General features: G+C 40.4%; 23 protein-coding genes and 1 long non-coding RNA gene across 30 annotated transcripts; 10 read left to right on the top strand and 14 right to left on the bottom strand.

The window, feature by feature from the left end:
* Window positions 1-2119: 2119 nt before the first annotated feature.
* LOC6618372 (organic solute transporter alpha-like protein) lies at window positions 2120-6879 on the bottom strand. Of its 2 annotated transcripts, XM_032719120.1 has the most exons (7): window positions 6791-6864; window positions 5055-5265; window positions 3644-3934; window positions 2865-3277; window positions 2672-2802; window positions 2416-2606; window positions 2120-2325 (listed from the first exon to the last, which is right to left on the bottom strand). In XM_032719120.1, the coding sequence occupies exons 3-7, from the start codon at window positions 3765-3767 to the stop codon at window positions 2198-2200; spliced, it is 987 nt and encodes a 328-aa protein (XP_032575011.1). In that variant the 5' UTR covers window positions 3768-3934; window positions 5055-5265; window positions 6791-6864; the 3' UTR covers window positions 2120-2197. The 2 variants fall into 2 exon arrangements, with proteins under 2 accessions (XP_032575011.1, XP_002042642.1); XM_002042606.2 differs by lacking the exon at window positions 5055-5265 and having other exon boundaries at window positions 6791-6879.
* Window positions 6880-11319: 4440 nt separating this feature from the next.
* Window positions 11320-34761, top strand: LOC6618371. The gene is made up of 8 exons (XM_032718897.1): window positions 11320-11608; window positions 24524-24818; window positions 26642-26729; window positions 27174-27259; window positions 29069-29176; window positions 31088-31147; window positions 32521-32592; window positions 32803-34761. The coding sequence occupies exons 2-8, from the start codon at window positions 24711-24713 to the stop codon at window positions 33385-33387; spliced, it is 1107 nt and encodes a 368-aa protein (XP_032574788.1). The 5' UTR covers window positions 11320-11608; window positions 24524-24710; the 3' UTR covers window positions 33388-34761.
* Window positions 31076-32236, bottom strand: LOC116801128. Of its 2 annotated transcripts, none has more exons than XM_032718898.1 (3): window positions 31915-32236; window positions 31717-31866; window positions 31076-31512 (listed from the first exon to the last, which is right to left on the bottom strand). In XM_032718898.1, the coding sequence occupies exons 1-3, from the start codon at window positions 32125-32127 to the stop codon at window positions 31183-31185; spliced, it is 693 nt and encodes a 230-aa protein (XP_032574789.1). In that variant the 5' UTR covers window positions 32128-32236; the 3' UTR covers window positions 31076-31182. The 2 variants fall into 2 exon arrangements, with proteins under 2 accessions (XP_032574789.1, XP_032574790.1); XM_032718899.1 differs by having other exon boundaries at window positions 31918-32236.
* Window positions 34762-35065: 304 nt separating the features above from the next.
* On the top strand, window positions 35066-36640 carry LOC6618370. Its single transcript, XM_002042604.2, has 2 exons — window positions 35066-35216; window positions 35463-36640. Exons 1-2 carry the CDS (start codon window positions 35081-35083, stop codon window positions 36596-36598), a joined length of 1272 nt encoding a protein of 423 aa, XP_002042640.1. The 5' UTR covers window positions 35066-35080; the 3' UTR covers window positions 36599-36640.
* A 186-nt stretch (window positions 36641-36826) lies between these two features.
* On the top strand, window positions 36827-37975 carry LOC6618369 (trypsin I-P1). 2 transcript variants are annotated; one of them, XM_002042603.2, is made up of 3 exons: window positions 36827-37166; window positions 37226-37502; window positions 37553-37975. In XM_002042603.2, the coding sequence occupies exons 1-3, from the start codon at window positions 36874-36876 to the stop codon at window positions 37949-37951; spliced, it is 969 nt and encodes a 322-aa protein (XP_002042639.1). In that variant the 5' UTR covers window positions 36827-36873; the 3' UTR covers window positions 37952-37975. The 2 variants fall into 2 exon arrangements, with proteins under 2 accessions (XP_002042639.1, XP_032575231.1); XM_032719340.1 differs by lacking the exon at window positions 37553-37975 and having other exon boundaries at window positions 36827-37170; window positions 37226-37301.
* On the bottom strand, window positions 37909-39560 carry LOC6618368. Its single transcript, XM_002042602.2, has 2 exons — window positions 39380-39560; window positions 37909-39074 (listed from the first exon to the last, which is right to left on the bottom strand). The coding sequence occupies exons 1-2, from the start codon at window positions 39543-39545 to the stop codon at window positions 37948-37950; spliced, it is 1293 nt and encodes a 430-aa protein (XP_002042638.1). The 5' UTR covers window positions 39546-39560; the 3' UTR covers window positions 37909-37947.
* A 3356-nt stretch (window positions 39561-42916) lies between these two features.
* LOC6618367 lies at window positions 42917-44148 on the top strand. Its single transcript, XM_002042601.2, has 4 exons — window positions 42917-43094; window positions 43148-43228; window positions 43292-43534; window positions 43586-44148. The coding sequence occupies exons 1-4, from the start codon at window positions 42995-42997 to the stop codon at window positions 43999-44001; spliced, it is 840 nt and encodes a 279-aa protein (XP_002042637.2). The 5' UTR covers window positions 42917-42994; the 3' UTR covers window positions 44002-44148.
* A 1669-nt stretch (window positions 44149-45817) lies between these two features.
* LOC6618366 lies at window positions 45818-48500 on the top strand. Of its 2 annotated transcripts, none has more exons than XR_004361727.1 (4): window positions 45818-46117; window positions 46384-47104; window positions 47173-48098; window positions 48238-48326. XR_004361727.1 is itself a non-coding variant. In XM_032718288.1 (4 exons), exons 1-4 carry the CDS (start codon window positions 45901-45903, stop codon window positions 48482-48484), a joined length of 2046 nt encoding a protein of 681 aa, XP_032574179.1. In that variant the 5' UTR covers window positions 45818-45900; the 3' UTR covers window positions 48485-48500. The 2 variants fall into 2 exon arrangements, 1 of the variants encoding a protein (XP_032574179.1); XM_032718288.1 differs by having other exon boundaries at window positions 47173-48033; window positions 48238-48500.
* Window positions 48456-51625, bottom strand: LOC6618365 (pre-mRNA-processing factor 6). Its single transcript, XM_002042599.2, has 4 exons — window positions 51433-51625; window positions 49855-51373; window positions 48816-49769; window positions 48456-48742 (listed from the first exon to the last, which is right to left on the bottom strand). The coding sequence occupies exons 1-4, from the start codon at window positions 51528-51530 to the stop codon at window positions 48518-48520; spliced, it is 2796 nt and encodes a 931-aa protein (XP_002042635.1). The 5' UTR covers window positions 51531-51625; the 3' UTR covers window positions 48456-48517.
* Window positions 51626-51957: 332 nt separating this feature from the next.
* On the top strand, window positions 51958-53820 carry LOC6618364 (COP9 signalosome complex subunit 1b). The gene is made up of 2 exons (XM_002042598.2): window positions 51958-52113; window positions 52186-53820. Exons 1-2 carry the CDS (start codon window positions 52081-52083, stop codon window positions 53728-53730), a joined length of 1578 nt encoding a protein of 525 aa, XP_002042634.1. The 5' UTR covers window positions 51958-52080; the 3' UTR covers window positions 53731-53820.
* A 78-nt stretch (window positions 53821-53898) lies between these two features.
* Window positions 53899-55254, bottom strand: LOC6618363 (corepressor interacting with RBPJ 1). Its single transcript, XM_002042597.2, has 2 exons — window positions 55075-55254; window positions 53899-54996 (listed from the first exon to the last, which is right to left on the bottom strand). Exons 1-2 carry the CDS (start codon window positions 55144-55146, stop codon window positions 53968-53970), a joined length of 1101 nt encoding a protein of 366 aa, XP_002042633.1. The 5' UTR covers window positions 55147-55254; the 3' UTR covers window positions 53899-53967.
* Window positions 55255-55289: 35 nt separating this feature from the next.
* On the top strand, window positions 55290-56288 carry LOC6618362 (gametocyte-specific factor 1 homolog). Its single transcript, XM_002042596.2, has 2 exons — window positions 55290-55575; window positions 55643-56288. The coding sequence occupies exons 1-2, from the start codon at window positions 55399-55401 to the stop codon at window positions 55991-55993; spliced, it is 528 nt and encodes a 175-aa protein (XP_002042632.1). The 5' UTR covers window positions 55290-55398; the 3' UTR covers window positions 55994-56288.
* A 637-nt stretch (window positions 56289-56925) lies between these two features.
* Window positions 56926-57774, bottom strand: LOC6618361 (60S ribosomal protein L26). The gene is made up of 2 exons (XM_002042595.2): window positions 57709-57774; window positions 56926-57542 (listed from the first exon to the last, which is right to left on the bottom strand). Exon 2 carries the CDS (start codon window positions 57526-57528, stop codon window positions 57079-57081), a length of 450 nt encoding a protein of 149 aa, XP_002042631.1. The 5' UTR covers window positions 57529-57542; window positions 57709-57774; the 3' UTR covers window positions 56926-57078.
* A 469-nt stretch (window positions 57775-58243) lies between these two features.
* LOC116800905 lies at window positions 58244-60414 on the bottom strand. The gene is made up of 2 exons (XR_004361670.1): window positions 60326-60414; window positions 58244-58405 (listed from the first exon to the last, which is right to left on the bottom strand). It is a non-coding gene; the product is annotated as an uncharacterized LOC116800905 (long non-coding RNA).
* Window positions 58785-64051, top strand: LOC6618359 (short/branched chain specific acyl-CoA dehydrogenase, mitochondrial). The gene is made up of 4 exons (XM_032717364.1): window positions 58785-58946; window positions 59029-59134; window positions 62314-62792; window positions 63198-64051. The coding sequence occupies exons 1-4, from the start codon at window positions 58911-58913 to the stop codon at window positions 63819-63821; spliced, it is 1245 nt and encodes a 414-aa protein (XP_032573255.1). The 5' UTR covers window positions 58785-58910; the 3' UTR covers window positions 63822-64051.
* A 15-nt stretch (window positions 64052-64066) lies between these two features.
* Window positions 64067-65704, bottom strand: LOC6618358 (ninjurin-1). Its single transcript, XM_002042593.2, has 3 exons — window positions 64484-65704; window positions 64255-64409; window positions 64067-64202 (listed from the first exon to the last, which is right to left on the bottom strand). The coding sequence occupies exons 1-3, from the start codon at window positions 64737-64739 to the stop codon at window positions 64080-64082; spliced, it is 534 nt and encodes a 177-aa protein (XP_002042629.1). The 5' UTR covers window positions 64740-65704; the 3' UTR covers window positions 64067-64079.
* Window positions 65705-66526: 822 nt separating this feature from the next.
* On the top strand, window positions 66527-78482 carry LOC6618357 (long-chain-fatty-acid--CoA ligase 5). 2 transcript variants are annotated; one of them, XM_002042592.2, is made up of 8 exons: window positions 66527-66779; window positions 69278-69470; window positions 69742-69896; window positions 75584-75757; window positions 75852-77029; window positions 77087-77315; window positions 77399-77572; window positions 77639-78482. In XM_002042592.2, the coding sequence occupies exons 2-8, from the start codon at window positions 69404-69406 to the stop codon at window positions 77774-77776; spliced, it is 2115 nt and encodes a 704-aa protein (XP_002042628.1). In that variant the 5' UTR covers window positions 66527-66779; window positions 69278-69403; the 3' UTR covers window positions 77777-78482. The 2 variants fall into 2 exon arrangements, with proteins under 2 accessions (XP_002042628.1, XP_032575690.1); XM_032719799.1 differs by lacking the exons at window positions 66527-66779; window positions 69278-69470; window positions 69742-69896 and adding an exon at window positions 74364-74552.
* Window positions 78483-78731: 249 nt separating this feature from the next.
* Window positions 78732-84077, bottom strand: LOC6618356 (UDP-glucose:glycoprotein glucosyltransferase). The gene is made up of 2 exons (XM_032719798.1): window positions 83658-84077; window positions 78732-83507 (listed from the first exon to the last, which is right to left on the bottom strand). The coding sequence occupies exons 1-2, from the start codon at window positions 83884-83886 to the stop codon at window positions 79090-79092; spliced, it is 4647 nt and encodes a 1548-aa protein (XP_032575689.1). The 5' UTR covers window positions 83887-84077; the 3' UTR covers window positions 78732-79089.
* Window positions 84078-84289: 212 nt separating this feature from the next.
* LOC6618355 (cell cycle checkpoint control protein RAD9A) lies at window positions 84290-86036 on the top strand. The gene is made up of 4 exons (XM_032719800.1): window positions 84290-84399; window positions 84456-84682; window positions 84737-84888; window positions 85031-86036. The coding sequence occupies exons 1-4, from the start codon at window positions 84366-84368 to the stop codon at window positions 85986-85988; spliced, it is 1371 nt and encodes a 456-aa protein (XP_032575691.1). The 5' UTR covers window positions 84290-84365; the 3' UTR covers window positions 85989-86036.
* On the bottom strand, window positions 85985-86636 carry LOC6618354 (biogenesis of lysosome-related organelles complex 1 subunit 3). The gene is made up of 3 exons (XM_002042589.2): window positions 86511-86636; window positions 86324-86456; window positions 85985-86270 (listed from the first exon to the last, which is right to left on the bottom strand). Exons 1-3 carry the CDS (start codon window positions 86574-86576, stop codon window positions 86032-86034), a joined length of 438 nt encoding a protein of 145 aa, XP_002042625.2. The 5' UTR covers window positions 86577-86636; the 3' UTR covers window positions 85985-86031.
* A 163-nt stretch (window positions 86637-86799) lies between these two features.
* LOC6618353 (glutaredoxin-C4) lies at window positions 86800-87490 on the bottom strand. The gene is made up of 3 exons (XM_002042588.2): window positions 87224-87490; window positions 87060-87164; window positions 86800-86994 (listed from the first exon to the last, which is right to left on the bottom strand). Exons 1-3 carry the CDS (start codon window positions 87365-87367, stop codon window positions 86899-86901), a joined length of 345 nt encoding a protein of 114 aa, XP_002042624.2. The 5' UTR covers window positions 87368-87490; the 3' UTR covers window positions 86800-86898.
* Window positions 87491-87641: 151 nt separating this feature from the next.
* Window positions 87642-89000, bottom strand: LOC6618352 (dysbindin protein homolog). The gene is made up of 2 exons (XM_002042587.2): window positions 88170-89000; window positions 87642-88114 (listed from the first exon to the last, which is right to left on the bottom strand). The coding sequence occupies exons 1-2, from the start codon at window positions 88933-88935 to the stop codon at window positions 88014-88016; spliced, it is 867 nt and encodes a 288-aa protein (XP_002042623.1). The 5' UTR covers window positions 88936-89000; the 3' UTR covers window positions 87642-88013.
* Window positions 89001-89281: 281 nt separating this feature from the next.
* On the bottom strand, window positions 89282-90626 carry LOC6618351 (splicing regulatory glutamine/lysine-rich protein 1). Its single transcript, XM_002042586.2, has 2 exons — window positions 90546-90626; window positions 89282-90487 (listed from the first exon to the last, which is right to left on the bottom strand). The coding sequence occupies exons 1-2, from the start codon at window positions 90569-90571 to the stop codon at window positions 89467-89469; spliced, it is 1047 nt and encodes a 348-aa protein (XP_002042622.2). The 5' UTR covers window positions 90572-90626; the 3' UTR covers window positions 89282-89466.
* A 329-nt stretch (window positions 90627-90955) lies between these two features.
* Window positions 90956-92860, bottom strand: LOC6618350 (transmembrane protease serine 9). Of its 2 annotated transcripts, none has more exons than XM_002042585.2 (4): window positions 92752-92860; window positions 91940-92278; window positions 91283-91578; window positions 90956-91220 (listed from the first exon to the last, which is right to left on the bottom strand). In XM_002042585.2, exons 1-4 carry the CDS (start codon window positions 92816-92818, stop codon window positions 91065-91067), a joined length of 858 nt encoding a protein of 285 aa, XP_002042621.2. In that variant the 5' UTR covers window positions 92819-92860; the 3' UTR covers window positions 90956-91064. The 2 variants fall into 2 exon arrangements, with proteins under 2 accessions (XP_002042621.2, XP_032574569.1); XM_032718678.1 differs by lacking the exon at window positions 92752-92860 and adding an exon at window positions 92614-92635.
* Window positions 92861-110488: the final 17628 nt, after the last annotated feature.

The raw sequence follows: 110488 nt of genomic DNA, 5'->3' as shown, positions 1-110488 counted from the left end.
GTCGTGAAACACGGTCCATTTTCGGATTTAAGAAGATGCTGCAAAAGTAGCTGGATCTTCAAGGCCCCGATTGTCGCGTTTAATGGACAGTGACATAAGACGCAGGATGACATCGTGGCCCAGACGGCTTTCAGCCCAATCCCTCTAACGTGTTTGGACATGGCCAAGAAGCGTAGACAATGGCAGACACAAAGCGACTTCAAGTGGGTGGCAAAAATGCTTACTTTAATTTTGCAGACCATCTACTTTCCCCTTCGCTAGAGCTTTATGAACTTTATGGGCACCCGAAAATTTTGCTACACCAAATTTGAGTTGTTTGGGCCAAAATCAAGATGGCAGTCTTCGGTTTCATCAGATTTTGGTTGCCTACTTTATGGCTGAAGCTCTACAAGAAAACGCATAATTATTTAGCAATTTTTTTTCAATGTTTTAAAGTTTAAATGTGACTTCATAAAAATGTTAAACCTCTACCTAATTTAGTGGCCTTAGCTTTTGCCGCATCTTTAGTATTTCCCTTCTTGTTTATTACCACTTTTCACTTCGCACATGCTGCCAAAGGGAATAATATAAAATCAAGAGTCCGCAATGAATGGCGCTAAGGTTCATTGGCTGGTCGTCTCCACAACTCATCAAAATGAGCAGCGGATACTTAATCTGATTTACTTGCCTCAGTCAAGTCAGAGCCACCACCAGGATGGCAGCCGAGGCGCTGGCAAGCCGAGCAAACAAGCGTCTTCATAAAAAGAGCGACATCTCGACCAGGCCAATAGTGGATTTCTGTGGATTGGATGGGAGGATGGGCGTACCGGAGTGCCGAGGGAGAAGTGTCCCAGGACTTTGGCTGCTCATAGCTGGCGTTGTGCGTTGTGTACATCATAAAACAGCGATAAGATAACCATGCCCAGTGACAACCGACCGTGGCACTTACCTCCTCCAAGCCCCGGCAGTCCAACCTTTCCTCGCCATCGTGCTACAGGCTCTTGATACCCCTTAAATCCTAGACTGGCGGCACTGGCTTACAGGATTTAGGAGGTAGAAGCTTATTTGAAAATTTTAAATTGAAGAAGCCATACTACCATTAATTCGTTAACCATTTTCAATACCAATAACAATTATTAATTTTATTATATATTTAAAACTATATTAACATTTTCTGTTTTGTTTTTTAATGAATTCATAAGCTTTTCTTCCATTGAGAATTAATTATTGTAGGTTCTTTAAAGTAGATTTTTAAATTGCGTTGCGTTTTTGATTTCAGGACGAGCTTATTATTTACTTATATACAAACTTATACCGAATCCCAAACTCTTTTTATACAGTATATCCTCCGCTTGGATATATTTCTCCCTCAGCTTTATATTTGATTTCCATTGCCCAACGGCCTTGGTCCACCTCCCACCTAGAAAGTGCCTCATGCTGCTTTTCCCTCCCACTTTCCTTGGTTTTTGGGCTGGTAGGATCTTTAGTGTGATTTATTTGGGCAGAGCACCATGTACTTTCTTTTCAAATAAATCATATATTTCAACGCACTGCCGTGCAGTACACAATTGTTGTTGATGTGGCTGCCACTCCAGATTTCGCCACGCCCACCAATAATTTTTGCCCATCGAACGGATTTTCCCGCTTTCTCGCAGTGAGCGTTTTCAAGCTTGGATGGCCAATGGTCGCGTTGCGACGGCAATTGAGTTATCCGAAAAGGCTATCTAAACAGAAAGGAAGATGTATATGCGTTCAGATATTTCATATTATATTTATTGTGTTTTTATGGCACTTGGGCATTTGGCCCAAGTCACCCAGCGTTTTGTTTGTCCTGCTGAAAAATGTAAAACGGATCTGGACCCTCGCAAGGCCGCAGGGAGAATTATGAGCTAAAAGCGACACGCATTTCAAACGGCGTGGGTGGTCCCAAAGTGGGTGGCTGTGGTGCTCCCAGTCGAAGAACTGACCAAGTCGAGTTGGAAACACATGATTTGTGGCGGTTTTGTTAAGCCAACCAGCCAGTCAAGTGAGATTTAGTCGCAATGGTTTTGCCTTTAAGTTTGATTTACAGGCAACACTTCATTTTGTATTTTCTGAAATTACTTGAAGAACACTGCAGTTGAAAGTTCAAGATATAATATAAATTTAGCTAACATGTTTTTATTAAATTTATCACAATTTTACTATTTCCTACAAGCTTGGACATTCATAGGCACACTCAAATGCGAGTAACTTCCTTTTCCTTGTTAACCTCATCGATTTGCACTTGAACGGGAGTACGATATGCACTTTGAACCATCATGGATACCAGAACCATTTCGACCAGGATAAGGATGTTGATGATAGCTGTAAAAATGGTAAAACAAGTTAATACAATGTTATTATAAAGAAAGTAAATTAGGATGGTTTTAAGTTATTTTGAAGTAAGATACTCACTTTGCTTGTAGACGGTGTGATTAATGGGATACTCCCCGCCCATTTTGATGCCGTCCAGCTGATCGTAGAGTACCAGGTACTGCAGTTTGCATAGCATCACCACCAGTTGGAGGCAGAACATCTTCTTTCTCAGCTGATAGTCGCCGCGCACCTTCGTGATCATCCGCACAGTGATTTGGAGGGACCAAACGCTATGGGTGAACAAACACTTAGCTCGTATGTTTATAATAATAATAAAAACGATCAAAATATTTACCCCAAAACAATGGAGCAGACGATGAAGGGGATGAAGAAGAACATGACCTGCCTGTAGAGCTGAATGTCCCGGTAGTACAGGATGTTCATCACCAGCACGATGGAGCCCTGCCAGAAGGGCATTTGCCATACCTGCGATGGTGAGTCATTTTATAGAATAACATTTCCTTGCAAATCCGATTTCTGGGACATACCATGTATCTGGAGATGCAGATCTTCGCCTTGGTGGGAACCACCATCGGCAGGCAGAGGCAGCAGCAGCAGCACGGAGGAGTATTTAGTTGCACCGCCTCGCCGGCCGTCTCCTTCACGTAATTCTGCTCCGAGCCCACGTAACGGAAGAGCAGGGTGCGGAAGACAGGTCCACCGACCATGAACATAACGTGCATCACAGTGTGGCAGACGAACCAGGAGTAGGGCACCAGAATGGTAACCAGGGCAGCCACCGAGATAATCGGATACAGACCCACCATCATAATCGAGGGCCCCAGCAGCGGCTTGTCCAGGTGACGACGCAGCCGGGAGACTGTCGTTGCGAAGATGCTGATGTTGAGGATGGTCAGCAGGCTGGCTATGAAGATGGCCAGGCTGAGGAAGGCGGTCATGTCTGTAAGTGAGTTTCCAGAAATCCAATTAGTTGGCAGAAGGGTGTGGGGCTTATGTAACATGTTAGTAAAGCCATTAAATATACGCTTCAATGAAAAGCTTTAGCTAAATAGCAGTTACCAAAATAAACCTTAATTTTATCTTAACTGTAAGAATCTAGGGTTGCATATCTATATATGTAGGTGTAAACATGTAATTTAAATATTTGAATGGAAGCACATTGTCGTAGATAATATTAAGTAAGGTAAAAAAGTGATCAAGATAATATGGGTCATATTATTATGTATTAATATGTCATATATTCAAAAGAAGTAGATAACGTCTTATGTTTTCTTAATATTTAAACTGGATTTATGAATATACTCACTTTCATAATACTCTTCCACAGTGGGGTGTGTTCGCAGGCTATTTGTGTTGTTTCTGTTCTGGTCTAGAACCTGTGATATATTCTCCGTGGGCTCCATCGTGAAATAGTTCTCACTGGCATTCATTGTGCGGCTTTTATACTTAGGGTGATAAATTCAAACTGGGGCAAGTTGGTGCAATACTTCCTGGTTTCCTTCGCGTACGCTGCAACACTTCACTTCACATATTTATCATAGTTCACAATTTGCCAGTTAGCAGACTTTGCACCTCATTAGCACTCATACACATGTATCTACATGGAGGAACATAGATATATTGGTTATTCCTCTACTCAGGTGAAAGTGAGAACAGTATTTTTTGGTTAGTAACTGATTATATCCCAAATGAAGGCATTGAACCTTACTAGCTTGAATTTGACGCGGCTTGTTTGAAGTAATGACCAATTTGTGAATATTATTTCATATTGAATTATTGCTAACCAAAAGTCTAGGCGAAGTGTTAATACCCTCAGACACGATCGCCAGGAGCTGGCTCCATCAACTAATTAATGGAAAAAATATGGACGATGACACATCTTTTCCTAAGCCTTTTCACTTTTCGATACTTCCATGAATCTTTATTACAAAGCTTAAGTAACCTTGTAAGGTTCAAAAGCATCTATAAAAATCGAGTTCCACTGGATTTTTATATGTCACGTGACAAGAAAGTAATACTCTGTTTTAATAATTTGTATAAATTAAGATAAAAGCCACAATTAAAAATGAAAAAAAGAATTCTTAATTTTAGCCATATTAAATTAAGTTTGCTATCATCATCCAAAAGTATTTTTTCGTCTTAATATCTTAGGCTTATGTCATTAAAAGTAACAGAAAAAATGCATTTAATTTAGCATGTATTCTCTGCAAATAATTATACACTTTTATGAATATTTACAGATTATTAGGTCACCTTAATAATAAAATGACTACAATACCCCATATAATAAAACTCCCCCAATTTTTTTGCACATATTAACTTCAAGTGTTTCAACGTTCATGCAACTATAAACAAAAAAATTAAAAATTTCAAAACAACTGGCAATTCAGTCGGCACATAAAAGAGCATTTTAAGAGCAGCAAGTATGAGAAGACGAGCACGTGACTGAAGCCTTAGGCGATTCCATAGAGTCCAGTCAGTTTTTTGAGGCCCAAAGAAAACCGATTCCCCTCAACCAAATCGAAACCCAAGTGAGGAACTGGTTTTCGAAAGCAGACAGACAGTAGGCAGGTAACAGACCGGCCATACTAAAGCAAATTTTTCGAGTAGCTTGCCTCATTGCACAGCCCATTATGTAATCTCTTTGTTATTGTCCATTTCCAAACTGGTTTCATATTTTTGCACAGTAATAGTCGCATACTACGTGTTGAAAGTACCCGTAAACACACTGAAACATGATTCAACATCTCGTAGCAACCAGCAACGGCCTTCAGATCTGCTCCAAAAACGTGTCAAAGGCCCCGCGATCTGACCCCAATTTGTATCCGATTCAACGTAATCCGGAGATGGGGAAGTGGAGTAGAATCATGGCTTATCACCGAAGTGCCAGTGATCACAATCCGGAATCAGACGATCCAAGTTCATCAGCTGGCGAAAAGAGAGCAAATCCATAATCAATTTACAAGCCGGCCATAAATAATTTTTTTAACAATTAGCATTCGCCGAATCTTTTTGAATTTAGCACATTCTAAGGTGCGTAAAACAAATCGCGAAAATAAGCGTCATAGCTATAATATGTATTCGTGTATAAGCACATCGTAGGCTTATATATGCACTTTTGGGTGGATTTTTTAACAGATCGCAAATAGGTTTGGCACGCCATTAACAACAAATTAAATTTTGCAAATACAAAAAATATTTGAGCTCTATTTTGAAAACGTGCTAAAGACACAAACGTCATAAAACATCATGTTACTCTTGTGAAATTGGCTACAAATTTGGGTAAAGAGAAATATTGTCAGTGCCAGTTGTGCAAATAGAAATTTTTTCGTTACATTTAAGAATAAATAAATTTCATTAAAAAAATATTTATTTAAGCTTAAATTTTGGGCATAAAAACAGTGTTACACAAAATGTTCGAAATGAATTGTAAACATTGGCCAAAAACAAACCAAGCTTTGCATTTTGATGTTGCAACACTTTTTTTTTGTGGGACCATTGTTAAATGAGGGATTTTGTATTGCTTCATTCATATTTATGCCCACAGCTTTTTTTGCCGACTGTCATCTGTTGGCCGGCCCTGACTCTTGGCCAAGATGTTTCCGAGCTTTTGCGGCTAACAAAATTCGAATTTCTTGGCGAGACAAAGTGCTGCAGAGTGTATGGGAAACTACACGACCTTACGCAATGCAAACAAATTGAGCAAAGCGGAAAATGCTTGAAAAACCAAAATAAAACAGAAGCCGTAACCGAAAATCGAATGCAAATGCAAGTGCATTTCTGTGGGAAAAAATCGAAATCAGAACGCAGACCTCAAAATGTAATGTGCTTTCTGGTCGACATAGCAAATGATTTCCTGATGAAATTCGCACAAAGTGAGTTCAAGATGCAAGGAATTCACCCATCTACGCTTACTCAAGATAGCAGTTCATTAGGGCATGTGTCAAGTGAAGACATTCAGGAATGACAGCTATCTAGATAAAAACGTAACGTTAATTGACTTGTCTGATAAGATGCTTCAGCTCCCAATTGTCACATATTTTCGACATGAATGGAGCTAAAGCAAAAACATTTTGTAAATTCGCAGAATCGTTTGAGGAAGTACATGCTTCCAGTTTAAGTTATTATCTCGTCGGAGAAGACAAATATTTGTTATTCTTTTGAATTGGTTTGCAGGAGATGCAACAGATATCAGGTTTTCTTTACGTTTGCCCTTGGCATTGCACTTTATTGAATTATTTAAAGAATTTCAATTACACTCGGATGCAATTCGAGTTGTCTTTAATTCATTTTGATTGCTCGCCGTCAACGAATGAATAATGATAATGAATATTAGCGGTGGATCACGAGTTATAGCTGCGAATCAATAAACGACAAAAATACTGTGCACTGCAATTGGTTGAATGAATTTTGTTTAATTTTGCACTTTTCTCTATTTTTATTTGCTGCTTACACTTCGCACTCCCTGTTTTCTCAGCTTTTCGAGCACTTTTTTTAACCGCGTGTGTCTTATTCGCTCGCGCGCTGTTTACCAACTGAAATGAAACTGAAAATATTGTAGTGCCCATGCCGATCACGAACGCGAATGCGCCCATCACAGACCACTGGCTATAATGCTGGCAAAGTGGCTATAAGCGTCTGTCTTCGCGTGTGTGCGTTTTAGCCAAAACAGAGAATAGCGGTAGCAATAGCCACAATACCTGCACACATCTGCTGACGCGATGTGCTAATCGACATTTGTCGATTGCAAACGCCGCTGCGCTGGGAAAAGTTTTCTTAGCACTCGCTCGCTGCGGAAGTTGGCTATTTGCCGATCAAAAAGCGTTTACTTTGGACAGCCGAAGTGGCTCGAAAAGATGCTTGTCCTGCTAACACGTTGGTAAGCCATTGCGAAATGAAAAGACATATTGATGATGATTGCAATTGGGTAAACTAAAGACATACATTAAGGTTAAAAAATGGGTGGAACATTAATATTATACAACACTACAATTTAGTTTAATCTGGCTAAGTCTTATACTTCCTAAAGCATATATTTCCCTTTTTTCAGTTATTTACTCCGATAATATTTATATTCTTTAAATGATAAATACAATATTCAAGTCCCTAAAGCTTTAGTGATCTTCGCAATTGTAAAAATTATGTCATCAACTCTGAATATATTTTTCTTTTTATTTAATTAACATTGTTTTATGCCCTGCAGACCACTGTGCAATTGAGAAAATTGTACTCCTGTCTTCCGGTGCGACCAACCCAATTTTTATCGCCATCGCTGGACACTCAAGTTGAAAGCTAATTTGTACAGGAAAGTGCCATCAGCTTATTGAGACGTCCAGAACTTATGGATTTCACGCCAAAAGCCAATTAACATGTCCAACCAGGTGATAATTACTTATGCCAGTGTTCTATATCGACCTCCGGGAATTGAAGTCGCGGAATATAAATATAGCAATATACAATGTATTTAATGGCGGCGCTTCAAACAGCTATTAATTTGCACGCCCCCGAGCGAAAAACGCACCGATGCCGGCGGTGAAACATAATTTCCCCAAACAATTTGATATTCAAATTAAACTCATTAGAAATGCCATCGAGTCGAGTGGACTTCGAGTCCAAAACTCAGCCCGCGGCGGGGTTAGGCTCGTATCAAAAAACGTAAATCTAAGGCACATCCGCTTACTAATTTAATGAGCGGCCCAATGAACCTTTTTTGCTGTCTCTCTGCGCTCTCGCACACTTAACGTAACCAATCTGAAATTAAATGCTAATTATTCAACCCAATTTATGCAATTAATTATGCCTCAACTGCAAAATGCCAAGTTTGTTCGTTTTTATAGCAGACGCTGCGGCGGTGGATCATAAAAAGATATTATGATGGCAGACCGCTGCAATTCAACTTATAATTTGCAAATAAATCTAATTTTGTAAAGAGGGTCAGAAGTGATAAGGCCAATTAGGGCGGGAGATCGAATGGAGAAAAAGGAGGAGTGGTCAGTTTGAAAAAAGACGGGTAAACAGGGGGCATTTGGGAGAGGCAAAGTTTGCAAACTGATTTAATGTAAACGCTTGAAAGTTGTGTAAACAAAGAAAAATTAATTTTGTGGCAGAAGGTAAAAATATTAAATATACATTTTTAATTAAAAATTAAGGACCACAGTATTTAACAAAGTGTACTTTCAAGTTTATATTAGAACATAAAAAATAAATATCAATATATATTTACTTACCAAAATAAGTTCATTAATTTGTATAATATCGCAAATGTTTTTTCAGTTTCATTTACCTTATAAAATTTACATTAGTTCATAAGCTTTTAAAATGCATTAAAATATAAAACGATAAAAAGAGAAAGGAAACTTTTACTTTAACAAAAAAAAGAAGATCTAGTTAAATTGGAGTTTTAGTTCATGCGAGAAATCGAAATTCAGAATATAAAACCTCCATGCATATTTATGGTCTATCTTTCCAAGAAAACGATGCATATGTAAAACAGATCTCACCACTGCAGACAGTGCACTGTCTCATGAATTTCCAAGAACACCCCATGGTAACCCGCACCGAACTCCTTATTTGCTGTCAGCGATGATTTCTTGCTACCATTTCTTACCTGCAACCTTCAGCAAGGGACCTCCTTTTGGCTCCCAGCCTCCTTCACGTCCGAATGTCCTTTTGAGGAAGTGGGGCCATCGGAAAGGCAAACTGTGCTCGCGCTTTAAAGACAAGATAAAATTTGGGGGCCCGAGGCGATGCCTTTGAAGAAGACGTCGCCAATTCAGCGCCTCGGCAGCATTTTCTTGTCGGTTTTCATTTTCTCGCCACTGTTTATTTGCCGCCTTTGGGATTTTCTTATGTTTTCTTATTTTGCTCATTTTTTCGCGCTGCTTTTTCGCAAATAAGCAACAATGCAGCCGCCATTTGAATAACACAAAAAGACTTTGATGGCGAGATGAGGAGCGATGCTCGGGGCTGACTTGGCGTTCATTTCTCGGGTCTTTATGCTCCCTGATTCATTCAACTGTCGCTGTTGTTTCAATTTCAGTCCGCACCTTCGCTCCCCCGCTTTTCGCCAGTGTTGTTTGCTGTTTAACGAAGCAAATCAACAAATTGTAATGATGCCAAAGTCCTTTTCTGCGTTGCTTGCACTTTTGCCGCCGCCCTTCCACAAATTCTGTTTTGTTTTATTCTTCGTCTCAAATGGCAGACCCGAAACCCATTCAGATCAAGGAATTACAAGTTGAATATGTCGAATTGGTGATACCCAGTGACTGGAAATCATTTGACCACACTGGTAGTTAGTAGATACAATAGATACAAACTTGTTTGCAACCTGTTTCTCTTTATTGCTATCTCTGGTAAATAATTAATGAAGATTAATAATATACTAAGCAACAATCCAACGGATGCCTACCTTCCACATAACTGAAACACCCATTAAGGGTACAGATTGAGGGGTATCCCAAACCCGTTGCCCGAAACCCGCATCGGCAGCCCTTTTTTGCATGGTGCGCTCCACTTGGGGCGCAGTGTGGCGTAAAATGAATTGAGACATTCGGGCTCGCATAGAAAAACCCGGATCCTCGGGCCGAAAACCGCAGAGGTTCGGGGGTCCTTCAACAACAACTTCTGTGCTCTGCACCGCCCTGAATGCAAAAGTGGCAAAAGTTTTGCACCACTCGGCCGATGAACCACTTGAGCCCCCCACTTCGCTGTGCATTCAGGTGTGAAGTTTTTGGTCGGCGCACAAAAGTATGCTACAAATAATTAAATCATGCAAGGCAATTGCTGGAGTGTGTTTGTGTGGAAAGAGAGAGGGAGAGAGAGAGAGAGATGGAGGGACCGGAAACACTCGCCCCTTCTCCCTCGCGGCGAGACAAGTTCAATGCCGCCTTAAGGTCCTTGTCAGCCTGCCATCTAGTTTGATATTAACTAATCGATATTTATATACCCAGCTCGCTGCGACCGCTCCTGCAGACCTTTCATATTCCTCGCTCGTCTGTTTTCCACGAATTGAAATTTGCATATGACACAGGAGCTGTGGACCCACAAAAACAAGGAGGCGAAAGCCTGTAAGAACATTGGAACGAGGCCGAAGCGAAATCGCCAGTGGCAAAACACGCTGGCCTCTTCCATCACGCTGGTTTACTTTTTGCGATGGCCGGCATTTCCGCTTCCGCTCAAAATGCACACCGAAACGTTCAATTGCGGAGCCAGAGGGAAAGTACAACTTTAATAATTTGTTTTTTGTAAGTGAACTGTACGTTTTCCGGCACACTCTGAATGGAAATCACTTTTTTCCGAAAAATCCAATGTTATTGGAAGTAATAACATAAATATATCTCCATTTTTGAAAACTTTTATTATGTAGATAAATAGAGAAGTAGAGGAAACAGATAGCCAGCTCGCAGCTTATGATTTTTCGTGCATTATATTACTCTTACCAGATAATTTAACAAAACCCTTGCTAAAAAACAAAGGAAAGACCACGAAAGGCAACCATATGGAACCGTCAGAAACCAAAACTCACGTCGAGATAAATTGAAGTTTATTTGCTCGACTGCTTGCGGCTACTGCACTTTTTCCAACTTTTCTTCTCCTGTTTTTGGCAGACACTATTTGCTCTTCTCACCTGCATAATTTATAAGCTAGAAATCATTTGCATGCAGTTTCCCTGCACTATGTTTGCCTCCGTTTTCCGATTTTCCTTCATTTTTTTTTAGCAGGAAGCGTGGAACACAAACTGCCAAGAATGTGAAATGTTTGTGTTTGACTTTGGCTTCGATATGTTGCACTTAAAACAATTGACGGCAAACAGGGGGAACAGGTATCCTGAGATTTGGTCTAAACATGAAATCTGGTCAAAATGTTTCTCTTTCTCATTCGTTTTTCGATGCTCTCGCCAAAAGGAAAGCTCGTCGGGAAAGCTCCACTCGGATTTATCTTATAAACGTAGCGCACTGATAAAAACTCGAGCAGTTACCGTTTCGGTCGCGTAACGATAGCAGCAAAATCCGAGTGCTGCGTTCGTCGTTAAAACGAAAACAACCAAAAACAACAATACCGAATATATGAAAGTAACAGTCCAGAAAAGAGACGAAATTCTCACCGCAACTTGCCGGTAAAAAGTGCGAATAAGCAAATTGGATATACAATTAATTTTGCGCGGAGAAAAAAACTGAGCGAAGCAAACATAAAGTGTTTTCTTAGTGCAAAGTGTGAAACTCAAATAAACTTTAAAATTGGTGAATTAATAAACCGAAGCTCCACAAATGAGGTAAGTCAAAAGAAGCGTAAAAAGAGCTATAGAAGCTGAATCAACTTAAAAAGCGCCAGAGGGAAATTGCTAATTAGGAAGGTAACAAATGCTGAAAGAAGAAAAAGTTTTATTGTGCAATAAGATAAAATTAAGCAGATGGCAGCTTAAAAGTAAAAGTGTTAGGATGTTTATGGATTAACCCACAACATATTCACAACACAAGTTAAACAGTAAAGCCTGAACATAGCTAAATAGTCTATAGTTTTTTACAGTTTTAATTTGAGGACTTCAGCACTGTTACTCACTTCAAAATCACTTTCATTTACTCTTCAAAATATACAAGTGCAAAATACCTTTTCATTTAAAAGCTGATATTCATGCACTCCAGCCCTTAACACTCGTTCAAAATTCTGCGAAGCGTACCGAAATCACATACAGAAATCACTCAAAAAATGTTTTATTTCATCTGCCTCGATTTCACAAAAAAAAAGAAACGGTATAAAATCCCAGGGGGAAGTGGCAATTTAACGGCAGCTTGTACCCAGACAACCTTTAAAGCCCCGCTTCGACTGCCTTTAGCCCACTCCGAAATGGGTCTTTTGAGTTTTGCAGCTACTGTTGGCCTGGTGGAACGTATGAGCTTAAGTTAAGCACGCAGGACCAAGGTCGGGATAAAAAATAAATTTGGAGCAAGAAGAGTAAAAGCGATGCTCAAGTGGCACGGCGCTTAACACAAATTAGACGCACTTAATTACGGCCCAAACAGTCGCAGCAAGCGGTGGTAAAATGTATAAAAAATATTATTGGAAACACAACCGAGCCATCATCAGGCAAATATATTTAAGCAGTTCACCAGAGAGAAAGAGAGAGAGTGGTTTAAGAAGTGGCTGTGGGTCTGCAGGAGGGTACTTCCAATTTCGGGCATTCAGAAGTTGCGGCTTAAAACTCAATTAAACGAATTGGCAAAAATTTAATTACAATTTCAGTTTCCTTTTCGTTTTAAAGGAGATCACCAAGGACCCTTCGCACTGAAAAAGAGCCAGGGAAAAAGAGAGGATGGGCGGTGCGGAATGGGGCTGAATGGATGCTAGATAGACAAGGCAGCGGGCAAATTGTTTTGCCAGCTGCTGGCGAAGTTCATAAAAAACTAATAGTAATGCAAACTGAAAACAATTAACTGCGTTTATGAGAGGGAAATGACTCAAGCTCAAAATGCTTGGGATTAAAAGAAAACTTTTATTATGAAGCCATCATCTTATTAAATATATAAAAATATATATTTTATTTTATAAAAAAAAACCTTGATAATCAAGCCATTGTCATATTAACTTCGAAGAAATTGTGAAAACAAATTGCAAAAATTTCACTTAAAAAACACAACTCTATAAAAACACCTCCATTTTTTTAATATATAATGTTAAAACTTTTAAACCCATACAATAAGAGCTCATTGAAATTTTCTTGTATTGAAATAAATAGTAGCTAATTACAAATTTAAATTTGAAAAACTTACAAGTCTGCCCACCCGTATTGGCCAACCAAAGTTTTCCCGCCCGAAGCTCAACCCTTCCGCTAATGCCAACAACTTCGGCAACAACAACAGCCATTTCCTGTTCCTCTGGGCCCCAAGTTAGCCATAGGCTCATTAGTGGAACAGGCCACACCAACACAAATGCGCCACGCCTCTTGGGCAAACTTTTCTTAATATCAACGCTGGCTTCCGAAAAAAAATACATAAAATAATATTTGCGTTGCCAGTAAGTTTTAGGGGCAATTAATTCGGGTGGGGGAAACTTTAATGACCGGGAAAATCCCCAGTGAACTCACGCCATTTGCCATAATTGGAAATGAAAATATTTATTGAATTATTCAGAGCAAAGTCCAATGTTCCAGATATTACAAGTTCCGCAATGAATTCGTATTAAGAAACATTTAATTGAAGGCAAGTCTAAAGTTTAAATTTGTTAAAGAAGAAGGTTTAAGCACGGGGTTCTTGGGCCGAAAACTTTTCCATCAACTCAAGAGTTGGCCCGTCAATCGCAATTTTCAAGTAGCGACAAAGTAGCGCAGAATGAATATGCAAAATACTTCTTTGGAATAGACTCGACTTTCAGCGCCTGGAAATCCTTGCCCCCCACCCCCTCACCCTTTGGCAGCAGCCCACGAAACAAGTAATTCCACTTTATTTAAGTTTTTTCCTCGGCAATAAACCGCTTTCGACCAGAAACGGATGCCAATGCGTTTAAGTTTAGTTCAGTTCTGTTGGGGCTAAAAAAAAGTGCGCGAAAACTGCATCAGAATGGAAATCAAGAAAAATGCTTTGCGGACTTGCAACTATACTTTTTCTCTCTGGGGCACTAATAAAAATAGCGTGCAAAAGTTTTGTCTTCTGCACTTCCTTGCACTAAAGTGCAAATCTTTTTCGGAGGGCTCAGCGAGTCCTTAAACAATGAAAAGGGATCAAAGTGTCCTCGGCAGAAAATCGAAAACCAAAGTAAATGCACCTCACATTCAATTTAACAATATACGAAATAAATCGAATTTAAAGCATTATGATCTCAGAGTAAAGAAGCATAACTTGTTCTCACTTAAGGGGATTTAATAAAGTAGTTTCACTGTTCCTTTTGTGCAAACACAATGCGTTTTAAACACTTCTGAACTTAAAAAACTATAAAGAAAGCAGCGACAAAATAACGACCTGTCAGGATCTTAATTGTTGACAGCACTTTGTGCACTTAAATTTTCGAAACTCACGCAGTGTTGAGAATGTTGCGCATACGCCGCGTGTGCCCAGCTCAAAACTGACATAGCTTGGCACAATAAAAGTCTAGCCAACAAGGCAAAGAGGGCAGTCTGGCATACCCCGAATAGAGTCCTCGAAAATTAAGGAAATTAAATATTTACGTACGAAAGCAGTTGGGGAAATTACGCATAGTAAATTATAAAGAGAAAAAAGAACTTCTGCTCCAAGAGGAAGTGGAAAGTGGGGGTCCTGCCTTATTACCAAAGCCCTAAGGCAAATATTTTGTCCTTGCCCACCACACAATCACCAACACACACTCCAATCACACACACCACACAAACACATGCACACCACGGCCATTAATTTATTTTTATGCCAGGCATAATCTTTTCTGCTTGCGGTATTTTGTTTGTATTCATTTGCATCTCCTACCCAACTCCGACCCCCCAAAGGGAATGTGTACGTATCATACACCACTCCATCGATAGTGTGCCAAATTTCTTGCGTGGCGACAAACCAGATAAACAAAGGCCAAGTTAAAAGAAAAGGCCAAAGAAAATCGCACACTTAAAAAAAAGCTATTAGCCTTCCTGAACAATTACAAAACTTATAACTTAAATTGTTTATTACGCCATGTTGCTAACATCTTTTGCACAACATGTGCTACCTTTTGGAATGACTACTAACCAACTGATCAAATGATATGATATGTTGCTTATCAATATGTTGTAGATAAAAATATAAATCGAGATAAGTACAAACTAATGACGATTTTGATGGGTCAAAAAAAGCTGATAAGTAAGTAAGTATTTAAACAAGTATTTTTAGAGACAGGAAATACTTTTGGTAGAACAGAGATGGGCGGCTTGCTTTTCTCTCAGTGCATTAACGAATCCAGTGGAGATGAGAGGAGGAATTGGCGCCTTTAATGATTTGCCTTTGCCCACAAAGAAGCTGGAGCGAAGGCATGGGAAGCAAGGGGGTCTGGAGGTGCGGATCTGGAAGAACCAAAAATCTCCCTCTTGGGCATCCAGCCGAAGCTACCCCGCTACATCCCAAGACCGACTTTCAATATCTCTGTGTATATTTCGGCTTGTGAGCCATTTGAATACGTATGCATACTTAATTTTCCACGGCTTTGCTTCTCGTCCTTGCTCAAAGGGCATGGTGGGAAGGGGGGGTGAAGCGGGGATAGCCGGATACGGCGAATGAATACTACATTATTGATTGGATATTTGTGCGGGAATTTAATAAAATATGCAAATTCCCCTTTTTTTGTGCTGCGCACTCAATCCGGAAGGCGAGACGAACCACTGTGTCAACGATTGAGTGTCCCTTCGTCTGGACAGGATTCAAATGTGGAAGGCGGTGCCAGTTGAAGAGTTTTGGGATTAATTAAGAACCTTTGCTTATTCAATGAAGAGGTCATGATCTGGTCCACATAGGAAGAAAAGAAAGCTAAATGTCAAGTAAAACAGAAGAAATCTTTGGCTCTATACAACCAATCAAAGAGTCTTCAATGCGTTGTAAGATGATAGACTAAAGTAAATGTACAAACCAAAATCAGTTTTTAATTTATATAAGTTTTTCTGAAAACATATAAACATTTCTGACACATACATATATCGAAACCTAATCAAACAAAAAACGACCTTGGATATGTGCGAATTCCACACATATTAAGCTAGTCAAACTTATTTTGCCATGTCTCATTAAGCTTGTGATGGATCGATGACATAGGTTTCGCTGAAACTCCCTGGGATGCGGAAATAATTCAATTTTGTTGCCGAAATTCCAGGAACAGATGCGAAGTATTTCCATTTCAAAGTTGTAAAAATCTAGCCAGACATCTCATCCTATCTGTTTTTTTCGGGTGCCCGCTCATAAAACAAACCCATTTCTCCGACAAGGTCATCAAATCAGACGGCGGTCCCGAAGCAAACAGGCAAAAAATACGCCACAATTGTTTCACGGCAACATCAAAAGAAGACGTCAAATAAACCGAAATGTCTTCAGCAGCCGAAGCAGAATCAAGAAGCCTGGCCAAAAGCAAATAAAACAGCGAGGAATGAAGGCCAACTTGTTTGGCCGAAGGTTGTAATGCCCTTGTACCTTAGAGTCTACCTTTCAAATGTATTAAAATCATAAATACCACCTATTACTTAGATTCGCCAAATATGAAATGATGGAATTTATAGCAGTTTTGATACTAACGTAAAAACCAATTGATAATAAGATGCTAATTTTAAGTCTAATGTTTCTCGATTTCAATGAGTCATTGTTCTCAGCTAATTAAAACATTTTTCTAGAATAATTGTAGGCTCTGAGTTGGTATCAAAGTTTACACAACTTCAGAACACTGTTACTTTAGTTCTGTGCTGGAAAACAGCGAGTATTGGGGTATCAAAGCATCAAGAAAAGTAGCAATAAAAGCAAAACAGCAACGAGGCTAAAACAGTCAAGTGAACAACACGTGGCCTACATAAAACCAACGAAACTTTGCAGGAGCGAACTGAGAAAAGTTTCGGGTAGACGACAATTGCCTGCAGCTGCAATGTCAGTCTTATATATATATAGGTTATATATATATAATGCCAAATCAAATACTCACCCACTTGACTCGACTGCCTCGCACTTAATCAGTCAAATTCTGCGAGGAAAACGGAGCTGGCGACAGGCAACTTTAATTGGCTTTAACTCGCACTTGTTCACAACTCACAACGCATAAATTAAAGCATAATCCGAATTTATTCAGCCTCGCCGTTGGAAATGGTAAAGGAGCTGGTCTCATTTTTTGGTCTTATGCTTTTGCAATTAGTCTAAGTGGACTTTAATATGTCAGTTGTGTGCGGACTCAGGGAAAAAGTGCTCCAAGTCATTTTGCGGTTACCGAAAAGTTCCCACAACTCAGCTGAACTGACTAAGCCCAACTTTGCATTTGGCCCCAACAAGTTGAGTGGAGCAGAGGGTTAACACTGGTGGGCAGGAGGGCAGGGGGATGGGACATCAGTTGACAGTTCCATGACGCTGGTGGCCTTGTCATCCTCTAGTTTTGTGGCAAATTTTTTGGGCTCTTCTTAGGCTCGGGCCCAGAAGTCTGTGATAAACTTTTTGTGTTGTCTTAAAGTTTTTTAAGTTTTTCTTTCACGTTTTTCTGGCTGGCCCGGGAACATAAATTTGCGGCTCAAGTTGGGACTAAATTTTATTTCAAGAGCCAGGCGATTTCTATTTGCTTTAATCCAATCCGAAGAAGGATAACGAAATTGAATAGAATTGTAAGGAGTTTTTAGAAAAGGATTATAAAAGTATCATTGCAGAGCGGCTTTGGAGTTCCTCTTACAACGATTTATTAAAACAAAGTGTAATGCGCCTAATCTCGCAAAGATCTTCTGTCGAACCAAGGGACAAATCAAAGTAAGAGCAGCCCATTTCCAGGGATCACAGCTAGACCATCAAATTATTATCCCCTACCTGTTGCTATTACCAATTTTACTCCGCTGCCTGCCCAATTTGTCAGCAATGCCTCCTGCCGTCTTACCTTTTTTTTGGGCCATTCAAGCACACAATATGCAAAAAGAAATCCAACGCAACTGCGGCTTATGTGCCGTATGCGCAATTTACTAACTCAGACAGGCTGGCTGGTCTAAATGATAGCAATGTGCTCGGCTCGCCGGCAAATTATGCAAATGCTGCTGCTTGAGCGTCGTGGCATATGAGGAAGGCATATTACGCATACGCCGAGTGTTCCATTAAACACCCAAGTGGGCGGGATGAGAAAGGGGCCGAAAAGGCGGGCCTAATCGCAAGAGACCGAAAAAAGTCCAAGGGAAATACGTTTGGCCACATGCGTTTAGTTTTATTTTTTGTCTAAAAGAGGCAAATTTAATAACAGCAATCAACTTGAGTTTTAATTAAATTTCTTTTAGCCAAATTGTATCTTAAATTCAGATTTATGATTTGTATGCTTATACTCATATGCTTATAAATAGAAGTGGAGAGATTTGAAAGTCATGTTTGAGCGTCATGTTTTATTATAATTAATATGACTCACGAACTAACCATTAAATAGTTTAGCTAGATAATTAGATAAATCAAACACAATTATTGCAATATTGGATATTATTAATTTTAATGAATGATAGCTTTGCAAATCAAGCAATTAATTTCAAAATTAAATTTTAATTTAGCATGAATGTGCTAACGAATTAGGCATCGTATTTCAAATAAATACCAAGAATTAGAATCATATGTTCAAATCAATTTAATAATATTTTTTATTTCTTTTGGCTAAGCCCTTCATTGAATTAAGCGTATTTTATTCGTTTATTTATACAGCTAAATTATTTTTCCACAAATTATGGGATAGGTTTTCCCAATTCTTTTGAGTTAAGGATACATGTACTGCGTTGTTTATTTTGTTTGGCTGCTTGCGAAAATTCAAAAATTGCCGGATTTCCTGTTACTCACACTGTGCGACCTTCGACCTCCGAGGGGAGCAAGTGGAGCCCGTGGGGAAGACTTCCGCCCATTTTGACACACCTCCTAATCGAGTGTGCGTGCGACGGCAAATCGCAAAATGGCAAAATGGCAAACTGGCAAATGGTGAATGGCGAATGGGGAATGGCAACCGGCAATGGAGAGCCGTGTCAGCGATGGCGTCTGTCGACATTGCCAAGTGGTTTCGTTACGCGTTGTTGGCTTCATTTTGTTAACTTTCACTCGTTCGCCGTGTTTACAAATTTAAAAATTTGTTTGCGTTGGCTTGCCCTTGCCGGAAAAATGGAGGCGGTGGAGTTTGTGGGTTCGCCATCATAACTCAGGAGTCTCGGGAGGGGGGACTTTTAAAGAAATTGTTTTTACCGACGCCCCATGGACGTCAGCATTAACCTAGTGCACGAGCGATCCTAGAGAGGTGTCGTGACATTGTCTTTACCTCGCCTAATAAATGGTTTCATTTAATCAAAGGTCCTTTATGGAGCACGCATCCCAGGATTTACGGCTGTTTATCTAAGATGACACCAGGCAAACTGGAGGCGAAACTTCCATGACTGTTGATGATCCGAGGTTTTCCGTTGGATAAACTTTTGGCCTTTTTTTGGGATTTTGGCCGTGCGTCTGCGGTTGACATAAATCAGCATTAAAGCTGATGAAAAGTATTTTTGTCTCATCTGTATAATGGGTTCTTCCCTTTACTGCGGCCTGACTTTTGAATTCTATTTTTTTAAGCAATTAAGTGCATATATTCCGCAAATTAATTGCGCTGCTATCTGAATATAAAATTGGGTGAAGGAGAAAGTTAACATTTAATTTGTGGTTACTATAGTACTACAATACTATGGGCCCAAAATATGTGAAAATTTCATCTTTATAACACAATAATCTAAGCCATTAAGTCAGAAATTATCCGTTGAGATGGTTAATAAAATAAATTCTGTAATTACTAAGCACTTTATCTACGCTTGGCACATCTATCTAAGCTGATAAGCTAGATATTTCATCTTCGTCTTTGTCCTATTTAATTTGCACATAAATTTTGGCCAATTTCTTCATATACTCGTATCAAAAATAAGCTAATAACATCTGAAGGAAATATTCAAGGCCATCAGCAACTTTGTCTGGCATTTGGCCAATGTTTGTCCAACTATCTGCGGTTATTTCGGATTTGGCTTTGGGGTCTGGACAATCTTGACCATTCGGGTTTTGTGTTTTGTATTTGAAATTTTTGTTTGCCATTTTAAGGCCGAACTGTAAATGAGATTTTTCTCACATTTGCTTTTCCCATCACTGCGTTCCTTTCTTCTTGTTTGCCTTTCGCCTCTGGCATTCTAATAGTAATTTTATCTAGTATTAAGGCGTGGAGGGGTGAGATGGGGTCTTAGCCAGTTTTTCAGTGTGTCCAGTGATTACAGTCCAGGGTCCGTAAGTCTATAAGTAATAATCAACTTTTGTGGAGTGCGGCGAAAAGGTTTCCTATGACAGTTCCTTGTGCAGAGCTGTTGCGCAAGAAAAACAAACAGAAAACTTCAATTACGGGCCACGAAAATGGGGGAAAATTGAAAGCCGTCTAGAAGGGGAAAATGAAGGCATCTCAATAAATGGAAACTTTCATTTCGAGCCGACAAAGGAAATATCTCAGTACACAGACAGAAATAGAATTGGGATTAAGATTCAGCAAAATAATTACTCACAAATAAAACAAAAATGTATTACTCAATAAATTTTAACTGAACTGTGTTAGTAACCTTATTTAATTCCCACCCTTTTTCTCTCCATGTACTGGGATAATTGGTCGTTAGTTGAATAAATATTGCTCTTAAAGTTCTTTCGCAACAAGGCTTAAAAGCAATTCCATTGACTACACAAATCCTTTGCCCAGGAATTTCTTTGCAAGGCAGGATTGCTAACCCCAAGGATTTCCAATCTGTTTCCATGCTCCCACTCTGCTCCTCCTTATCCCAGGCCAACGAAATCCTTTGACATGGCCAGCATGTCCAAATGCTGAAACATTAACTCAACTAAAGAACTTCATTATGTGCCCTGGTGCTAATAAATCTTTTGAGTCGTTCTACCTTTTGACTCCTGCTAGCAACAATGAATCATAATGAGTGCTCCACGCTGGCCAAACACCCGACAAGACAAAGGAGCCCTTGGAAATCAACATTTATACGGCCCCTTGTGCCGGCCAAGAAACACAACCAAACAAAAGTCGGGCCAAGAAAGCTAAGCTGTGGCCAAGTCGTAACATTATGGCGTGACGGCCAAGTAAGCAATAAGGCGTAGCATAAATTAGCCGAATAAACAGAAATGAAACAAAGGGCGAAAACAACTTTAATGTTTGTTAAGCAAATATTATCCCCTGCCTGGGGGCTGGTTTTTTGGGGGGTGGCAGTGGGGCTCCCATTAGAAGTTGCCCCTCCGGTTATGTTACACACGTATTCGCTGCTTTTGCCAAACCCCAAACAACAATGAAAGGTCTTTATGTGACGATTATCTGAACATAACCCAGGCACAATGTGCAATTAAATGTACCATCCGACGTCAGTGGGCGTATAGCCTCCTTTTGCCAAATTTGACACACTGAAATATATGGTCGCGATTTACGGCACAGCTCAAATGAAGCTGAGTCCTTCACTTTGTTGGAATCCTTTTGGGCGGAGATTGCCTATGTGGTAGGTGATAAATAGATATTAATGTACTTTCAAAACAGACTGGTCACGGAAATAAGTCCCATTGATATTTTGTGCTTATTTACTTTAAAACCATAGCTTTTTATAACCATTCAACCATTTCAACTGAAAAAATTTTTGTTTACTTAGCTTACAATTTATTTGCTCACTGGAATCCTGCAACAAAAATTCACAGATAAATAATCGTACATAAATAAAAATGCTAAGCAAACACAAATTTATTTGCTTACAAAAATGCAAATTTATTTTGATTTAATAAAATACAAAAGCTACCCTTTTAGATAAGACAGGCTGGTAAAAACAGACTTCCTGTTAAATACCAGTCAATCAAATTGCGCTGACCAATTAAACGAAAACAAATTAAACATTGTTGGCAGCAAACAATAAAACACCAGAAAGCAAACACACAATCTCTCAATTATTCCTAATTTATTGGGATTTTATGAACAGCATAAGGACCGACTGCAATATATCTTTGCCGGCCCTAAAACCCATCGATACCCATCGAATCGCCCACACAGATGGAGATGGTAATGCGCTTAGAGTGGATCCCACAACCGCCAAAATCATTTCCATGCATATAGACTCCCCTCAGAGGCTTATGTCCCCAACCACCCTCCCCCACAATTCAAAATATGGCAAATATATATGGGGAACCCTGTCTTTTGCAATGGGGTAAAAAAGGTAAATATGATGTGAGGCGCCTATTGAACGGAATTTGTTGACTGGCGTCCTTTTTTTTTTTTGAGCGCCTTTCCCCACCACAAAACCTTCAAATCTGTCACAGCTGCTGTCACACACTGCAATTGGAAATTTTACTATTTCTCCTCATGTGTGTGTTTTTGTGTAGTTATGCAACATTTTTGGTGCGTAGAACGACGTTGCGTGTGTAACGGAATCAATCATATGCCGATATCGACACAAACAATGCGGCAAACAATGCGAAACAAAAAAAAAAACGTCGAAACAAAGCCCAAAGTAATGCGATATTTTTTATTGATTTTCATTGTATCTGCCCCCTGTGGAAAGGTTTGGCGATGGGGGGGCTCAGCTTGGGGCAATATGCGGGCCCACTTGACTCCGAGCCAATGCCTTCGAAATGCAAAATGCAAAGTGCAAAATGCTTTTAAGTGTATACTCTGCACTTGGTTTTATAGCAAAATGGCTTTAAGTTTAGAAATTGGAAGATCGGATAAGCCCACAAAAACGGGGTCTCCAAATGCAGTGTTATAAACAGACAATATAAAAAGTATTGTAGACTTTTGAAAAGATTATGGAGAAAAGATCATTACATTATAAAACAGGAAACTTTTCTTCACCACCAACAGTTCCACATTACTGAGAAGTATTATTTCGAATTCTAAATTTGAGAAACAAAGGGGTTCATATTCACAATGAACTGCAGGTTATGCAAAGGACTCGATTTTGCCGTGCATTGTTCTGGCATTGTTATTTGGCCAACCATTTTTGTGTTGGCCTATTTTCTTAGCTTTTTTACTGTGTTTGTGTGCCGTTGGTTTCACATTTGTTGCTGATATTTTATGACACTGCAAACATTTTACAATGTGAATTCAGTTTCCACGGGACGTAACTTCTAGTTGGTACACTTCTGACTGAGCAAGTGTGTGTGTGTGTGTGTGGCATCCATTCAATATGCTCAGCAGAGCATTACATGTTTCTATGGCGCGATGTCCTTGCGAGTCCTTGCCCCTTGATGCCCCTCTGAATGCGTGAATATAAGTGTGTTTACACGCAGTGAAATGCGGGCAAAAGTGAGACTATATTTTATTTTTTTATTTATTTTTTGAGGTCAATTGCAAAGGGTTGGCACAAGAGGGAACCAGTTTATACACTATCAATCATGATTCTCGCTGCTCGCAGCCTCCACTGTAATTAGTTAAGTAGTAACTAATTGAAAACATCTTAGAGATTTGTTTGGCGTTGATTAAGTAAGTTTTCGGACAGCCCATCAAGTGATATTTGTCAAAAAACAGACAATTCCGTGGCATTTGCTGCGTGTATTTTCTTTTTCCATCATTAATTAACCAAAACGATCCTCGAATGGCTTGAGTTTCTCATGTTTGGCCTGTCAGTTGATTGCACAAAGTGAGGGTGAAAAACTCGCGAGTCTGGCGAGCAAATGCTGAATAACTTTGCCAGATAGAGCAGCAACTTAAGGCAACTTAAGTGCTATTGTTACTGGTACACAGAGTGGAAAATTGATAAAAATCGATAGTCAGATGATTGAGAAGATTTATTTAAAGCCGTCATATTTGCTGGCCTCCAAGAAAATGGTTGCAACGAAATGCTCAACTAGTTTTGTATCTATAGTATGCTTACTCTAAGATTCAAGTTGTTAAAGGTTAATCTGGGATTTAAGAGCCAATCTCAATTCGCTGGTTCATTATCATCATCAAATTATCTTTGGGGGAAGTAAGTAAGTAGTAAGTTAGGATTAAACAAACAGATTCTAGAGAAGAAGGCACACACCATTTTTTTCTTGAGAATTTAAACAAAAGCACCTCTTTTTGAGGAAAAAACAAGAGAAAATGCTACAGGCGACTTCCTCGTCTAATAGATACTTGTTAATTAGCTACAGGGACTGTGATTCGGAAATTTCAACATAACTTTGGCAAACCGATGGATAATAAAATTAAAAACATTAAGCTTAAAACCAACAATTCATAATCGTTTGCAAAAATCTACGCTTTTTGCACGCTACATTTTCATTTTTATGCCGACAATTGAACACAAAGTCCTTCGCATTCAATCATGAGATATTTACACTACGACAGTCATTCAAGTTGAAGAAATTGTACCATATAAACTGCACAAATAAAATAAAATATATGCTCAATGTCGTATGGAGTATGGAAAATGTTTAAATATTGATTGATTTTGGAAAAAAAAGGGAATAAATTGCTGCACGCCATGCCAAAAATGTCCTCACTCACTATACGCAAATGACTTTTAAAGCTTTCAATTTATCTGGCATTTTTTCAGACGAACCACTTTTTAATGGAAGCCACCGGAACGAGGATAATAACCAGCCCGAGGGAACCAATGCCATCGGCCACATGATCGCTGCGATGTCCACGTAATGAAAACGCTGCTCGCAAAATTGTCGTGCCGTCGCTGAGCGGAAAAACTGGCCAGGAAAAGGCCAATAATAAAAAATAGGCAACGGAAAATGAAGTCTGTCATTCTATATCCATACGGACCGCTAACCGGCGGCACACGTTGCTGTCGCATGTTGCATGCCAAAAATTTGGCCATAACAAGTGCAATTTACACAATTGTAAGTGTTTGGGGAAATGGGCCGCAACACAGGTCGTATACGCAACGCGGACAAGTATATAATTTGGTTCTCGTTAGTGGAAAAATGTCAGGTATGAAAGCACAAAAAAAAAACACGAATTAAAACAGGAGCACGAAGCCAGTAGTAGTAGTGGTAGTAGCTAGTATAATAGTTGCCTGTTAATTGTGGCACAATTAATAGACAAGTGTCGTTGGCCAGGGTTTTTCTGCAACCGTTCTGAATGTGCCGAGGCGTACTTCAACCACATTATTGTTATGGAGGGAATGAAGGATGAAACACAAGCCGTAAAAATGCCCTTCGAGCGAGGGTAGTTTTGTTAGTTTGGGTGGATAATAAAAATGCTAAATAATAAATATGTTTCAAGTCACTTAATGTACTTTGAGCACAATCAGTTGAAGCCCCAATCTTCAAAACCTAAAATGTTGATTCCCCACGACTTATAGCATCATCAAGCCCTTCTTCTGAAAACAACAATAGGGAATTGTCGAGTACCTCGACTAGCAGATACCCATTACCTAGCTTAAAGGGAGTTCTTTCCAAGTACCACCGTGCGAATACAAAATTAGATAAACCTTTTGTAATGATAAGCAAAACGTAGTATCACTTACGATTTATAACATCTTAAAGGACGTAAACGACTATACGCGCTTGTGTCTTTTATATCCTTGTACTTTACAAGTGAGGGGTAGCTGATAGACAAACCGAGCGCAAGTTGCACTCACTTCTTTCATTTCCAGACTGGCGGCATGTATAAATTACAATTACATGATGCTCGTTATGGCTTTTAATTTATGTTAATGGCAAAATCGTGCTTGGGTTTTTCCATATTATTTGGTTCACTTCTTCTGAGGACAATAGGTAGCTACAGACGATTACAAGAAGTATAATGCAATGCAGCTTGGCGGCAAACAATAGACACACTACGCCCGTTGCAATGCCAGTTACCAACTCGTGGCGAGTAAATTAGTTTTTGTTTAAGCAGAGAACTTAAGTGTCTGGCTTCTGCAATTAGTGCTGTATTTTATGGCAGTTACGGGGACAACCTCGGACGTAACAAGAGCGACTTCCCCCATTACCCCATTTCATCCTTTACAAGGAAGCCCTACGTGTTTAGCATAAACCTGAGTTAAGGGATCGCAGAGACTTTCCTTGGGTCAGGGGGTTATTACTGGGAGTGCAGTCACGACACATAATGGATGTATCCTAAGAGCACGCCATTTTGCATTTGATTATCACAGTCCTTGCTCGTTTACTGAGCCACGCGACTCGCCCACAGGAATTATCGGTTCTCGGAATTGGTATCTCATTACCTCAGCAATTTCGCAAATACTAAGTAGCAAAACAATATGTATTCTTTAAGATTCTTTTATAAACTAAATCAGAATGAAAATGATTATTAAAACTTTCTTAAACTTTAAGCAGTTTTATTCTTCTACTGCGTCATTAAATGATATACAAAATTTCCGGAACTTGTTACCCTTAGCTCGTTCAGTGAAGAGACATCCGAGTCGTAAACATTTTCACGGATTAATTAGCAAAAAACCCGATTCAACGCCTCAGACCCTAAAATCATGTTGGGTTCAGACCCGTTTAAAAGTAAAAACGTGTTTGCAAAATAAAAACGAGAAAGATTTAAATTAAAAAGGAGAGAAAGAGGTGTAGTCAACACATGAGGGTAGATTTTGATGACCCATGAACCATTTTGTATGCGGGTGCACACTGCGTATGCGTGTTATGTGCGCCAAATACAGTTTCCATATCTCTGGTGACTCATTCATTAATTTACGCTGCGTTTCTTTCAGAATATATCACTCCTAATCGTACTGATATACTCGTGGCGCATAAATGTCAATATGCATAAGTCGGCCGATCTGCAGGATGTCTACTACGGTAAGTTCAAAGTTCTGGCCATTCTGACTGCTAATTAAGCACACAGAAGATTGTACGAGCCAAGCCCCAAAGCGGCAATAAACCCGAAAACCATAATAAATAAGGCCATTTAAATAAATAAATTAAACGGAGATGAGAACGGTGGCAAGTCGCTCACATATTAATAAAGTTGGTTGGCAGGAATGCATCACAAGCGCGATATTTATATGAAATTTGAATGAGATTATAGCTAAGCACTTTATTTTTGATAGATAGATCTAAATTCAAGTTGTGAAATGTTACTCATACCGTTGGCCAGTTAAATTACACAAATTTATGAATTTTGACTTTATGAACAGTTCGTCGGCATTGTAATATGGTTGTAACTTTAGAAACAAATAGGAATTATGAATTTACTCTTTTTTGAACTAAGTTTTAATATTCGCTTTTGTTTATACATTGCAGGTGTACAAATAGCATATTTTGCCATAATCGGCACACAAATGTCCATGATACTACTAAGCATTGTGTTGATATTTGGAATATGTCGGGTGAGTTTCCATGTTTGATGCAACGTACTATATACTATTAGAGGCAATCATGGTACACCCCAACCCACCCCTCCATATATTGAAATACTCAAAATCAAATATCCGCAAATTTGGTGCATTGTGCCGCCAGAGCCTTTGAGTCAGGAAGTGTTTACCACGCAAACAAAGCACATTCAAATGTAAATTACTGAAAGCGGTCATACCGCGTTGCTTCCAGAATTCTAATATGATTTTGTTGGGCGCGAACTGCTGCACATGGGGTGCCAAAAGTACACTCAGAAAATTAGGTCTTAGTGCTACAATTAAAACAAATATTAATCATGTAATCGAGATAGACATAAAATGTAATCTAGTTCAAATAAAGTAATGTAACACATTAAAGTTTACTGGAATGTGAGGCTTTTAACTTACTAATATATTGAGTTGAATATTAAACTTTCGATGTAAAATTTGTTGTGTGAAAAGGAAAACCTCTAAATGTGAAAAACCCAGCATTCCATCGACAGCGGCATGAAAATGTGGACAATTTGTCACACAATTGGCACAGGAATGGGATTAAGTCTGACTGACTCGTCGGGAACCGAGCTGCCAGGACCCTTGACAAAGATTGCATAGACCGAGTTCAGTTCGGGTACATTTTGTGGAATTTTTTCATTTTGACGCTGACAGACAAATTTGGAACGCGAATTCGACGAAAATGAATGCCATCGTTGGCGCTGCCCAGTGCGAATGGAAATGTAACCAAGTCCGCTAAATGGTCAAATTAATTGCAGCTCACTAATTGGCGCCCTATTCTTAGACACTTAGGCCAAGAGCCCGCAGCAGATGGCCATTAAATAATGCATAGAGCATTGGTTCTTAATTAAGCTAAACGAGCGATCGGACAACAAATGTGGAGAGGGGGGGAAAGAGCAAAAGTTTTGGACAACATTGCTGTTGATAGCCAATATAATAGCCAAACAATTCATTATTGGACTGTAAGGACTCTTGCGGCTTGACATTAATTTCAGCATTCCGAACTCTGCAAATAATTTGGATGATTAGGTGTAACGCAAAATAAAGAAACCTTAATGGGTTTCTGCCTAGGAACTTTGGTAAATCATTGGATTTTGTTTAATTTTAAGTTGAAAATAGCAATCAATTATCCCTTGGTTATTTAAACATTAAATGCAAATGCAATGCAATCAACTATCCATTATGTAATGAGTATTAAAACATCAACATTTAAAAAACATTACATTTATTTAAATTTATAATTTAAGGATTATTAAACTAAATATCTCAAAATAAACATATATTTTCAAACAAATATTAAATTACACAAATTGAAACTAAACTAATAATTAAATAAAACTAGCTTGTAACCATAGTTATACTCATTTCACAAATTCCCTTTACTACAGTTACTTAAATAGAATGTTCGTTATGGGATTACGTGCATTTTCAAAAATTAGGCAATCATTATAGCCCATATTAAAATGTAATCCGCTGGTAAAATACATTTTCATGACCGCTGCGGCCAAAAACTGTCAGCTGCACATCAGAAATTCCCAACGTGCTCAGCAAAAATTTTAGCACATTGAAAAAACCCCAAAAAATCCAATCAGGCAGGGGTTTTGCCACCATGGCGAGATAAATGGCACCGCACTCGCGGTTTTTTAACACCCACATCCTGTCAAAATTTAGAGTACGGCCATGAAATCAATACCTCCAATTCCATACAGGTACTGGTTTCGGTGGCCCTTTTAGTTTTATTTTCTAATGGCAATATATTCAAGGTGCTTTCCGCTTTTTTTCGTCCTTCCACAGGAGAACCCAGGACTAATTGTACCCTGGATAATTGGCTATATAACATTTATGGCCCTGGAAGCTGTCGCCATGGTCTACTCCAATGTCCTGCGCGACCATGTAAATAAGGTGAGTGCTCCTCCATCGAATCGCCGGGGTGGCCAGGGTGAAATGTTTTTAATGCATATCGAAGATGTTTTCATAGCGCAGTCCTGGAGAGATCATTTGTTTAATGGAAAACATCTCACACAAAGGATTCGGGCCCATCGGGAGGTCCTTGTTGCATAAGCAGACTATCAATTGCGCCGCCGCTCGGCGCACGGCATAAATCAATAGGCTTCAACTCGGCTAAGGCAAGCAAATAAATTACAAAAAGTCGTCAAGGACAACAAATCAAACCGAATCCGTTACATATGTAAAAAGTTGGCGGCTTCCTCTATGCTAAAATCAAACAAAGGCGAAGACCCACTGCTGTGGGTTATGGTCGGAAGTTGGTGACAGTTGAATGCATTGCGACAAGAGGAATGAATGAACTTTCCAAGTAAATGTAAACAGAAATCCATGTGCAACAGGCTCAGGGCTCGGAACTGAAAAGGCGGTATCAAAGGAAACCGGAAACCGACACTGAGACGGAGATGAATAGACAACAGGCCACAGATGTTCGATTTGGGGCAAATGGGAAACAAACGGGTTGATTAAAAGTCGAAGGCTTCTCTGCTTCGGAGAAATATTTAACTTATCATATGTCGTCTTGTCAAAAACAAGTTGAAAGGCTTCTATTATTACGAGTATATGTCACTAATTACTTAATAAATACTTTATAAAATTTAATTTCTTTGATTAGATTTCATTTCTTTGGTTGCTTCATTTGTATATTATTATATCTATATATCATCATTATATATCATTAAATATATAAACAATTAACTACAGATAAGTGGTTAAATGCATAGTACTTATAGTACTTTTAGGTTTTCCCTTGTTGCTTGAGTACTTTAATCGAAATTCTAACTCAATCTGCTTATGCCACAACCAAAGTGCCTTCCCAAACGAATAAAGCGCACAAAACCCGGCTAAAAAACAGAAAAGGGGGCATAAACAAGCCCCGCACATAAAAATGGAGAGTCAAACAGACAAACAAGAGCCCACTACACACTCGCACTTAAAACAAGCGACAAAGTCAAAGCGACGCAGAGGGTGATGGAAAAAGGGTGGGCGTGGCGGAAAATCGGGGGAAGGGAGTCGGAAAACTCAAAGACCAACCGGCACCCGGGCACAGATACAAATGTAGCCGTGTATCTGTGTGGCCATGTGGATCCATTCTATCTGCACATATGCAATGATTTGGGCATTTTTCTGCACCATTTTCCTTTAGTATTTTACATTTGTCTGTGTCGTGCGGCATTTGTTTTTGTTGTTCGGCTTTTTCTATTACGAACGTGTTCAGCTTTTCTACGCTTTTCGTTTCGTTTGTTTTTCCGGCTGGCCGGGGGACACGAAAAGTTTTTTCTCCCGGAAAATTGTCACCTCATGCATAATTTATTGCAATCCAGAAGGTACAAATTCATTTTTCTTTGTAACAGGAATCACTAAGTTTTTGGACTTTCACTAATTTGTTGTCAACTCTTTTTTCTGCAATTTTACAATTCATATGCGCAGGACCTCTAACTTTATGAAGACGTACTGCACAAATTATTCTAAGCTTACGCTTAAAACTCGTTTATTTTCAAACAATTAAATGTGCCTCAAAGTGGTTTACCACTGAATGCTTCCACTGAAATTTGAGATTTAATTTATGGCGCTGGCTAAACCGCTTGAATTAATTTAATTCGCTTCTGTTCAAAGTCAAACTTTCCATTTTCACGCTAGAAACTTTCCCCTCGCCCTCGCAAATTGCTTTCCGAAACAGAAGGTAGCCAACAATTTTCGCAACTTTATTTTCAGTTGTTTGTTCGACTTTGCGGGCCAACTGCTCGTGAAAAATTAAGATATATTCATAATTGGATAAATTATATAAATGTTATAATCTTTTCATTTCAGCAATTCGACGCAATGTGCAAGGCCGAGGTGGCATTCTTTATTGCTCGTGCGCTGATAAATGTAAGTAACAATAAATTAAGTTAATATATTAAAGACTAGAAGAGTGATTGATATCTGTGAACAAACGAAATTAATTTTGGATATATAAGATTCCAATGGCCTTTTACATATTTGAGTAGAGGATTTATGAATTTCAAACAGAGCCTTAGGTTTTCTGGAACATCCCTTGCCAAGGCAGCGGTAAATGACCTCATAGCCATGTAAACTAGACCTATAACCAGCACATATACAATTGCATTTATTGTGGTCCGGGCTCGAAGATCACCCTGGCATCTGAAGTGTCCTTTAATGGTCGCAGCAGTCAACTTGCAAACAAGTATCCCCATATGGACACACAACCAGGGAGTCATGTGATCAGGCGAAACCTAGCGTGAAAAATTAAAAAACATTTTAAAGTTGCATCTATAGGAAGATACAAAATATACGTCGATCGTAAGACCTGGTTTTTGTATAAATTTGTAGCATACGTTTAGGCATCTAAACTAAGTATCTAAGTTTCAGTAGCAAGAAGGTGTGTTAAATGCATATCTGATCTTAACTGAATCCATGTTTTTCACACAACCACTTACCAACAAAGCCGCATACAACAGATGCGTCCAGATATTGACTTGTATAAATGCACCAGCCATTCTGATTCTTCTCCTAACCTTTTGATTTCCGGAGCTCCCGACACCCTTTTTGGTGCGGATTGACATCGTAAACTGGATAAGGCTATGTATCTATGGGAAAATCATTTTAAATTAAGTTTCTAAATTTTCGTAACCTACCACTCCATATAGACTCAATATGATCACGAACCAATAACATATGGGATAATTGGGTTTGTCTAGGTATTTCGCAAAGCAGCGCCTCACAATCCTAAATTCCCTGGACTCCAGAAAACTGAAGAAACCTGATCTATCCCGGCAGGCATCTGCAATCAAATCGTAGGAATTTCCCAGAGCACATAGGCGGTTTTTAACTGGCATTAGTGTAATCATACTTCAAAGTACGCGATAGAAAATCAGTATTCGTAAAAAAGTACTATATGATCTCACACGAAATTTCTGAAATATTTTGAGCGTTGACACGTATTGAAAATTGATACAAAGCAAGGTTTCAGGCTGGAAAATGTCTTCCCATTTAGCTTACGCATCAGTCAATAACAATAGGGCCTAATTCCCTTTGCGCACATCCCTCCCATGGCTTAATCAATATGCGTAATAAATAATTTAATTACCAGCTAAGTCCATTAGTCCATTTAGGCGGCATAAAAATGTTAGCTCATGTATTCCTAGGGAAAAAGTGAGAGTGTATGCGAATGTATCTGCGGAGTGGGATTTTATCTAATGGATATTTATGGTACCCAATTTGTTGCATTCCCTTTCGAACAGGTGTTGGCCATGTGGGGAGTGCTCCGCTTCTACAACTTGGTTCGTTCTGGAATCACATGGCGCGGACCAGAGGTAGGTCAATTAACAAATAAATATCTAGTGGACAACACAAGAAGTTGAAATAAAATTTAAAATTTAACTCTTTGTCTAATGATATTTAATTTTCCGTTTGTTAATGAAGTTTATTTCTTTCCTAGGAAAAGTACAAATTCCACCAATAGCGAGTGTTAATTCATTAGCCTAATCATTTGATATCCCCTTTCCATTTATCCATTTCTGCAGGCCAAGACAGCCATCTTTGCGCCGATGTACAAAAGTGTTAGTACGAACAAGCCGCACTCATACACCTACAGCAAGCGGTCAAGTCGCCGCCATAGCATCGATTCGACTTCCGGCGGATGCTGCGCCATCTTCGATTTCGATTTCGAGTACGACGATGATAACGACGACGACGACGATGAGGCGGCCTATGGCGATGGTCTTGATACGGAGGACGAAGTGGGCTACGACTACGATGACTACTACGATTACTACGACGACGACGAGCTGACGGAGCAGCAGCACTTGGGGCTGCAACAGGACGATGGCGACTGCAGCATGTTGGGCGCTGCCAGGGCAACCAGATCGCGCTCCAAGCCGAGATCCGCTGTGGTCAAGGTCAAGGGTCAGCGGAGCGGAAGTCGCCGCACCAACAACAACATCCGCAGCGTGCTGATCAATAAGAGGCACAACAAGTACAAAATCGCGCTGCCCCAAACGCAGCTGGAGGTCATCAACGAGTCGGAGAAGAGCGCGGGGAGCGGCAGCGATGAGAATGACTCACTTTTGGTGGCCTATGACAGCAGTTCGTCGCTGGCGTCAGTTTGACATTGGCCGCCATGCAAATCGGGAACCGGAAATGGAAATGCAGCCGTTGGGACAACGGGAAGTGATAGAGGCAGTGGAACAAATAGCGGTGGAAAGTGTCATAACAGCGCCTGCAACTGCAATGGCAACAACACCGGAAGCGGAAGTGAGACCGACGACGACGGCGATCCTGACGAGGGCCAGCATCTGGAACCTGAGTGGCCGAAGGGCCAGCGCCGCGGTGGTCAATGTTGTGGTCAGCGTCAACGCCGACGTCCACTGCGACGCGTCTACTGCGCTGTGAATCTGTCCATCATGGGCCTCCTGGTGGCCGTGGAGATCTACGCCCAGATTGCCATATTCCTGTAGATCAAATCACTTCTTTCTCTGAATAAAAATGGGTCTTCCCATGGCCAACATCACATAATATAATTCCAAGGGCCTTTTTGGTCCACAAGGTACATTGCAATACAGAAAAATTTAAACACACTTTCTCAATGCCAGCAGACACTGCAGCTTTAAATGTAAATAATATAGATACAATATCTTCATGTAACTAAAACACAGATCTTTTCTCACTCAAGCTACAGCTTTTACAAAATTGCGAAAACTCAAATGCTATTATCTATGCCATGGACATATAAGGATATGTGTTAAGTTTAAGGTTCTATATGACTTGAAGTAACCACAAATACAAAGTACAAGATCCATTAAAAACAAACATTTTCATTTTTTTAAGTCATATTTCAAGAATTCCAAAAATTCTAATCAGCTTAAATACCTAAAGCCTCTTACAAAATGTAACAAATCTAATGTAAATACTTCATAGCAAAATGGACCGTAAAATAAGAACAATAATAGAAATAAATCTAAATGTGTATAATTTAAAAGGCTTAGTGCATATCCAGAATAAAAAAAAAAACACATTAGCTCTCCAAGAGATAAAATTTTTATGTTAATAACCCAAAGTCGCCAGTAATAAGTTAACAAATAAAAGAAACTTTACTGCGCAGCCCAAATAAAAGCTTTAAAATCATTACGCAAAATAAATCGCATGTCTACCCAAAACCAATAAAAAGGCCCTAACAAAAGTAAAAGTAACAATAAGAGTACATATTAAAGAAAATAAACAATGAAAGATATAAATGATTGCAAAGTGCTAAGGAAATTACTTTGTAAATACTTCCAGCTATCTCAAGTTGATTTCAGTGAAGTACAAAAATTGAAAAAGCAAAATAAACCATATCTATAAATGTTGTATATATAGTAAGTAATCTTAAGTACAGTTGCGCCAAAAAAAAACACTAGACAGCCAGTTTAAAACTAACCAATAAATGTGAGTTGATATGTATACCTTACGATAAACCATAATAAACCCTTGATATTTGTGAAAAAGTTGAGCTTTCATTATTGGGCGATAATCAAACGTGCTGGGCACGTGAAAGAGAAAGCAGCTCCACACGGATCGCAGCTATTTAATTTGGGCCACACTCGGGAATCCGCCTAATCATGGGGGCCAAAACTAATTAAATGATAATGCCGGCGGTGGGAAGTTAGCAGCCGAATCTGGGGACACGTGAAGCAATCAAAGCATCAGCAAGTGCCGTTATCAACCCGCAAACATGGTCGCAATCAGGGGAATCTAATCAATTATCGGACATCCAGTTGGTTTAAAAGCACCCGACTCTCCCGAGGGCCAAATCAGTTGCGAAACATGAAGTGCCTAGTGTTGATTGCCTTCAGTGGCCTCTTCTTGGCCAGTGCCCAGGCCAGAATCCTTCCCGCGGAGGATCTATTCTGGGAGCTGCCCGAAGTTCCGGTGGCGGTCAACGAGATTGAACCCAGAGCAGGTGAGTGAGCAGGAAGGAAACGTAATTTAATATATTCTTAAATTTTTGGACATTTAAAATTTAATGACCGATTAACTTGTTTAATTAAAACTTACAATGGCATAAAGTCTAGTTTAACAATAACAGATATTAAAAGAATGGGAAATATTCTCTTAATTAAAATACTTATTTAATTACAATATGTATAATTTAAAATTCCTTCTACATTTATTAATTTATTATAATTGAAAATATTCTTCACCGTAGCTGGTTGTTCAATTAAGATCCGCAGCTCTGAGCTGAAGGATCCCCAGCCCTTGCTGATCAAATCGGGCACCTCTGAAATCGTTGGATTCTCGGACACCGGCTATGTGGACGTGGACAAGGACAAGACCATTGAGTTCCACTGCACCAGCAGCCTGGCTTCCCCTCTGTCTGGAAAATCCGTGACTGCCAAGTGTGTAGGTGGCACCACCTTCAAGATTGACGATAAGGCGCACGATCTGTCCGCCATCAAGTGCACATCGTGGCCTGCTTTTGTGGGCAAGAAGTCCGGATCCAGCTGCAATGGTGGCACCACGCTGATCAAGGTGGGCTTTGAGCTCTCCGGCTCACGATTCGCCACGCAGTACGAGGTGTGCTTCAACGAGGACGAGGAGGTGACCAGGTACGTCTACCATCGCCTGGAACCGGGTAACAACTACTATGCCACCGGAGTGGATCGCATTACCTTTGGAGCTGGCGGCTATTTTGCCGGTAAGAATGTGGACAAGCTGTATACGCAGGCTGTTCAGAAGCAGATCATCGACAAGGAGCTGGACATGGATTCATCCCGTTTCTTTGACTCGGCCAAGAACATCTTCCTGGCCCGTGGTCACATGGGTGCCAAGGCTGACTTCGTGTTTGCCCCGGAGCAGAGGGCCACCTTCCTGTTCATCAACGCTGCTCCTCAGTGGCAGACCTTCAATGCCGGTAACTGGGCTCGCGTGGAGGACGGAGTTCGTGCCTGGGTGGCCAAGGAGAAGAAGCACGTGGAGTGCTGGACGGGCGTCTGGGGTGTCACCACGCTGCCCAACAAGAATGGGGAACAGAGGCAGCTCTATCTGTCCCACGATAACAACGGCAACGGTCTGATTCCAGTTCCCAAACTGTACTTCCGAGTGGTCATCGAACCATCCACCAAGAAGGGCATCGTTCTGATCGGCGTCAACAATCCCCACTTGAGTCTGGAGGAGATCAAGCGGGACTACATCCTGTGCACGGACGTCAGCGACAGGATCAACTGGATCAGCTGGAAGAAGACGGACATCACCGCCGGTTACTCCTACGCCTGCGAGGTTCCTGAGTTCCGCAAGAAGGTGACGCACCTGCCCGTGTTCTCCGTCAGCGGACTGTTGGTCTAAACTGGTTATGCTTGAAAAAATAAATACCTCTTAATAACGAAACACTTTGCTTTTTTGCTTTTAAAAAAATCTGCTCTAAGGGGACTTTTGAGAAAATAACGGAGAAATAAATAATTTGAGAAAAAAATGGAAAGAATGGAAAAATATGAATGAATTCGTTTATATTTTTATGATCTTATCAGGTAAATTAATTAAAACCATTTTCCATTTTTAGTAGATTGGCTTAAACAAATAATGCATTTGTTACCTGTCAAAAAATTATTTAAAATTCTCCAATGTTGCTACTGAATTATGGAGTATCCAGGAAAATCTTTAGTATCCTACTGTTCCTCTTGTTGCTTCTGCCGATCCTTGACGCCGGTGATCCGATTGACAGCCACTTCGTCCGCCGGCGGGCTAAACGCCTTTCCAGTCCCTATTTCGACAAGGAGAAAACGTTGGTTCTGGCCAAATATGTGGTCTCGATTCGATCCCGAAGACCCCACAAGTTATTTGGCGACAATCACTTCTGCGGTGGCGTGATCATATCGAGAACCTACATCCTCACCTCCGCCCACTGCGCCATGGAGTAGGTATAGAAAAGATCTTTATATATATGACTGTTATGTCCTTTAATCAATGCAAAAGTAAGCGCAAGATCGTACATCGCAGTCGGGTGTTGGTGGTTGTGGCTGGAACCACAAATCGTCTGAAATCCCGAAAAGGACTCTCCTTGAACATGGAGGTGAAGAAGATCTTTGTGCCGGACAAGTTCACAGTGTTCAATACGAACAACATTGCGCTGATGATGCTGGCCAAAAAACTACCCTTGGACAATCCGCTTGTGGGTGTGATCAATCTGCCTACGGCTGACCCAGAACCGGGTTTAAACTACACGGTGCTGGGCTGGGGAAGGATCTTCAAGGTAAGTAGTGGTAGTTCACGATCTATAATTAGGTTCATTATTAAGTATAGGGCGGTCCCCTGGCCTCCGATATCCTGCACATTGACGTGGAGCTATTGCCCCGGGATATCTGTGAGAAGAAAGTCCACATCTTAAAGGAGGAGATGTTGTGCGCCGGAAACCTGAACAACACCATGGACGAGAATCCCTGTGCCGGTGACACCGGAAGCCCACTGATTTTCAACGAAACAGTCTTTGGTGTGGTTAGCTACCGAGTAGGATGCGGATCTAGAACTTTGCCCTCAATTTATACCAACGTCTACATGCATATGGACTGGATCAATGGCATTATGAACAATAATGTAGCGAACCGATTATATTACTCTCCCAACTATCTATTCACCACCATTGGTATATTCATTGGAAATAAAATTCTGAAAAGTTGGGGATTTTATTTGATCACCACTTAAACCAGAAGACCTCCCTTGGCGGTCAATGCGGGGAGGTGCTTCACGGTCTTCAGGAAGTCGGCCACCTCGCAGGCATAGGACCAACCGGCCTTGATGTCTGTAGTCTTCCAGTTGATGTAGGTCACCTGATCGCTGACATCGTCGCAGATGATATAGTCGCGCTTGATCTGCTCCTCGGTGAGATGGGGATTGTTGACGCCCACGAAGACAATGCCCTTGTGGGAAGAGGGATCGATGACGACGCGGAAGTAGAGCTTGGGCACGGGGATCAGGCCATTGTTGTTGCCATCCTTGGCCAGATAGAGCGGGGTCTCCACACCCTGCTTGTTGGGCAGAGTGGTCACGCCATAGACACCGGTATAGCAGTTCACATTCAACTTGTTCTTGGAGACCCAGGCCCTCAGACCATCCTCCACACGAGCCCAGTTTCCGGCATTGAAGGTCTGCCACTGAGGAGCGGCGTTGATGAACAGGAAGGTGGCCCTCTGCTCGGGAGCGTAGTCGAAATCAGCCTTGGCACCCAGATGACCACGAGCCAGGTAAACATTGCTGCCACTATCGAAGTACTTTTCCGCATCTCCGCCCAGTTCATTGTTTATGGTCTCCAGCTGGGTGGCTTGGGTGTACAGTTTGTCCACGTTCTTTCCATTGAAGTAGCCAGCGGTTTGGAAGGTAATCCTGGCCACTCCGGTCTCGTAGTAGTTGCTTCCGGGCTCCAACTTGTGGCGAGTGTATCGGGTTACTTCCTCCTCTTCGTTGAAGCAAATTTGCATCTGCTCGGCAAACCTCGATGAGGTGATCTCGAAACCCACGCGGATAACAATGCCACCGTTGCAAGTGGCTCCCGACTTAACAGCCTTGAATCCCGGCCAGGATTTGCAGTACAGGTCCTTGAACTCGAAGTGAGAACCGCCCACGCTGAAGGTGGTTCCACTCACACAGCTGGCGGTAAGCAGATTCTCCGAATGAGTGTTGAATCCTGAGGGACACCACAGCTGCAATGAGCCGCCCGACTCGAATTCCATCACACCGACGTCGGAGAAGGGATAGAAGTCTTCGGAGTCGGTTTTCAGGTACACTGGCTGGGGACTGGGCAATCCTCCGCGAATTGTAACACTGCAGGCTGAAAAAAACATATTAGTTGCCAAATTTACTTGGTTGGAAAAAATACTCTTTGTGGGTGTTAAAAAAGACGTGGACGTTTTGAGAGAAACTTACACAAATTCTAAGTCTTTAGTATCTGCAAGCTTAATCTCTAGATTTTCTAGTTTTATAGTAATAAAGAGAGGTACACGTGTTGATACTGATCAAAATTATATAAAATATATACACATATTTAAAAACTGTAGGCACTTGAAAATAATGAAGTTATTTTAAAGAATGCACTTCAGTATTATTATATGATGCAACTAAATTAGATCGACCTACCTCCTGCGCGACCCACGGGCTGCGGTGGCGCCACAGCAATCCGTTCGAAGATCCCGTCATCCTCGACCACCGGAGGAAGCTCCACCTCCGGATAGGGAACTCGAGCCCAGGCAGCCGGAGCCGCCAGCAGGCCAACTACCAGCAATGAGAATCGGATGCACTTCATTTTAGATTTAACAACCAAACGGCCTTTGAGGCATTTTTAAATAGTTCCTGACCATATCGCGCAAATTAATGAAAAATTGTTAATGAAAGGAATCTCGCCATTCTGACTATTATCTTCGAAATATTGGTCTTATCTATTCACGTGAAGTGTCGAAGTGTGCGGATTTTTACGGTCCTACGTAGACTCATTCATTCGATCTTAATTGGTTTGAGGCACTTAGTGCTTCGGTTATTTTGTGGACAAGTGGGAAAGTTAAGGGAATTACCCGAACAATGCAGATAATTCGTAGCTACAAAAATAGAACGTGTTTTTAAGGCGTTTGGAACCAAAGTTATATCTTTGGCGTACTTCTGGTATTACATTTCATATCTTATCCAAAGATTTGTAGTAAGTATTTTTAGAACTTTCACAAGGTACAATCGCTAATTACTTCTGAAACATATTAGCTTTGAAGAATGTAGATATTAAGATGTCCGATATATATTATATTTATTTCAAATATGATACACATTATATTTACTACAGTTCATATCCAATCTAGTTATGACATTTCCACAAATCAACAGTCATTTATGATTGGCCATCTAAACTAGCAGTTGATGAGCTGCGCAGACCGTCGGACGCCTAATTAAGTTATTTAATCAGCAGTCGAGGCGAGTGCTTTCCCTCAGGTTCTCCTTTCACTTAGCCATAATTTATAATCAACAAGTAATTAATGCTTATGGCCGCAGCAGGATTCGAATTTCTGGTAGCGGTCGGCATTTCCTAGGCCTTTCAAGGATATCGAGAAATTTGAACGTATGAAGAGCTGGAATGGGGAGAAAGCCCCAAAAGAGCCAAGGAAAGTGCTCGTTAATCTTTATCTGGCGCCATCTAGCGGCTGCTGCCCGCCCTCTGAGGTCATTTATCTATATCGAATCAATTAGCGAACACCTTGAAGCCTTCGTTGCTGAAAATGGGGAAAAGGCATGGCAACCACGTTGCTCCCTTTGTTCGGATTTCCTTTCGTCCTTGCTACGTGCCAATTTGGCTCGTTTTGTTCGCTCATTCGTAAATCTAAACAAATCATCAATTTTCACAAATTATACGCGATACCCATCTGCTCCGTCCGGGTTTTCTGGCTGTTTCTCTCTCTGAAGGTCCTTTCTCCTTGGGATTGGGGCCTAATTGCCCGACTATCTGCTTTCGCTGCTTTTCGTGCCGTGCGACGCTGTTCATTTTACATTCCATTAATTAATGTCAATGGCCGACGAACTTTGACATATTGAGCTCTATTTTATATCCCTCTTCCGATGTCTCCGATGGGGATTTCGGAGGTTTGCCTAATGGAGCGTTTACTGTTGGATAAGTATTTGCTTGATTGAGCTCTTTCCGCAATTTATGAAATTGTAGCTTTTAAAATATAAGTGCATAAGTGCATAATTAGTAAATATGATGTCATTTTATTCATTAAACCCTTCATCTCATTCTCCAAATTAAATTGGATTCCTTCTTTTCATCGAGCTAAAAAAAATCAGTCTCAATCAAACACATTTCAACGAGGCCTTCTTATAGATTTATCTTTCTTTCCTCACGTCATAAATTATCGTGCCAAATTTATGAGTTTCCAATCAATATTAATTGCCCGAGGTATTCTTTAGAGGCCATTTCATTTGCCACCTGACACAGGGCGAAACCATTTAACTTGAATCGCTTTCATCACACACACACACAGGATTCCATCCCATCGCACGACAAACAGGCATAAAATGCTTAAATGAGAAACGGAAATCGAGTAAAAAAGCACACAATTTAATCCGAATTTTACTCGATGTGGCACATTGCATTGAGGAGCTTCGCACCATTTAAAGGTCCCGGCCCTTGATAAATGGCCCTTATTAATAACATACGTGTGGGCGTGTTCTGTATCTCCGAAGGTGTGTTCGAATCCATATACTGTATATACTGAGATACCTTTGATTGATAAGGCTGCCTAAGCGTGTTTGCCTAAGGGCGAAAGGGGTGGGGGTGGAGGGGCTAACGAATGAACGAGCGATTTTGCACCTTTTCAACAGGTTTCCCGGCCCTCTTATGTTCAGGCAAATTGAAAACGGGGAGTCAATAAAGCTGTAGACAGTCAGACATGGCCAAGGGCTAGACCAGGATCCTTTGAATGAATACATTTGCATTAGGGTGAACTAAGTTCATGCCAATTCAAGATGTCTTTTACCAAGTTGGTAGTAAGCTTTGTAAGAAAATTTGCAAACGTATTATACCATTTTTAATGTAATTAAAAATTCCTGGGGGTAAATGAAGAAAACCCATGTTTAATGAAAATACTAGTTTTTAATTGAAAGTATTTAATTAAATTATAAAATATTAAAATATTAAATTATTTTTAAATTTTAAAGTAGTTGAGTGGTTGGTTCACCCTTATGCAAATTCAACATGTATGCCTGTGCAATGATGGATTAAATGTATTTCAAAGGCGTGAAAGCCAAAAGGTAGCACAAAGTAGCACATTGTGGATGCATAATAAACATCAAGCATACTTCAATTTAGCTTAGCCTGGGGTTACACATATACAACCTTCGAAATAATGGGGCCTAAAGGCTACAAAACACCGCAAAGGTAGCAAAGGTTACAGCGGCTCTATAAATACCACACACTAATTGTCAAAGGCCTCAGGTCTTTTGTGCCCTATGCAAATCAGAGACAACCCGCCACAATCTGGGGCAGTCGAGTGAAAGATCTCCGATAATTGCAATGCCTTCAAAGGCTAAACCCTTTCCACATGGAACGCAATCTACATGGCAAATGGGTCACCAACCCAACAACCAGATTTGCATTAATTTAAGCTCAATAAGCCCGGCAAACAGCGGATGAAAGGCAAACTCCATTCGTTTGAAGAGGAGCAATCATAAACTTGTTCATCCCATATGGATTACATAAGTACAAAAAGGGATGGGAGCAAAAAGTGCAGTGAAGCAGGGCGTGTAATAAAAAATGTACTGACCAACCGAACCCACAGCGTGGAAATTATAAAACTAGTTGAACACGACAGGCGCACGTCCAAAAGCATGAGCGAAATGATTAATGGACTGCCGCCATCTAGCGGTGGCAATTACTCACAGCGAAGAATACTAAAGTCCATTGTGTAAGAGTGTCTTAGAGTTAAGGTTGAAAACTACGAAAGAAAATTCCAAACAAAAATACAGAAAAATTGGAAAACTATATGACAAGTTTTTAGTTTGTTCAGATTAAGCTTAAATTGATTTATTCTGTCTTAAACTTTTTCTTTCCTTATAATCAATGCCCTCAGTATGTTAAAATCTTAAGAAAAGCAATGTCTTTAAGATTCTTCGAATTCTGGTTTTTCTAGGTAGGCTATCAGTTGGCATGTTGGGGAAATTGTAATCTAAAATTCTGTTTCGGAAATCTGTCTTTAAAATTTATCTTTTAGTAAAAAAATGCGGCACTTGCAATTGATGAAATATGTAAACCCACGGTTTGCCACGGTTGTTATTACCCAACGCTTAATGTCAAAGTCCTCTGGTACAGGATCAAAAGGTATATGGGGTGTAAAAAAATATATTTCTATAGCACTGATTACTCTATTACAGACGCGAAGTGTAAAGATACTAAAGATGCAGCGAAGAAATCTTCTGATCCAAAGGCCAAGGCTTCCGATGCGGCAAAAAAAGGTTAAAAAGCGTAGCTTGTGAAATTAAAATATTAAATTTTAAATTCATGTTACATCCTTACAGTGACACCACCTAAAGCATCTAAGGAAACTAAAGTTACGCCGCCAAAGGACGAAACAGCCATATCCGGGGGCTCAAAATGCCCGCCAAAAGTCCCATGTGTTGCAGAAACTAATAAAAATAAAAAGAAAAAGCAATCGTGCGATGAATTGCTTACAGGTAAAAGTACTCGAAAGCAAAAGAAACCTCTAACGGCGATCCAAGGAGGGGACCTTGGCTGTCCTGGCCGGACTGGAAAGAAACCACGTGGGTATAGTCATATAAATCGTGTTCTAAACTGATCCTTTATTTCCGTAGCAATTGTTGCACAACACGCCAAGGTCTGGCAGAAAATATCGCTCTTCGGAGTCCTGCCGATGATAGCCATTCTCACCCTTTTGGTTTTTAGCACTCGATCGGAAGAGGAGCGTCTGGAGTATAAGAACTATGAACATATGTACCGGCGGACGAAGCGATACTGGTTTAAGGATGGAAACCGCACCGCTTTTCACAATAGTCACTTCAATGCTTTGCCTCCAGCCGGATATGAGGACGAAGTGGACGAGAGTGGGATTGGACAGGAGCCGGAGACGGTTAAGGACAAGAAGGCTCGGATGAAAGAATTCGACAAGGTCGTCAAGAATTGGCGCAAGCACTCGTCGAAAAGGGATGCGCAGCTCAAAAAGGAAGCAGCCGCTGCTGAAAAAGAGGCTAGAAAACAAGAGGCACAATAAGCAATGGTAATATCAAACTATAACAAAAATTAGCCAAATTACCCACCATTAAATAACCACGATCATTGTTATTGGAAAAAATCAAATTGTCTACCCTAATAAAAATTCCGAGTCTGGGATCGATGTCTAATATCGCCAATAAAAGTTGTCTAAAGGGTAATTATGCACAAAGGTTAAAAATATTTGATCAAGGGCAACAGGTCGTATGATTGATAAACATTCAATCTGAGCGCAGTCCCTGAAAACGTTATTTTCAAATTGATTCTAATACTTTTTCAAGTGGTACTATTATTTTTATTTCCATTTCTAATATTTTGCAATATTTATTCATAATTATTTTGACGTAATGCAACCTTATGCATGAATAGATACTAAAGTTGGTAACTTTTTAGGTATAACATTTGAATATATTTTATTCATTTTCGCTGTTATCCTTCGCACCTAATTAAGGGGGCAATCTAGAATTCAGTACCCTCGTATCAATTGTGACCCTATTCTTTTAAACTTAATTGAATCAGAAAGTGTTATCCAGCAGCAAAAGCGTTTCCTGTTCGTTTGGCCCATGAATGATTATCCTTGCCAAATGTGAGGCAGGTGGACTGGGTGGCGAATCCTGATTTATCCTTGGCGTGTCGCCCAGCTCGCCAAATCTGTGTGATAATCTGGTGTTGCAATCAGCGCCATATCTACTACGTACCATGCCACAAATGGCAGCCCCTTTGTGTTGCCTTCCTCGTTTCCGGCCTTTTCGCCTTCCGTCCGCATTTCGGCCATTTGTTTTTCCTGCTCCTTTTTTTTCCTAATGGTTTTCCTTTTTGCTGCGCTACGCTTCAATAACTTTTATCACTTTTAATTGGATTTTTCTTTATAGTCAACGCATGTCTTAGAGGACTAACACATGTTCAGATTGTAATTGTGTTAATGTCGTCAGGAGTGGAGCTGTTTGCGTGGCCATGTCCTTATCCTCATGTTTTGTCGTCGTCCTGTGACATCGAGCTAATACCAGTTTCTCTATTTTTAAGCATGTGTGTGTATTTCTATATTGCGCCCACGTTTGATCAAATTTGCTTATATTTTGCCATCTTACTTTTTGCAACAGCTTTCTTAATTGCTTCCTAATGCTCATGCTCATGCCTTCGGGCCAAAAACTGGCTCTTAAACTGATTTTAGTTTATTTAAAGTCGGATTTATATGGAAGAATTTGCATGCTTAACTCATCTAAAAGCTAACTTTTTAAGGCTGCGAAAGATAAATTTCCTCTGTGAAAATTCGAAATCAAATCAAAATTTTAAATAATTTAGTTACTAATATTCAAATTAAATCATCAAGATTTTTTTAATATAACTAGTTATGTATGAAAATCATCTACATTCGAAAAGAATTACTGTTCTCATAAAATAATAACCAATTCACCGATAGAACCAAGTAAATTGGCGAAATTAAACCCTCTGCGAAACTTTCCAATTCCTTTTGGCCCAAACTTATGTGCTTATTCCGAAAGCCAAGTCCAAGTCCAGTATGTCGGAGCAACTTTCTCCGTTCCGGTCGTCGTTGACACGTAATTGACTTTGTCCGCACTTCCACGCGGACAATTTGTGCGCCACTTGCTCGGACCAATTAAACGCCATCGATGACCAATTGCAGTTGTCGCAAAATTGCTCGCGAAGATTGCCCTTCGTAATGACAGCAGATGGGTGCACGTGGATGTGGACGTGGACCGAAAGGAAGCGCAGCGGAGTGTAATCAATGCATAATTTTAATGCAATTCTTGAATGCAATTACTGGCGACTGCCCTTTTGGCTATAAAAGCCGGGGACTCCAATCCGTGAAAAAAACGCGTCGGGGAAATGCAAACGCGACAGGACGGACAGCAATTCGTTAATACTCGCAGTCGCAGTGATGAAAGTTCAAGTCGCGCACTGGCTCCCTCTGATATTTTTCCTGCTCGTCAGTGGGACACCACCACGTGTCGCTGGCAGCTGGCGGAGCGAATATTCCCGGCAGGATCCGGACCCGAAAACACGGTGGGGCAATCAGTTGCCAGATATGCTAGTCGCTTACTATCGCCACCACGGCGTTCACAGCCTGATGCTGGTCGTTTGTCACACGGACATTGGTGAATTAACCCTCTGCATGCAACGTGCTGCTGGGGACAAATTTATGACCCCACAGTACACTGGCCAAAATGGGCTTAGGAGATACTAAAATCTTTGGCGATTTTTTAAGTCCATATCTCACGTTTGAATTTTTCAAAGGCCTGATTTAAGTTAATCCTTATTATTTGATATTAGTCTGATATACCGTTCCATACTTCTAAAAACCTCTATAAATCTAACTAACTATTCTAACTTTCGTATACTAAATTTGTTTTCTCTGTACTAGTTTTTTCCCCTCCAGCGGATTTTCGCCTTTGGAAGCTGTGGCAGCACTTCAACCTCAACAATTTCTATGTGCAGGTCAACACTGAGAGCTCGCTGAGGGACCTGCAGCATGTCGATGCTCTGGATGAACATAAGGACGCTCCACCGCCAAAGAGTTTCCACGCCAACAACTCCACCCACTGGGAGACGTCCTTCCTGCTCCCCGCGCTGCCCTACAAAATGGGCATCCTGCTGCTGGAGTTCAGCAGCGAGTGCGCCTTAAATCTACTACGCTGGTCTGCGGCCTCGGAACATAATTACTTCACCACCAACCGGTTCTGGTTGCTCCTGACCGAAGATCCAGGCGATATCGATTTACTCGAGGATCCGGAAATATTCATTCCCCCGGACAGTGAGTTGCGGGTCCTGCAATATGAAAACGTTGGGAACTTCTCTTGCAGTTTGATCGATCTGTACAAGGTAGCTGCCTGGAAGCCTTTGAAAAGGACCTTGGTTGGGCATAACATTCGAAATTCGCGGCACGTCATTCATGCCCTGCAGCACTTTGGCTCGGCAATAACTTATAGACAGGATCTGGAGGGCATAGTATTCAACTCGGCTATTGTAATTGCCTTTCCGGATCTATTCACTAACATTGAAGATTTGTCACTGCGGCATATTGACACTATATCGAAGGTTAATCATCGCTTGATGCTGGAGCTGGCCAATAGATTGAATATGAGGTGAGTGGGATTTCCTCTTGTTGTCTTTTAGATAAAAATTATTATTGTTCAAATACTTCCCATTTCAGCTACAATACCTATCAAACAGTGAACTTCGGATGGCGACAACCGAATGGTTCATTCGATGGTCTCATGGGACGATTTCAACGCTATGAACTGGACATGGCCCAGCTGGCGATCTTCATGAGAATGGATCGTATTGCATTGGTCGATTTCGTGGCTGAGACATATCGAGTGAGAGCTGGGATCATGTTCCGGCAGCCACCTCTCTCGGCAGTGGCCAATATATTCGCTATGCCATTTGAGAACGATGTGTGGGTGTCCATTTTGATGCTACTGATCATCACGACCGTGGTCTTGGTTCTGGAACTCTTCTTTTCGCCGCACAACCACGACATGTCCTACATGGATACACTAAATTTTGTTTGGGGTGCCATGTGCCAGCAGGGTTTCTACGTGGAGGTGCGGAACCGATCCGCGAGGATCATTGTCTTCACCACATTTGTTGCAGCTCTCTTCTTGTTCACCTCGTTTTCGGCCAATATAGTGGCTCTGCTGCAAAGTCCGTCGGATGCTATCCAGTCATTGTCTGATCTGGGACAATCGCCTCTAGAAATCGGAGTTCAGGACACGCAATATAATAAAATATACTTCACAGAGTCCACCGATCCCGTAACCAAGAATCTTTACCACAAGAAGATCGCCTCCAAGGGTGAAAATATCTATATGCGCCCCTTGCTAGGAATGGAGAAAATGCGAACCGGCTTATTTGCATACCAGGTTGAACTCCAGGCAGGTTACCAAATCGTCAGCGACACCTTCAGCGAGCCGGAAAAGTGCGGATTAATGGAACTGGAGCCTTTTCAGCTGCCCATGCTGGCTATTCCAACGAGGAAAAACTTTCCTTACAAGGAGCTCATTCGACGGCAGTAAGAATATTTTATATGTCAACATAGTTTCGCTATCCAATTGCATTTTACATTTAAAAAAATAGGTAATTTATTAAATTTTATACTTAAAGTCCAACGTTTAACTAATTAAAAATTGTACAGGGATAAAAAGCCCTTTTATAATTTACACTTCAATAACTTGTTCGAAAAAGGAAAATCATAAAACACTGTTTTTACCCACAGACTACGCTGGCAGCGAGAAGTAAGCTTGGTGAATCGCGAGGAGCGGAAGTGGATTCCTCAGAAGCCCAAATGCGAGGGCGGAGTTGGTGGCTTTGTCTCCATTGGCATTACAGAGTGCCGGTATGCTTTGGGAATCTTTGGCTGTGGAGCTGCTGTCAGTTTTGTCCTGTTCCTTTTCGAGTTTATCTTCAGACATTTCAAACAAGTATATCGCATAATTAAAGGTTATAGAGAAGTGCAGCGCTAGGCTGCATGCGTTTAATCCAAACAGAATTAAAACTTAGATGGGTATGGATAGCTCCCTGACAACGGCACGCAGCACCTCAGGTGTCTTGAACTGCCAGTTCTGGATGTTCTTGCTGACACGACACCAGGACTCGCCGTGCGTGGGCTCTGCCGAAATGCACCGATCGAGAACCTCCTGCTGCTGCGCCTCCGTACCGTGGAGCAATTCGAACTTGTAGAAATACGCCCAAGCATCACCTAGATCTGGATCGATCTTGACCTGAAATAAACAAATGATTAGATCCGAACATATTTGTTTTTATTACATTCAACAGTTAGTATAATTTACTTACCGTTCGATTAAACCAGTCCCGGCACTTGGAGAACTTGTGCTCAGACCAGAACAGTTTTGATACAGCTAGAAGCACATGCGGATCATGCTCGCATTTCTTGAGAGCATCCACTGACTTGGTCTTGCGCTGCGGCTTGGTTTCCATGAAGATAGCCTCCGCCCATAGCTCACCAGCGTTGGGGCATTCTTGTAGTGCTCTTGCCATCATTGTGCTAGCAATCTCCTTGAGACCCGCACGCAACTCCACCCTGATGGCCTCCAGCCAGAGTACAGCCACCTTGGGGTTGCGCAAACGACCTCGTTCCAGAATGGATCGAGCCTTCGTCAGCACTCCTTTGCGCTCTTCTAGGTTGGCGGAAAGAATCCAAAGTGGGATGGACGTAGGACACTTTTTCAAGCCCAGAGTATAGGTGGCAGCCGCATCATCTGTCCGTCTCTGTTGCTCCTCAATCTGACCCTTCATCATCCACAGTTTGGGAAAATCTGGGAACACTTCCACAGCCTCCTCCAGCAACCGTAGAGCTTCATCGAACTTTTCCAAAGCCCATTCCAGGCGAGCTGATTTCATCATTACCCTTGGTGTCGGTGCCGATCCTCTAGCCTTGGCTAACAAGCGTCTCGCCCGTTCATATTCCGAGTTCTCTGATTCCAACTTAACGGCAGCCAACCAAATGTCCTCGGAATTGGGATTGGCCTGGAAAGCCAAGGATAAAATACCTCTCGCGGCTGGAACGTCTCCAGCCATCCATTTGGATTTGGCCCCCATCAGCCAGAGAATCTCCGATTTAGGACAATGAGCCACGGCTCTCTGCAACAGGGCCTCCAAAGATTCGCGGGTTCCATGGTTCTTTTCAAAGTAGGCGGCTCGCAACCAGATGCTTTTCTTTGAGGGAAATATTTGAAGGGCATGAGCGTAAACAGCTCGGGCACACTCAAATGCATTTTCCTTTGCGCACTGAAAGAGGGAAAATATATTTCGGTTATTTGGTTTTAAAAATGTTACATATGTATGTGAAAAACGAGTGTTTATAAATACTTACGAATTCAGCATCATCAATCCAAGTCTGTTTGCGATCCTCCTCCTCCACTCCTATTCCAATGACAGCCTTAACAATGGATTGGCAACAGTTGACTGCTCCTGATTTTTCCGCCTCGATGGCCTCCTGGAACCACTGATCACGATTGATCTCCACACCGTTGATGGTCATCGAGTTCAATGATCGATCAATGATCTTTTCCACCATGTAAATATTACCATTGGCCTCCTCCAACTTCGCAGCTGTGGTCCAAATCTGACGATCAGTCGGAATATTCTCGCGAGCCTTGTTTAGGACCTTTCGGGCGTTCTCGTAGGTTTCCAAGCGGGCGAGAGCCAACCAAAGTTCAACGCTGGTGTTGCAACACTCCACGGCGCGAGAGAGTAAAATACGTGCATCATCAGGATTCTCAAGTTCCACAGCCGCTTTCCACAAACGAACTGAATTTGGAATATGCTCTAGAGCTTTTCTGAAAACTCTACGCTTAGCTTTGGTCTCCGATTCCAGGTCAGCGGCTTTAATCCAGATCCTGACCGAGGTAGGAATATGACGAGCAGCTTGCGCGATCACCGCTTTGGCTGTATCTGGCGGCTGAAGGCGAGCTGCTTCCAGCCACAGATCCTCAGACTGGATGTTCATTTCGCAGCCCCTCATAATCAGATTCCTAGCCATCTGAACCTTTCCAGTCACTTCTTCCAAACGGGCGGAGGCAATCCAAGCTGGGGGATGGTTAGGATTCGTTTCCCTCACACTCTTGAGCAACAAACGAGCCTTCTTGATGTCGTTTATGTCACCACCGTAAGTGGGAATCATACTCTGCAGGTCGGTGAGATAACCCTTGGGATCCACCACCGTTTGGCCTGTCACGGAATCGGAAACCTGCGACAGCTTGACGTTCATAAGAGTGTTACGAGCCTGGCCAATCTTTCGCAGATCTAGATCACCCGTAGGTGTCAGCATGCCAGGAGTAGCTACGCCAGGCACCATAGAAGCCAAGCCCGAGGACGGATCCAATGTAGAGGACGACTCGCCGCCTAGGTTTCTGGATATCAAGCTGTCCGGCAGAGGGGTAAACTTTTCGGCCCTTGGATTTCGTTGCTTTCTGTTTCGACTATCGCCCACTTCAGGAATCGTGGACCACTCTTCCGATGTGACGCTGGCCAGTGAGCGTTTCAGGTCACTGAACTGCTGCTGGATCTTCGGTCGCTCCTGGCGGTACCGCTCCAAATCCTCACGCAGCCGGCGATCACGATACTCTTTGCGTTTTTCGTCCATTCGCTTGTCTATCGAATCGTAGATAGCGTCTGCCTCCTCGTCATCCTTGTCGTACGGATCCTTGGAGAACAGGGAGCCGCTGTAACCACTAAACTCGTCATAGTTTGAGTCGTTCAAGTCTTCGTCCTCCTCCTCCTCTTCGTCTTTTTTCTTACGTTTGGTGGCCGGCGGAGCATGGCGGTCGTCGGATACATCGTTTGCATCACGGGCAGGACCAATATCGGACCGAGTGGTGAATCCTGTGGCTCTAAAATAGAAAATATACCATTAGCATTAAGTTTATTTTCGCAAGAAGCGCGTACTTACCCTCGACCGACGCCGGCCACATAGCCCAATGGAGCTGGAACGCCCAGGAAATGCTTTTTGTTGCGGTTGGCTATAACCGCCGCCGTTATGTTGGACATCTTGGCTTACTTCTATATAAATATTAGCTACTTTATTTAATAAATTTCACAAACAATTGAAAGTTTACTAATGCGTGGTGCGCTTCTTCTTCTGATATTAGGGATGTGGCAAATATATCAATTTATCGATATATTATATTAAAAGTAAATATTTATATCGTGATAGTATTTCACATGATATATGAAATATCGCTCTTTCTGTAAAATATATTATTGACCACAAGTGGATTCATAAGAAAGGAAATTAAATGAGCGCAGCCAAAAGTTCTGGAAGGATAGCAAAATTATTATATTTCATATATATATGTTTCATTTTTTCGGGTGATATATACTTTATCATTATAATTTTTTTGTCAATGATACGATATTTTTCTTCTTCTGGTCTTTTACCATACAGTTGTCATCTATAGAGCAAAAGCGTTATTCACATTGTCCATCTCTAGATTATCGGTGCAAAATTTGCAAATCGGAAAAATTAATTGACGAATAAACAAAAACGTAGCTTAAATTTGTTAATTTTCCCTGGACTGTCGTAGCAAATAAAAGCAGGATGCCCGTGCTGCCGATGCCACCACTCATGCAGGTAAACATTCACCAAAATTTCGTTATCTGAAGCCATATAATCAGCATAAATCGTTTATTACTCCAACAAAAGAACGCCGTGGAGCCGATGCAAGTGGACATCGCGCCGCCGAACGAGGACAACGAAAACAACGAGGAGCAGCAGATTGTGGTGGAGAACCCCAGCATCGATCTCGAAGTGTACGCCAACCAATATGCCGGGATCGTGCGGCTCCATCGCCTAATTTATGTTGCGGACGTCTGCCCGGTTTTAGCCGTGGAGGCTCTAAAAATGGCCATTACTTACGTTCAGACCACCTACAACGTAAATCTTTACCAGGTGCTGCACAAGCGCTTGAGCGATCTAAACGCTGGCAACGCGCCGGCGCCACCAGCAAATGCTGCCGGAGATCAGGCAGGAGCAGCGGCTCCCGGTCCCCTGGCAGCCGCTCCCCTTCCGGATATCGCGGCCCAACCTGCGGCTCAGGCTCAAGGACAGGCTCAGCCCGCTGGCGAAAAGGACGCTTTCGCCTACGATGCCGCTTGGGTAGACACCAAGATGAAGAAGGCGGCTCTTAAGCTGGAGAAGCTGGACTCGGACCTCAAGAACTACAAGTCCAATTCGATCAAGGAGAGCATCCGGAGGGGCCACGATGACCTGGCTGACCATTACCTCAGTTGTGGCGACCTCACCAATGCCCTGAAGTGCTATTCTCGGGCCAGAGACTACTGCACTAGTGGAAAGCATGTGGTAAACATGTGCCTTAACGTAATTAAGGTGTCAATTTATCTCCAGAATTGGGCCCATGTGATGAGCTACATATCCAAGGCGGAAAGCACCCCAGACTTCGCCGAGGGCTCCAAGGAGGCTAATGCCCAGGTTCATACTCGCCTTGAATGCGCTGCTGGTCTGGCGGAACTGCAGCAAAAGAAATACAAGGTGGCCGCCAAGCATTTCCTCAATGCCAATTTCGATCACTGCGACTTTCCCGAAATGATCTCCACCAGCAATGTGGCGGTCTATGGCGGCCTCTGCGCCCTGGCCACCTTTGATCGACAGGAGCTTAAGCGTCTGGTCATCGCCTCTACATCCTTCAAATTGTTCTTAGAACTGGAGCCCCAACTCAGGGATATTATTTTCAAGTTCTACGAAAGTAAATACGCCTCCTGTCTGACGCTTCTGGATGAGATTAGGGATAACCTGTTGGTTGACATGTACATCGCGCCACATGTAACCACTCTGTACACCAAGATACGCAATCGCGCGCTAATTCAATACTTTAGCCCCTATATGTCAGCTGATATGCACAAAATGGCCATGGCATTTAACTCGTCGGTGGGCGATCTGGAGAACGAGGTGATGCAGTTGATATTAGACGGACAGATCCAGGCGCGCATTGACTCGCACAATAAGATACTGTTCGCCAAGGAGGCGGATCAAAGGAACAGCACCTTTGAGCGGGCTTTGATCATGGGCAAGCAGTACCAGCGTCATACCCGCATGCTTGTCCTTCGTGCTGCGATGCTCAAGAGCCACATCCACGTGAAGAGCATTTCCCGGGAGGGTGGAAGCAACCACGGCGCCGAACTCTGCGTCTCCGCCGGATCCTCGACAACTGCTCAACTCGCCCGGATCTAGAGCAATTTAGAAGCACCACTTAATACCCAATAAATTTTTTAAGATATGTATATCACACGCTGGCAAAATAAATAATTATAGCAAAGCTAATGAATGATTTTAAAACCTAGTTGGTTCCTCACAAGGAAAAAGCTCCATACTCTATCGTGTAAATGAAATACATATAAATTAAATTAGAATTTTAAATATGATGATATAAATTGATAAAAATTATTGGTGGGTTTTACAAAACTAATTCTACCGCCTGGACCGATCTCTGCGCTCCCTCTCCCTTCTTCGGTCTCTGCTAAGCGAGCGCGAGCGATCTCTGGAGCGGGATCGATCTCTCCGATGCCTACTTTCATTGCTTCGCCGTTGGTGGCTATGATCCGAGTCCCTAGACCTTTGATGTCCATTTTTTTTGTCGTCCCTATAATAGCTTTTGTGATTGTCCTCGGAGTCGCTGCTGTCCGACGATGAAGAGGAGTCAGAGCTATTGCTAACTGAGCCCTTTTTGTCTTTTCTGCTCGATTTGTCCTTCTTGGATTTCTTTTTCTTGCTATCTTTTTCGTGCTTTTCCTTTTTTGATTTCTTTTTTGAGGGTTTCTTGATGCCCTCGCCTTTGCGCTTCATTCGTTCAATATTTTCCAGTTTCTTTAACAGCTTTAGCTTTTGTTTCTTGGACAGGGATTTGAGAAAGACTAGTTCGGGATTTTGATTATCGGCATGGGCGTCCTTCTCGCCATCGCTGGGCACCAGTTGATGCTGCTGTTGAATGGTCCTTATGCTCTGCAGCTCCTGTGCCGATCGCTTCATCATGAGGCCATCCTCCTTCATCTGTTCCTCCAGCACGTTTTTGGCAATGATGTCGCTGGCCTCTGTTTCCGCGTGCAGTTTCCGTGCCTCGCTCATGGAAATGCTGTACATGTTGCACTCCTTGTCCGTGTTGATGTGGCCCCACTTGTGGCACTTGAGACAACGCACGTTCCGCACCTGGATGCCGAAGGGCTGGTCCCTGATCTCGGTGTCGCCCTTGCAGTACGACTCCCTAGGAGCGTTGTACTTCCGCTGCCACTCGAACTTGTACTCCGGCTCGTTGTCATCCTTTTCGCGCTCCTTTCGCACGCCTGGCGGTGGCTCGTACATGAAATTGACGCTCAGCTTATCCTTGCTGTCCTTGCTGAGCATTGCTTTGTTCTCGTGCAGATTCTGTTCCTTTTCATACTGGTTGCGTAGCTCCTCCTGCTTCTTTTTGTACGCCTCCGCCTGCTGCTCCGCCATCCAGACCTGCAGAAGGCAATCCCTATTGTTTTAGGCATTTTTCTGGGGAAAAACATATTTCATCAGGGGCCTGGAGCCACTTACCCTTTTCAGGTTGTCCCTGGAGGCGGGGTGGAAGAATTTCTTGCACATGTAGTTATTGAAGCCCTTGCCCATCTTGCTGCTGTGCGATTTCGCTACCAAATTGCAAACAAATAACGAATTTACAAATTTTATAAATATTTTCCAGCTGCGATATCAGGGCACTTTTTCTGCGCTTATCGATAGGCTGTAAAAAGTATCGCATTTCATTATCGGTATAGTAAAACAAGTAGATAAAGTGTGGACGGACTGTTTGTGTTTTACGAATACATTTTAAAATCCATCCGAAACCTTTTATTTTTGTTTAAAAACTAATTCCTTTTCATTATGGAGAACTACGACGAATCCGATATGGTTTATTGCCCGTACAACAAGGAACACAAAATGCTGCGCAATAAGCTCCAGCAGCACATCCTGAAATGCCGTGTGATCTACAAAGACACGGTGGAACTTATGGTTTGTCCCTTCAATAATTCGCACTTAATACCAGAGCCCCAGTTCTATGTGAGTACACATATACTTTGTAGTTACTTTGTATGTCCCACTAAAGTCCTACCTTCTGCATACACAGCAACACACCCAATCGTGTGAGGATCGAAACATTATAGTGCACTATCAGACCAGCGCTCCTGCAGTCCTCAGCGAAGACACCAGACACCCGAAGATCGAGTCCGAGGAGAACTGGGATGACGACGAGAGTGTGCCCGATTACGATCCTCAGGTGTACTGCTCCAGGGCCAACATAGTGAGAGAGCCGAATGGGTTGTTTCCCGCCCAGCGAAAGGCTTTCATCGAGCAGGAGAAGCGTCGTCACTTTGGCGAGGATTACGAGGAGGGGAAGAAGCCGCCGAAGGCCAAGGCTCGCGCGGATCCTCGTCCCACTCCCTACGAGCCCAGGAGGCCATACTCAAGGCGCCAGTAGTTCGTGCTCACCAAGAATTACTCCCACTGCCAAAGAACAAAAACCAAAACATACCGACCTCGTTATTATAACCAAAAATATCCATGGCCAAAGTGTTAAAATGAACATGTGCTGTGAAACAAGCATTGCTCGCAGTTTAGATGAACAATCTGATATTATTCTGAGATAATGAAAATAACATACATATTCGAAATGCAAGAAGATATCAAAATATATATGTAAAATAAGTGCCTTATTCCATTAACGGATCAGAAAATCGTTAAATAAAATTAATTTTGGTTTCTATTCAAAGAAATATGCTTGTTTTTCTTACTGTTTCTCAACCTAATCCGCAATAATATCAATTTAATTCTTAGTTATCAATTAATAGGGATAAACATATCCCTACATATGTATATTGGCTTCTTTAGTTATCCTCTAAATATGACTGTTTTCCAAATCATATGTTTATTCTACCTACAAAAAGAAGCTCCTTGAAAAAGTTTAAAAGAAACTGCTGTAGATGCTTATCAAGAATATAGTAGGAATACACGATTATTCCATACGTAGCCATTACGTATGATTAAAGCTGAGATTGTTAGACAATAGTGTATTTTACTAGTTTAACTTTAATCAAACATTAATTTGAATGCATCCCAAATACACGCATTTTTTAAGTCCAAATTCAATGAAAACTGAATTTCAAGCTAATACAAGTCAATTAAAGGTCTTAACTTTTAAAGAAACAAAAAAAATACAAGAAAGAAGATGGAAATTGCCTGCCTGCATTATAAACCATATCTGAAACAGAATCTAACCGGCAGTAATTAATAATCTTTGCAAAACAAATGGCAGATCGGCTCTTTTTAAACTATTACAAAACTTTTCAGATACTTCGGGATTTTCCGGCACACTTATCTAAAACTCCATTCAGGGAAAAAAGCCAACAGATCCATTTGTGAAAATCAACTTTCCTTTATTGTAAAGAATGGCGCCGTTTTCACACGCGACTTTTTTCAGATGTTTTGTTTTTTACACTAAGCGTTACGGTAAAAACAGTAAACAGCGACGTCCCAGTTGTCCAAAGCAGAGTTTTAGCCGGCGATTTACGCGGTCTCCATGGGCTGGGCGGCGGTCTCCTCGGTGTACTTGCCCTTATCCTTGCCGAGAGCAGCCAGACGACCCTTGCCGCGACGCTCCAGGATGGCCTTGCGGTCCTTGTCGAGCTTCAGCTTGACGATCAGCACCTTGCTGGGGTGGATGCCCACGTAGACGTTGGTGCCGTTGGCGTTCTCGCGCTGGATCTTCTCGACGTAGACGACGAACTTCTTGCGGTAGGCCTGGACCACCTTGCCCACCTGGTTGCCCTTGAAGTGGCCGCGGATCACCTGGACCTCATCGTCGCGGCGGATGGGCATGGAACGCACATTGTACTTCTGGCGCAGCTCCTTGGACAGGGGAGCGGACATGAGGCGCCTGCGGATGTGGGAGGGAGCCTGGAAGTGGCGCTTGCGGTTCTTCCTGCGCGACGACGACACGAACGGGTTCTGTTTCATCTTGCTTGTGCGGGCTGTAAACAAAAAATGGGCACTGCTTTATTGGCGGACTCTCCGAATTTCACAATAATTGCACGAACGAGTCGTGCGTTGTTTTCTCTGAGCGATTTCATTGTTTCTGGGGCATAATATGTGGGGATGCCGGGCCAAAAACGAAATTAATCACGAAAACGCACTCACCGTCGAAAAATCAACGAAAAGAAAGAAATTTGACAGATGGGTCGCGGTTAGGGATGGCAAAGAGGCGGTGCTGGAGGTGGTAATTAGTAACGATAGTTCACGCTGTTATCGGTTGGCCTTGTGTTGTGTGTTTAGCATTGATTTGTACGTTTAAAAATGGTTTTGATAGCTGAGTTGTTTGCTTCTACACGTATTTATTTCCCTATGAAATTACTTATATAGTTCCTTTTTTCTTTATGTCTCGCTGTAACTGCTTAATTTAATTTAGCTAGTATCGATAATACTGTCATCTCTAAGTCGTGAACTGTCAAATTCAAAGCATGTGCTTTGCAACACTTCAGGGGAGTGTGTCTTTGCTAAAATAGTTGGCTGGTTTTCACTGTTGCATTTGAATATTTTCTTATTAAAAACAATTTAAATTTATTCCCAAATCATTCAAGTCGTGAAAAATAAAAATATGTTAAATTGCTAAATTTTATAAATTTATTTTGATGTCAAATTTCAGTTTGTTACGGAATTAAAACAATATGCATAATTGTCAAACAGTATAATCAACATTTATTTCTTAAGTGAGATCACAGTTCTAAATTCGTTTAATATAATATACACGTGAAATATATTTTCCAGATGTTAACAGACTGATAACAGAAAAAAGCTACCAATTCCCATTTGATGGTAAAAAGCCTGTTGCGATCGCCTGAGAAATCAGATTTTAAAAAATTCTAAGTTAGTATTTTTATCAATTACTATTTATATTTATCAAATACTATTGTAAAAAATAAAAAACTCAAGAATGTAATCATATGCAAAGACCTAAAGAAAGGCCATTAATAAGTAGAATATAAAAAATATAGACAAATAATTTTAGTAGAATCAATAGCAATTCATTGATTGAATTCATTAACTAAGAACCATATTTTAGCAGCGTTAAAGAAAGCTCACTAACATCGGGTGATCATCCGCACTAACAGAATGTTACCGAAAAGCTCGACAAAATACAGCCTGCTGTTAACTAACATGCCGCTTCGCCAACAGCAACAGGTTTCCTCTGGTCCACGATCAACACATATGTGGAGAATGGAAATTCAGTCGCGTGTGAGCAGCCAACTTTTAACGTTGTGGTGTCTCTGGGGATCAGAATCGAAATTCAAAACAGTCCAGTTTGGCCTCTTGATTAAATCAATTCGTCCACTTCATTCAAGATGATGAACAGCCTGAAGAAACTGCCCGTGCGCATGGTGAGTAGGCCACGCCCCCTTAACCGACACCTACATAAATGCCTACAACTAATTATTTTTTCCTTATTAACTAACTTTTTAGCTGGCTAACGCTGCACGTCAGCAAAATGCTGCGATGTCCTCGGCAACAGGTCTCCCCCCACCCCTCACCTTCCTCACCGACGATGAGAAAATGATGAAGGAGACTGGTGAGTATCCCCTTTGGATCCAAATAGATCATAGTGTTAATGGTACTGTACATCCAGTTGTAGCCCCCAATTGATAGGCGTGTTTTTTTCTCCATGTCGAATTTTTAGTTATTTTTATGGTGCTTAGTGGGACTTGCTTGTTGTTACGTAACACCAAGCATCGCATTTTAATGATGCTCTTGTTATTTATTAATTTTTCCATTGTGCTAACCAACTGAAGTCTTGCTGCACTACTATGTGTGTATTCGTATTTTTCGAGTTACGTTTTTTTTTTTTGCTGATAAAGTTTATTTAGTTGGGGGAAACGCGGAGGAGGCCGCTTGCCAGATAAGCACCTTTTTAATTTTGATAGTAGAAGTAAAATGTCACTAAGTATCAGTGGGTAGGTTTGTCCATTTTCTTTATGACGTATATATTTGAATATATGTTTGAATATTACAAGATGTACATTTTCCGATTTGATCAAGTCTTCCTTCAAATAGTTAGAAACATGCCATATCTTATACTAATACCGTATTAACTTTTATTTTCTGGTCATTATTATATAATTTGTAATGATGATTCGTACTAATTTTTTGCATTGTAAAACTAATATGTTAAAAGTTATTGAGGTCCTTGAATGTGTTTTATCACTTTATAATTTATTTCCTTTGGTGAAAAATATTTTTTCTCCATATCTATAATAATTTTTAATAAAACTATTTCGGTATTTAATAATAGTATGATAAAAAGTTACACAAAATTAATGATTCAGTCCAATGAGGTCCTTGGGTGACAATTTTGTTAGGTTCAAAATCATGCGATTTCTTAAAGCTGGAAACTTTCCCTTGGCTAAATATATATATATATATATATATATATATATATATACAAAAACATATATTTTTGTGTATACGCTTAAATGCATTTTAAATAAATATTATTCAATTTAGAAATAATAAAATAGTATAATATATATAATAGTAATTCAAATATCTTTTTGTGTCAAACGTGTTTAAAAGTGTTTACTTAAACTAAATGAATATATTTATTCTTATAAAGTGCATAATTAATGGCTGAAAAGCTAAAGCTGCCAACTTGGCAAGTTCAAGATCGAACCTTATCACAAGCTTTTTCCCGATGGAAAATTTTTCCTCTCACTGGCTTAATACTTTAAAAAATGATATTTAATTGATAATAACAATAGTTTACCAGTGAGAACACTTATCCAGGTAGAAACCTAAAGGAAAAAGGGGTGGGCCCGGCACACACGCACACGCCCACCCCGTTCACACACACACACACACACGCGTGTTCTAAAAATAGCCGCCACCGCTGAACATCGAGTTTCGTCGTTGATATTTGACGGTTGGCCGTGGTGTTCCTCGTTGAGCGGCCGGCACATAAAGAAAGAAGAATTTTTACAAGAGCGCGAGTTCGAGCCTCAAATCAAGCCTCTCTCATCGAGATCCTCTCATTTCCCCCCAGAGTACTGTTATTGCGTGGGCGGAATTTTCCTCATTAACTATAAATAGTGTCCTTAAGGATATCCTTTTAACCACGTGTTTTCACAGGTCAGTCAGCTGTACGGTTCTGGTTTTACACGTCAACCGAATAGCGTTACACCTGTGATAGAGCAATAAATGCGGCTGTGCCATTCTCCCTGTCCACCTGTGGTCACTGTTCTAGTGACCACGCCGGGCAATCCGGGGCGTGGCACTTGGCCGGGCGCCCTTCCCTAGAGAGTTGAATTACCTGAGTGGGCGGAGAAGAACGACTTGTTGTTGTTCTCCCCCTGCAAGCCATCTAATTCCTAGTTGAGAAGGTTACATTTCCTTTTTATCACCTAACACCTTGTTTTTTCGCCATATTAATTAATAATCCTCGTTCCGCTTATCAATTGCTCAATTGGTCTCAATCTATATGGCTTCCCATATAGTATGTATGTTTGTTATATACAAATAATTCTAAGTGGGAAAGTATGTGTCTATATGGCCTGACTGTTGCGTAATCTGAGCTGAATGCAAAGTGGCTAAGTGCATGAACTGAAACTGGTTTTTTATATTTTTCAAACTACCTAGATATATCATAGGCTTTGGTACAGTTAACACAAATTAAATTAAATTATGGCATTAAATTATCTGTTTTAATATGTATAAGTAAACTTAAAGTACGTAAAAGAATAGCAAACACACATTTTCTAAAACGATTATTAGCTTCAACAACCAAGTATAGTTGCCCAAAAAAACTTAAAACTTAAACTTTCAATATAAGACTATATTGACCTGATTTAATTGAATTTCCTATTTGCGCTATAAGCCAAACTCCAAAAAGGACATGTAAAATTTACCATCGAGCCCATTGGGACACGTCACATCTGTTAGAAATTTTCCGAGTGACCCCTGCCCATATGCCGGAAAACAAAATGAATATATAAAGTTAGTTAATTATTTAAGCAATTCCCATGAAAAGTGAGCGGAAAGAAAGTATTTACAAATGTGTGCAGAACGCCAGGAAAGTGATTTGATTGAAGAAGGGGCGGCGGAGGTGTGGGAGCTTCTGTGGGTGTGTACCAATTGGATTTCCAAGCAGAAAAACAGAAACGCAAAGGCAAAAGAAAAGAAAAAAGAAAAAATGCTTAAAAAAGATCAATAATAAATACGCTGAGAGAATAATAGAAAGAAGACAGCTGCGAGAGCCCCACGCGATCGTAGAATCTGGTGATAAAAAAAGCACACACGAAGACTGTTTATCTGAGAGACAAACGCGTGTAGAAAAATACCTCAACCTACACAAACAAGAGATCAACAACAAACATCGCGCCCCTTAGAAGAAAAAGAAGTCAAAAAGAATTAAAAGCAAAAAGCTTTAGTTTTTACCTTTTTCGAAAACGTGCAGTTAAAAGCTTCTAGAAGCTTTGCAAAAACTTTGACTTAAGCTCTTCCACCGATCGTTAGATTCTAAATCTACACATATACATATACACATATGACTTAAACTTAAGGTCTAGAAATGAAGTCTCTAGGAATTCTTATTTGTTATAAAATAATTTAAAAATATAAAACCTATTTAAAATGTATCTAAAGATTCAATCTCACTGTCAAGTTTGAAAATAATGTATGCAAGGATAATTGACAAATTCGTTTATGAGTTATTTCACATGTTTCATAAACCATGGGTTCTTTCCTTTAAACTTTCAGTTGCCAAACTGGCTCAGGAGCAGATCCAGCCCTTGGTGAAGAAAATGGACTTTGAGCACAAATTCGATCCATCCGTGGTGAAGGCGGTTTTCGAGAACGGCCTGATGGGCATTGAGATCGACACCGAGCTGGGAGGCAGTGGCTGCAACTTCATGACCAACATCATCGTGGTGGAGGAGCTGTCCAAAATTGATCCTGCCGTCGCCGCCTTTGTGGACATTCACAACACACTGGTCAACTCGCTGATGATGAAGTTCGGCAACGCCGAGCAGAAGGCCAAGTATCTGCCTAAGCTGGCCCAGGAGTACGCCGGTAGCTTCGCCCTGACCGAACCCGGAGCAGGATCCGATGCCTTCTCCCTGAAGACCGTCGCCAAGAAGGATGGCTCCCACTACGTAATCAACGGCTCCAAGATGTGGATCTCCAACTCTGATGTGGCCGGAGTCTTCCTGATCTTCGCCAATGCCAAGCCAGAAGATGTAAGTAAAGTTTCATAACAAATTAAAGTGTTTTAAAACCATTTAAATTTAAAAATAAATCATATTTTTATTAGATTTTTCCTATTATACCCCTTAGCTTCGTTTTCACTTTTTCGCATGCCACTAAACGATTTCAAAATATTTTCCGTTGCTAATCTTTATGTTATTCGAACTGATTGCCATCTAATCGCTCTTAGATCAAAGTTCACTTGATTGCAGATCGTTAAATATTAAAATATGCAAATGAGTTTCTTTTTTTAAATATAACGTTGGAAGAAATCAAATGTATAACCTAATTATTGAACTGCCTAATATTAATTTTCTTAAATTACATTTTACTGAACAAAAAATATGATTACGTAATTCTTTCAATCTAAAACCTTATCGTTATCTTGCTTTTTGCAGGGCTACCGTGGCATTACCACCTTCATTGTGGACCGTGAGACTCCCGGTCTGATCGTGAACAAGCCGGAGGACAAGTTGGGCATCCGCGCCTCTGGAACCTGCCAGCTCACCTTCGACAACGTGCGTGTGCCCGAGGAGAACATCCTGGGAACCTTCGGCCATGGCTACAAGTACGCCGCCGGCTTCCTGAACGAGGGTCGCATCGGTATTGCTGCCCAGATGGTGGGCCTGGCCCAGGGAACCTTCGACGCCACCATTCCGTACCTGCTGGAGCGCAAGCAGTTCGGAGATGCCATCTACAACTTCCAGTCGATGCAGCACCAGATCGCCACCGTAGCCACGGAGATCGAGGCCGCCCGCCTGATGACCTACAATGCCGCACGTCTGCAGGAGCAGGGAGTGCCCTTCCAGAAGGAGGCGGCCATGGCCAAGTACTACGCCTCCGAGGTGGCCCAGAGGGCGGCGATCAAGTGCGTCGACTGGATGGGAGGCGTTGGCTTCACCCGCGATTTCCCGCAGGAGAAGTACTACCGTGACGTGAAGATCGGAGCCATCTACGAGGGCACCACCAACATGCAGCTGAGCACCATTGCCAAGTGCATCAAGAAGGATTATGCGGCCTAAAGAATCCCCCGATACTTCTCCTTCCCCCATCATATCCCCCACACAAGCTGAGATATCGTACGTCAGATACGTCAAGTGCATTTATGCGTGGGAACCGCTGGAACAATTTTGACGGCCATCCGTTATCGGTTCTCACCATGTTAACGTAGCATTTACCACATAGTTGATTCTGTTATGCATATTGTATAAAATACAATTAAAATATATACACATATAAAATATAAATAAAACATATTGTTGTATAGTATTGTTAATTCACTAATGATCCGTTGTGGTGAATGCGGCCAGCAGAATGTTGATCACTGTGATCATGAAAACTCCCATTACTAGCAGATCGTTGGTTCTTTCGTAACTTCGGTTCCTAAATCGCTTGAGACGTCGCTGTGAAGATTTTCTTTTAGTGAATAGACTAATTGAAGCTGTACTCACATACTTTAAAGATCAGCATTATACCAACTAAAAGCTGCAGCACGAGGGAAAGTATCACCATAATCATGCTGTATATGTACGTGGATGCCTTGTCGTTGTAGGTGATCAGGAATCGCAACTGATTCGCATTCGCCGAAAGCAAAGCTATATCCATAAGGCCTACAAGAAATAGATTGAATATTTAAACATAAAGTATTATAACTTTCGAATATTGATTTGCACTGTGTTCTTACCTTCAGCTACATTTTTGTTGGCAGCATAGCTATTCTCCGTCGAAAGATCGCTGGAACATTTCTTGTTAGATTTCTTGGATTTTTGCAATTCACTGGTGGCTCTCGATTGGAACTGATCGTCCTCGTTGTCCCTTTCATCCACCTGAATATCCAAATCCCTGCCAGAACCGCAACACGGACCACTAGTTGTACTGGCGAAACTTTCCCCGGAGTTGGGGGAATCTTCCAAAGATATTTTCACCTCGCCGCTGCCCATTGTTCGAGTGCCAAACGATTAATAATGCTCTTCTTTTAAAAAATGCGAAAAGCTTTTCTTGTTTTTGAGCATGGAAGCCGCAACTGCGGTTTATTAACTGATAAAAGGGAATGGCAGTGACCGAACTACCCCAAAAAAAAAACTGGAGCATCAGCCGACCTGAAAAGTATCTGACGGGTTAAAATACGCACTAAGCATGTTTGCCCTAAAGTATGCAACATACACATGTTTAAAATGAATGTAAGGTGGATGTGTAAGATACATTTTGTATACTGAGGTATGTTGACTCAGTTTTGTTGTATTATCCCCACTTAAGAACCCTTTTGTTTTATGCCCCGCACGAGAAGTCATAAAAACGCCACAAAACCTGAATAAGCAAGACCCACACACAAGTATCTTGGTGTTGCAAAACCTCAAATTCCCTTTGATTTGATTCCTTAAAGTTTACCCACACTTTTGTGTGTACTTTTTTTATATTTCAGAGACTCTTAACAAATTCTGTTCGACCTTTTACAAGTAATTATAGATTCTTGGTCAATATACTTTTGAACTTAACAGACAGCTGTCAAAAGTATGGCAGTATCACATCGCAAAGTGGGAGGGCAGCTATAACACTTCTGATGTTAAGGTGCTCAAGTGCAAGGAGGTTAAATATAGTACACCAATACAGCTCTACAGAATACAGAAACCTAGATAAACGATTTTAAGAAGTGTTGAAAAAGCCTATTGTAACAAACGACATTGTGATATGTACAAGTGTACTTTTGAAATATTTCTTAACAGAATAAAGTTTTTATTACAAGTACCTAAATAATCTCAACCAAAGTGCAAAAAATTATAAATATTTTTACTAACTTATTTACTATTTATATTTTCATCAAATTTTCTGTTCGAATATATCATATACAATTATGCATAATATGCGAAATGGGGTGATGAAGAATACAAATAAAAATAACGCACGAATATTTACACTGAAACACATACATTTATTATGTTGTTTTTATTGCTAAAGAACCTAAAGTGCGGAAGCACCACTCGCAAGCGTGTCGCATTGCAGGACCGAAAGGAGCAAGTGCGTCACGACACCCCCCCGCTTCACCTGGCCATAAAATGACAGCCGTTTGTCTGCGGCTGTTATCCTTTGGACGACCTCTCCCCCCACCCCCTAAAACTGAACGCCACTAAAGCGGGCAGACACAATGGCTTTCTCTCTGCATTCTGCTCTCCGCTTTCTGTCACTTCCACTCTGCTCCCCATCCCTCCAGCGGTTTGGTGTAGCACGTGCAGTTTGTTTGCCTTTGCCACTTTGTTTCGTTGTTTGTTATGACTGGAGCTGAGTTAGCGCTCTCTCCCAAATGCCGCTCTTTCCTTGGAGCCCTGGCACACTTACAGAAAAAGCTGCAGCTTAGGTTTGGTTTATAATAAGATAACATTGATTAACATTGTTAAATTTTGTTCATTTGGACGAAATACGTATTTAAATCCAATGAAATGATTTAAAAGGCAATATCAATATTATATCATAATAATAAACAAGCTTAAGCTTTGGCTTCAATTAAAGTATTACATTTAAATTATTATTTTTCGAAAATACTTGTACCTAATTTGCTCAGTGTATGCACTGGCTCTCTGTGGTTAGCGGTGTTCGGTTCTCCGTGTGGCTTCATTCATGCGATTGCGAGTGTTGTTGTTGTGCTCGCTGTTGTTGGAGCAGTTGCACGCATGCTCAGAACACGGACTCAAACGCAAACTGACTTTATTTCCGAGATTCCCAATTGGCAGTACTCAGTTCTGTTGCGAACGTCGGACCGTTTAGCAGTAATTTTTCCGGCCTTCGCTTTTTCGGTATTCCATGCTCGGTTCTAGGGCTTTTCCTCTCAGTTTTCGCCCCGCGCCTACATAAACGCCCCCCCCCCCCCCCCCAAAGCGACCCGGTAAAAAATACGATAGGCGAAACGTAAAATTTTCATTGATTTTCCCAAATCTATAAATAAGCCCGACAAATGTGTTTCATCTTCAAGTAGTCCAGAACCCTAGGTAAGAAATTTGGGAAAAATGTGCGAAAATCAATGGACGAAAGTCGCATGTGCCCGCCTTGACCTCAGTAGGCTCCATTTTGTTTCTCGCTCTTTGCATTTTCCTTTCATGCCTTCTTTTTGTTCCTCCTCACGTTTGGCCAAACCTGATTTGACCCGGCTATCAAGAAACCAGTCTATAAAATCAATAGCCTAAACACAGTTTTTATATTGCATAATATTCCGTTCTTTTATGGGCAAAGGAATGTCTGTAGATTTCGTAGTATCAGAAGAAAATATACAGTATCTAATTAAAAGATATCTTATGTAAAGAAATGAAATTACTTGCATTAAAGCAGACTTATTAGGGACTTAACATCAACATATAAGACCGGTAACAAAGTACAAAAAATGCAAAATAATTGATGTGCATCGATATGTTAACAATTTGACAGGTATGCAATCTACAATCTATGTACCTTTAAAGAAACAATTAAGTAAAATAATAAATCGATGGTAAGAAATCAATTCCATGATTAAGTCATAAAGCAATGGTTTTTTCTAGGGAGCAAGTATAATAGCCATACAGAAACGTTTTTTAGGCCTCTAAAAAATACTGCTTAATTATACTTTGCTATAGGGTATAGGCACTCTTCGGATACAAAATAAATATATATATATTTCGCACTTGTTTTTGGATCGCATTGTCCACAGACGAATAATCTGCTTAGTAAGGGGGCCTCGACCAGATATCTGGGTGCAAAGTTTCAGCAGCGGACTGATGAAGGTTCTCCCTGTTCTTGCCGTTTCTGCTGCCCCAAGCGTTCTTATCAGCAGACGAAGAGCTTGGGATGCGCTCCACCAGCCGCCTGTTTATGTGGGTGAAGTGGGTCGGCCTACTCGGTGGCCATGTGGCGTTTGCCTCCGTGCCACAAGTGCAGTCTTCAAATCCCAGAAGTGACCAACTAAAGAGGATTAAATATTAAACACAAGGGTTCCTCTTTTTGTTTAAGCCTCGAAGTGGAAAGTCGACCTATGTATCCGCTTAAAGTGACTTTCTATAGAGAATTCAGATATAAGCATTTTCAAATTCTTCAGATTCGATTTCTATTATTGTTTGTCATATTCATAAAATACCTTATATGTGTACAGAATCATTTTTACAGGTTATATTTCGTCATATTTGTTATATTTGGTTTCTATATTGTAATCAGAAATACTTTAGTACATGTTAACATAATAAGTAAGCCATTGTTTGACTAATCGATTTAATAAGTCGTAAGAAAAACATAATAAAGTGTTTGAGTTTCTGCCGGAAAAATGTTTACGAAACTAAAGTTTATCGTGTCAGTTTGTCATTGAGTTACCATTTATTATGATAATTTTATTCACTACACATTACAAGTAGACTGGGAATTTTCTCCTCGACAAAACACTTTTTTTATTGGCACAAGACATTCAAAAACCTGTTTAAGGCATTACAGGCTAGTATTGTTGGGAATTCCATTCTAACTTGTAATGCGTACAAATATTTTAGCCTGTATAGATGGGAAATACTCAAATAAAATATTCAATCCTGAGAAACCAGTTATTGTAGAATGCAGTTTATGGCAGGTGCTTATGCTTAAGGTCAAGTAAAATTAGAAATAAATGTATTTATCAGATAAATAATGGAAAGTGCACGCCTGTGATTATTTCTTGTTTACAAAACTTTTTAAACCCTACTTTCTTTCCAACTAATGGAATGTAATTCAACTTTTTCAATTGATTGCAATTGTAGAGGGTATAAATAAATAAATTTAAATGAAATAGACCCAAAGCTTTATAACAGAAAAAAGCATTTAGAAAAAAGTTTAAAAATCTGCAGAGCATTGAAGAGCCTTAATTGCCGAATCTGGTCTCTTAAAGTTTGTTGCTTGTATTTCCGTTGCATCTTTTACTCTTATTTTTTTTAGAACTGATAATAGAAATGCCGAACACAGCAGATAAAGTCATAATCGCACAACTGATGGGCAAGTGCAGCTTTGTCTATAAAAAATTGCGGGTCATATGTATACTTCATAATTTGTTAGGGGCAAAAGTTTAAGAATTAGACATTGATCAGCGGACTTTCAAACATGTTTTTTTTTGGTTCTCATATCTGGTAAGCACAATATACCCCTAACGTATAAAACCGCTGTAAGTCCAATTAAAATAATCATCCCAAATTGAACGCATTTTAATTGCTGTCACTTGACTTGTCAGGGGCCCAGTGGCAATTACCGATCTATAAAATGATACATAGGTAGATGTGTGCATATGGATAACCCTCTAATTAGGCGGAAAATGAATGACATTTATATGCTGCGGTTTTGGCCTCCGGTTCAGCTTGATTGCATTTGCTGGGCATGGGGATTGAGAATACTCAATGCCTCATTAGGCCTCGTTTTCAGTGCAGTGTTTCCCAAACAACCCATTATTATAAAATCAATTTTTAAAAATATTTCACTGATGTGTGCTCTTCTATTGATTTTTTCGCAGGCTATCTTCTGTAGGCAATCATTAAGCTAAACACGTAACATTCACTCAGGTTGAAAACAAAAACAACTATTAACTACTACTACTACCAAAATAAAAACAATAATATAGTAAGGAAAATTGGGAACGATGACGCCAGAGAAGTCGGTTATGGCCTACGTCAATCATTTGATTGTCAGCAATTTTTCATATTTCTGTAAGTATTTGGAGTTTTAAATATATTTGAGCTTATTATTTATAATAATTAAATATTAATCTAAATATTTTTGAAATATAACTAATTTATTAGAATATGTGAAATATTATTTAATATATTTTGCAAACTCCTAATAAATTTATTTAATTGGTATTAATTCTATTACCAAGTTTAAAGATTACAATGAGAGAAAATTACAAAAAAATCGAGTTCCCAAGAAATTGTACTAAAAACAATCCATTAATCCACTTTATTTTGATCATCTCCACAGGGGACGAGATCGATGGGTATCTGTACTACCTGGGAGGCAGTTTGGGAACATTAACCCTAGGAAGCCTGGCAGCTAGTGTGGCATACTACTTTGCAACGAGGCCCGTTCCGGAACGACCGTTAGTGCCTCTGGAGAACCAATCGCCATTGCTGGAGGTATGCTGATTTCGCAATTGATCGACTTTGATCTCATCAATTACATCATTCAATTTTCAATTGCGAACTGTTTGTCTTGAGTTTTCTCGGGTTCGATTGTTTTTGAGGTAGAACAGGAGAATCCCCCGAAGCATGTGGGCCAAAAAGAGCTTGGCTGCTTTGATGTGCACATGTCCACGATCACGAGTCGGTGAGTCCAAAAACGGACTCTGCTTCGTTGTTGTCGTCACATGATTTTCACACATTTTCACCATTTCGATTTTCATTTCGCCTTTGTTCTTCGACTTTTAGCCGTGACGTCTGTGCCACAGTGGTGCGAAAATTATTAAAAATAGCTGCACCACCCCGCATGCTTTAATGTATGAATTTCTCTTGCCAAGACTGCAACATTCTCGCTGATAAATTATCGAATGACAGCGGCACGACAATAATAAATCTTGTCATGGCTCAATTGGCATTTTTCCCTAATTAGTCGCCTGGTTCTCTCAATTTCGATCTATGCAGATATTTTCCGCGCCGATTGCTCCCCACACACGATTGTCAGAGGAATTTCCTTCAACTAAACTCGCCGACATTTTCCCCCGCGCGAATTGTTGTAACGGACCTTTCCTTTTGTGTTGATGTCATGTAAATAAACAATTATTGACACAATAGCATATTTCGCGCAATATTTGACATTGCCAAAATCGCAGTCCCATTTTTCGTGGGTTGAAGGCTGAAGGCACAGTGAAACGCGATAATCTTTGATTAAACAATCGATTTATCGAATGCTAAGTGAACCAATTTTTGTTGGTAGCGTTTTAAATACGAGAGATTTGAATGAAATTGTAGGAATTCTATCTTCTTTCATTATTAAAACGAAGGTTTTTCTAACTTGTTTTTATTAGTGTTGACATATTTCGAAATCATAGAGCATTTTCATTTAAGTATTGAGTGTAAAGTGAATATTTTTCTCATAGTAATTACCTATTGCAAATTCATATCCTGCGTATAAATCTGGTTAAAAGCAGCTGAAATAGTTTTAAAATTTATAGAAAAAATAAAAAAATATTGAAGTATTTTTATTCCATGTTAAATTCCATCGAAAGTCCCCGCCCATTTACAAATAAACAATGAAAGACAACAGAATAATAAGGAAATGTCAGACTTTTGACTTTTGACAAGACAGGGCCAACCTGTCTACATCTGAGCAGATACATTTGCGTGTGCGGTTGTAAAACAAGTATTTTGTATAATTATGCATTTCTGAATTTCACTCACTTATTGTGTTTGTTTAGTCTGGTATGACTAGACTAGAATGCACCAACATTTGGCACACTCTTTTTCGCCTTTCACAGAGTGTTTTCCAACATAAGTGTGTATGCGCACTAAAATTGCTAATGTGCGCAAATTGAGGTGCAAATGAAACGATAAATATGTGGCTATGAGCTAATGTTGAGTGGATTTAGACTGAAAGGTGCATAAATTAAACGTTCATTGAATATTGACTAATTGACAGCATGTAAGCAGTCTGTTATAAATTTAAAACAATTTGCAACAAGTCTAATTGGTGTGGGAAGTGTGTTTCAAACATATTTGAAATATAATTTCTTTATCCGTTCGCTTAGTTCAAAAATGTTTAGAAATAAAATAGAATACTTTTTAATTTAATTACCTATGAAACTTTGCATAGTATATTCTTTGATGGGCTGCCCAAAAGTAAACAAATGCTTTCTATTTTTACCGGTCGCAAAAGTGGGCGTGGTCCGCTCGTATAGACCATAAATCATTTTGGTTATTAAAGAGTTGAAAATTGCTGTCACTACCCTAAGAAAACACCTCTATGGCTTACTTACTACATATTCACATAAATACCACACTGTTCGTTTGGTAAAGGGCAAATTGAGACAGGTGGACAACTTGATCGAGCCAACAAAAAATTGGTACAAATCTATTTAGCAAAGAGTAAAAAGAAAAACCATTTAATATCAAAACAAGAACATATAAACGAATAAAATTTCTGGCCGAACGCTGCATTCTACTTGATCCCCCCGAAATTAGCCCCCCAAAACCCCAAAATCTTTCGCTCGATTTTGCTCAATCTCTCCTCTCCCAAATGAAAAGCAGATTCCTCGGGCCGGCCAAAATCATTTTTAGCCACGGCCAATATTTTACTTCTGCCACTCAGTTCGAAATTTAACATCGTGTCGCGCAGTTCGTGGCGGGCTCAAGTCGCAAGAATATATTTCAAATTAGAAAAGTCCCAAAAAATCGAAAAAAAAACGAAATAACAAGCAACAACAACACAATGTACATGTCGCAGATATATGTATATCTATGAAACAAACGTATTTTTTATAAATAATAGCTCGTGTATACTAAACAAAACGAAATAAAGAGCGAAAAAACGCACGACAATTTGCAACAAATTGACAAAAATACAAGCGTTTAATCTCATTACGTAAAGCGCAAGAACCCCCAAAAAAAATGTTCAAAAAAGTGGACGAAAATTAACGAAGAAAAATTAAACGATTTTCCAAAGGAAATCGATTTGCCAAAGTGTCAAAGTGCCGTCGTGTTGCCACGTGAACTCAGCCCCTCAAGTTCAAGTTCACGCAGTTTCTATACTTGAAACATCTAAGAAAAACTCAGCCCCCAGATTGGTTATATAGCTATTTTAACACGATTTTGATTCATATTTAGATTGATGGATGTTTTTGGCCTAATTGGTGGGGCTTTTAAGTTGTAAACGGTTGATCTTAACAATACACAGATTGCCCATATCATTTTATAGCTGTTTATACTTAAGAGATATATTTTATATTTTTCAAGAATTTTTGAGCCATGTGCACTTTTGAACGTAAATGCATTTGTACAATTATGTCGATTTTAGTATCAACAAATTCAAAGATATTTACAAAAATTGCTACTAATTGAAAAATAAATCAAATTTTACAATTTTAAATGTATTTCCCATACATTTTAACTTTGGCTCTATATTACACTCCTGCAATCTATCTTAATCAATCAAAATGTCAGGAAGTAAAACCACCGCACCTATACATATATTTTTAAATATATTATTTTGCATTGCAACCAATGCAATCAAAAGATTCCCTGCGGTTCCTTATTTAAGATACTTTCTAAAATATATTGTTAAATGTGAAATAAGTTAGAACAACGAATGTTGTGAACACTCAAAGTTGGTACTAGAAAATACATAAAAATATGCCAGCCACCTGGAAACCGAAAACAAAGCTTTTCCCAAACGACCTTGAAATTCCTGCATATTTCTTTTCCTGGGTTTCGTTTATTTTTTAAAAGAATATGCTGCCAAACTATTGATACCTTGCAGATTCAATTGAAATTCATCTTGGTCCCGTCTGTTTCATTCATTTATTTTCATTTCATTTATTTGGCTCTCGATCTTTTGTTGGGCCAATAGTTTATGTCCGATTTTATGACCACCACAATTACCATAACTCAAAGATGAATTGCTCATTGAGAAAAATGTTTGCTCTCTGCCAATTGGCTCAAAACATCCCAATGAGGCCCGAAACGCGTTCCCCATGACTCAGTTCTCGATCGTCTTTAGAAAATTTAAATATTGCAAAAAGTATTCATTGTACTCGAGAGTGTGTGTGTGAAAGCATAGTTTGTTTTTTTTTTCTTTTATTTTATGCCGCCACACACACTGCGGCTACCATAGATAACAACAGAGTGGAACGTTTTTACCCACAAACGAACTATTTATAAATTAATTTGGGGCAGGCCAAGTAAAATCCGCAGACGACGCCTTGTCGATAATGTGTTGGCCACTCGCTCTTTTTGTCTTGGCCATTTTACAACGCTCTCTTGCCTTCTTTTTTTTTTTTTTGATTTTTTGCGCCCTGCAGCTGCCAATATTGAAAAATTATAAACAAAATGACTGAGCCGCACTTGCCAAAAATATGTATACGAACAGCCAGGCGTCATAATTATGCTATGGCTTTTGACTTTTGGTTCTGCTTTTAATTTTTAGTCTAATTGGTGTAATTCAAACATTATGTGAGGTTTTAAAAGGAATTTAAGCAGATACTAAGTGGTTTAATAAAATAAGGATCAATAAGATCAATACAAACTAGCTTAAAGACAAGCAATTATTAGTAGAAGTGAATTAAAAATATCGAATATTAAAAACCTACATAGAATGGCGCAACAATCGATATAAAATAAACAATAACATCTGCTTAATATTTGAACAACATTTTCCGCACAACCCCCTTCAATTACAAAACTATTTTTACGCGCGCTAATTAGCATTTAAACGATCTCGATGCGGTTATGAAATGTGCCTTATGGGAAAATCTATAATTGAAATGTACATTGGAACGTTTAAACACGCTACGTACTTGGCAATTAAACGCCAGATATTGAATCCAAATTGATCAATGAATTGCAAAATGTGCTTAAATTCGCGTTTGTGTTTTACAGTCGCTTGGAAAATGTGCGTGTAAAATGTCAGATGCAATCTGAACGATCAATAAAGAGAGCCACAAGTGAAGAAAGTGTCCAAAAAGCTGCAAACATTGATTAAACCATAAAAGTGAAAAAACAAAAGAAACCATGTCCTGTTGCGGCCAAATCACCAGTATACGAGTGCCCATCGAGCTTAGCAATCAGAGCGATGTGCTCAAGGTAAACTCATTTATGGAGGTCCTAAAAAACCATAGAATGAACAGACAAAACTGCCTGACCAGGATTAACTAAGCAATCACTAATATATACTTTATTTTGCTTCTTTTATTTTTGTTTAACGTCTCTCACATTTCGTGGGCTAGATCATATACGATCATCGTCAAGATATCCACCATAGGGTATGCCCCATGCAACTAAGCCCCTCTAGAAACTAACAATATTCCACTAGACTTGCGTCATTAATGAAATCCATAAACAAAATCAATTTGCAAAGCACTTTAATCTATGGAAAACAATTAGTTGTGAAAATACATTCGCATTTTGCTCATTAAAATCGGGCAGCAAAAATAAACAAACTAACTCTTTGGATCCCCGGACCAGTACCCCCCACAAAAATATTCCCCCATCGCAGAGTATTTTGATATTCGGTCTCGTACATCAACACTTTCGACCATTGCGGTTGTTGTTGTTTTTATTTCGCAGCTGTTTACCATAAAGGAAGTGCTCGATGGGATTTACTATCGGGCGGACTAATGAAATCCCGCCGAGTGATGGGTTTATGTATTTGGCCACAAAATAAATGATAAATCATAGCCTTTTGGCTGCGTACATAAACTCGAATGGTTATTGATTTTATTCTAACAATTGGCTAAAGTAACCGAAAATAAACACACTTAATGGATTGACTATAAAAGCTGTAGATCTAGAAACAGATTTCCCAGATCAATTAAAACTTGAATTTACGACCATATCCCATTGAACCTAAATTTTTTATATGGCTTTCCATTTCCGTTAATGCAAATCAAATGACGAAGAAATATTTATTTATTTTTTTTTTAGCTCAAGACAAGCAATTCGCTTACATTGAACATATGTATTTGTATCTGCCTAACCCAACAAAAATACTATCTGTACCCCACTGAACTCTTGATTGTATATATTCTTTTCTACCTCAATATCTGAACGTCTCTCACTCATTGCATGTCCTCGACTTCTCTGTTTCTTTTGGGGTCACTTCACTTGCATTGCAGGGTCCGGAACAAATACACGTCTCCAAGTTCTACAAGGAGTCGAAGAACGGCAAGTTCGTGTCCTACATCACAGAGAATGTCCGCACCCTGTACCAGACCTTCCGCGAGGGCGCCTACGCCTCCAACAATGGACCATGTTTGGGCTGGCGCGAGACCCTGACCTCTCCCTACCAGGTAAGACATAGTCCCAACTACACCACCTGTAAATAACGAAACATCCTTAATATATATTTTAATATTTAATTTACTCTAATCCCTGTCCAAATAGTGGATCAACTACGACGAGGCCCTGCTGCGTGCCAAGAACTTTGGAGCCGGCATGCTGGCACTGGGAGCCAGGCCAAAGCAGTTGATTGGGATCTACTCGCAGAACCGCCCGGAATGGATCCTGTACGAGCAGGGCTGCTACTCCTTCTCCTTGGTGGTGGTGCCGCTGTACGACACCCTGGGCCCCGATGCCTGTGCCTTCATCATACGCCAGACGGATATGCAGGTGGTGATTGTGGAGGACGATGGCAAGGCGGCCATGCTGTTGGAGAAGGCGCCGCGCAGTCTGAAGATCATAGTGGCTATCAAGCCCATCCGGCAGACGACCCTGGAGCGGGCACGCAGCCGAGGCATACAGATATTCTCATTCATCGATGTGGAGAAATTGGGTGCCAAAGGCAACCATCCGGAGGTGCCGCCAACGGCGGAGGATCTGTGCACGGTGTGCTACACGTCCGGGACGACGGGCAATCCGAAGGGCGTGATGCTCACCCACGGCAACGTGGTGGCCGGCGTCTGTTCTGTGATCCTGCAGATGGGCGACCATCGCATCCGGGCGGGCGATGTGATGGTGTCATTCCTGCCCCTGGCCCACATGTTCGAGCGGTGCTGCGAGAATGGAATGTACTATGTGGGCGGCTGTGTGGGCTTCTATTCCGGCGATATCAAGGAACTAACCAATGACCTCAAGATGCTGAAACCAACCGTAATGCCGGCAGTGCCTCGTCTTTTGAACCGCGTCTACGACAAGATTCAGAATGATATCTCAGCGTCTGGACTGAAAAGGGGTCTCTTCAACATGGCCATGCGAGCGAAGGAGAAGGAGATCGCCAGGGGTGTCCTGCGGAGGAACGGCTGCTGGGACAAGTTGGTCTTCAAGAAGGTGCATCAGGCCTTTGGCGGAAATCTCCGTTTGATGGTCGTGGGCTCCGCCCCATTGGCCGGAAATGTCCTGACCTTCATGCGCTGTGCTCTGGGCTGCCTGGTTCTCGAGGGATATGGCCAAACGGAGTGCACGGGGGCCATTACCCTCACCGTTCAGGGAGACCATGTGCCCAACCATGTGGGACCACCCGTGTCCTGCAATGCTGTGAAACTGGTGGATGTGCCGGAGATGGAGTACTTTGCCAATCAAAATACTGGCGAGGTGTGTGTGCGCGGATCGAATGTGTTCCATGGGTAGGTAAACTAGTATCATTATTCCACAGTTGTTTAATCGAATTTTTGTGTGAATAGTTACTATAAGGATCCCGAAAAGACGGCGGAGGCCATCGATTCGGAGGGCTGGCATCATACGGGCGACGTTGGCATGTGGCTGCCAAATGGAACACTACGTATCATCGATCGCCGCAAGCACATCTTCAAGCTTAGCCAGGGCGAGTACATAGTGCCCGAGAAGATCGAGAATATCTACACGCTCAGTCAATACGTTAATCAAGTTTATGTATATGGAGAGAGCTTAAAGGTAAGACCGAAATTAAGAAGAATTCTTTGATATTGATAAAAGAAGACCGATTAATTGTTTATGTATTTACCGAATTCCTTCAGAGCTGCATTATCGCTGTTGTTGTACCTGATACCGATGTACTGAAGCAATGGGCCACGGAGAACAATGTACGCGGCACACTCTCCGTCCTGTGCAATAATAAGAATGTCAAGGAACTGATCATGAACGACATGCTCAACTGGGGCAAGCAGAGCGGACTCAAGTCATTTGAACAGGTGAGCTTTTGGACCAGCAAACATATAGGTTTCGAGATAATATCGGAAATTAATATTCCATTTTAGGTTAAAGATATCTATCTGCATCCGGATCCCTTCTCGGTGCAAAACGGACTGCTGACGCCCACATTCAAAGCCAAGAGACCGCAGCTTAAGAGCTATTTCAAGCCCCAGCTGGAGGATATGTATAAACACCTGGATTAAAGCAATACCTATATGCATACATAGACATCAACAACGAATCGAACTCAAGAAACTGGGAAGCATTCATTCAAATATGCCTATACCATTTTAAACTGATGATAACAAAGACTACAGATACAGATACGAAAGCGAACTGTCTAATTTTGTAGTATCGTCAATTCTTAGCACGTAAGAGGAGCGCAAGATACACCAGATACAGATACAATACACATAAAATATACACAACTTCAAACTGACAAGGAGAATCCTTTTGGCAGCCGCATTTTTTTATATAATTTAACCGAGAAGCGAACCTTAATTAATATATTAACTATATATTTCCCTTAAACACTTATGAGCTAGTTCAAAAGTGGATAGAAAACAATTGCGTAGTCTGAACCAAAACATATATAATAACATATTGAGCAAATTGAATAAAAAGAAAGCTTTAATTAACTATTGTATACTACACACAGCGCTGGAAGGAAACTAAAGTGAAGAATCAAATTTTTAACTATATATTAGATACTCTAATACTAAATTAATGGAAATGAAACGATTATCGCAAATGCTGAGGAATTACTTTTAACTTACAAATGAACGCCAACCGAGAAGCAGATCAAACCTAATAATAAATAGTGAAAAGATCAACGTCTTTGGACTGCACTGTCTGCCTTATAAAATACCAAATGAAAATTTATTAATAAATTGCTAAAATAATGAACTATTTCATATTAAGAGCTAAACAATAAAGTAAAGCAGCATTGTATTAAAATTATAAAATAGATTCTTTATGTAGATACGAAAGCAAGATAACTCAAAATAATATGAAATAAAACAAATTAAAATACAAGAAATACTAAGATTTTTGAAAACTTTATTTGATTTTGGCGTTGCCACCTAACGCAAACACGCAGTCGCCAAAGCTTTTTGATGGTAAAGTGGCCTGACCATCCCAAATAATTGGTTAATAAAATACGCTGAATTAATTACTATTTACTCCAACTTTTAATACATTTGACAAACTTTCAACTTAAAGGCGCGTATTTAGTTTAATGACATTTAATTTCAGCTTAACTTAATTAGTGGCCATAGCTCTTGGAATGCAAGACAAGAAAATCGTTTGAAATCGAGTTACAAAACAGAATTCAGACTCTAGTGAGCTTTTTTCTTTTCTTTTTGAGTTGGGTTTACGTTATCAATGGCATTATGCTCTAATTAAAATGTACAAATGTGTTTAGTCGTTATTTCGGGGATGGCTCTTAGCTAAGTAATCAAGTGTTTATCCATCAATATTTAAATTCACTAAACATGTTGATTTAACTACGCGTTCATCACAGCTCGCCGTGCTTGGGCTCATGAGAAGGCGTCACAGTGGTGACCTCCACCGAATCGTCAACCGAATCATCAACTGCCGAGTCCCTGCTATGCGAATTCTCATGATCCTCGATGCGAGACATTAGTGTCTTCAGCTCGGCATCGTAGTCCTTCCATTCGGGCACAATCCTCTGTGCGGCCGTGAGCTTGGCCTCCTTGGTTTGCGGGTTGTTGCACAAATCAATCACTTTAGCAGTCTTGAAGTTGCTGTCGCTGCACCATGTTTGGCACCATAGCCAGTCGTCGGGCAGGGATTTGATGGCAACCTGGTGGATCATGTTGTTGGGCAAGTCCTGATCCAAATTGGATAAGCTGTTCGGATCCTGGCTAAGTGCCTGGTATTGACCTCTTAGCCTGTCTCCTGCCGCAATCTTGCGGAATCTCTTCAAGTCCACCACGTACAAGGCGGAAATGTGGTAACGCCTGCCCATCAGATGGCTTCGCCAGTATCCCTGCTTCCAGAATCGGAAGCCCTCCATCTCTTTGCGGGAATCGCAGAATGGCGTGTAGGCATAGGGCGCTCCTCCGAGGTCCATGTCATACAACTCCTTTATATCCGTTCTTACGATGGCATCGGCATCCACAAAAATGATTTTCCTCACATTCAGGGGGAAGAGCACGTCCAGGAAAAGGATCTTATAGCCCCAAATGGTCCTCTGTTTTTCCGTTTGCTGATGCAGCCAGCGGGGCCATTTGTACTGGACCAATTCGTACTGGAAGTTGTACTCGCTGGCCATGTGAGGAAGGAAGTCCGTAAACTGCGGCGAAAGATAGTTCTTCAAGAACCAGAACTTCACAGGTGATTTTGTGTGCTTTAGCAGCGAAACCATCATGATCCTTAGAAGACGTTCGTAGAGGTGTCCCGATGCCACAGAGAAAATGTTGATGGTTTCCGTATCCTCATCAGGGGCTGGTTGGTTGGCACTGCCGCCGCCAAAACTGCTGGCGATACTGTTCCACATGCCTGATTGCGCTGCCTGTTCGTTGTCATCTGACAGTAGTTCCGCATTCTGCATGCCCGGCTTCTTAGACACCCTTAATTTGACAACATGGGATCGCAAGGAGGTTATAAGAACCTGAACTTCAGAAGATCCAGCAGAATGATGGGTATTTGTTCCTTCAATGTGGCTGATTGCATAAATATCCGCCGATTTGCCTTCACGCAAGCGAAGGGACCAAGCTCCTGGATTGGCTTTTAGTTGGAAATAACCCAAGTTCGCCATCACAATAGTATCTACCAAGGTAGGTTGACTCTGGGTACCCAGCACCAACTGAAGTCCTCTGGGCGGAGCGCCGCTAGCAGCATCAAAGCAGTGACCCTCCAACAGCAGATACTCCAGATCAAATTCGCTGTGCACAGGTCCACCAATATCGGTCAGCTTAATGTTGTCCAGATCGTAAACAGCTCTCACAGCCTCGACCAACCAGTTCTCGGGAACTTGCAGCTGCTGAGTCAACAAAGGATTGGCTGGCAATCCACTGAATTTGGCCAAAGGACCATCAGATCGGACTCCATTCGCTTCGAATTGGACCTCCGGTTCCACAACGTATCTATAGAAGTTCTTCACGGGCATATCGCTGTGCTGGGGGACGGGAATCAGGTATAAGTTCAATTGGCAGTTCAGCACTTGACGTAGCAAGATAAGTATTGGCGTTAGTTTCTGAGCTGCTCGGGAGGCGGGATCCAAAACGGCGGCAACATCAAAATGGGGAAGTTTCTCCTGTTTGGGCGGTAGTTTTACAACGGAGTGGTCGGTTTTCAAGTCCGTTGGTAGCTTAAAGCGAGTTTTGGTTTGCCTGGGAAGCAAGCTGGCGTACAACTTGAGCAATGTATCACTGTTAAATTCCTCATTGACATCTTGAGCAGACTCCTTTAGGACCTGACGCACCTTATCACAATACTGTAGAGAGCTGAACCGGGCTAGCAAAGCGAAATCGGCGCTATCAAAGCTTTCATCCGCGGAAAGCGGTCCATAAAGACGCCCATTACCGATGACCAAACGCTGGGATTTATTTAGACCCAACACTCGCTGGGAATAAACTCTCAACATCTTCAGGTGCAGCTCTGTAGATCCCAGGATATCCTCGAGCTGACTTGGTATCTCAATTTTCTCCTTTGGTTTCTTTAGCCACTTGAGAACCTGCTCCGTGGCTTGAGTTGGTGGAAGGCTCTGCATGGCAGCCCAAACCAAGCGATTAAGATTCCTCTGGCTTGAGGCGGAAGAACTTTCAGTGTTCGGAATGAAAGCGACTCGCACACTCTCTCCACTTTGGACATAGTCCAGGGCGTGGGTGAGCAGATCTCGACCCTGGTCAGTTTCCAAATCAGCAAACACCCAAATTGTTAGGAACTGTAGGGATGCTCGGCCAATGAGCTCCGTAGACTTCTTGCCACCAAAGTATTTAAGATTATCCATTAGCGTAGCGGTCATATCCCGGTTAGAAAGACGATTTAAAACTCCAACATTGCCAAGATTTTTGTAGGCCACGCCGTTAATATCAAGATATTTCACGTCCTCTTGGCTTAGAATTCGCTGATTCAATCTGGGCATCACGTGAGGTTGATTCATCAGATAATCAATCGCTACATCGCTGTCTGTCAGTTCACCTTTGTACACAGCCTTTTGGAGATTGCTGGTGTGGGTCATTATATCGGTGAAAATAGCCTCCTCGAAGTCGCTATCGGCGGTCACAACGTTGCTGGGCATTGGAACACCATTCAACAAGGCCTGAGGCTGTCCCTTGTCTCCGAATCCCAGCCGCTGGATGAACTCTGCTGCGAGCTCCCTGCCATAGTCGTACGTGGAATCTTCGTCAAGGAACTCCTCCGCTTTGGCATAGCTCAATGATGTGAATTCCTTCGTAAGTTGCTTGACTATGTCTTTTTTCGTGACCACTTTGGTCTCACCAACTGCTGCGTAAATGTCGGTAAGGAAACTTAAAGCAGCTCGGGCATCCTTTTTCTGACTAACATAGTTATAGGCGCACGTGATGGCTACGTAATCTGAAAGATTATCCTCGTTGGCGTCCCTCGCATCGAAAACCAGACCCAAGCGAATGGGAGCTTGATGGATGACAAACGATTCTGACAGCTTAATTACACTTCTGGCTTTGGGCTGCAGTGCATCTACCACCAGAACCAAGTTGAACACATTCTTTCGAATATTCCTCAACATGCCAGGAAAGGTTGGGCGCAGAAGATCCATCACCGACGAGGGCCACCTTCTGTACTGCGCATCGTTTTCAATATCGTTGACCCACTGCACTGCAGTGTCACGGATGTCGATAGCGAATTCCCTTTTGCTGGAGGCCGTAAGATCCAAGGCGAGAAAGGAGCTGGCAAGGCTTCCCCTCACATTATTACTGTGCAGGCTCTCGAGAACACGCATCTCCGAGCGCAGAGTCTCAATCAGGGAATAGAGATCCATGGTGTCAGCATCGAAGAACAGTCCGTTGATGAAAAGCGCACCATCTGGAGGGGCTACATTCAAGCTTCTTCCAAATGCTTCCGTATTATGCTTTACCTCCGCCCTTAAGCCATCCGTAACCTTGTGGGCCAGCAGGGTTCTGGCCAACATGGGGAAATTCTGCGCAGTATATTGAAGAATTTGCAGGGTTTCATCTCCCTGTATTTCTGCAATAGCAGCGGCCGCCTGGATACCCAAATCCTGGAACTCCCATGCTTTCAATTGGGCGATCTCATCGTTTCCCTGAAGAAGCCTCTGACGCAGTTGATCCAGCGCTCTCTTAAGTGTAGGATGCTTCTGCTTCAGCACCTTGAAATCGAAGCCCTGGACGTCCGATTCATTAGCCAAATCCTCATCAGAAGTGGAACCAGCTTCGGGCTTGGGAGCATCATCCTGGCTCTTGTATTCCGTAGATTTCAGATGGAGTTCAACTCCGTAACCCGAAAGTCGTACCGGTCGCTTGTCCTTCTTGGCCAATTGATGGCGCAGGATGTAACGAATCCGGCCAGCATTGGCTTCCTTTTCCAATAGCTTGTGATAGATGCGAAATTGAGAGCTTCCCAAATCGCCGTACAGTACCACAGTGCGGGTATTGTTCTCACTGCCAGGGAAAATGTGATCAAAGCTGTAGGTGACAACAGGAGCATCCAAGCTTTCCTTGGCGAGCGGCACTTCCAGCTTCTTCTGCAGCTCGTTGAAGCTGCAGGCCAGTTCGGAACCCACCTGGGCAAAAGTGAAGCTCTGACAAGAGCCACTGCTCCTCAGTTCCTCGGCCAACTGGAAGTGGGTCTGGATCCGGGGGGTCAAGCTGTGCATGGATACCACCAGCCTGAGCAGAGGCAATTGGGGAGAACTCACATGGCTCTTGATCAGCTCCAAGGCGGCATTGTACTGTTGCGACTCGGTATCTGAAAAGCGAAAATGTAATTAGAAAAATAAATTTCCCTTTGGGGAAAGAACACATTATAGGGCTTTGGGAATTGGAATATATAAATGACCATTCCGATCCATTACTTCAGCTCTTTAATGCGGGTTCTCCATGACTTATATACACAAACCATATTCATTGAGAACCGTGTCCAACTTGGTCACCCCCGAAACGTAATCCCAGAAGAGGCCCGCCTGCTCATCGGCCAGATACTCGGCGATTTCCAGATATAGGGGCGTCTGCGTCCATTTCGCGTTGATCAGCGTGGTGATGGGATAGCTCTGACTGGATTCCCCAGAAGTTGGCGTATATAGTGCTATGAGCACCACAGACACACACAAAGCCACGGTACGTAACATGGTTTCCACTCGTTTTAACGGGGATTAAACCACGCACATTACGGTTACGAAGCGTAGAGAGGAACTTAGGGCTTTCCTTCTCCAAATATTTCACTTTTCACCAGTTTTCACCTGGTTTTAGCCCAGTTTTTCTTAATTTGATTTAGAACTGATGTGGCGTTCGTTGATGAACCGGCATGCCGCAGTGAGACCAGACTACATTGGAAAAGCTATCGAGTTGAAAAACTTATTAAAATTTAAGTATTTCACCTTCAATTGTTATATGGAAATCTTTTGCTTTAAAAAATAAACGAAATTATTGAAATACACAATTTTTGCAATAACATAGTACAAACATACTTCAAAATGCATAAATGCGTAACAAAATTCCTTTGTTGGTATTTTTTTATACCTGTTGTGCGACTACTATCACTCTAAATTGTTTGCTTACAAATTTCAGCGCGAATTTCGCGACCAAAAACATAGTGCAAAATTTGCCAATGAAATACACTTTAGAGGGTAGCAATGCAAGAGGTACCGCATAATAAACAGCAAAATATATTTATAACTAAGAGAAATCATTTTTTTAGTCATCGCCAAAGCCGTACAATCGCTCTCCAAGGTGGGCAAGGAGATGTTCATCGAGATCGACCAGCAATCCTTGCAGATGCGGGCCATAAATGCCACCCAATCCGCTGTGGGCAGCATATCGTTCAAAAGATCCATGTTCGAAGTGTATGACATGCCGCCGCACTCAGATTTCTACTGCAAGATCTCCATGAAGGGATGTTTGTCCGTGTTCCGCAACATGAATGAGGTAAGTTCAAAAGTATGCACACTGAGATTAGTTATCAATAATAATATGTTCCAGGTGGAGTACTGCGAACTCAACTTGCTGGACAACCAGACCAACCTGCAGGTGAATCTCCGCTGTAAGCTGGAGACCACAAAGGAGGCCACCATTTCCATCATAGACGACCAAAACATTAACACAAACATAAACACAGATCAGATGCCGAATATGTGAGTTATTGTTTGTGTTAAGGATAACTACTAAGTTTATCTCCTTATGTTCCTTAAAACAACTATTCCCATGTGAATTCGAATTCACTACTCAAAGCATGCATTCTTACAATTCTTGTGATTACCTCATCTTTCTTTTCAGAATCCGTGGCGATCACAAGCTGTTGACGGATATATCCAACAACTTTAACTCCTCGGAGGAGGAACTTACTTTGGAGGCAAACTCGGGCAGTGTGGTGGCCAAAAACTACATAGAAGGAGCCCGAGTCAATGATAAGTTCATGCGCACGCAGCTGAAACTTAAGCCCAGTGAATTTGAGCAGTACCAGGTAACGAAGGAGACGGTCATTACATTCTGCATTAAGGAATTCCGAGCATTTCTCCTCTTCGCCGAGTGCTTAAATGCTTCGCTGACCCTGGAGTTCGACGAAGCGGGCATGCCTTTTCTGCTTAAAATTAAGAAGCACGGCGAGATTGAATGCTTGCTGATCATGTCCACGCTATCCCCCGATGATATAAGCTTCTCGGAAGATTATTGTCAAAAGGATCTGACAGTGCAAGATGAGGATGTACGAGCGGCGGTCGGAAAGCGAAAAAGCAGCGTTTCGAAGCCGAATGTGACCAACAAACGCAAAGGCAGCTCTTCGGAACCGGCTGCAGTGCAGCCAAAACGACGAGTGGAGGAGACCCAATTAGAATCGAGCCTAGATAATCCCCTGTTTCAGTTCCGGGACTCGGAGGCGCCATCTGTCCAGCACCCGCGCATCCTAGCCGAGGTGGACACCGTGGTTCTGATTGAAGACGAGGCGGAACAAGAGGCTCTCATGCTGGCAGCCGCGGATGCCGCTTTGGAGGCCAGCATTGCACCTGCTCCAGAGCCACCAAACAGCACGGAGGTTTGCTTTGTCAACACAGACGACTCTCAGCAACCTAAACCTGCGAAAAGCTCCTCCGACGAGGACGAAACTATACCCCAGTCACCTGAGCGCCCTAACAAGGTGAGAACCATCTTCTCACGTTGCTTTCAGAGGACCTACGTTCCGCGGGAGCCTTCACCCAACACTCAGGTATATGTGCCCAATTCCGATACAGAGGATTAGCCTAGATTTGATCGTTTATCAGCAAATACACTATACGTCTAAGTCAGATTGCTTTGTGGATGTTTATGTGCGGGAGGAAGTTGCTGGTAATGACGGCAGACACCCTGGTTTGCAGATCCTGGGCGTTCTTCTGGGCCTGCTGCAGTGAGGTGTGAGCCGACTGAAGACTAAGCTGCGACTTTATGAGCATTTGGTCAGTGGTTACGAGCTGCTTTGAGGCACTCAACACAAAGCTGCGAGTGAAAGCGGTAAGGGATCTCCAAATGGCAATGTTGTTTTCGACTGGAAAAGGGCATTAAGTTGAACTGTTTGAAGGCACAGAATTGATGACTTACTTAGTTTCCGCTGGAGCAGATTATTCCGGTAAATGGAAGCCGTGCTGTTAACCTGGTTGCTGCTTCGGCGTTGCTCGTAAATGTCTTCATCATCTTCTTCGGAGGCTTCGCCAGAAACTTCAGCAGCAAAAATCTGTTACAAACTTTTACTATGGGATTGTTATTTATAAATGATATCCTCAACAACCTTATTCTTGTCCTGCAATTCCTCGTCGGATTCAGAGGCTTCCCCGCTCACCAAATCAGCCATCATTCAGGTAATTAAATACTATTGTAAACAATTTTTTATTTACTGCAGTTACGGCGCTGCCAGATCAGTTAAAACTGCAAACTGTTGCTCACATGGGCGCAGTTGAAGGGGATATTCATACATGTGATACACTCATAAAAATTATTAACCGATAAAAAAAACAAACGATTATATATCTGTACCCACCCACACATTAATGATTATATTTCAAGTAGTGCAAACCATACATTTTAAAAGCATTTATTAAGGACTTTGAAGATTAACTAGGAACGCATGCACGAACTTTTTACATAAAAAGGAGTTCTGAGCACAGTAAGAACATTATTTATTGGAAATATTTCTGCAAATCTCCCGTTTCGAACATTCGTTTGATGTCAGTGCCACCGCCAATGAATTTGCCATCGATAAAGACGCGGGGAACCTGCAAAGTATACGAGTTACATATGATAACTAATCTTTACAATGTAAAATATTTAGTGCACCCACCGTTCTGGCACCGGTAATCTCGCCCAGAACTGCCTGAATTTCGTTGCCATCGGGATTTCCATCGAGCTCTATTATGGTGGCGTCCACATTGAGCTTTTTGAAGGGCTGGAACGCAAAGATGTCATCACTGTTTGGGACTTTTCAAGGTCTCGCAACTTTCTCACCTCTTTGGCCATCGTGCAGTAGGGACAGTAGGTCTTGCTGAATATCACCACTTTGTTGCTGGCAATGGTGTTTTCAACGAATTTCGCCTGCTTGGTAGACATGTCGACTATTGGGGATCTCAATGCGGATCCAACTGCGCCCATAAGCTCGAAATCCAGGAGAGGGTACGGAAACTTGGGGGGCAATGCGGGGAGCAATGAAAGCTGCGACAAGTGTAAGCTGCGGAGAATTATCTCTAATTTACTCAGTTTTTTAATCACAGATTAGCAATCAGCTGTTGTGGCTCTCGCCCGAGTTGCCACGCTGTGAAATTACCATCTCGTAATCATAAGCATGTTGAATATTCAATTATTCCCATATAATCATGCTAAGTTCAAGACATCTATTATTGTGTGTGCAAAAAGAAAAGAGAAAATCGACTGTTATAAAAACAATGTTTATTCAACGCTGTCAAAACATGCAGTGACGCTGCCACATCAACGAATTTCATATAAACTAGGGGGATTCCTGAAATTTCACTTTTAATTTGACTTTATATATTCTGTCCGAGATGGTAAAGAAATTTTGAAATTACTGTAACACATTATGAATGTTAAAATACTTTGGCATTTATAATTTATCTTTGTATGTCCAATTCCCATTAATTCAATAGTTTGATAGTAAGAAAATGTCGTAAAAAATGTAAGTTAATTTTCAGAAGTCCCCGTTAAAATATTTTAACAATTACTCTGCTTATTGCACTTGAAGGCACAAATTGTAGTCTTTTGCAAGATGAGCAAAAAATGTGAGTTAGCCATTTAGAAATTGCTCCAGAGCATCCTTTGTCTCCACTTCGTTGGCTTCAAGGACGACTTCCTCCAGAGCCAACTTGTTGCTGGTGGTTTGAATTTCTAAAAAAAAAGGGGCGTTAATTTACTGCCTGTTCGTTTATGTTATCAGACTAACTTGTCAGCTGGCCGTGCTGTTTGTACTCCTCCATATCCTCCCGGAAGGCGTCGTCGAAGACAGCCTGTCGTTCCCTCTGCAGCTTCAGGAGGGTCTGCTCCTGATCTTTGATTTTGGTTTGGTGCTTCTGGGCTATTTGCTGGCGATACTGCTCCAGTTCGTTGAGTTTCTTTTGCTTGTGCCGGGAGAGCTGAAACTGCTGCTCGAGGATGAACTCTTGGAGCTGGCACTCCTCGCACAGATCCTCCAGCTTCTCCAGCTCAATCTCCAACTGCTGACCCATTTCCTCCAGGGAATTAAGAACCTTTGAGCTGGCTTGCAGTTGGGCTATCAAAGTAGGAATTCCCGCCAGACTACTGTTCAGCTCACTCATGATCCTGCGCTGATGGCTGGCCTGGTTTTGGATGCCGGAGATTTGGTTAGCAATCTGAGCAGCCTTCTCCGCGTTCTCTTCGTTGGCGCCATGAATCTGCTGCCAATCATCCTCGTATTTGGCCAGCAAACTGCAACCCGCTGCCACATTTAGGTGGCTAGGCACTCCATCGGTTAGCTGGAAGGGAGCACTAAGGGAGAGACTACTGCTCCTGCTGGACGACAGACTCTCATTGAGGCCCAGTGGCGAAGTGGGGGTCGTAATCCCACTGGCTTGGCTGCTCGCCGAGTTTCCGGAACTGACACGCTGGCGATATTGCTGTTGCAGATTCTCCGAGATCACCAGGCCCTCCTGGATCGCACTGCTCAGCTTTTTTTTCAGGTTCCCGAACATCTTGCGACCACGGATCTCTATTTATTTAACTTAGTGATTTCTAATTGTCTTCGCGCTGGCGTTTTCCATCGACAATTGAGTGGTAAATAAAGAATCAGCTGTTCGGGCATGTGCTGAGAGAAAATCGGTCAGAGAGAAGAAGAGAGAGCAACAGTTAGTTGACGTACACGAGAGGCATATCAACTATGGCAAGAGTTCTGGCACGTGGTTTGGATAATTTAGTAAAATCAAAACAAATAATTAACATTTCAAATCTTGTATTAGTCGAAAATTATAGACTAATTTAGTTTTTTTTTATTCTAAAATGTAAATGAAAAGTTGATATTATGAACACACACAACAGGGCTAGGACATTCGGTGGTATATTTAATAAATCACTATTAAACTTAATCTGTGGCAGAGGTTTTTTTTTGTAATAATAATATAAAAACAATATTCTTAATTTGCTGCAACTTCAGTTTGTTGCCTTTAAAATTTCATTCCGATCTTGCTTAACAACCATTACAATTTTCTAACTATAGTGTAGCCTAATTAATCCTCGGTCAGGTCCACTGTAGTGACAGCTGTGCAAGCATCCACTTGTTGATTTGTGCCATCCGATTGAGACGGATATTCAGGTTTAGACGCAGGTTCAGTTTCACATGCCTTTATGGGCTCTTCATGGTACGCTATTATTTCAATATCACTATTATCACTAGATTCTAGGGTTATACAGCTGCGTACGCTGTTCTTTGCATCTGAGTCTGAGTCCGAGCTTGATGAATTGCCGCTGGACTCTGAGCTCGAGCTTACTTTAATGGTGAGAACATTTTGCTCTTCGTCGCTGGATGAAATGGACAGGGCCTCGGGCTTCTCGGATTTGTCCACCTCTCCGTCGGACATCAGTTCCCGGAATATATCGCTTATAGGAGAGGAGGAGCGTTCCTTAGACTCGCAGACTTTCTTTTGGCTGCTCGGGTTGAGTAGTTGACCATAGGCCATGGCCACAGCCAGACCCATTTGCTTGGAGTGGTTAATGAACACATCTGAAGGCGCCGGTATATGTAGCGATTCGCTGGGCGCGGTTTCCCAATCGCCGCCGCTGCTGCTCTGGCTGCTCCTGCGTCTTCTTGATGATTTTTTGTGTTTTTTAACCTTCTTTTTGCGCTTTTTTCGGCGATGTGAACTGCTGCGACTTCGACTGCGGCTCGAACTTCTGCTGCTTCCGGTCCTCCTTCGGCTGCGATGCTTCTTGGCCTTTTTGTGGCGGCTCCTGCTGCGCCTTCTGCTGGAACTTCTGCTTCTATCAACACTTTGATTTCTGGGTGCATCGCGGCTGTAGTTGGACTTCCTCCTTTCGTGCACATCATCCAGATCCTGCAGCTTCTGCCGACAATTCGCCTGCACGCGTTCCTTTTCCCTATCATTATGCCGAATCGCAGTGTTTATGGTGCGGCCCAAGAAGCGTTTGTTTAGTTTGCCCAGAGGATTCACTTTGCGTTCGCTTTGCTTCGAGTTGCTGGCACTGGCATTATGACCTTCGATCTCGCGCATTAGCTCGGCAATCGCCTGACTAAAGGGAGAGTATCAATTTAATTAAAAATGTATCGGTTTTTAATATAAATATTTACTTTGTTAGATCTGTGTCCATTTCCATTTTTGGTGTTTGTTTATGCCACTTAATTGAATACCAATTGCTGAGAAACCAAAAATACCGCGGATGGTAAGTGCTACTTATAAGTATTTTTAAAATACTACGTATAAAGCGAATATTGCGGCAATGGGAAACGTTGGAATTTGGAACACGTAGACGTTTTTTATTTTTTTTTTGTTTGGAGATGAATTTAAAAAATAATAATGCAAACATGTTAAAAAAAGAAAGATCCAGAACGATTCCACCGTTCCTCCATCGCCGCTAGTTACACTAGAGATATTCTTGTCGATTAATATTGTCAGAGAAATCTTATCTGCAAAATACCAACGATATCGGTTGGCGCAATCTTCGATATAAGTTTAAAAAATGACGACCAGCCACAAAAAATTGGGATTTCTAATTGGTTAAAGTAACGTTTATTGAAGAAGATCACATAATAGAGTACGACTAATATCACAGGTGAATCACAATCTTTATGTTCCAGATTCCTGGCCAACTATTTCCGGCTGTCTATCACCTTCTGCATCCAGGACACATATTTACTGACGCGCGTATAGATTCCGGGCAAACCTGGACGAGCACAGCCGATCCCAGTGGACACCACGCCCACCAGGTGATGCTCCTTGGACATCAGCGGACCGCCAGAATCCGCCTGTGAAGGTAAGTAAACCCGGAGCATAACATGTGTGCCGTATCAGCCAAGTGAATACTCACCCAACACGAGTCGATTTGACCGTTTTCATAACCGGCGCACAACTGCGTCTCTCCAATGGTATTGCTCTTGCCCAAGGATCTGTAGGACCTCTCGCACGCCTCATTGTTCCAGATCTTAACGGTGGCCTTGCGCAGTACATCGGACCGATCGTTTTCCGCCTGGTTCTCGTGCGTCCAGCCCCAACCGGAAACAGTTCCGTACTCCTGCTCCAGACTTCGATGCCCCTCCTCGGATCCCACGCAGCTGGGCTGGATGTGTGAAGAGAATCGGATTGGCTGTACCAGCTCCAGGAGGGCTGTAAAAGAAAGATATACCAATTTGCAATAGCTCAAGGAATACTAAGAATAAGTATTATTAGTTTTCAAACTCAGATTCGCCTCGCTTTGTTATGGTTAATATAAATATCCAACTCGTAAAACATAAAATAGGATTAACCTTTAATTCACTCCTTTGTTGAAATTGTATATTTTCTTAACATATATTTCTGTTTGTTTTTTAAGAACCCAAGCAATATTATTATTGGTGTTTTACTAGTTTCATGTTTAAAGTTCAATTTACTGAAAAAGAATGTTCATCTGTAAATGGTTGTATGATTCAGTTCTGTACATATGGAAAATAATTGAACTTGCGATTGCCACATAAAAGAACACACATACCTATATCGTGTTTCACATCGTTGCAGTCGTATTGCGGATGGGGCACAATGTTCTTGAAGTCCACCCTCAGTGCATCCGGACCGTTGCCAATCCCGTTGAGGTACTCCCTGATGTTGTGCATACCCACAACTCCTTGGATTTGAGCTGGTTTCATGAACTGCTGCAGCCCATTGCAGATGCAATGTCCCGCCGTAAGGATCCATCGCTCCGAGATGATAGTGCCGCCACAAAAGTGACCACCACGACGCATCAGACTGACCATGAAGGGCATTTCGTTGCGCTCCGCCTCACTGCCGCCCACGATTTTTGGATTTCGAACCGAGCATGGCTGGTTGGTAACTGTCATGGGAGTCAGAGGAATTTCAATTTGCGTAAATTTGTGATAAAGAATTTCGAAAATAATTAGTTAATGGTAGCATAATGCATTTATTAAACGTTTAAGTTATATTTGCATTGCTCATAATCTAGTAAAGTTTTTCTTATGCATGTTTCATTGTTTCATGATTATAAATGTTTTAAAAAAATCATAAAATATTTGTAGGTGGAGTTCTTATCAAATAGGGAAGCATAATCTTTTGCTATTGGAGCATTCGACGAAGGACTTATCAAGTGAGTTTAGCCTCTAAGTCTCCAATGCTAAAAGATGATGCTTACTTAATTAATATAAACCTAACCTAACATAATAAGAACTGCACAAATTAATGGAATATTTATCACAAGTTGAAAGTTAAAGATTTTAAGAACAATATGTATATCACATCAGTTATATTTGACTTATTACTGTTTTTGTCACATTTGTTCAATCGACTCACAAGCAATTTGTGACTGTGCACACTTTACTAGCGACAGAACCGCGACTACGAATACGATTTTCAACATTTTCTGTGTGCACAACCAGTGTTCTTAGCCCGAATAAAAAACCCGTTAAGCACGGCTCAAGCTTAAACGAAACTGCCACGAATATTCTGTGCGCCAATTAATTTATATATAGGTGTCTGGGCGTCCAGCGCCTCTCCGTTCCACTGACTTACCTAACTGTCGTCCGGAGTTCTATGCGGGGATTAGTCGGAAAGCTCGCTCTCTCGGCCTGATAACAAACGGAAGTCGCAGCCGGGCCTTTAGCACCTGTTGCCTCAGCTGAGAGCTTTTTTCGCGCTGCACTACCTGTCTCATCGCCGTTTTTTTTAATTTTTGTGGTATTGTGGGCATGGGTGCCATGTGCACACACGTTGTGGCATTTCAATTGCCCCAAGTGGCTGGGGGGAATTAAGGAGCTGCCGAAAAGTCGAAAACAAACCAAAAAGTAAACAATGGCCGAAATAAAGTTTTGTGTGTTTTGCGTTTTATGACCCAGCGAAGTTCATGACATTGAAAAGTGCGCGACAAAAGGTGTGACAATATTTATGCTGAATTTTCGATGCCACCACAACGAGTTTATTGCACCTTTATCCTTATTTTAGTACTTTATTATTGCGATTAGCACGTATTTAGGGTGTTATTGAAATTGTTGAATGGTTAATAACGAAAAGGGTGTAAATATTATTATGACTTGTTAATCAACTTAAATGCTATTGCATAACGATTGCTAACCTAGTACCGAAAATATGATAAATTATTCAAAAGCAACTCTTTTGAGTTTAAGGATCTTTTAATAAGCTTGCATGTAGTATCTTTTATTTCTTCAATTCTTATGATTTACAATGAATTTTTGCGTTCCTTCAAGATCTAATTTATCTAATCTGTCTTTAGAAAGTTAAGAAATTTCTTAGATTTGTGAAATCGTTACAGTTTTGACATTGCCTGCATTTGACACAATTAGTTCGCACATTGCAGCTAACCTTAGACGTCATATTTCCATCAGTTTGGACCTGGTAGTTGGTAATCGGGCCTGTTATGCAAATTAGGATGTCTGCGTTGCATATGAATACTGCGATGGGACCAAAAATTAATTGAAATTCAATGTCGGCGCAATCAATGTAATATTAGCCGCTTGACATTAACATTGCCCTTAAAATTAACGCATGGCCCACACACTCAATGCAATTGGCGACATGGGAAGGTTGATACACATCCAACGCATATCAAAGTGATAATAAATGCAGGTGGGAAGTGCACTTCTATGACATAATATCTATTAGCGATATCATGCCAAGAATATTGGCTATTGAAGTGGGCAAAGCAGGAATTGAAATTGAAACTGAAAGTTAAGACGGAGTATGACAAATCTGCAGACCAAGGCATAAATAATTCATTATCCATTCAATCTCGATTCTCAGTCGGAGCAGACAAATCAGTTCAGTGGATCAGGCAAATACGCTAGAATACTAATTGATTTCATGACTTTGGTTCCTTAACCGAAAACCAGATAGCATCCCAATCGAGTTCATTGATCGCGGCAGCTCTGTTGCGCACTAAATGCTAATTCACTAAACAAATCGGCCATAAAAAACACTATCCATTGTCTGCCGTTGACTGGCGTTTATACCAAATAACCATAACCATATAAACAATATTAACAAACACGAGTGCGGCGGGGCTCCACTGAAACAAGTTTCTGGCGCATTGACACCCGCCTTTGGGCGAAACTTGGGCGCATTCAATGTGAAGGTCGTTTCGATTTGAGGTACTCGAGGTGCGCTTGACAATTGTCATATTGTTCAGCTATTTCGCTACACTTTTGTTTTCATTTCGACGAAGTTCAACGACGCCGCTCTCTGGTGACTAATTGCAAGGGGGAAGTCTTTGGACGTCGCTAATGCGGGTGTGTTTGGCGCTATAGGAAATGTTTTGGGGCGCAGTGAACCCAGTTAACTGCAGGTATTTATAGGAATCTCGAATGGGTAGTGGGTTCCAAACAAAAACATTTAGCATAGATGCTTTAGTTATGAAATTTAACTGTCTAGAATCATATTATTCGCAATTTTAACTAAGTATGTATTTATAGTTTATAGTTTTCGTAGTTAGTGGGCTCTGAATAAAACATTTAGTTATAAAATGGAACTGCCTACAATCGTATGAATCGCAATTTAACTGGGTATATAAATATAGTTTATAAGTATAAGTACATAATTATAGCTTATAGTTTTCAAAAGAATAGCGAGTGAGTACTGGATTCTAAATAAAACATTTAGTAAGGAGTCTTTAATTATAAAATGGAACTGCCTAGAATCATAAAGATCAGAATTGTAGAAATTAAATAATAATAGCTTATATCAGATAAGGATATCTATTGCTTTTAAATATTTGTTCTTTAATTTTCGATAACCAAATTATTTCGCATCACTAAAAAAAGTCTTGGTTACAAAGATTCAACTTGCTAACTAAAGATTCAAAAAAAATATATACATTAATTTTTATATACATACATTTATCTTTATTTTGACTTAAACCATTTATATCATTAAATATAAATATTAATAATAAGTATTGCAATAATAAGTATATTACAATTAACATTGTTTTGCAAAGCGTTTTATTTAAAGTTATCAGATTTGTAATCTGTATATTCTTTGTAACATAATAAATGAAATATATCTTAACTTACCAAAACGAAGTGCTTTCAAATCTTCAGCGATGAGGGGATCACTTATCTGGTTTCAATTATTGCTCGAAAGCCAACTGGTACAATAAGGGCTTTCTGAGCAACAATCAAAATTATATAAGTGTCCGTGAAGGAACTCTTATATAAAACAGCCAAACTTAGCCAAAGGCTTAACAAAATTTTGGGCAACACAATGCACTGGCCATTTGAATGTTATTCTTATTCTAGGCAGGCCAACACGTCTGCTCGGTGTGAGAGCCGCACCGGAACTGCAATACGTTTGTCCAACTGCTGACGTTGTATCCTTGTGATCCTGGCACTAGCTGCCAGGCAACACGAACGCAGTGCCTTCGCGAACCGAGCGGAAGCCAACAAGGAAGCAACATCCCTTGTTGTCGGCGGCTTTTATCCTTTGGGCCTATGCGGCGTATGCGTGTTATGCAAACGACCGCCGCTCGGCTTTCGCTCGTTTGCCTTTTCGAAGGCGACCAATGAGAGTCCTGGCTTTGGTTTCTGTTGCCGAGGACCTACACTATTCCTTGTTGCGCAGGCGTAAATTATGTCAAATTTTGAATTTTACTTTTTAGCTTATTTCGTTTTGCTTATGAAGGTAAAGATTCTTTTAATGTATTCTTGGCTAATTTAAGCAGTTTTTAATTGTTTAAATGGTTTTCATTTAGTTGTGTTAATGGCATTTGACCGATATTGTATGTTTTAGCTGGAAGAGGTAGTTCTTAAAAGGTTTAAATATTCTTCGCATAAAATTAGTTAGTCAGTGGGTAATGGATAGAATAAATATACACGATTGGTATGGGTAAAATATTGCTATAAATTGAAAGACAGCCATAGGCATAATTTTGCTTATAATTTAGGCTATTTAAGTTGAAGGTTTTTTTTATTCAATTTTATTTAAGATCTGCTTTCTTAGAAATGTAACAATATGTGGAATAAATGTTTTCAGTTGGTTTATGATGTAATAACTTTAGTGACTCTCTGCCTATATATCAGTTGGATAAGATAGCTATTCTTTATTATATGCCGATTCATATCAAATTGGTAAATTTGAAACTAATGAAATTTTAGTATTGTAATTGGTGTGAATTGCATGGTTTTTTTTATTATGGAGGCTAACTTTTGAATTTATCAAGATTTCTTTAAAGATATTTCTCTTCTCTTTCTTCTCTCTCAGCATAAGATATTATTAGAATTTTAAAGCATTTGTCTATTCCTTTTTCTTTAGGTATGATGTAACTACTGTGATTTCGTGAACCTTTTCTATGGCAATTGTATTTCAAGAACGAAATGCCTTAGAGAGTACCCCACATCAGTGTGTTTTTAGCCCCACCGCTCCCCAATTATTTCTGAACAGCCACAACTAAAACACAATCAACACATTCGCAAACTAAATTTCCATGAGCTGACACTTACATTTTATTTGCGAAATTGTGATTGACAAGCTGTTGACACGCTTTTAAGAGGCCTAAGGATGAAGTAGCCGAGGGATAGCCCAGCCAAATTGAACCCCTTTCGCGGCTGGGAGATTTTTCGCAATTAAATATTGAAGCCAGCACACGGGCAACATGTAACATTGCAGCATTTCGCAAATAACTGGGGAAATGCATCCATTGCAACCAAAATGCATCAAATATGCTGGCTAAATTATTTACGAGATTGTTCCGGAGGTGAGGCCTGTGCAACATTTCAATATGCTAATTACTTTTCGACTTGGCCGGGAAGGCAGCGAAAGGGCCAAAACGAATGCAAGTGGGCGCCACTTCGGCCGACAGGAAAAGGTAGAGCAAGTGCTAATCATTGCTAGATGCCTGCCACCGATTTCCCAGGTGAGTGCAAGTTCCTTAACAAATGCCAAAATCTATCGAAGGCGACACTTCAGCGGAAATAAACAGCAAAGAAAAGGCAGGCAATGGATTGGAAGGGCGTGGCATGGCATGGAAAATGTGTCTAAAATTTGGAGAAGTAAACTTCGCAGACCTCCTGATGTCAGGTCGCAGCGCAAACCCTTATCCATCTATTCCGCGGCATTGTTTTTGCGTGACAATTGGGCCAATTTATTATTCATTAGGTTAAAAAGTCACAACGCAACAGAACACAACACGAACTGAACCCAAACTGACAGCCAGCCAAGTCTCAGCCATTTGTAATGTTGCGCCAAGAGGCTGGAAGGGATTCCTTGATGGAACCCGGCAAGCTCTGGCGTTTCAACAATTTAACGTGCAACTTTTTTTTGGGTAAATGCTCTAATTGATTTGCTTGGAAAAATCCCAACTTTCGGTTCAAGTTTAATTCCGACAGTTGCGGTTCGAGATTCTTTGTTGGCTAATTAGATTGTGATCGCGTAAACAAAAGGAAACCAAAGTTGTGGCATGAGATACAGCTGGTCTATTGTTGTAGATTTTGTTAGTTTAGATAACTAAGGACACTACAATAATTTGGTAAATTCAGTGTGATGAGTTTGTTAGATGTTTCTTACATACATACATACATTAAATAGTACAAACTAAACTGCGAAACAAGAATTTTTACATATAAATCTAAAGCCAATTGTTTGTAATTCAAATATTATATTTTGTTAAGTTACGTGAATCATTTTTAAGTGATAATGAATGCTCAAAATTGAATATTTGCTTCATGATGGTAAAACATATTTTGAAATGAGTTAATTAGTTTGATATTATCAAATTCAAATGGTATGCAGAATATTAAAAATATCTACTATTTAAAGTTTGATTTTTTATGGATTTGATTAGCCAAAGTTTGTTAAAATAATTAGCAAAAAAAAGTTTAATTAGTTTGATATCATCAAATTCAAATGGTATTCAGAATGTTAAAACATACTACTTTTTAAAGTTAGGTTTTTTATGATTTCATTAACCAGTGTTGTTAAAATAATTTGCAAAAAAAAGTTCGTTGCGTATGTGTTTTGTTTTTATGGATTTCGATTTAGTGTTAGTATTTACTGCATATGGTAAGTTATGACGTCAAAATATGAATAATAAATTTACAATTAGTGCAGAATATACACTTTAATCAGCCTCTTATTCAAGACAGTGGTCATAATGTTCCTAAGTTAAAGGAATCGCTTTGATGCACATCAGTGTCAAATAAGAGGCTAATTAAATATAGTTTTTATTCTATAACAAAAAAGGAATTTTTATATTGTGTAATTGTTAACTTGGCAACTCTAAGATTCATAAAATTTCCTTGTTTTTCTAAGCTAGTTACAAATTTGTTAAGTGTTGAGTTACTGTCAAAGAGATTAAAGTATTTTTGGAAGTATGTATTCATCATCTCATTTCAATGCAGATTTTTATATTAATTAAGTCAGCCTTAATTTAATTCATCTTAAAATCCATCCATTCGCATGGCCATAATTTATTTTTTCCGCCAAGGAATGCCGTTCCAAGGCCTAATGGACACAAATGGAAATTCTATTAAGGTTATTCCTTGGATCTCCGTCGCCACCGCATTTGTCACATCCTGCGGAGTACTCGTCAATTAAATCAGAAAAAAAACAAACGTAAAAAAAATGAGGAAAAATCCTTCCGAATGCGGAACGTCCTGTGGCATTGTGGCTTTTTGCCAGCTGACTTCGACTTTCAACCTTTTCGGGATTGTTACGTAAAAAGGATATGGAGATGTGCTGAGTTGTGTGTTCGGCAAGTCAGGTGTCACATCGATGGGCGGAGGGGATGGCTGGGGTTTCCAGGCGGGTTGACAGTAAAAACTGTCAAGCGCAATAATGTCTGTTGATACGAAATATTTCCACACTTGCCAAAGCAATTTGGTCAGCGCAGGACTTCCAAGTTTTCCCGATGCCGATCCCTTCCCCTTTCGCATATTTTCCGCTCGTTTTGCCTACTTTTCTGCATATTTAATGCGCAATTAAGCAGTTTGACTAGCAGCTAACATGGAAAGTGCATTTTCCGGCTTTTCATTTGATCGCTGGCAGTGGCGAGAGCAAGCAAGAGTCGTGGAAATGCGGGGACAGCACTTCGTGTCAAGAGTTCAGGTGTACGCACGTGTATTAAGTTCAGGCTTTAGCTGCTAATTGCCGGAAAGTGTCGGAAAATATTCACTCCATTTATAGATTGATACCATGCCAGAGGAATAGTCCGAATCAGCGGGGAATTGCTTTAATTTGTGCATAATTTAAAGGGATCGGAGCATGTTTTGTGCGAAATGTTATTTCAGGGCATGTCACTTGGCAATTGATTTGAAGCTTGACTTAATTCGCAGAAGTTTAAAATGCAATATGGAAGAAAAATCTAATATTGGTTGTGTAATTTTAATCAGAGAGTCTTAATTTTTATATCTGCTGTTGTTATATGTGGTTATTTTAATTAATTTTTATATCTGCTGTTGTTATATGCGAAGGTATTTTACCATGCCTAACAGATATATCTTGAAATTTAATATCAGTTTAATTTGGAAGCTTTATATATATGTATGTTATTTCTATTCATTGGCCGAATATGTTTACATCTGCCGTAGGAACAAAAATTATTTACAACCTTGTGATTTATTCAATAGGTAGGAGATAATGATAATGTTGGTATTAGAAAGCAACAAATATGTAACATTTTTGCCATATCCAACTTTGGTCTTTAGAAATTTGGAGAAAAATTATGAAACAATTTTGTTTTAAAAAAGTTTGGCAGAGCTTTTAAACCATGTTTTTTTAAACGTTTGCCCAAACCTTTTTATTATGTACTGTTGTGGGTTTTCAATAAGTTTAAAATGAAAACTATGCTTCTTGTTATACCCTTGCAGATGGTATATTGATTTCATTGAGAACTGTGCAACACAGTAAAAGACTTGTGTCCTTTTGATTTATATACATTTCTTACATGATCACAACAGGTAAGTCGATATATATACATATGTATGTATGCATTCGGTATGCACCAGGTTTTCAATAATATGTTATTTCTGTTGTCTGTATTTAATTAATAGAAAAGAAATCATATCTTCGTCGTTACTCAATCAAAACAGCGTTCTAATTCGGTAAACACGTAATACACACAATATATATATATAATAAATATTTTCGGCTTAAATTCGGGTTAAAAAAGAAAGCAAAGTTTTGTTTTTTCATACATAACAAGCTGTCCTATTGGATTTAAATGCGTAATAACTGCAAGGGTACGTACTACGTATGAAAGCTTCGACATGCCAAAGTTATCTTCCTTCCTGTTTATATACTATATTTTCTCTTAATTTCATTTAATTATGCATTTTTTAGTTTTTATTAGTTCCAAGTGTTTTTCGCAGGGTTTTGTTATACTTTGTTAGTAAAAGTTATCTTTTTTCAATCATTGTTTAGTTTTCGGTCTGTTTTAATATGTTACGCATTTTTTAGAACTTCTATCCATTCGAATATATACATATTTTTGAGTACTCTCAAGTTATAAATTGTATGGTGCTTGACTATGAATATGACAACATTTCTAAGCTGTTCCAAAAATTGTTTAATTAAAAATATGGAAGGTAGCAGTAAGAAAATTCGCTGTAATAAAAACCAGGCTCCAAACTATATAAAATTTCAATGCATTTTTGCAAGGCATATCTCTTTTTTTTTTCTTTTTGTTAATATTTTTAATATTTCGATTTAATTTTGACTAATTTACAAAAGGCCGTCATTAGTTATTAGTGAAATAGGCTTGCTTCGTTTCTTTCTTTGGGTTATTTCATAATAAAGATTTGGTATTAGTGAGAAAATTAAAAATGTGTCACATATTCTAATTATTTTCTTATTTATCGAGATTAAATATTTTTTAATTAATTTTGTTTTTAAACACAAATTTAAAGTCTTCTTTTGATTGAGCCGTAAAGTAATGCTGATCAATATAAATTTCTGGAAATCTGGAAATATTGTATAACCTTTTTTTTTTATTGTATATATATACACCTGATGCTTTTTTTTAATTTAGAAAAGAGGAATGGTTCTTATCTTGTGTAACAATAAAATAAATTATTATTTTGGTGAAAAAAATTATTTCTTTCTGTCTTTATTATGACAGTATTATTTTAGAGTGTTGAATTGTGTAAGGGATCGCTATGAAAAATTAGATGGTCTAAGTACGAATAAAATCGTATCCATAAGGTTGATTCTATTCCCGATTAATTGGCATATTTAAATAGTTTTGTGAAGCATTGTTTTGCTCTTAGAGCTCTCGTTTTACCTTCAACTATAACATTTTGTTCCCATACCCCTTGGCCAGTGGCCATTGGCCGGTTCTACAGCCTTTACTGACCAGCACAAGGTCTTTCCAAATCCACTCGCATACATATGAATGTATGTATGTATGAATATATGGATGGATGGAGTAATCACCCTCCCCGCCTACCACTATATTGTTATTGTTTCTTTTTGAATATATGTAGCTACATGCCGCTTGACCATTCCACAAGAGCTGAGTTTCGGTGGTGGTGGTGGTATCTACAACTTCTAGGGGTTGTTTGCGTTATAGAGAGCGTCCTGTTCTGTTGGTTAGCATGGTCAGTCTGTGAGTCAGCCGGGCTGTCCGGCCTGAAATGATCTACTTGACGGAGCGAGGGGTGGTTCTAGTTTTATTGGGTTCGGTATTGTTATATGCGATGGCAAAAATGGCGTCTGCAAAACGGGAAATATGTCAAAAAACCTTTTTTTCGGCGATTTAATTGGATTGTGGCAATTAAGTTAGCTTTGGAATAGGTACACGCATTTAATTTTTATAAATTTACTATTTATTTATTTGTATTTTTGTCTCAGTTATGAAAATGTTGTTCATATCTAAATATTTAAATTGGGATTTTATAAACGCTATTGCATAAATAAATTTAGTGAATTTTAAGTTATGCGTGCGCGATGTATGGCAAATGTTGGGTTACATGATTTTACTTTCATTGCTTTTTGATTTTTTTTTTGGTGTACAAAATTTAATATTTTAAATTAAAAAAAATTTTATTTGTTTCTGGAAATTGTTTCTGTTATTTTAAAAAGATACTTCTGTAGTATGTTTTTATTGATGTTTTGAATTCAGGCTCAAATGACAAGGCTAAATGTAATCCGATTCAGTTTGTACTTTAACAAAAATTACGTATATGTTTGTGTTATATTTGAAAATGTTATATTTTTGTTGTTGTAATTTTTTTGTAATTTTTCACTAAAAGATGTGTATTTCAGTGTAGTATTTGAATCTTTGAATGCGATTATGCCTACTTTTGAGGGCATAATTTTCAATACCGGGAGTTAGAAGCTTTTACTTTATATTGAGTACCCTAATTTCAATTGTTATGAGAAATAAAATTGATATAGATGATATAGGGGAGTATTACAGCCAGTCATTCCTGTTTGAATTGTTTATAAAAGAGCAACAGCCGCCTCCCCTCCCCAACAACCAACGAACGCATCCACCCCCCGCCTGATGTCCTTCTCACTCCCGGCGGCCATCTTTGAAAACTGGAAAAGTGTCTACTGTCTCTATACGCACACATGGTGAAAATGTCTCGGAAATTTTAAATACGATGCATTGGTTTGCTTCAGCCGTTTCACAAAGTTCACAAAGTACTTTTAGTCCAAATATTTTGGGGTTTGCCAAATTTGTGTGTGTTTCCAGAAAAGCTTACCAAAAATATTCACCAATATTGCATAGCATAAATTTAGCTGATTTGAATCATTTTATTCTTGGTAAACTTTTGTCTTTTTCGTTTCGATTGGTTTTAAAATTTTGTTGGTTTTTTGGTTTGTAACTTTTGAACGTTTGATTTAAACAAATGAAATGGGACAAGAATGTGCTGCGAGTTCGATTTCATAAGTTTTCTTTTGCTATTATTTTGTCGGCGTTTTTCACTTTTTGCTCTCCACGCGGCGTCTGCTTTGGTTTTTGGTTCCTTTTCGCTCTCTCTTTACACTTTAAAGTTTCAAATGCGCAAAATCCAAAAAATATTCCGCCAGGACCACGTGCTTTTTATAAATTTTATAGGTATGTACATATGTACGATTCAATTTTGCCGCGCACTTTTCAAATTTTCTTTGTTTCCGATAAACTTTCTAGAATATTTTAAGAAACTTACGGTTTTTTCTTAATAGATCAGCGTTTTTGAAATAATTTTGAAAGTAGTAGGGCCATTTCGAAGATTTACGAGTTTAGAAAATTACGAATTTAGGAAAGTTATTTCTTTGAGTGATGGTGTTAAACTATTTTGACCAAATATGGGCCATGGTTTATAAATATTTTTCAAATAAATTTTTTATTTTTTAATTGTTGTACTTTCCGGTAAAATTCTGGTTTATTTAAATGTAGAAACTTCGCGGAACTTAAGAAAATATAAACGATTAAGGCAATACTTAAATTTTGTTAAGACAAATTATAAGAAATTTAATGAATTTTTAAGAAGATTCGCTTGCAGTTTTCGGAGCTCTGCTGCTCATCCGGCCACGCACTTTTCACGACTAATTCCCCGTCTGAATGCGTCGAAAAGTATTTTTTAAAATATCCGCAGCGGCTGCTGCAAAAAAGTTTGAAACGATCGCTCTCGCCTCTTTATTTTTTAGAGTTTTACAAAGGGGTGAAACGTAATTTGGTCGGGCAACGGGAGGGGGTGAGGTGGCAGGAGGGGCAGGAGGATGATGTTCATCCCTTGGCGGGCTGAATGGGAAACCCTTAAAAAACGGGTTGCCTTGGCTCTCCCTATTGTTTGATTGCGATTGCTATTGCGATAGCGATTGCGAATGTGTGTGTGTGTGAGCCTGCAAATTGTGCAAACAGAGTTTCGTATCATCATCATTATAGCCAGCGTCATGATCTGCGTTTCCATCATCATGAGGTTGTCCTTGCGCAATAATCCCAGACGGCAAACTGTGATTTTCGATCCTCTCTTTGTTTTCGAAGGTTTTTTTTAAAGAATTCCGCGTTTGGCGCGCTTTTTCGTATCCTTGATTTCTGGCTGTTCTCTTGCTCTTCGCGCTTCCTTTTCAAAGGACCTTTGCTCGCTGTACTGAAGGTCTGCCTTCTCGTTTTGTTTGGTCCTCTGCCGCCTGTCTGTCAAATTAAAATTCGGTTTTTTAATTTTCGCTCATTTGCATTTGGTTATTTAAAAACGCGTGAATGAAATTGTTTGGCAGCTCACGGGAGAGCCACTTGGAATAAATTTAAATTAATTCCACGATGAAAGATGTGGAAGAGAGGCTGCAGCGATCAGCATTTAAATGGCATATATTAACGCCCCTTTAATTACATGCCACGCATAAATATTCAATAAGCTGTTAAAGCTAGCTTAATTGCAACGACAAACAAATCATTTTAAAAAATATCATTCTCTAAAAGACAATAATTATCTAACAGTAAGTAATTATTTGAATAAGCTTAAGTTGGTTTTCAAGGGAAGGGAAACTCTATGAAAATATATATTTGCTGTTTGATAAAAATCACTAACTATATTTAAATAGATGTGTTTAAACATCTAAACAATAAATTAATCAATTTTTATATCACAATACAATTAACTAAACTAGCATCTTAAAGTTTGGAAAATGGAATTTGGGTACTTTTCTTTATTTTTTTATCATTCGATTGTAAAAACAAAAAAGTCCAATGAGTCTGGTTTGTTTTAGATTTTACACAAACAAATGAAGTTAAAAGGACACTTAAAGATATAAGTTTAAATGATTAATGGTAAAATAAACGCTTACATATCGTGTTATTTATAAAAAAATTATAAATTAAGGTCGCCTTTTTTGCTTTGAACTTAAGATTAATAAGAATTCCTACCATAAAAATTATTACCATAAGGATAATGGATTAAGGTGCTTAGTTATACATTTGACTCGCAGATGACTGTGAATGCACTCATCATGCCAAGTCAAATAAATGCAGTATGTGTTGCATTCGAACAGCTTTGGAACTAACCCTTTTTGTTAATTCGAGTCGTTCCTTCGCCGATCCGCAGACAGAACATAATCTTCGATGTTGATGCAGCCACCGATGGACATCCCAGTGATCCCTGCCCCGAGAGGTGAATGAACTGCAGGGAGTATGGGAAAATGTCAGGGGCCAGGTAACAAGCAGATCTTCCTCCCCTCGAAGAGGCGCCTTGCAAAAGGAAAAAACGTAGATTTTTTACAGGATTTGGTCCCTTATTTTGTCAACCTTAAAAAAAGGTAAAAAGAAGCCAAACGACCCTGACAAATGTGATCGCAAGATGCGCAACTAATTTGAGACTCCGAAGGAGGGACAAATGAATTGGGAGCAGGGAGAACAACCCCTAATTTGCATGGAATCCTCAAGATGCCAGGGAAAACCCATTTATCATCTGCTCCACATAGACTGTCACTCAATCAAGCAATTTTTCTATTTCTCCGTTCAGAGTGCATTAAGTTCAGATTTCGTTTTCCCGATCATTGCACAATCACGCTCCTCATCTAGCCTTTTTGCACAGTGAACCCGAGCCCAAATAGGTCTCGGTTTTCTATAGATTTTTGCTTTTTTTTTGCTTTTTTAATTGCAAACGAGGGGAGGGTTAGCGAAAATTGTAAAAAAATGGTTAGGGTTTTTTCGGGCAAAAATAGAAAATATTTGCACGCATATCCCGGCAATTACTTACGGTTTTTTGAACACTTCCCTTGCTTTTTGTTTTTTTTTTTCTTTTCGCTGATGAAAAAATGGGGTTTGAGTGGGAAAAGAATCTTAAATATCTCTTGGGTGCCATATTATCTTGAACTCTGCCTAAGGAAATTATATGTGCCAATTATATGTGGTTCTGGATAAGCCCGCAGTAAAGTTTTCCCTTCACTGATCTCTAACACCTACGCGTCGATCGAAGTCGAAAATCGAGTGGTTTCCCATCAAGTGGCGATCAACAAACAGCGCTTTACAAAACCGAGCAAACCCAGAGCAGCTGCGCAAAAAAAAGGAATCATTCAACCCGCTGCTAAAAAAAATCTCGCCGAGGACAAAACAAAAACAAATGCGAGACGGCCCAAAAAACGAAAGGGGGAAATTCAATGCCGTGAAAAGGGTAGACGAAGAGAGAAGGTTTTTGATCCGGAGTCCTCCTCCGGGAATCGTCGAAGGGGGCACAAAAAACTCGCAAACACACAAAGCAGCATCGTCGCAATCAACGTCTGACAGCTCGGCGCGCAACTGCAGCGTCAGTTTGGTATGGTATATGCTATATGGAATATGGGATAGTTATTAATATTATAGGGTTGCGATTTGGGGTTTACGGGAAGTTGCCTCTAACCACTCGGAAAACTGCAATGGGTGTTAACGGTCGCTGCGGCTGCGCTGATCCGCGATGCCAGCTTGCTCATCATGATCATGATCATAATGACGACGATGACGCGGCAGAAGAAGACTGATCTCGTTGAAATCAAAATAATGAAATTTACTTCCGCTTTATTCTTCCTCCCTTCAATGAAATTTAATATGGCCTGTTAATGATATTTTCACAATTTGTACTCCTGCTTCTGATGGTAATTGGTTGGCGGGGGCGTCGCCGTTGATTACCAATTCAAGGCTGTTGTTCCTTTAGCCAAATACTTCTGTGATCCCAGCTAATGAAAAATTAAAGATACATCCGTATCGTTAATTAACATGCTTCGTAGATATTATGACTATCCTACATTCCATAGGATAAAAGTGGTAAATTATTAATCAATGGGTTAGATTTGTTAACCTATCACATGACATGTATGCTATATTAAAAAAATTAAACTCATAATGGATCAAAACCTTAAACTTTTTACGTTTATTATTTATCATAAGATTTATATTATTTATCTTATACAACTATAAAAATCAAGCAATTTCATTAAAAACAAACGAAATAAACGTCTTTAAATGCTAAAAGATTGCAATCACTGCACGTCAAAAACTGCAAAGCTGCCACTATTTAAAAACATTTTGATTATATACATTGTATGCTCGTACATTTCTATCGCTTTGCCAAAAACCTTATGGGTAGATCACGCCCATAATTTTCAAAAAGGTGTTACATTTTTTTATTTTATTAGTTCCCTTTTCAATTTCAAACGATATTCACAAAACAATTTTGAAATTTCAACTTCGCATTCCCACTAGCTGAGTAATGGATATCTTGTTTTAATTATTTTTGATTGCCACCAGCATTATGTAAAACGCCATCTATCGGTAGGCGGCAGAACTTAAGCCGTTCTTTCTAAGTTCACAACCCAAGATACGATGCTCGGGTTCATGTCAAATTACACCGAAGTAAAAATGTGCGTCGAAAACGATCTATAGAATAGAATAGAATAGAACATCATGGACATTTTGAACAGACTCCTGGCACTTTTTAAGGATAATGGCAACACCATGCGTTTGACAATCATTGCCGACGACGGAAGCACCAGCATACGCATCTGTATGTCCCCCCTTTGCTCTATGTCGTCGATCACTGGCAGACATCGTTTAGGAGGCAGCGCCAAAATTGAACGCCAATCGTGAAGCTCTGCGACCAGACGTACACACGGCAGAACTTTAGAGTTGCACTGTCATCAGCCCAGGAATGCGGAAGTTCAATGTGGAAGATTTGAGTTTAGACACTCAGAATGTATTTCTGCCACGGCGTGCATAAAAATATCCAGCAGAAACACGCTTTATGCCATCGAAAATTTCGATTCGAAATCCAAGAGAGAGAAAGTAAGTGAGAAAGTAAGAGCAAGTGAAAAATAAGGCAACTATTGAAAAAATACAAGCCTATATCTTTTTTTAAGTCAGTATTTAAAACGGTAACACCAAAAGCCGTTACTGTTTTGGTTTGTATTCTTTATTTTCAAAAACATTAAAATTATTGAAAATATGGACATTTTTAAGAAGAAATTATTATTTATTCAAATCCTGAAGAAAGAAGTGAAAAAGGGAAAAGTAGGACAGACATTCAAAACTAGAGGAGCTCGAGTTCCTCCAATAAAAATATCAAAATAAAATAAAATAAATTAAAACATTTTTAAAAGTGTGGTCGTTGCATTATTCCGCGTTACTTAAAACTGCTTTCTTTAACTTCCACACGGAGGACTGCTGGGGTCGTTTTGAATTTGGAATGCAATGTCTAGGGTCGATGGAAACCCAAAACTTCATTATGGTCCTCCTAACGGAATAGGTATAAACAATAGCATATACATTACAGCATATGCATTATAACCAGATCTCCTTGTCCTGGCAGTTCAGCGGAACCCACTTCTCATTCTCAGATCGACTTTTTAAGCTATTTATGAAAAAATGTAATTTCGGACATCAACATCAACGAGGTGTAACGCACACAATTTGCCAGCTGAGTGTTCCGTTTAGAGTTTTGGGAAAAGACTTACTTACAAATTAAAATTGAACAACATGTACAAGAGTCCCTATGCTAATGTTAAACGAAACTGTGATACCTCTGTATTGACAATATAATTGAACATTAAATTGAAAAGCCTAGTTACGCCGGTCTCAACAAATGCATAAGGATTTGCTCGGAGAGTCAAAGAGACTAATGGAACTACAGTGCATTTTCAAGCAATATTTAATTTCAAGGCCAGAGTATGTATATATAGCGTTGTTTTACATTTGACAAACGTAAAATACATTTCAATTACATACAGAGCACACCAAAAATTGTTTGAAAAGGGTTTTTGCCTGTTTACTGACTGCCGATTAAATTTAAATAGGTCAAAGTATTTTCATGGCTTAAATAAAGAACATTTTTAAAAATATTAATATAGAAATATTAGCGTATTAAAGTATTTGTTTTTGCCCACAGACAACGACAACATATAAGATATTTTACATGTCCAGGGCTTAAAAGAGAGAGCAAGAGAGAGGAGAACGCGAGAGAAAATCGTTTGGGTTTGGTTTTGAGTTTAGGTAGCATTCGCATATTAGTCGCCGAACGCAAAGCAACGTAAAAGTGGTCTAGCCAACAAATATATATATATGTGTTTTTTTCGACGCGGTAGTGGAATTTATGAATAAATCGCTTACGGTTGTGCTGAAAGAGAAACGGCGTCATCAATACATCAGATATAGCAAAAGTATCTATACCATATAGATCCAACCAAAGACACTAGAACAACAAGTTGCGTAACGCCATACTTTTTTTTGGCACATGATTTTTTCGGCGTGGCTCTACTAGGGTGGCACCAGGCTCTCTTGAATTTTTGTTAAAGAGCGAAAGAGCGGAGAACAAATTGAATTATTTTGGGTGGGAAGAGAAGTGCGCAAACTTATTTGTTTTCCCTTAATCTCTTTTCTCTTAATCCGTTTGCATAAAGTTGACTGTACGCAGAGCTCCTCGATCTACTTTATATACAATTAAAACCGTTGCAATAGTACGGAAATATAAGCGCAAATAGTAATTGCGATAAATAGTGAATAGTGCTTGCGTATTTTCGTAATTTTACGCGCTAATACAACGTGCTGCTGCTTTTCGACAAAGGTTTGAATTAAAACTTATAAATTGTTAGCGAAAAAAACATTTTAATGGCTCATTTGAATGACCCTTTGGAAATAGCCGAGAAAAAAAGAAGATCCATAAGTGGGAACAAGTGCAGCTTACCCCACTGTCTGAAATCTAGGCGCGATTTCCCCGCTCTTAAATTGTTTAGATTTCCTGTAAGGGATCCAACAATGTTAATGAAATGGGCGAAAAAATGCAAATTTACAGAAGATTTTGTGGCGAGCACTTCATCGCTGTTTCTATGCCAAGATCATTTCTCCCCATGGGATTTTGGGGTTAAATACTTGAAGCAAGGGGCAATTCCAGATCGCAATCTTACAAAATATGATTGTTGCCAAAATGACGATATTAATTTAAATGCTGTAGGATCGCCTCCAGAAAAAAAACACCGCTCACAGTCAATTGTTAAAGCTTGTCGGAAGTGTCATAAAAACACGAAAACAATAAAATTGCTGCAAAACAAATATTTGTCTTTTAAAAAAATGTCTGATGAGAGACAAATTCGAATTAAAATGCTGAAGAATGAAAACTCAAATTTGAAACGAAAATTA

Source organism: Drosophila sechellia, chromosome 3L (genome assembly GCF_004382195.2).
Source record: "Drosophila sechellia strain sech25 chromosome 3L, ASM438219v1, whole genome shotgun sequence".
NCBI lineage: Eukaryota > Metazoa > Arthropoda > Insecta > Diptera > Drosophilidae > Drosophila > Drosophila sechellia.
Note: the sequence above shows the minus strand (reverse complement) of the source record. Positions and strands in the feature narration are given on the sequence as shown.

Bases quoted from the DNA above. Each gene is read 5' to 3' on its own strand.
- LOC6618354 (XM_002042589.2), bottom strand. From the start codon at position 86,576: ATGATGGCTGATTTGGTGAGCGGGGAAGCCTCTGAATCCGACGAGGAA. The intron at 86,457-86,510 runs GTTGTTGAGGAT...AGTTTGTAACAG, and splicing joins AATTGCAGGACAAGAATAAG to ATTTTTGCTGCTGAAGTTTC. The intron at 86,271-86,323 runs GTAAGTCATCAA...GCCCTTTTCCAG, and splicing joins TCTGCTCCAGCGGAAACTAA to TCGAAAACAACATTGCCATT.
- LOC6618358 (XM_002042593.2), bottom strand. From the start codon at position 64,739: ATGGGCAGCGGCGAGGTGAAAATATCTTTGGAAGATTCCCCCAACTCC. The intron at 64,410-64,483 runs GTAAGAACACAG...TATTTCTTGTAG, and splicing joins CAACAAAAATGTAGCTGAAG to GCCTTATGGATATAGCTTTG. The intron at 64,203-64,254 runs GTATGTGAGTAC...AAATCTTCACAG, and splicing joins GTATAATGCTGATCTTTAAA to CGACGTCTCAAGCGATTTAG.
- LOC6618366 (XM_032718288.1), top strand. From the start codon at position 45,901: ATGAAAGTTCAAGTCGCGCACTGGCTCCCTCTGATATTTTTCCTGCTC. The intron at 47,105-47,172 runs GTGAGTGGGATT...TTCCCATTTCAG, and splicing joins GCCAATAGATTGAATATGAG to CTACAATACCTATCAAACAG. The intron at 48,034-48,237 runs GTAAGAATATTT...TTTTACCCACAG, and splicing joins AAGGAGCTCATTCGACGGCA to ACTACGCTGGCAGCGAGAAG.
- LOC6618350 (XM_002042585.2), bottom strand. From the start codon at position 92,818: ATGTTGAAAATCGTATTCGTAGTCGCGGTTCTGTCGCTAGTAAAGTGT. The intron at 91,579-91,939 runs GTATGTGTGTTC...TTTCTTTTACAG, and splicing joins CGATGTGAAACACGATATAG to CCCTCCTGGAGCTGGTACAG. The intron at 91,221-91,282 runs GTGAGTATTCAC...TTACCTTCACAG, and splicing joins GTCAAATCGACTCGTGTTGG to GCGGATTCTGGCGGTCCGCT.
- LOC6618352 (XM_002042587.2), bottom strand. From the start codon at position 88,935: ATGTTCGGGAACCTGAAAAAAAAGCTGAGCAGTGCGATCCAGGAGGGC. The intron at 88,115-88,169 runs GTTAGTCTGATA...CTTTTTTTTTAG, and splicing joins ACAGCACGGCCAGCTGACAA to AAATTCAAACCACCAGCAAC.
- LOC6618372 (XM_002042606.2), bottom strand. From the start codon at position 3,767: ATGAATGCCAGTGAGAACTATTTCACGATGGAGCCCACGGAGAATATA. The intron at 3,278-3,643 runs GTGAGTATATTC...ACTCACTTACAG, and splicing joins TGTGGAAGAGTATTATGAAA to ACATGACCGCCTTCCTCAGC. The intron at 2,803-2,864 runs GTATGTCCCAGA...TCACCATCGCAG, and splicing joins TCTGCATCTCCAGATACATG to GTATGGCAAATGCCCTTCTG.
- LOC6618355 (XM_032719800.1), top strand. From the start codon at position 84,366: ATGAAATACACTTTAGAGGGTAGCAATGCAAGAG. The intron at 84,400-84,455 runs GTACCGCATAAT...TCATTTTTTTAG, and splicing joins AGAGGGTAGCAATGCAAGAG to TCATCGCCAAAGCCGTACAA. The intron at 84,889-85,030 runs GTGAGTTATTGT...CTTTCTTTTCAG, and splicing joins ACAGATCAGATGCCGAATAT to AATCCGTGGCGATCACAAGC.
- LOC6618353 (XM_002042588.2), bottom strand. From the start codon at position 87,367: ATGGGCGCAGTTGGATCCGCATTGAGATCCCCAATAGTCGACATGTCT. The intron at 87,165-87,223 runs GTGAGAAAGTTG...TTTGCGTTCCAG, and splicing joins ACTGCACGATGGCCAAAGAG to CCCTTCAAAAAGCTCAATGT. The intron at 86,995-87,059 runs GTGGGTGCACTA...TATACTTTGCAG, and splicing joins AGATTACCGGTGCCAGAACG to GTTCCCCGCGTCTTTATCGA.
- LOC6618368 (XM_002042602.2), bottom strand. From the start codon at position 39,545: ATGAAGTGCATCCGATTCTCATTGCTGGTAGTTGGCCTGCTGGCGGCT. The intron at 39,075-39,379 runs GTAGGTCGATCT...TGTTTTTTTCAG, and splicing joins GCCCGTGGGTCGCGCAGGAG to CCTGCAGTGTTACAATTCGC.
- LOC116801128 (XM_032718898.1), bottom strand. From the start codon at position 32,127: ATGATTACACTAATGCCAGTTAAAAACCGCCTATGTGCTCTGGGAAAT. The intron at 31,867-31,914 runs GTAGGTTACGAA...ATTTTCCCATAG, and splicing joins TATTGAGTCTATATGGAGTG to ATACATAGCCTTATCCAGTT. The intron at 31,513-31,716 runs GTAAGTGGTTGT...TTTTCACGCTAG, and splicing joins TGTTGTATGCGGCTTTGTTG to GTTTCGCCTGATCACATGAC.
- LOC6618356 (XM_032719798.1), bottom strand. From the start codon at position 83,886: ATGTTACGTACCGTGGCTTTGTGTGTGTCTGTGGTGCTCATAGCACTA. The intron at 83,508-83,657 runs GTTTGTGTATAT...TTCGCTTTTCAG, and splicing joins CACGGTTCTCAATGAATATG to ATACCGAGTCGCAACAGTAC.
- LOC6618361 (XM_002042595.2), bottom strand. From the start codon at position 57,528: ATGAAACAGAACCCGTTCGTGTCGTCGTCGCGCAGGAAGAACCGCAAG.
- LOC6618365 (XM_002042599.2), bottom strand. From the start codon at position 51,530: ATGTCCAACATAACGGCGGCGGTTATAGCCAACCGCAACAAAAAGCAT. The intron at 51,374-51,432 runs GTAAGTACGCGC...TTTCTATTTTAG, and splicing joins GTGGCCGGCGTCGGTCGAGG to AGCCACAGGATTCACCACTC. The intron at 48,743-48,815 runs GTAAGTAAATTA...TGTTTATTTCAG, and splicing joins GGGACTGGTTTAATCGAACG to GTCAAGATCGATCCAGATCT.
- LOC6618351 (XM_002042586.2), bottom strand. From the start codon at position 90,571: ATGGAAATGGACACAGATCTAACAAA. The intron at 90,488-90,545 runs GTAAATATTTAT...CTCTCCCTTTAG, and splicing joins ATGGACACAGATCTAACAAA to TCAGGCGATTGCCGAGCTAA.
- LOC6618370 (XM_002042604.2), top strand. From the start codon at position 35,081: ATGAAGTGCCTAGTGTTGATTGCCTTCAGTGGCCTCTTCTTGGCCAGT. The intron at 35,217-35,462 runs GTGAGTGAGCAG...TCTTCACCGTAG, and splicing joins CGAGATTGAACCCAGAGCAG to CTGGTTGTTCAATTAAGATC.
- LOC6618364 (XM_002042598.2), top strand. From the start codon at position 52,081: ATGCCCGTGCTGCCGATGCCACCACTCATGCAG. The intron at 52,114-52,185 runs GTAAACATTCAC...CTCCAACAAAAG, and splicing joins CGATGCCACCACTCATGCAG to AACGCCGTGGAGCCGATGCA.
- LOC6618357 (XM_002042592.2), top strand. From the start codon at position 69,404: ATGACGCCAGAGAAGTCGGTTATGGCCTACGTCAATCATTTGATTGTC. The intron at 69,897-75,583 runs GTATGCTGATTT...CTTGCATTGCAG, and splicing joins ACCAATCGCCATTGCTGGAG to GGTCCGGAACAAATACACGT. The intron at 75,758-75,851 runs GTAAGACATAGT...CTGTCCAAATAG, and splicing joins CCCTGACCTCTCCCTACCAG to TGGATCAACTACGACGAGGC.
- LOC6618363 (XM_002042597.2), bottom strand. From the start codon at position 55,146: ATGGGCAAGGGCTTCAATAACTACATGTGCAAGAAATTCTTCCACCCC. The intron at 54,997-55,074 runs GTAAGTGGCTCC...TGCCTTCTGCAG, and splicing joins CCAGGGACAACCTGAAAAGG to GTCTGGATGGCGGAGCAGCA.
- LOC6618359 (XM_032717364.1), top strand. From the start codon at position 58,911: ATGATGAACAGCCTGAAGAAACTGCCCGTGCGCATG. The intron at 58,947-59,028 runs GTGAGTAGGCCA...CTAACTTTTTAG, and splicing joins AGAAACTGCCCGTGCGCATG to CTGGCTAACGCTGCACGTCA. The intron at 59,135-62,313 runs GTGAGTATCCCC...TTAAACTTTCAG, and splicing joins GAAAATGATGAAGGAGACTG to TTGCCAAACTGGCTCAGGAG.
- LOC6618369 (XM_002042603.2), top strand. From the start codon at position 36,874: ATGTTGCTACTGAATTATGGAGTATCCAGGAAAATCTTTAGTATCCTA. The intron at 37,167-37,225 runs GTAGGTATAGAA...TCAATGCAAAAG, and splicing joins TCCGCCCACTGCGCCATGGA to TAAGCGCAAGATCGTACATC. The intron at 37,503-37,552 runs GTAAGTAGTGGT...TATTAAGTATAG, and splicing joins GCTGGGGAAGGATCTTCAAG to GGCGGTCCCCTGGCCTCCGA.
- LOC6618367 (XM_002042601.2), top strand. From the start codon at position 42,995: ATGCGGCACTTGCAATTGATGAAATATGTAAACCCACGGTTTGCCACG. The intron at 43,229-43,291 runs GTTAAAAAGCGT...ACATCCTTACAG, and splicing joins TTCCGATGCGGCAAAAAAAG to TGACACCACCTAAAGCATCT. The intron at 43,535-43,585 runs GTGGGTATAGTC...TTATTTCCGTAG, and splicing joins CCGGACTGGAAAGAAACCAC to CAATTGTTGCACAACACGCC.
- LOC6618362 (XM_002042596.2), top strand. From the start codon at position 55,399: ATGGAGAACTACGACGAATCCGATATGGTTTATTGCCCGTACAACAAG. The intron at 55,576-55,642 runs GTGAGTACACAT...CTGCATACACAG, and splicing joins TACCAGAGCCCCAGTTCTAT to CAACACACCCAATCGTGTGA.
- LOC6618371 (XM_032718897.1), top strand. From the start codon at position 24,711: ATGAAGTCTGTCATTCTATATCCATACGGACCGCTAACCGGCGGCACA. The intron at 24,819-26,641 runs GTAAGTGTTTGG...CGTTTCTTTCAG, and splicing joins CAAGTGCAATTTACACAATT to AATATATCACTCCTAATCGT. The intron at 32,593-32,802 runs GTAGGTCAATTA...CCATTTCTGCAG, and splicing joins TCACATGGCGCGGACCAGAG to GCCAAGACAGCCATCTTTGC.